General features: G+C 40.4%; 1 protein-coding gene across 1 annotated transcript; it reads left to right on the top strand.

Annotated features, from left to right (window-relative positions):
- Positions 1-70151: 70151 nt before the first annotated feature.
- On the top strand, positions 70152-132403 carry cdh2 (cadherin 2, type 1, N-cadherin (neuronal)). Its single transcript, XM_069157433.1, has 16 exons — positions 70152-70290; positions 71990-72098; positions 107598-107818; positions 111756-111923; positions 113604-113759; positions 115047-115191; positions 115502-115674; positions 116726-116863; positions 117374-117559; positions 118805-119058; positions 119759-119901; positions 120985-121218; positions 122025-122258; positions 122522-122661; positions 127814-127978; positions 130645-132403. Exons 1-16 carry the CDS (start codon positions 70231-70233, stop codon positions 130849-130851), a joined length of 2733 nt encoding a protein of 910 aa, XP_069013534.1. The 5' UTR covers positions 70152-70230; the 3' UTR covers positions 130852-132403.
- Positions 132404-144179: the final 11776 nt, after the last annotated feature.

Here is a 144179-nt window from a genome sequence, read left to right as displayed (position 1 = left end):
TTCCCACACACATTCCTTGATCATAAAAGAAAAAACAACAGCATTCTCTCTTGTTCTGAGATAGTTTTCTCTCAAAAGTGTAACTTATGTTTTGGCAAGGTTCTGCAATTAGTGAAAAAGGTATCTATAGCTACAGAATTTACTGAAACTGCAAGTGCGGAACAAAAAAATATTTCTAATTCCCATTTTCCCCCCCATGCATGGTCTGTTTCTAATGAGCTGCTGTAATTGTGAACACTGTTGGCCCACAGAAGCAGAGCTACAGACAAACATGCACCACTTTAGTGACACATGGTGCAGCCAGCAGCTTCCTTTCACCTGTCAGCAATGAGCTTAACCAGTAACACATGAGAGGTTCATGCTATCTTCCATGTCTCCACTCCCCACTGAGCCGGCACCAAGTGCAGCCACAAGGTCGCCCACTCACAAATGCGGTCAAATGTTTCCGTTGGAACGCACAAGAAGCTGGAGGTACCGCCAAGAGGAGTCATGTCATTTTAAATCAAAGTGCTCAAGCAGTGAAATATTCCCACTTAGTAATGTGAGACAAAATGGTATTAGCACCAATAATCACAGAGGATTCTTGCACGTAAGCACTGTTTACAATCACATATACATAATTATAATTACCAAGAACTACATGTTTGATATTCAGAAGGAGCCACAACCATGATGAACAAGCATAAATCATCTAGTAATGAACAGATCATTAGTTAATTCAGGACCAACAGAGCCTCCCTGGAGTGTGCTCTCCACTGTGTTAGCGTAGGAGTAGCTGGGATTGATGCACCGGAAAACAAGTAACATGGTCTTCTGCTGTAGCACTCATCACTGATTCTCATATTTAAGGAAAGTAGAGAGTCGGATAGCCAGCCACAGAGAGCAATGTGCTCAAATAACACACCCTCTCAGCATAGGCCGCCCTGCCAGTTTGATTAAACTATGCACATCAACAGGCCTACACCCCAGAGGCCCTGGTAACACGAGGGCACTGCTCGGTGGAGAGAGTCAAGGGTGTACACTGCGGCTGCCTTTTACCATTACTTTTCACTGCAGGCTTGTGTCAGAAAAAAAACACAGACACAGGTAGGCACAAGTGGTAAGTTTTCAAGTGCAATTCTGTTGCATCAATAGCTGTGAGAGAGGAGCAGCTGGTCTGTGAATGTTTTAGACCCACTGTGCTGCTGATGAATCTCTGCTCAGCTGTCTTACCAGGAAGTGTTTTATCTACTGTGCCACACCTGCGGAAGAAGATATTCTCAAAATCCATCTCCCTCTCGCCCATGTTGGTGTTAAAGAGCGCTCCCTGTCGAATCTCACATGATGCCTAAACCAGGCTGGGAGGCCTGACCCAGATATGGCATCCCGGCTTCACACACAGTAGCCAGCAATATCAGTGAAGCTCGACATCTCTCTCTCACGCTTGCACGCAGTTCTTTCTTTCCATGTTGCTCCTTCCGACCCGCATTCCTTTTTTTTTTTTTTAAAAGAAAAAAATGTGTGGTGCCACACAAAAAGCTGTCCGGGAGAATGAGAAGTTTACTAAAGAGTTCTGAAGAAAAATGTGCAAGCGTACACTAAACACTCAGGCAGTGGAGATACTGCTCCAGTTGTTCAGCAATTTTTTTTTTTTTTTTTTTTTTTTTTTTTTTTTTTTTTTTTTTTACAGTATATAATTATGGTAATTATAGTTGGGAGAATAATAGTGTTAATTTACATCAATGGCAATGCTTTAAAGAGTTTAAGTCTCCAAGGTAAAAATGAGAAACTCTAGTGTTCCTCTCTAAATGCAATACCAGCTCCAGTATTTTTCCTTTTAACATTGCAAAAGGTTTCCTATAGATCACTGCATGCAGTTACATTTAATAAAACAGAATACGAAAAATATACAAAGAAAAAAGTCTGTTCTGTAAACTTAATCAACCCGCTCTTTCTCTGATATTCTAGTTATATTTGGTCTATGTATGCAAACTGACTTTCACAAGAATTACACTATAATAACCTTTGTGTCCTTGTGACCAAGTCCATAACTAAAGAAGGGGAAAGACAGTGTAAAGTAAATGCAACCAGGCCACTCCAAATGAGAAATGGGTAAGAGCTGGCTCATTTATCAGCATTAAGTCAAATAAGGAAGCAATAGAGAGAAGTGGTGGTAGTGGAGGGTTGGTGTAAGTGGGAGAGATTGTGTGGGTTGAGTACACATCAGTAGGTATTTAAAAGAGACATCAGTAGATAATTTATCTCCGACTTCATCCACCAGTCTTGTACCCCACTGGTCTCTGATTTTTCAACAACAATAGAAGACCAAAAAAAAAAAAAAAAAAAAAAAAAAAAGACTGTACGTTGATAGACTTTCGTTGCAAAGACGTGTTTCTTTAAGTTCCTTTTTGAATTTTATCAAATGGCACGTATTTAGAAAATGAGATTAAATTCAAGCAATGAAAATAGCAAAGAGGATTTATCATGTCGTGCTAACACAGATTTATTGCTCTTGCACATACAAACAAACGCACACACACACACCTGCTCACATGCTGCACCATAGAAAAGGGAACATCACTGATAGTGGCTGTGACAGATTTGTCAGTGGGCGGTGGGTGTGGGTGAGTGGATGTGGTGTGCGTGGGTGGATGTGATTTAGTCCGCACTGAAGCTTACCGTGGTGAGACACGTTGGCACTGCTATTTGGTATAAAATTGTTTATGTCTAGTTAAAGTCAGCATAAGATTATAGCTGTTCATCCTCAACTAGTCTTTATGCCTGCATTCGGAATACTGTAACTGAAACATTATTTTTGTTCCTTTTTTAATTTTCATTTGACTTCCATTGAATGTTGTTTTGAATTATTCCTATGCTTTATGGATAGCACTTTCAATTTCCTTTGCCTTTGAAAGGTGCTACACAAATAAAGGTGCCTTGCCAGTAAGCATAATTAGAGGCTCTTGTGTATGTTATTAAGTTAATTGTTGTTTACCTTTCATAATGTTTCAATTGAAAGGGCTGTTCTATCATTTCAATACCTTCCATTGAGGAACACATAATAGAACATTAAATCACAAAATAAAATGACCACAGCTGGACCTACGAGTTTTCATATGACAGCAGCGTGCGTTGCTTTGCTTTGATGACAGGTCAGCTCTCTCCTTTGTGCCTGTGATAGAGTTGGCTCTCAGCTCCAGCTGGGGTTCGTGACACCTTGGTGCCGTGGTTTGTTCCCCCGCTCAGTAGGCCAATCATCTCCCAACCCTGCAGTGCTCCTTGTAGCGAGGACACAGAGAATAAATCACTGCTGTCCAGACTAGCGACATGGGAAGGCGGCTGACAAGTTCAAGAGGGGCCCGAGGTGCTCTCCAGAGAGGGGCCCAAGGGTCAAATCTCCATGACTGGGTTAGTAGGTCAATTCCTGACCAGGTAGACTGGTGTTGGTGTTTGCTTGTGCACTGGCTGACTCAATGTAACATACAACCAAAGTACTGTGTGGCTGTATAATTTCATCTGCAGTGGTAGGTTATAGTGTGCCAAATAATTAATAAATAATAGGGCCCCATAGAACTAAGCCTGGCTCATAAGCTGTCAGTTTAGTTCAGACTTCAGAAGGGTGAACTGTGGTGAAATTTGATTTGCACTACACATAGTATTACACTATATATAAGTGACTGACAGTATCGCTGCGATTTGGTGGACCACATAAAATACAATTTAATTGAACTAAATGTTTACTAATTAATTAGTAGGCCCCAATTAGCCCCTATATTTGTGACATATATGTGATGAAAACCACTTAATAAATAGTCTGATAACAGCTCAACTGGGTGGAAAAAGGCCCATAGATGACACAATTTGAATGCAACTACGATAGGTATCTCTACCTTTTTTAAAGAAAGACAATTTTGTGAGACTCTGCAAAAACATATTTGTTCATATTTTCAATTAGAAATAAGAAAAGTCCAAAGTGATGTGAAAGAAACAGTGTTGAGAAGGAATCTAAATGGTTTTGTGTGAAAGGGACCAATTTCCTGAATAATGTGTGTTCATACTTTAGATTAGTCCGTGTTATTTTTCCTGTTTTAGCAGAAGCACTTTGTGATGCCGAACTGAGATTCTTTAAATTACGATGAAATTATAAGAAGTGATAATACAGAACAAAAATGGTGTTACGGCTTTATCTTGAAATATTAAACCTGTCCTTCCATTTCCATTTGTCCATTAAATCCTGCCTTTAGACAATGGCTTAAAAGCTTTTACAGATAACAGCACATTTTCCTCATATATTCCAATGATAGCAATTACCTCAACCTGTTTATATGTATAAAAAAAAAAAAGCTGCACTCTCCATTTCAGAACAATTTTAGCGCTATGCAGTTACGGTACAAACACTGCTCAGCCATTTTGTCAATAGAGCAAAAGGAGAGCCATGGAAAAGTTTCCTCAGCCAAAGGAGTTATTTCAACCACAGTGCTCTAATGAAAGTGTTTGAAAACTAATTCCCAGTGTGCACTGAGACATGCATCTTCACTTTTGTCTAATACCCGGATTAACATTTTTGAGACATGGCTTTTTTTTTTTTCCTTATCAGCATAAGACAGTGGGAGATAATTACATGCCATAGCACTTCATCGCCTGTACAAAACACTTCTTCAGCTACTTCAATCAATATCAGTTATGAAATGGATAAACAATTTGCCTGTTTAGAAAACAGTGAGAGCCTCATGGGTGTCACGGTGGGTGGAGACATAATTCATTACAAACTGTTAATGAAAACACAGTGGTATATCTTGATATCAATTTCAAATTCATGTGTATTTTTAATGCACTTACACAGAGCTTTACTACAATACTATATTCGATGTTTACTATTATGAAAGAAGACCAACTGGACAGACAAAGCTTGAAATAGTTAGCCTCATTCCTGATCCATACTTTGATTATGCAATGAGCTCATGGCATTGAGGTCTTATAAAAGCTTTGAAACTAAATCTCAGTCACGCAAAATCAATTGATTGGCTTCTTTCTCGAACTCATGTTGGAAGATTTTAATTCTTACAGTCTCATTGGAGGCCGGCCCCGACATATGCAATTGAATATTGTTTATAGGATTTTACATGGAAGTCTTCCAGGTTGTTTTTTTTATAGTTACTCCAGGAAGGTGGGCAAACTCCGTTATCATAACTAGCCAGTGTGGAAAAATTTTAATTTATAGATATAACTTTAAGAAAGGTCAGTGTTTTTTAATTTTTTATTTTGGTGCTGTGGAATTAAAGAAGCTACTTCTTTTATTTAAGGGTGAGTCAAACTTCCCTGCCTTCTAAGCAAAGCAAAGGAGTGCAGATATTTAGATATAATAATAATAATAATAATAATAATAATAATAATAATAATAATAATAATAATAATAATAATAATAATCACAGGTCATGATATTGACATCTTAAACAGTGTAAACTATCTTCAATTTATTTTTTTCTAATTGTTTGTTCATATGATTTTGTTTTCTTTTGCCTTGTTTTATCTTATCTTAATGTTGGACACTATATGCTTGCCGTCATCCTGATGGCGTTGGTGGACGATGATGGAAATAATAAGACAAGGGGTTATATTCTAAAATCTAAAATCTCACGAGTCAGGTACATTTAGGGCATGACCAAATGCATTTTTGTTTGCTTAACGGTGGATAATCTGCAAAGTGCAAAGAAAAATATGAGGTTCAAAATGGTTGTATTTAGGGCACTAATTTCGCAAAACATGATCAGGGCATTATCTCCCATTTCCTTCTAAAAGCCTTGTGTTCTTGGAACTCAGCGGATTGCTATAATACATAATTTGCAAAGTATAAGGAAAGAACACTTCCCTGCAGAGGAAACATATATTAGCATGTGCTGATACAGTAGATGTACACAATAATAATCTTTACGATTAAAATATTTTTATTTTTGTTTTTTTTTACATGCCTGTGCACTGCTGAATGTTTGTGTGTGCATTGTGCACCCGTCCATATAGGGCAAATATTACTCTCATAATAATGTGGCCTTAAATAACAGTAAGATACTGCACCATTGACTTAAGACCAGGATTTTGTTGGTCAATTGCATAATCGCTTTGTGCTATCCTCAAGATAGCAATGCACTAACAAGGCACTCGACCACACTTCATTTTAATACCAGCTTGCCCAAGGGCGCTCAGATGGGCTAGAGTACATTTGCTGTTTACACAAGGTGGGTGCTGAATGGAAAAATGACAACTGTGTCTGCCTGAAACTAAAAAAGACACCTGTGCTTCGCGCTGCTTTGCAACGGGTGTAAGATTGTGCCCTAGGACTTTGTTGTTCTATCCCTGACTAAGTGTGTTCTGTTGTAGTCAATAAACCTGAAGCTAAACTATGACTCTATCTATTTAAAAATATCTGTATACAGATACTGATGAGAATCACCTTCAGAAACTCTGATTGATTTATTTCAGTAAGTAATAATAAAATAATTTAATCAATTGTAATATGTCCGGACATGTCTGGTCTTTCTCTTACTTAACCTTTGACCTTCTGACCCCACTCTCTGGTATTTGCTGCTCTGCCTCAGCAGCCTTCACTAACACTTCTGATTCTAAACACATGTCGTCTAATGTCGCTAATGCATTCAGACATAACCAAAGGACTTTTTTGATTAGTAGTGACCTTATTAATTCATGATCAATTTGTTATCTTGCTGTGTGGCTGAACCTGCCAAGCCAACTCAATATTACCTTTACTCAAGAAATAATAAAAGGATGTCAATGCAGTTTGAAATTGTTACTTTAAACCCAGTCCAAACCACATCCTTATCACCTGAGCCTGTCGAACACACTAATCCTTACTGGCACAAACATTATTTCATTCGTAGCTTTTTGATGTCTTGTCAATTGGCAAAGAATCGAACTGACTATTCTTTTTTTTTTTACTGATACCTTTCGAGTAATATTCTACATGTTTGGTGTTGGTGATGAACATTTTGCTTGAGTTTTATCATAAATCTATGAAGTGGCCTACATCTTCCCAAGTGAACATTTGGATGTGGTTAAAGGCTTGTCTCTTTTAACACTACATCATATTAAATAAAACATTATGCCTGGAGTATTAGACATCCCCGAATATGCCAGCGGCTGTGGAATGAAGCTCAGGAATCTCCTGCTCCCATTTCCATTTAACTTGTGTGGTGCTTTGAATGGGAGCACACATTGAAACATGTCAGTGAGCTCTATCATTTTTAAATGGGATTATTATCTAATACTACACAGCACCAACATCTGTCTGCAAAATAGTCCGGCATCAATTTCTCAAGGTGTCATTAGTTTAAGATTGTGAGCTTTACCGACCATGGGAGTACACAGAAGTCAATGCAATGGTCCCTAACTTTGTTTAGGTGATGCTTGTTTCATGAGAAATAACATTGTCTTCACATTGTATCCAAAGACAAACATCCACTCTGGTTCCAGCATGGTCCCAGATCTCTGAATCCCAGTTTACACCTTTTCTATTTGTCCAGTGATCGAAACATGTTTGGTGGAGTGCCCACTTTCATCTGTTTTACAGTTGAACAGTCGGAGCTTTGTTGGTGGGATTAAAGCCGTGTCTACATAGATGGCATAGGTTGAGCAGCATGCCAGCAGAGCAGCAGCAGCTCCAGTGCTCTGTTTGCCTCTACACAGGAGGCGTTCAGGCACAATATTGAGTTGAAGGTCACACATTTTGGAGGCATTTCCGAGCCCAATAACCCAATCACTGTGGTGGATGCAGGAAATATAGACTTGGATCTTAGAAATACACTTTAAATGTTGTTAAACGGTTTCTTTTTTTGTCTGTTTTGTATTATTTGTTGTCATTCCCTACATTGTGCTGTAGCCTACAGACACAGTTAATGCAGAAACATTCAGTAACTACAACTGTATTTCCCATGCAGTGCCTGTTTGATGGCGGAGAACACCATTTCTTGTTCTAATCGAAAGACCAGGAGGGTAGACGTTGATGTAGCGATGTGATATACCATTGGGAGTCTGCACAGGGTGTTTTATTTTACAAAATTGTTCAGATGCTCTATGCGTTCTTCTGGTCGAACTTCCTGCCTGAATCATCTGCTCTGTGCATTTTGACACAATCTCTTCCATCAAAATAGACTTAGTGCCTTTCTTTAGCGAGTGGAGCGCCGGACCGCCTCTGCGATGCTGCTGACACGCACTGCAGTGCGTCTCATTGAATATCAAGCATTGGCTTGAATGGCAGCGATCAGCTCTAGTAGGCATGTCAGAGCTGGAACGTGACGCAAACGGTTTCGGTGGAAAATAACCTTAAAGCCGCCTGTACAGGAAGCGGGATATTATTCAAATTGGATGACTGAAAAACACTTTCTGCGTGGACACGCTGTAAGAATAATCATCCTCCAAAACCTAAATAAGATGGCTACAAACAGATGACTGAATATCAGGAAGCTGTACAAGTTGTTATGCTGTTAGCTCACTTACAGAAGTAATGGCTCAGCTGACTTGCCCACAGTATCACAAAATTAATGATGTATAACAAAAAGTTATTTCAGTCTGATTACATTAGATAGCATTGTATCATGGTTTTTCAATGTTATGTTCGACAATGACCGAACTTCTGTTAAATTTCAGCTGTTTGCTCGTTCCTGCTTTTAGCTTGAATGACCCTTGCCATTCCCCTCTGACTTCTCTTTCAACAAAGCAGGACTTCTGCAAACTGGAACCCCAGAGGTGCTTGAGGTCACAGAGTTTTTGGCATATCAGGCACCTGTCAACGCACAAGTTCAAATCGCTTGGAGTAGATTACATGTTGGGCTTTTTAACATTTAGTCAAGCGGTAAATTAATTGCCCAACCTGTCTGCATGTTATATATGTTTGCTTTATTCACAAGGAGCTGACCGACCGCAGAATGGAGCTCTGGGTGATGATTTCAAAATTTTCGAAGATCCTGGGAGGAAAGTGCCCATGAAACGTGAATCAGAAATGGTCTTCCAAACCCCCGTCAGTCAAAGAACACATGTAGCTTTGGTATGACGAAGCTATTAACATAAACATTGATAATGACTTCTCGGTGAGGAACAGGGGCCCGCAACATGTTTTCCACAATAGCTACACCATCCAATTATCTACAGATGTTAACTTCACAGAATGCTGGTTCACCACATCTGTTTGTTGGTGGGAGATCTCATTATAACAAGCCTGTTTTAAACCCCAGCATCAAGCACTGCTTGGCACATTTTATTGCAGCGTGTTGAGCATTTACAACAAACATTTGTAGCTGCTGTAAAAAGTTTGTGTGTTAGACTTGATGACTTCCAACAGCCAGTAAAATTCTCCTCATCATGAAGTCGACAGTTTCCATGTCAACTGTTGTTTCACGTTTTTTTGCTCAGTCTCAAAGTGCCAAAATTATTTTTTCTGAACACTGCAAGCGTTCTTGTGAAAAATCCAAGCTAAATTCAACGAACACGAGCACCAAATCAAAATTGAAAGAAAGTTTGGCAGTTTTGCTTTGTAAATGACTCAAATAGTTAAGAAATGATTGCAATTACTGCAGTTAAATTTTTTTAATCAATATAATTCACCCAATAACTTCAGCTGTGAAAAATAAATATCCATTAAACTCCATACTAAATCAAACAATTCTAGTAGAAATACATTATGTTGAAGATTGTTTTAGGCTACTGAACCTTACAAAAGAAAGTTTGGATGATCATTTTAACTTTGATCCTCTTCCAAACAAGCCTCAGTTCCCAATTTTTAACAATTCAGCAAGTAACCACATTGTTATTATTAACAATATCAGTGATGACCAAAAAATAAGACTTGTGTCATGATAAACCATAACTATCCCTTAATTATTTGAAGGGACATGATACTATAATCAAACTATAAGTATCATTTTTGATTCAACAATAAAATATATGGAGGGAGTTTTAATGAGTATCCAGAGACACACAAAGGCAAGTTTCAAACAGTGAAGGATGATCCATGATTCCCTGAGCAGAGTCACCCCTTGAAATGGAAGACAGGGTTGCCTAACCCCTGTGGAGAACATTCAACTCCATGGTATCCTTGAAAATATACCTCTCACCTAAATTACAGAAAGTGCAAAGTAGACATTTCCAAACGTCAAGGACACAGTGGAAGCATGTGCGTGAAACCTCTTTTATTTCATTATATCATCAGGACATGCGATGTCAAGCGGAGGTCCCATGCTGATAATATAATTGGCTCCTTGTATGGCAGAAGCAAAAGCATGACACCATGCTCCCCATGAGAAAGATGAGGAATTTGCAGAAAAACCTTGTTGACATGCGCATGTGCATACATTTGTGACAAGTTACAATGTTAGCAAGAAATTACTTTGTGTCTGCAACAACAAGAAAGCAAGAGTAAACAGTGAAACAAGAGCTTGCGGATAGTACTTATCTATTCAAAAGAAACTTGTAATGTCAGAAACTTGTACTGTCAGTGTAATTTAAAGAGACTTCTCAGAGTGCAGGCAGCACAAACAGGACTTTGGAGATGCCATACTGCATTTTACACTACCATTTTGAGTCACATCTGACGCCTCTTCAGTTTACAGCATAAATCGCTGGTGAGTTGGAGGTTTGTAATGAATTTACATACTCAGTTTGCAAACGGTGCCCTCCATAAGGATCTTGTAGTCATGGCTGCAGTAAAAACATGACCTTTAAAAGCTGCTTTGTTGAGCAATCCATTCTTGCACACAGTGCAGTACCCAGCCTCCGTGTCCCCTGTAGAATTAGGTTGATTGAGCATGGCCTAAATTGGATCAACCATATCTTGGATGCTGGAGCCCAGGGCCTGTTAAATCGCCTGGACTATGATGCAGCCAAATACTTGGCTGTTTAGTTGGCGGGACAGTTTCCAATCCAAAGCCTGGGAGAGTTATATACCCATGGGTTTCTGACTACTGTCATATTGCATTGCTCATTTTAAGCCTGCTATTATGTTGACCTACACATACAATATGTACCACACCTACACTTAGCTTATTGTCACTGTGTAATTTCATCATGAATGACTTCACTTTGCTGCTTATAGTGACACCAAAAGAATCCAAATGACTATTTTATTACAATGGAAAAACTACAGAATTGTCTTGGCTACTATAGATAGACAGAAGTTTACGTTTCCAGCCAAATAAATTGTATTTTTTCATTTAAGAAATTACTCATCTTATTAGTATGTGTCATCGACAGGGCAAGTATGGACAGCGGTAGATTATCAAAAGCTTTCAGCCTAACCACCCTCAAGAGTAATATTACATGAAAGAGCCAAATTTACAATCTGACTTGGTGCCACGCTAACAACTGTCTGCACCAATAAAAAAAGAAAGAAGCTTCTATATCCTCCATAAATGTAACTGCTATAGAAGCTATTAGTATCAATCAGATCTCAGTGGAGAAGGCCATTTGAGAGAAAATGATACTCAAATCAGCTCCACAAAATAAAATTGATGTGCAATATTAAGATTTATTGCTACTCTTCAACACCCACCCCTCCCCACACCTCCTTCTTTCTGTCTCTTCCTTGTTACTTCCTCTCTCCTTTCCCTAGTGTACCCCTATACAGTGTGCTAGGCCTGGGTTGTGTAGACAGTTGCACAGCTGGGGGCTAATGCAGAGAGGGATGGCTGATGATCCAGCACGCAGATGGAGATGTGCCATGGGAGATTAATCCCCAGCATAGTCAGAAGGCTCCATATTTTAATTATGCCCCAAAAAGGAGAGAAACAAGGAAAAATGTGAGAATTGCTGTCATATTAATAATTCACCAGAGCAATGTTTTTTTTTTTTTTAAATTTCAGTTGAGGGACTGTCATTTCCCAACTGCATGGGACTTTTATCAGACCTGTGGTGGTTTACTGTAATGGTGGCATTCAGTAGCCTATATTATTAGTGGGAGACTGAGGTTAAAAAAAAAAAAAAAAAAAAAAAAATCACCAGGAGAAAGTGATTTGGTGTATGAGGAGGTAATGGCTGCACATGCCCACCTCTATTTTTGACGGTTAGCCGATAATGGTGCCATTGTTTCCAATGTGTCTGACTTCCTTCCCATCATTTAACCAGCTGACAGTAGAGACAGACAATATAACGTGACACACTAAAGACGACATGCACTTTTGAAAGAGAATTTAATGTTGACCACATTTGATGTCACTTTATTGTGCGAATCTGTTGGCTCATTTAGCCTGATGTCATGCTGACACATGTTATACAACCGTCAGTCCCGTAGACGGTGTCAGTGGCTCATTTTGCCTCGACCAGGCAAAAAAAAAAAAAAACTGCGTTTTTGACCAGCGTGTTGTCAGCAAGGGTAGATTGATAGTATGGGTTAGAATGAGGTTGAGGGTGGTTGGGTGACCCAAACAGAGAACTTTCACTTGGAGGACCACTGTTCAAGTCTGTGAGAATGCAAAAGTCAATGAGGGCTTCTTTTAGGTAATGTGAGTAAGTTACTTTATATAATATAACATCTTTAAGTTAAACAACCTGCGTTAGGTAACTTACGAGAAGTACATATTAAATTAATTTATTTAACCCAAACCATGATCTTTACTTAACCCTAACTCCATTATGCCCACATCTAAGGTGAAGCAAAATGTGAACGGTATCTTCTAGTGGACTGATGTGTGTATTACACGCTTTTGTGTAATACTGACGCTGCTAATACTGTTGGATCTTCATGGGAACTACTAAGCTTCCAGGTATGGCAAAAGGGTACTTGTTTAGTTTGCTTATGATTATTGGTAGTAAAAAAAAACAAAAAAACATTTAGCCTTCACTAACATTGATTGCTATCCAAATTGTCATTAAAATATAGTGAAGAGTGCCAGAGTAACTTTGGAGCTTTAGAAATTTTTGGAGGACAAGAACATAGTAATGATGTTTAGAAAATGGTTCTGTATGTAATGGTCCATAACATGATTTGCAAATTTCATATTACAACTGCATGCAAGAGGCTGATAATATTCTAATTGTTTCCACTATGGTGTCTGATCATATCTTACTAAAGTTAAATGCACATTCATTCAACTTGGTAAACACTCTACTGTATGCAGCACTGCTCCTTCATTTGGATGTGGTTTGGGAAAGGTTTATGAAAGTATATTACATCTCCATGGGGGATAAATACATGAATAAGTGCTATTTTTATTCTGGTAATTTATAATATTGGAAAGAGGGTTTCAAGTATAAATGAGCTCATTTGTTTTCACATTAAAAAAAAAATCATTGAAACTGCTGCTTACAAAAAAAAATCTTAGCATGCTTCTAGTCTTTGTGAGGCTATTTGAACCTATTTAGTTGTATCTATTTGGTCAATTACCGATAACAATTATCCTTATTGTGTTAATAAGCCATCACAATTTAGTCAATATGTATCGGAGATATGCCTCATTGTACAGTATGTGAGTTGACTGCTTAACAGCCTTCTGCATGATTTATTCCAAAGACCAATCATGGCAATAATGCTGTAATGGACTGAAGACAAATAAACAAATAATGAGACAAAGAAATCAATAAATAAGAAATGGGCATGAAATTAGTACATTTGCACACAATTACGGCGACACACTCATGCACACACACACACACACACACACACACACACACACACACACACACACACACACACTGGATATAGAAAATCAGGACTCTGGAGTTGGAGCTGGCAGATTGCCTCATCCTTTAATCAGCAATGTGACGCGCAGACTGACAAAAAGAGACAAAAAGGAGCTGTTAGTGTGCCTGACTCATGCAATTACACATCCCTGCCTAATGGGGGCCACCGTCATTCAACATGAAAAGAAGAGTGAGACATAAAGAGCAGTTTTGGCTTTTCGGATACCATGTGAACGAGTCATCCCCATCATCATCCTCCCAACAAAGGAGGCAATGTTTGGTCATGCTCGGTCACGGCTTTCTCAGGAAACCTTGAATAACACGTTACTTTTAGTGTCTGGGAAAAAAAACCAACACTTTGGATTGAGACTCTAAAAAAGGGGTTTGGATTTGTTACGTTTCTAAAAGAGAAGGCTGAGGTCAACGAAAAGGATATCATTTCTCTATTAGACCTCACAAATGACTAGATTTCTTTAGTTTGATCTGAGTATCCAGCAATGTTGGCTTGAAATAGTTGTAAAGCTGCTTATCAATTCTAGTTCCGTTTATTTCAGCGTGTTAGCACGACTGAGCAGTAACAGGCACTGTGTATTTGTGGAAAAAAAGGGATGAACTACCAATTAAAATATAATGTGAAGCCTCTGTCTACCAGGATACAGATTTTTCATATTTCAGTCACTGCAAACTGACAAACTCAAGTGGTCTGGCTAGTTTGCATTAGGGTATCAAAGCAAAGCAGCAGGGAGCACGTATTTGTCCCTCTTGCCTCGCCGATCCCTCTGATGTTGCATGTAAAGGTAGTGGCTATTAATTTGACTGGTTGGTGTGATAAAAGGGCAGTGGACTCTGACTGGTTAAAGCGAGGCTCCTGAATTTAAATTGTTTGAGGGGATAGGATCAAGAGCAAAGGGATTGGTTGGAGAGATAAGGTAAAGGACCACTAGATTGGATAGAATGAGGAGTCTGCAGTTCAGGCTGACAGAGGTGATGGAGTGCTGTGCCGTGTATGATGGGGGTGGATATGTCACCTGCCCTGGCTTCACTCTCCACAGGGAAAAAACATTACTATGATCGATTCCTCCTTGGTATCACTTCTCTTGTTTTCCTACCTCTGGAGGAAGGGTGCTGATAGGCTGGTAGGTGGTAAACAAAGGCACGGTTGTTGCTTAAACATCGCCAACCGAGGGCCGTTGCTTAGCACTCCGTTGTGTAAAAGTTACGTTTGCAATAAGGACAGCGATGGGACCAATACGGCATCTGCATTTAATCTTCATAGACATCAGTGCTGTCATGAGTATCATTATTATACTGTTCATCATCGCAGTCAAAGCTCATTGAAATATCATCAGTGAGGTAGGGTTTTTTTTATGCTACTCTCTCCAAACTATGTTGCGCTTTCAACAGCTTATTCCTTTTCAAGGAATGGGACCTTGAATTCATGTATGACAAACACTGCCACAACTTATTGTTGGTATGTCACACAGATAACAATTCAGCCCTGAATAGTGCCCAAAGAAGGGGCATGTAAAAGCCTTAAAGGCAAGGTATTGTGCGGGGGTATTAGTCAAGGCCAGAATATTCTTTAGTTGAAAGGAAAAGGAAAGCAAAGCATTCCTACAACTGGGTCAGGCGGACTCTTCTACCAATGAAAATGAATCACTTTCAGAAGTGACAAAAGAAACCATTCAATAACATCTATTGAGACGCTCACTTTAAGTGACATCTCTGAGAATTATTTGAATTAACCTGGTGACTCGAATAGTGACACCTGATTGTAGGTCCCATTTAAAAGCAGTCAACATTACTATTCCGTCTTTCTTCCCTGCTGCCATCTTTCATTGTTGCCTCAACCAAAATGAGAGAATTACATTGCCTTTGCATTCCGGCATCAATTCTTTTCATTATCGACTGAGAGTTGTGCATCAAAGTGCCCGGCGTGATGATTCCACGGAATCTTGGTGGGTTTATATGAACAAATAAATCCCTTACATTTTGTTGCAGCCCCCTTGCACATGATCGCCTCTCTTTGGCCTTCCATCACCACAGGCCTGCCTCTGAGGAGCGGTGGAAGCAATCTGTGCAGCCCAAAAACAGCCCCAGGGAGATCAGGGTGAACAATGCTCTGCTGCTTTTCACTCTCTCTGAGGCCCAGAGAGCTTTGGGTGTGGATGTATAACACTTTGTGTTTTCACAACAGCCCAAAAGCAATTCCTTTGAACTGTCAGATATCTTCTCTTGCTGTATGTATCTTTGTCTCTTTTTTCCCTTTCTACATCTGTATTACATCGTGCTTGTTCTGGTTATGTTATTAGCTCTTTTCAGGTAGCTTTTTTCAAGAAATGTATTTGTATTCTTGTTATAAAATTTTAGTTTTTTTCCCATTATATTTGCTCATATAAGTGTTCAAAGTGATAATAAGCATAATTGATTCTCATATTGTTGAAAATTAGTGCATACGTGACTTTTTCTTTAAATCCTGCCACTTTAAATGAATCTGTCCGTGTGAGTGGTATAAGGTGTTTTGTCTTGCTGATGAGAGATTTTCTCTGCTTATGCGTGGCTGTTGTTTTCACATTCTTTCATCCCAGCATGTGGATTCCAGTGGGCCTCTCTGCTTTATTTTTCTTGGATAAAAACACAGGTTTGCTGTTTATCTGTACTATCAGCATCTGGCATTTATTATGGAGGGATGGGAGCACAAGCTTGGATTATTAGGATTACTGGTGGATTGGTAGAAGGACGGGATGCATAGCATGGTTAATAATAGAAAACTCTCCTTTTACCCGACAGACAGGCCCGCAGGCTTTCCCTACATTATAAAAACGTCTGATCCTACCCCCACTTTCAGGATACAGTCCATGAGAAAAATTCCCCCGAACAATCTCCACTGAAGCTGCTTCGCTGAAACATGCACAAAAGTACACAGAACAAGAAGGTATTCACAAAGGCTGTGTACCTACAGATGCAAAGAAAACAGGTGTATATAGAGGTTTTTCACAAAAACATGAAGATGACTCATAATTTAGTGTCATTTCTTTTAAAACGGAAACACCTTGCTATTTGTTAAGCACATTTACAGCTTTAACACCTCGTCTTGCTATCCTGTCAGCATGTTTGCCTCTATATCCGCCATGGTGTGTGTGTGTGTGTGTCTGTGTATGTGTGTTTGTGTTCACAGTGTGTACTGTACATGCTATTCCTCAAGGCAGATATAAAAGGACCACTAATCCAGAGCGACAGAGGAATAAACACAATCCCTAATCTCATTGATCCCCCCCCACAAAATCATTCAATTATACTCCACCGCTGAGTATGGCACCATGCTCAGAGGGAGAAGCCGCGAAGGTACCCGTCTTTTTCTCTCATTACAGAACCAAAAAGCCAGAACTCAAAGAAACATGATAATAAAATACCACACACATACAGACAGATAGGCACCTCTATTTGCCATCGCGCCGCCTCATGACCAGAACACATCGGAGTCCGACAGTCTGCTACATAACTGGCAACCGTAATACTTTGTGGTATCACCGGAGAGGAATGCAGTTAATGTTATCAGGGGTGAGCGATAGTGGGTGGCAGGGCTAAAGAGGAGTACTCAGGGCGGCGGTGCTCTGTTGGGGAGTAGGCATTTTAAAAAGGTTTATAGGGTGAAGAGTGAGAAAGAAAAGAGAAGAAACAAAGGAGAGAGTGAGGGAGAGGAGAGCTCCACTGATACATGCACCACTAAGTGACCCAGTTTAACAGCCTAAAGCCTGCTACCTATTATCACAAGGGAAGCCTGTTTTTCTCCTGCAGCTTCAGCATGGAGGGCAGACCTGCTCTGATATCAGTGTGACAGCTACAGGGTTGCTGTTGCCTGCGCACAGATTTAGTTTTTTTTTTAGTTTTTTTATTCTGTTCATTAGAGCTTTCTAAGCGGTTGGAACGCTTGTAGGTTCGTGACATTTCAGCTAGTCACATCAAAGGCTTTGGCAAGCGGGGGATGCATGGAGCAGCTGGGGGTATGAGGGCTGGGAGCGTAAGGTCGGAATTGGATACACACACAAATAAAAATGGATGAACAAGCATTCCTATGCTGCCTTTTCCTCTCCTTCATTATTTTCCTCTAAAACCAAAAAAAGTACAGTACCTTTGAAAAGCAGGTACAGGAATCTGCTCTGCCTGTGGACCTTGCAGTGCCCCCTTTTCCCATGTAAAGCAAATGTTAGTTTTAGAAGTTAGTTTGATCGAGCCAACATTTCAGTGTGTGTGGGGCGTGAAACGTGGAGGAGCTAGTTTGATGTATGGCACCAGATGCCCACTGCCAGATGTTGTACAGGCTGACATGCAGGTCTGGCATGAGATTTTCGGGGCTGGCCGTGAACTAATTAATCTCCTCCCGCCCTGGTTTCACAGAAGGTCACACTGGAAATATGTGAGGTTGTGAATATCTGACTGTCTGAGTATGAGTCTGCATGAAATGCATATTTTTGCTTAAGTTTCTGTGTTTGAAAATGTGCCCATTTCCTTGCATGTCTCTCTGTCAGTGCATAATTGTATGAGGGTATGCCCAGTATTCTCTTTGTTGGAATATATTACGGCCAAAGAGCATGTCTGCCAGTGAGAGCATAAATTGAAACAAGATGTGCTGGCCCCTCGCTCCTTTGAAGGTGTTCCACATCATACCTCTGATTCTGAGGAGACTAGGAGTACTACCATAAAAGGACACTCTGTTTACCTTAACCTGCCATCGTCTGCTCGCCAGATGTTCCAAAGTTTTTCTTTCATCTCCTCACGCGAACCTTATTTTTATTTTTGCAGCAAGTTTGTTACTCTACATTTTGCACGGATGGGATAAGAAGAAAAGTCAACTTTGTCCTGCTTGAGGAGGGGGAAGAGGCTAAATATGAACAATGTTTAATTTGCCTTACAAAGCTTGCTGAGATTGAAAGATTTTCTGTGGAGGGGCTTTTCAACCTCCTTGCCCTGTTGAAGACATTGATACAACAGAGACGAGGCTGAGAACTATAAACATGGCCTCCATTAAGTCCTCAGCTTTGGCGAACTCACCTAAAACACGTCAGACATTTTTTTTCCCCCCGCAAGTCCCTGTTATTGTAACAGAAGGGTTTCCTTTTGATTACTTGCTGATTGCTGATGACAGCTAATAGCTATTTAAAGTAATTTTCTTTTCATTTCGCACAATAACACGTGAAAAGGAAGTGGGAAATAAATGGAAATGTACAGTATTAATGACACACTTGGCTCAACGTAGAGTACGCTGCATTAAAACCACACTTCATTTATGAGGGAATACAGCAATAGAAAAAAAAATGATAGCATAATATAATCTCTTCAGTAGAATTGCGTGTGTAGGTACAATGTGGAACAAATTTGGCCTTGCATTTTGTCAGTCAGCTTTGTCAGTTGTGGTGCCGACTGCTCTCTTTTTACACCATTTCATAAAGTTAACGGTTTATATTCTGATGACTTGGTGAGTGACATCTCGATTCAAATTTTTCATTGACTGCTTTAGAACTGAAGGAACATGTGTTTTGAGGTAAGGTGCCCTCCATGTTTTCCATTTTGTTAGACAGAAGCACTGGCACAACTCAGTAGGAAAGTCCTAGCTGGGTTCTCACACTGTTATTTTATTTGTTCATTACACAAATAAATGGGCAAATGGGGAAAAACCTCAAAGATATACTGTAAAACAGACCTACAGTGAAGTATTTGTGTTCAAATTCAATCAGAAAGTAGTTCCACACTGAATATTCTGCCAGTGTTCCTCCTATTATCAGGTTTTTAAATACTCTCAGCAAATTTCCTTTCTTATAGTGTAATCAAGGAGAACACTTTTCATCGAGATGGTTTTAATTTCATTATTTTGAATAAATTATTAACCTTAAACCTTGAGTTATTTCGATTTGAAAGAGAGTCATTGAAATTCAGTAGCGGTAAAGGCCAATAATTATAAAACCCTTAACTGGATGGAGGAGAAAGACCGAGAGTGGAAGGTCATTCGCTCTCGCTGCCATTGCTTCCTCCAAAACTGAAAACACTGACGGAATACATGTTCAACAAAAGAATAATTCAAACAGTAAAGATTTGCAGTGTTCTGTATGTTACAGTATATACTTTATGTCGAACAGGAATATGTTCATCTTTTAAAGTAGAGTACAGTTTTAACAAAAGCTTTAAACAGGATGTTAATAGATCGGTTATGGTACAATTATGGTATTTGAATATCATTTCAAGTGTACTTGAGCTTGAAAATTAGCTTCTATCATTAAAACAATGATAACATGTCAATAGCCACATTTATATGGAGCCTAATTCCGATCAAAATCAATTTAAAAGCCCAAACAGAATAAAAATGCTCACTATTAGAATAAACAGGTCCAAAGTGATCAAAATGGTTGCAGAAGGATTTTTCCTTTTCCATCTACCTCACAAAAATGGCAGCTTCCAAACTGAACTAGAATAGAGAAGAAAGCTTGTTTTTGAGAAAATGTTTAAAGAACTGAACATTATTGGACTCTTAGACGCGATGCAAATCACCAAAAATGCCTTCTTGATTACTTCCATTAGAAGCCTTCATTGTTATCAAGCTGTTGCTTGATAAGGAGCAACACGGCGGATGATAAGTATCCATCCTCAGGGACCTTAAGAACCACGTGATGTATTTATAACGTTTACGTATGTCACACAGCTGTTTTGATTAAATGCAACGGAACAGGCAAACACCGTATTAGATCACATTCCATGAAAACAGTTGACCTAAAATCTTCCATTACAAGGATAGGCAGGCACAGGAAGAATGAAAAAAAGAGTGTCCATGTAAGTGCAGCTATTGGGCATATTTAAGAGAGAGAGAGAGAAATATTTTCCTAAATTGGAGATGAATATTTCTGTTGTCTGGTTGAAAGGTTCAACATTTTCTCATGTTTGCAAAGAGAAGAAAAGAATGTCTGCCTATGATCATAAATAGTTCTGTTTTGATGTAGAAGATAATTAATTCAGGCTATTGTTTGGCAAACATAAAAACATGTCAGATTTCTGAGGACATTTGGCCACCCAGGTTTGCTTTGAATTTTCACACAGGACTTGCTGCTGATTTCCCATCACTTAGATTTTATACAGCAGGTTGAGGGGGGGAGGGGGGCTGGCCTAAGTCCATCATAACTGAACGACACAGTGAACTGGTATGTGGTTATTTTTTGCCAAGGTCAGACAGGGACTGTTAATTGCCTGCCATTCAGTACCCATATGACTATATACAGAAATAAATATTATAAAAGGAAAAATGTCTAAATAAAAGCTCTGACAAAGCCAACCTTGGATCATTTAGTAGTTCCTTAGATGCACACAGCAATGAATCAAGTCCATTATCCTGTACAGCAAATCTGTACACCTGCTTCCTACACATGCCACTCTGCTGTATTTTATCCCCCGCAACATCCTTTTGCACAACATTGGTTTATACAGTAACACCTGAAGAACGGCTACTCAAAACATCTTAAAGACAGAAATCGTACTCTCCTTTTTTCTTCCTATTGCTGCCGATGCCAACTGAAACCCCATTCTCGCGCTTCTCTTTCTACCAGGATAAAAGTGACAACGCTTTCAAAAGGCTGCTTGATTAGGGAGACTGCAGTCGACGCTGGGCCCTGCGGCTGTTGTCAGGCTTGTCTCTGCACCACTGCCTCTGCTGGTGAGATTTATCCTGTTTGTTTTGGTACAGGAGCAACATGTTTCTCTCTCTGAGCAGATATGCACCTTCACTCCTTCGAAAGAAAAACAACACTTTCACAGAAGGAGAAGAAGAGAGGCTCTGAGGCAGGTACCTACGCTGCTTCCAGGAAGGATTTCTCACTGGCAGATACAGTACATAACACATTTGGTGTTCCTTTATCTGGCTCTGCTTTGAAGGCTTTTCCACACCTTTATTTATGTAAACATTGGTTTACACAGTAACACATGGCAGCGTGAGCACAAAATGCTACTGTACCTCATGCACCATGATCTCCGGTACTAGCACTTAATACATTGTGTGTGTGTGTGTGTGTGTGTGTGTGTGTGTGTGTGTGTGTGTGAGAGTGTGAGTCTGGGTGTGTCAAGGGTCTTTAGCCATGCATATAAGGGGAAACTGAATTTACTGTACATGCATGTAAGTGTATGCCTGTGTTGGTGCTTGTTTGCCATCATGCTAAATCATTTTCAGGCAGAATTTCCAGTGAGTGTTCAGTTAAAACTTAATCATTGCTGTCACCTTCTCCAGTGACGACAGGTAAGTAGAATAATGCTCGGATTACTGAGGTCTGCTCGGCGTGGATGGTTTGTGTGGACGCATACTGTCTATTTAAATCAGGCAGAAAAAAAAAAAATCAATTTGATTAAAGTTTAGACATCTGCCAGCAATATTATTACTTTGCTCACGCAGCTCAATGTAGCGGGTCAGCCCGTTCTCATGCAGGGCTTCAAATACTGCAGCTTTGTCAAAGCTGTTGCCAACAGACAGACAATCACATGGTGCCCTTTGGTGTCGGCACCGTGACCACCCAGGTTGAAGAGGGAGGTCATGTGACGGAGTAGACAGAGGGACAAAGTCCTCCCAAGGAGGGAATTGAGGTTGCTGCCCGGACTACGCCAAAACGACTTGCCGCCACTTTTTTTCTCCAACAACATGTTCATAGTTTTGTTAATCGAATTGAAAGTTATTTACATTTTTTAAGTGATTGAATATCCAATCATCTCTAAAGCATAAGTCAATGCGGTAGAGTCAATAAAAACAAATGATCTGGTACTTGCTACCGTTTGACCTGTTGAAGTTCGTATAACTCGTTAATCCAAATGTAACACTTCCTATATCTGTCTAAAATGAAAAGTTCTCTAGTCTTTCAGTTGACAGAAACCCTTCATTTCTTGACAAGGCTTTTATTGTAAAACAGAAACATGTTATGACTTGTGTTTAATTGGACAATTAAACTACAGATACGTGATCCAGAACAACTGGTAAAAAAATAGCATGATTAAATTTTGGACTTTATTAAACGCATATAACTTAAATTAGTTATTTCTGCATCATATTTAAGTTATGAAAAAATATGTAATTTGTGTGACGTATGTAACTTTAGTTGCTTACCATTTGTTATTTTAACTCAAACCATGATCTTTTCCAAATACTAGCCAATTAGTGTTGGGACTTAAAACCAAACAAATTGCAACCATTTCACATTTAACCAAAATCATGATCTGTGCCTAAACCTAACCACGTGGTTTTTGGTGCCTTAACCTGAGGGACCTTGTATTAATGTTTGAAACATCAGTGGGCTGTGCAAAAATGGCAGTATTTGACGCCCTGGGGTGAGAACAGGTTAACCCAACAAGCTGGTCAACATCTCTCTGCTGCAGAACTGAAACATCTCAAAACACAATAAGTGTGCTCTTCGAGGCGAATCAGTGTTATGACAATATATCAATTAAAGAGTATTAGCCTTAAGTTGGACAAAATTGGCTGAAAATAAGGTCAAGTGTTCGAACTTCAATCTCCACTCAGAGCAGTAGTAACCCTGGTGACAGGTGAGCCACACAACAGGACTAAACATGGGTTAACTGACACTGCTTTCTGATGTTTTCACATAGTTTTAAAAGAATGCCAGATATTATAAAGGCTAAAGCTGAATTTAGCATTCTGTGCATTTATATAATGATGATGGTAGTGGAACAGATGATATAAGGTGACGAGTTTTACTTGAAACAGTTGCTTCTGACGGGGGAATGCCTCCAGAGAAACCATCTGTCCAGGCTTACTCTGATTCCCCTATTATTCATTAAAACACTGTGCGTCGAGCTCAGCACAGGAACCCTACAGCTCTCTCTATGATTCACATCACATACAGCTAGTGTCTCTCATTAATGGTGCCACTACAGCTATTGATGTTGCACTGGTCAGGGTTAGCTATGGGCCAGCGTCTGCGGGCTTTCCGCGGAGGGTCAACAAGCAGTTGAGATTGAAGGACTGTTTCCATCCAGAGGCACACTGACGAAAATGAATGAAAGTCACTTTAAAGCGTGGCTTGCTCCAGGAGGAAAGAGGGGTACTTAGCATTCAACATAAAAAGTAGAAGGTGTACTGCCTCTTCGCATGCATTCACAAATCCAGGACAAAAGACTGAGGCTGGGAAGGAAGGAAGACAAGCTTATCGCTCTGTATGGTTGATCTTGCGAAGCTGACAGTCTGTGTCCACATAGTGTGAATTGTTATGGCACAGAAGCCTTAGCAGCTGCTCAGTGCTAATTGTGGGCCTCAGGTGAGTTGGCAGCTGATTCTCTCTCAGACACCTGAACAACACGAGTCAGAGTAGAGTTGTCATCAGAGTGTAAGAGTTCACATGGCAAATACCCACGGTATATGCAGGTCAATTTGTGTCTCACATACAAGCATACAAAAATACAATATACTGTACCCAAAATTACAAAATTACAAATCTGACAGAGCAGCAGACAAAATATTTAATTGCTCATTTTTTTTTCACAAAAAAATTATAGATGTTCAACACTGAAATTAACTTTCTAACTAACTGTGATCTTTCCTTTGTGGCGGTTTGCTTTTGTCTGTTTGAAAGAGAAAAAGAGAGGACGGGGAAGAAGCAATGCTGTTTAGTAACCGCTACCCTGTTGCCCTGTGGCGATGACATGGTCTGTAGGAGTCTCTCCATTAGTCCACGCTGACCTAATGGAATAAACATCCAGGACTGATTACTCCCAGACCACGGGTACTTTATCACAGATGATAAACCCTGTTCTGGTGAGGGTTGGGAGGAGGAGGAATACAGGATGGGAGGGTGTGTGTGGGGGGGATGCTTAAAGGGTGAGCAAAGCCAGCACAAAGAGCAGAGACGGACTGTCATGCTTTTGCGTCAGCCTTAAAACCCCCCTTTCTCTCTCTCTCTCTCTCTCTCTCTTTCTGTCTGCATTCTGCTTCAGTTGTCAAGAAAATTGGCAAGCAGTGGGAATGAAAAAAGCGGATCAAGTTGAGCAAGCTCCCAACTCAGAGGCCATGCTCAGGCATTGGAGGAAAAAAAAAGAAGTAAAGGTCCTCCCACTTGACTAAACAAGTGAAGGAAAAGAGAAGAGAAAAAAGGAACAGAATGGTTATTTTTAGACGGGCCTTTAAAGCATTTAACACCACCACCAAATGAATTGACTGAAGTGGGATCAACTTCCGAGCATTTTCAGAATCAGGAAACCATCCAAGATGAGCAGTGCACAGATTAGTTTCTTTGGCGAGAAGTTAGATTGTGTTGTTAACATCATTGTTCTTCCAACACAGTTGTGTTCAAATGGAAAACGATTGGCCCGTTGCGGTAGTTGGTCCTCTTCTGTCCCCAGAGCAGCTAACTTCAGAGTGAACTGTCCTTTACATGAATGCTAAATGAGCTGTTAAACATTATCACGCTGTTCATCTTACCTCAGTAACTCTCACTTCAAGAAGTGAGGGTGCGATACAAAGTGTGTGGTATCTGTCAGGAAGGAAGGCATTTATCTTGTTCGAGATTTCGCCAGTATGTGCACAAAAAGTAAAATGTTTAAACTCACAAACCTGGAGCCTGAACTTTTATATACACACACACACACACACACACACACACACACACACACACACACACACACACACACACACACACACACACACACACACACACACACACACACACACACATATATGTCTACACTCATCCTTTAAGTACTGTAAATAAAAACACTGCTTTGTGTTACTAAAGGCTGACCCTTAGTACTATAAAAAAAAACTATCCAGGTGGGCTGAGCATGAAAACAAGAAAGGATTTAGTGTCTCAGTGTTGAGCTTTACTGATTAATATACCTCCCACAGTGTTCTCATTAATAACACTGCTAGTGAGAACCGTGAGAACCTCTGCAATCCAGGCAAATATTGGGGCTCTTACTAGTGTATTTTCATTCTAAATGCGCAAACTTAACTTAAGTCAACTCTCATGAAGTCATTTAATGTGAGTTTCTGAACTGAGTCACATAAAGTAACTTGGCTGTGTAACTGCAATTCTCAATGTGATTTCACAGCCATTTCTTGCAGCTTTGTTTCAATAGAGAGAGACAATTTATATTGAAATAATCTCTTTGGGGGAAATTGCTCCTTCTAGCTATGGTAAAACAATGGAAACTAATTCATTCCATTGTAATGAAGTGATAAGCACAGCTGATATTAGTAGGGTCGTCAGAAGAAGTCAAGTCTTTGCTCATGGAAAGCTAACAACACCTCCTGGTGAACTTGCAGTTAAATGGAAAAACACTTGTTGGAGGGCTGCTTGGCAGCGATCCAGCTGACATCTGGTGACAAGGAGACTGGAGCTGACAGTGGACTTCCACACATTAACACACTATCAGACTTTACAGCGTCTGATCAAAGCCAAAGAGCATTTCCCCCTCACAGTTTTGGCTGTCCAAAGGAAACCGCTGTGGTTTTCATGATTTCTCGCGAGAGCGTGAGAAGCAGGATGATGCCAGAAGGAGAACATTTACATTGTGGAAAATTTATAAGACGCCATTGGTACTAATTGTTTGATAGGGGACAATGCCCTGAGGGAGTGGAAGAGTTTTCTCTACCTCCCATGTACATACCTCCTATGTGTGCAGCCAACACTAAGCAGGCAAAGAATAGCCATGAACATTTACTCCTTCAAACACATCTGAAAGGAGGAAGAATATGGGAAGAGAGATAGTATTAAGTAGATTGCTATGGATGCAAAAAGGAACAATATGTGTTCAGGTTTGCTGATTTATTGACTGCATCTAAATAGTGTTGATGTGCCTTGTGTGTGTGCCAATGGTGGGGATTTGTTGCCCCTGAAATAATAAAACAATCCAATAACATTATTTTTGATAATTAATTCTCTGTAAAGATTACTGTGTTCCTTTCTATTTAAAACACAAACTAGTTAAATCAACAGTAAGTAAAAGAATAAGTCTGGCAATTTATTTCTTCACATGAACAAACACAGATAGGTTTAAATAAAGCAATAAAAACCTGCGCATGTACATTAAAAAAAGGTTTTGATTGGATGTAATAGCTATCCAGTACATGCCACCAAGAAGCACTGCAGACATGGATACGATCTGTAAATGCATTCCTCCAAGACAGATAATCTTTATTAAAGTGTAACAACATCAGTAAGCGGTCTGTGGAAGCTACACAAGTGTGACTCATGCAATAATGGCAGAAGATGAGCCGAGCTGTTGTTAGCTGATCAGAGCAACTATTGTGTGATGGAGGGAGCAATGCAAGTAATGGTATAAAAACGTCTCGCTACAAGTTTACGTGTCTGTTAGCTTATGAATAGTTAAACGGTAGATAATCGGATGCTACCTGTCTAAGCAGTTATTGTTGTAACCCAGAATGGTTATTAAAAAATTTTTAATTAAGAGGAAAAACTTGTTTTATTTCCTATGTTTTTAACGGTGCCTGGTAGTAATGTGCCACTACTTCCAGAAGGTGGCAGTAATACACCTAGGAGCTGTTGTGCGCTACGGAGGAGATGAAAAACACTTTACAGCAGAGGCTTCGCTAAAATGTGTGTGGCGCTTTGAGATGAGATGCTACGGCACAAACAGCCGAAACAAGCAAAGACGACAGCAGCTGTCAAAAAGTTCTGTGTGGAATTCCTTCAGAAAAATAAATGAAAATGAGGTGCAGTGCAAACTCTGGTAAAGCTAGCACACCACAAGCCTACCACAGCTAAGCACAGTCATTTGAGAGCGAAGCACCGAGCAGACGGTCCATCCACAGATCAACAATTCACCAGACGAAACGAGTTTGATGTTAGACTTGTGAGCAAACAATGGCCCTCATCTCAAAGATGATAGTTAAAGATAGGATTCCCATCATCCTTCACAAAGGCGAGGGCTTTTGGATTTCATTGGTATTTGTTGAGCCCAAACTGAGTGCGAGTTAGTTTCTCTCTCTTTTTCTGTGTGTGTGTGTGTGTGTGTGTGTGTGTGTGGCAGCAAGGGTGAGATAGTCTTTGAAAATAAGCAATTAGGTTGCAGCAAAAATGTAACAGTATTTTTGCTTGAAATGCCCTTCTCAGGATGCACAGGTTTTTCTTCTGTTGCTGTTACCAAACAACTACAGGATTGTCATGAGAATTTAATAACAGAACTTTTACATGAAACATTTGCATTGAAATCAGCCACAAACATTCATATTTTGTTTTTATTTATGTTCTTGTCACTTCTCCTGACATTGCATGCCAGTCAAATGAAGTGAGTCAATAGTTCCAATGCTTGAAATCAGATAAAGGGTCCTACCTGAGTCCCAGTTTTTAATGGAATTCTATCTCCATGCCAAGAGAGCTAGGTGCACTTCCTGCTGATATATTTGCATGTTCATACATCTTCTGACAAATCCCGGGGGATGTAGGCCATTAGGAACCTGGGCTAAAGGTACTATACATGAATGCTAAATGAGCTGTTAAATAAAATCACCCTCCTCATCTTTCCTATCTGAGAGGCTTGGCAAGACCTGTCCTACGAGCAGTGACATACTGCTACAAATGTGAGGGAGGGTAACATATGTCTCACTTTTTGCAAAGTAGGGAAGTCATTGCTCATTGACAATGCTGCTCATGCATTATCTCTTTAGGTTTCTACAGTCCATGTACATGAAGTGATTATGCGTTACAAAGTAAAGCAAAAAATATTCTGTTGTAAGAAGGATACATACATTTTGGATTCTCAAAAGAAAGACATCTTGCGCTGCCTATTTTCCTATTCATGATTACTAGTTATGCACTGATAATGCATGCCAAAGCGCATAATACTCCCATTATTACACAAGATAGCATGTCAGTGTCACATTTTTCATGGCCTGGGCATGAAAAGTACACGCATGCATGACCAGCCTTTTCTCATTCCCAGGAAGAGTGATGATCATGTGTCGAAGTAGAAAGAGTGATAAAGTCAGTGTAGGGAGGAGGTCAGGGGTAGTTTGATGGAAAAAAAACACAAGACTTTTACCCGGAAGATTGGTGTTCTAGTCTGTGAGAAAGCAAGAGTAAACAAGGATTTCTTTAAAGTAAGTTCCTTTCATGACACAACATATTTAACTTATGAAATGTATTTAACTTATGTAACATTTCGTGATATGTGACTTAAATGTATTATTTCAACCCAAGTGTTAGTGCGTCAACCAAAAGCATCTAACGTTTCACATCTACACAAGGCAAAACGTGACATTGACACAGTATCCTCTAGTGGACATGCTTTTTTTTTTTTTTAAATGAAACTTTTACCAGAAAAAAACAAGTTGCTGTTAAAAGATTTGAATAAAACATAAACAAGAACCATTAGGTTTTCTGTCTGATGCATTATTGTGGACTTTACATTTGTGGTAACAATAAAGCTGCCCTTGTTTCCATTCTGTTTAGGTTTTACTCACTGAACACCAATAATAAAGCTATGTGAAAATTACCTTTGGCATGATTTGTCTTTTTTAATACTGATGTGATCTCCAGTGACTTTTCTTCAATGCTGCTCTTATCTTTGAAATGCTGTTCCCAAGCTTGAAAGTGTAAATTCAAACTAACTTGGCCTTGAACCCGATACTTGTGTGTTCTACTCTGCCTCTCTCCCTCTCTCCATGTCTACGCATCTAACCACACATCAAAGCAGAGGCTGTTAAAGCCCTGCAGTGAGTGCTCTAGAGACCCAGAATAGTCCGCATCCACTGAGGTGTCTGTATGTACAGAAAGTTTAAAGAATCACCAGGACTTTCTACAACTTAAAATCTTGTAAAAGTGGGATTATAATTTCGGATTCTCTTTTATACCCTTGAGTCTGACAGCGCCGTTGGCCTAATACCAATCAAAACAACCAATTGTTGAGTCAACAGATAACTTCAGTATCCCAGGCGGTATCACGGCCAACTAAGGAAACTCAATTTGACAGATTTTCCACAGAATAAAGCTATTCAGACACTGCTGCCAGGAAGTGCAGGTTAATAGTAACCTGGTTTATATCATTAGATTTGTCAAGGAGGTTAATAAAATATTTTCCCATCACTTCACGTCAGTAGCTTGTCTTTTGGCGATGAATCACACACATTTTGAACATTCTGTGTGTTGAGAGGTTTGTAATGCACTAAAATAAGGCTAAAAGTAATATATATTATATAATTTTATTTTGCATATACTTTACTAGATAAATAAGATGTCAAAACCATATCTGTTTGAGGAAAATCAGAATGTGTCATGGGGGAAGGAACGCAAGACAATTGCATTTCAAAATTGAATAAAGATAAAAGCAACAAGAAGCAATTATAATGGCGCAAACAAAATACAATATGAGGATGGAAACAGCATATTTTATTCCTGTAGCACATCAAACAAGTCAAACTATGTGCGTATTATGTGCAGAAAATGCTCTTCACTACAAGGATGTTGACCATTATCATACAGCACACATAACAGTGTAATATATTAATTTTTCATGTAGTTATTGTAATTATCTTGACATAGTGCGTATGAAAACATATACGAGTGAAACAAGGTATAAGAGCTCTCGTGTGTGCCTTGAGGCTTGCATAATTTCCATCTTTAAAATATTCAGTTAATTGTGTATTTTAGCCATTTTTCTGCCAACCACACACTGGCACCGACAAGAGGAAATGTGTTGTATTCCCCATAAAACATTTCCGTGTATGACACAAATGTAAAAACTGACCAAACAGATACATAATACCACCTACAGCCATATTTGTGGCCTTTTGCCACTGCAGCTCCTGTGTGGCACATTGTGGTTCTTATGTTAGTGTTATGCTTTGTCAAGAAGATTTGTCTTGAACTGTACAAATCTTAGAAGACTGTGAGCTCTCGATATTGATAATATGAATAATTTAACATGTGTATAAAATATACAACACTGATGCACTCATGCTCTATGACCTACACATTGGAAGTTGTTTTGCTACATTTGTAGGCGAAAGCGTCAGTCAGTTGACTGCATTTGCTTGTATTTTTAGACAGACGAAAATAGCCAAAAATGTTCCTTAAATTGTCAGAATGGCTTTCAGACCTTAAAAAGCCCCTGGGAGTGGGTTATATTTTTAGTCATGTAAAATATGTTTTTTCACTTGGGGAATTCTAAGAAGAAACACAATTTAAATGATACCAAGACACCACAAGAGGATAGAGTTGGCTCATATAGTCGTGATGGTGCAGGTGTGGCAGTGACCAGCAGAAAGTTTTTGGTGTCTGTATATGTGTTTTACTGCAGTGTGTCTTATGTGTTATTGCAGTTATCCTACAAGGAACAGTAATAGCAGAGTGACTTGACAAGAACGCAATTATTTTGTTATCGTGACATTTAACGATTAACCTTTATGAATAATGTTATTATGATGGGATAAAAACAAATATTTCCATCAAAATACAATTAAGAGGGCCATTTGGTGAGTCACAACTAGAATACAATTAATTAATTCACACACAAACGCTGTGTCAGAATGACATATCTATTACAGTTCAGTTTAAATAGTGGAAAGATCCATGTTTGACTTTACAATCTGAGTGTGGCTATTTGTTGCTGCTTTTATAGCATTTTTGATCCATTTTCTCAAAAGTACAACTTAGTTTTTCTCTCAATATAACAGAAAACTGTATTAACAAAAACAAATATATATATTAATTTGCCCTGTAAACAGTTCTCTTATTCACCCTACAAGTTTAACTCACATTACAAACATATTGGCTGCAGGGATTGTTAAAGTTTAACCTAATCAAGTCTCAGGTTCGGAGAAATCTGCAAGACACTGTATTAGGCCTGTCACAAGATCCGATACTTTGGTACCAAGTTGATGTAAACATTATAAAAACTGGTAGGGAATTTCTTCAAAGTTATCACCAACATGATGATTAGTTTTGATGGTCCAAGGTCAAGGTGACTGTGACCTCATGTCCATCCCATCCGTCAGTGCCGTTCTTGTGAACATGTTATCTCAGGGGCGCTTTGAGGGAATATTTTCAAATGTGGCACAAACATTCACTTGGACTCAAGGATGTACTGATTCGATTTTGATGTCCAAAGGTCACTTGGACCTCACAATCGTCCGATCTGATTTTCCAGCCACGTGAACTCAATATCACAGGAATGCCTTGAGTAAATTTCTTCAAATGTAGCATAAGCGGTCATGTGAAATCAAGGATGAACTGATACGATTTTGGTGGTCAAAGGTCACAGTGACCTCACAAAACATTTTTGTGTCTGTTACGTAATAGTGGCCATGATTTAACAATTTATACAAAAATTCACACAAACTTCTAATAGGATAGAATGGTGATGTGAGGACATTTTATATCCAAAAGGTTAGAGGCCAACTTCATTTTTATATCATAATCTTCTGACAAAACCCTTTTCCGGCCATTAGTCAACGCTATCAATCAGGAAAAGAAGGGAGATTGTGATCCTCTGTACTGTTGGATTTAAAATGCATGTGAAGCATCCCGATTATAGAATTTGTAGCTTCTTTGGAGCACCATGGATGCTAACTCCAACTTTACTGGTTGGCAGACGCATAAAATGGCAAGGCAGTAATTCTTTGATCAGTACTGTAGGTACCGTGGATGCTAAGCTTGCTGGAGACACATTCAAGTTTCACAGGTGTTATAATTAATAAAGGTGAACAAGTATTTCACCACATGGCTTGTTTTTGTGAGTACCAATCAGGCAGTTAATCACATTTGTTACCTTCTCATAAGACACACTTGTATATCAACAATACTAGGGCAAGCAACAATGGTGCCTAAGTCATTATTTCTCATAATAAGCATTTGTAACTGTAATATCAGTCAGTTAACATTCAAAGAGCTCAGTCGAATGAGTAATGTTATGCCAGCACAACAAAATTCACTAAAACACAAAGTATTGTTCTTACATCTAAAGATGTGACAGTGCAGTTGGGATTTGAAGCAGTGAAGTAGTCTTATTTGTCTTTGAAGCTAACATTAATTTAAGCAGCTGCAAAGCAGAGCTGTCAACACTACCATTAAAGGTGCAGTCAGCAATTCTAATCCTGTTCACTTTTTGTCAAATTCACTGAATATCTCCACACATTCTGCTTGCAGTTCATTTTGTGTGTGCGCAAAAACAAAAACAAAATCAGGTTTTGTACACATGTAAATAGGAAACAGACAAAGTAACTCGAACTGAGCAACACAACACTGTTCCTGCCAATCAGTGACAAGCTCATGCAACAAGTACCAACTCTACAACAATCGCATTGTCAAGAGAGAGAGATGGCTGACAAAGAGCCAGAGGAAAAGGTCAGAATAACAAAGATTTAAAAGGAGAGCAATGATCGGGTTGAAGAGCCACGTCAACATGAAGGCATTAAGGTGGATGCAGAGGTTGCTCTGTTTCCGCTTGACAGGTGGGTAATATTAGATTAGCAGTGTTTCACATAACCTATTGGTCAGTATAGGTTTTTGTCCCGTTTGCTAATACTCTTTAATGTTAATTGCAACTGGTTAGCTATAAGCAGAGCTCTGTCAGGTGTGTACCGGGCAATGTTAAATTACTTGGCCACGGATAAACGACTAAATTACTAGTTTGGCATGATATGCTGTTGTTGTTGTTGTCAGCCATAGAACCAAGGGAGTTGTGAGTACAGCTGTCTGGAGCGTGTGTGCTGGCTCTGGGGAAACTCCTCTCTGCATGTTAGGCTTTGCAGTAGCAACTTTAGCAAGAGTCTGATAACCTACAAACCAGCAAACGTTTCTTATATTACCAGCTATGTCATTGTTTCCCTCTATATCTTGGTAATTGTCCGTACATTTGCAAAAAAAAATTTAAAAAATCACAGCAATGAATACCTAAAAACACAAGTTTGCTTGCACGTCATTGGATTGATAGATAATTCAAAATGCTATGCCAGGTAACGTTACCCTCCTTCTTAGCTTAGCTACAAACCTACAGTCTTCTCTTCATTCAATGTATTTCTCGGGAAACAATACAATCAACTAACTCTTGCAAGATTTTACTCTGTTGTGCTTCTGTGCTTGCATGATGTTCATTTCATGGCATTTCAAATTATATTTCTTTTGCTTCAACAACTAAAGAGACACATCAGCTTGGTATACAAGATCATGCAGTAGATCAGATAAGTACAATACCAATGATCATGCCGAATATTACACATTTTTTTCTTTTGTTTTATTGCTCATGAAAAGTGACTGCATTATTTGGTCTAATTATATTCTTGTTTCTATATTATTCTATTCATGGAGACAAGATAAACTTGTGAGTATTGTGAACAGCATAAACTGCAGGCCTCTCCTTTAGAAAATAGCCCAGTCCATATTTGTAGTTATAGACTACATATTTTACCCTTCAAACGCTAAGCCCAATTATTACTGCATAATATCTCACAAGACACAGCTTGCAACTTATTTGACTCTGTCAAGAGAAATGTCCACATTATTGTGCAGAAGATACAGCTACTCGACGAATATTGTTATATAGGAACTGCACTGAAAGGTAGAAATCAAGTGACAACACATACACATACACAAAAGCACACACAAACTGAAAGTCAGACATATACATGTGTGTATATATATATATATATAGCTTTTGCAAATGCTACAATCAAGGTTTCAAGGTTGAGTTGAGTAATCCCCATACAAAAAAGAACAAATTGTGCCACCGTAATCGAAGTACTGTACAAGTAAAAAAAAAAAAATTCAACATGGTCATATTGCTCCTTAAGATTTCCAAACACGTACCAATCAGAGCAACGGGCATCATCAGCACTGATTGCAAGATAATTGTTACATATATATAGTCATCTGTGACTACTTGTTATACAGACCAGTGGTTTAATATCTAATCAATCTGAATGAATTATGAGCTCCCGTCAGCTCTATTAGAAATACAGACTTGACCATTACATCTTTAATTAACCCCAAGTACAACATATTGTCACCATGTATAACTCTGGATAATAGAATGAAATGGCTTCACATATCTCAGAATTATCTACAGAATTTGAAATAATTTTGGAAAGTGAATGTCTTTGGCCAGACAAGAGCAGAGTCTGTACTACTTATCAAGTGATTAAGGCAATCTCTTTATTCGGCTCTAGTTTCCATGGAGACGTGGCTTGATTTGATGTGCACAATGTGTATATGTGTGTGTACATAATAACATGTTTATGTAAATGTATGCTGTTAGAAAAGAGATAGAGCTGAAAGTAAACCCCAAAACCTTTTCTCAGGGTTAAATGTACATCTTGTATTGTAAGACTTCTTTATCCAAATAACCATGGCAACCACAAACCTATAAGGACCAAATCCATTTTCCATGTCAAAGGAAGCGTGTTGACTTTAACATAGAAGATGGGTTTGTTAAACTCTTTACCAAAAGCACTAATTGATTGATACTGAACACAATCTGAAACAGACACACTGTTTAATTGGCCCAGAGCGACATACAGTGCATGGGAAGATGTTGATATAACTGATGGAGGATTTCAGTACTATTTCACGAACGAAAAAAATATATAAAAGACTTGGAAAACTACATGGTGGAGAATTTTACCAGAGGCAACTCTTGTTTGATGAATAATGCAGTCATCTCCGATCAACAAAACTGAAGAAATCAGCACATGTTTGCACGTGTTTATCACGTTTAATATGAGAGTCAAACATGTTTTAAAATATGTTCCACCAACATTTTCACACATGGAAAAACTAAATATCCATCCAATATGCTATAGCCTCGAAAATGAGAGTAGACCTCTTTAACAGTGTGAACAAACACGATAAAGTTCACAAAGTATTTAATGCAAAGCTGCTGTATTGTATTACATTGTACCGGCTCTTGAGATAAAGAGTGATATTAGTGTTTGTTGTCCAAATTTGTGTTTTAATTAGTTTTGTTGATGATTGAATAATTAATTAGACACAATCAATGGGGCTTTTTTCATGAGTCAAAGGCCAAATGACCACCTCAAAATGTATGTTATACATTGTAATACAGACACGCACTCTCTTTCTCAGACACACAAGCACGCACTGTACATGTGCACAAATGCAGTGGCTTGTACACTGCAACAGAGTGAGAGGGTTTGGGGACTGCCTGAGGAGATACTGAATTTTCTTGATCCTAATTGCACCATCCTGCTGGGGAGAAAATGTACATCAATATAGCCATCAGTTATAATCATAGCGGTTTAAGGCCAGAGTTAGCATGGACGTGGGCCAGCCCATGTCAACCATCACGCGCTCATCCACTGGGGCTGGCTGTTCGACCGTCATCATATGTGACCGACAGCAGCCCCTATGCTACTTTCAGAGAGCAATGTGGCTGCCTGCTGTGATTTCTTTTCTTTTCTTTTTTTCTGGATCCCATGTGGGATTGCATTGTGATGTGAAGAAATGGTATTGTTTTATGGGACCGAGTGATTTATGACGAGAGATGATTGGTAGATGGTTGTCATGTGTCACAGGTTAATGACCACATATGATGGATAGTGACAAAGCTGGGTCAAATTTCTAGGGCTTATAAAACCTTTGAAGAGCAAAGCTTTGTGGCCTTAACTTCTGTCCATACTGATGGATGCAGCTTTAAAATATGTTTCGGTAGATTTTCTTTATTTCGTTCAGGTGTTATCTTCAAGGATCACATCTCGGCTTTAGTTGCAACACAAGAGCCCAGACTAATCCTCTGAGTGCATCCTTTCTCTGCGGTACATCTATTACACTCTTCTCTCAGGGTGTTCAACACTGCAGCAACAAAGCAGTGGAGGTCATCTGCAGTTCAGTCTGCAATTAACTTCTGCATTTAATTTCTGATTTCAAGAGAATAAACTGTTCTGAAAAATAAGACACACTGTGGAATTTGGAATGCTATGGTTTGATTGGCTTTCATGGTAGCTTAGGCTCAAATGGTTCAACATAATGGCTAACACTGTGCATTAGTATGCCATTAGGTCTCTTTTTGCATATGGGGATGAGTATCTATTTGGCAGGAATATATGATAAAATAAGCCTTGTGTGTTTGAATTACTGTGGAATACAAGGGCTCTCACTGTATTGTATATATTTGTCCAGGCTGCCCGTCAGTTATCCTTGACTTTCATACTAATTAATTTAGCCTTCAGCACCCAGAGGAAGACAGATTATTAGGTATGCATTGCCTGCTACATTATGATTGCACAGTTTGTGTACAAGCACAGGTCAAAGGTGCAGGTCAATTACAACTTCCAGTGGAGAGGCATGATAAGCCCAGGAGGAACCTAGGTTTGATCTTTAGTGGCAAGGGGAAGGCAGGAAAAAGAGGAGCTGACTGTCACAGTCAGGGTCGTGATCCGAAACAGAGAATTAGGGCTCTTTGTCTATTGGAGGGAAAATACTTTGAGACAGAGCCATCTCTTTACAATTAGCTCCAGGTCTGTCCTCTTTTTTTTTTTTTTTTTACCAGAAGAAGAGAGGACACTGTTGATTAATTTAGACAGAAAAGAGTTTGCGGCCTATGAACCATTTTAGAAATGACATGGCAAAAAACTAATCACAGAAAATCCAGCAGCCTCAAAGACAAGAGAATAGAGATGACAACCTAATTAGTTTGGTTCCAGCCTGGTTCAGGAGAGAAAGAACTGATGCTGTGCTGTGAGCCAGGGTGTAATGACGAGAGAACTGGAGTGTGATTGCCACTGTGGCCCTGAGACCCAGAAGTTTTCGGAAGGCGTGGGAGGAAAGACAGCAAAGCTCTCCCCCATGACTTGCCAATGTTTGTGTCACTATCTGATATTTGACATAATGAGCAAAAGTAAGTCTGTGTGCGTTCATTTGTGCATGTGTGTGTGTGTGTGTGTGTGTGTGTGGGAGGGGGGGTAATTACTTGTAAACTTAGATTGGGGCGGTGCTAATAAATGGGAAAGAGAAACGGAGCGATTCCATCTGGTGCTCGGCACTACAACTTACCCTGTCAACAATCTCTAATCACTGGAGACAGGCCCTATTAGAGGACACAGACTGAGATGTCCGGTCCTCACCAGAGACCCCTCTGAGTGCAAATGATTACTCTCCGTGTATCTCTCCCTCTTGTCAGCACAGGTCATTAGCCAGTGTAAATATGTAATGATCTGACATTTATGAAAGGGAGAGGGAGTAATATGAAAGCAAAGTCAAACTCTGGTAATTAGGAAAAAGACAAATGTGGAAAAATTAAATGAACATGATCAAATAAATTCATGTTTTCCTGTTCAACAGAGAGAGAAGAACCAAAGCTCATTTAGTACTAACCTTTAGCAATAACAAATTTGTGTTAAGGATCTGGTCTGTACAGTATAATCAAATTCACTTATTGTCAAATATGATGTGCAGTGTGTAATTTCTCAGTGTGTAATTTCTGGGCCAGTAATCATTTGTTAGCATTTACTAAATGTAATTAATTATTTGTCACATTCTACAATTAAACTATATTTTTTGATGGTCATTCATTCAGAGAGAGGATGTTTCTGTGTGGCTGCTAATCATACAGTACACTGATATAGACTTGACTTTCTAATCTCACTGTACGCTGCATATTTTAATATTTTAGTGAGTCACTTTTTTAAGATGGTGAATATTTTATTGAATACAAGATCACCAAGGTTGTCTTAACATTCAGATGTGAGTGTTTCTGACAGCTGACCACCTCATCCATACACTATATAACAAGCATGGATGTAAATCATTTCATGAGGAAAAATCTAACGGCTTTCAGGGTCCTTAGTGTCATGGTCAGAGGTGACTGTGCCATATGCCTGAGTGGAAATGTAGCTTTTAATATTTTCTGTGCACAACATAAATCATTCTTTTATTTATTTTTTTTTACATCAGAGACCATGGTTCGTTTCCTAGCAGACTAGTTTGCAGAGCAGCAACTGAGGCTTCATTCACGCCAAATCAGGCAATGTGGCACCTTCCTGCAGGGTTTTGCTTAGGTGTGGGTGTGTCACTACACGGCACCATTTGTATGACTTCAGGTTGTGAACTTTAATCCCCTCCAATCTAGAACGTAGTGGTAGTGCACCTGGAAGCTGTTTGCCAACCGCCATTAAACAACAACAGTGAAGACGAACTCTAACACCGAGCAACTGCACAGCAATAACGTCTTTGTACTCCCTCATGACAGAGTTGTATGGAAAGGTCATCATGGCAGCAGCTACTCTTTCGTCCATATTCAGAGTTGCTTTCTAAACAGCAGAATGCTAAATGCTGCATTTTTAAACAAGGTCCTTCCTCCCGTGGGCATCCGTCAGTCTGATCGCTGGTGTATGTGATCGCCTATTGGGTTAGATTTTGGCAAAAATTGAATTTAGATCAGACATGACCGCTGTGTTTTTTTTCTGCATCACAGGCGTTCCCCATTCCCGCAGTCTCAACCCACACTTAGACTGCTGCTTTTCCTCTATTGGCTGATTTGGTGTTGATGAGGATTGAGACAGATAAAAACAAAAACTTAGAAAAATATTTTAATTGCTTTCCTGAACATCTGGTTAAAATAGGATGTAAATATGTAGGTATCATCCCTTCCGGCTGTATTACACATACCCCTTACTGCTTCACAGCATACTGCCAATGGCATGCGATTGTACAAGGCTGAAAGTAAATTGTTGACAATAGTTGTCTTTGATTTGATAATAAAGGAAGATACCAAGCTGACAAGTTCCTTTCACTGACATAGTGTATTGTATATAATATAAAACCTTTATTATTAAGGGTAAAATGCCCTGTTGGAGCAAAAAAACCAAAAAACTGAAGTGCAGAACTTTTTGCCAGTAAGAGTAATTACAAAAACGCTGTCGACATGTGCTTAAGTCATAGGATCTACCGTAGCATAGTCCCTCGCTATACTGCTGTGGGTGTAAAACTGGATGAATTGTTTTGAGTGTGACAACCCCCTGCAAAATGACTTGTTTTACAAAAAGTTTGATTCAGTTGGTCTGTTAACATTAGCAAGATCCTGAAGAGCCACACGATTGAATTATTTAATCACAATTGAAGTTAGCAATTGTGATTAAAGAACCTAAACTGTAGGTTAGCCAGCTCGCCCTGCAGAAGTTCCTGCCCATTGAGCATGCCCAGAATGCATTTATTCAGCCAGCACGGGAATGTCTCACCAGAGAGATTTATCTGTTGGGGATAGGTTGAATAAGCACTGAGTGAACTCATCTGGAGAAGGCTTGAATGTAACAGACATTCATTTAAGTTCATTCATTTAAGTATTCATAAAAGTACAAGTTGTAAACTTTTTAAAATAAAACATTGGCAGTTTTTTGTGTGGTACCCCATTGGAGACAAAAATGTCTCCATTGTCTCATAACAATTGCTCATATGAAATATAAATGATTTATGGATTTGACTGATTGAATCTGTATTATCAATACATAACTATTTGTTTTTAAAACAGCATGAATTGGCGTTTGTCAACACCACATGAAGACGGTTTTTCTCCTTTCTCAGTCTTTTGATCTCGAGAGCTTTCACATCAGGTCAGTGTGTGCTGTTTAATGTGAGAGAGAAGTACATCGTGTTTAAGTGGAATTGGTTGCAACAGTGACCGAAGCTTTGCACCAAAGACCTCTCAGACATCACATTTGAGGCTTGAGAAAGCCAGGTCTGACCAGCTGTCAACTTAAAACCCATTAAAACAAACAGCATGGTGTGAGATACAGGGGGAATATCGACTACTGCTTTACCCAAGAGATGTCAGAGCTGAAGGAAATAGAGAAATGTCAAAGAAATCTGAACAGAAGAGCCAAGTTGTTTCCAGCACCTCGGGGTGAAACTTTGAGAAAAATAGTGACGATAGTTTCTTCTTTGAAAGAAAAGTGCCAGCAACCCTGGAAATCTCAGTCATTATAGCTTGCAGTGACAAAAATCTTGTGCATTGTAGTCTGGAGGATTTAGTCTATTCCATTACTGAACTGCTTTACTGTCCCACAGCATATCTGCTCCAGTCACTCACTCCATCCATCATATCCTTTAATGTTAGCTTTGCACGATTAGCAATTTAGAAGGACAAAAAGGGCAGCCTGTGTTAATTCCACAAAACTCCAAACTTTTAATTAGGACAAGCCACAAAACAACAACAACATTAACAATAGAATACAAAACAATAAAAGGGTAATTATCGTGAAGCCATACTGCGGCTGCCAAGAACACCATAAAACTAATTACTAATGTCTGACAGCAGATGGTTTGGGGGTGGCAAGTAAAACTGGGAAGGTATATGTACATCAGTGGATGTGCTTGAGCATGCTTGTAAAAAAGTGGAGTTGTTGATTTAAAACAGAACTTTATTTGTGGTTCCCTGGAGCCTATGGCTTTAAAGCAACAACAATGCGTTCAGAGTGACGGGAAAGCCAAATGATTGACAGTCTCTCTTTAGAATTCAATTAAGGCACCAGTTGGCAGAATGTTGAGCCAGCTCGAACAAGAAATTATATTCTATGATTTGGATATGAGATACAGAATCACAGACAGGATGGGACTCTCATGAACTTTCAGACCTTATAAATCAGCCGCGTCCGGCACATTAATGGTTTTCAGATGCTATGAAAAGTGACCTTCATCGCCAGCAACACAAGTTCAAGTGGAGGGAAAAAGTTGAAAAGGTCACCTGATCTGTCAGTTAAAGAGAAGAACAAGCAAACTCGGCCCAGTCACAGAAAAAAGCCTGGGAGCGTTTTCCAGCTGACATCAAACAGCTTAAAGTAGAGCCCGATTGATGCTGGATGTTTGGGGCTGATGCCGATATTAGGAAGTACAAAATTTATGATATCGATATATTGACCGAAATGTGGTTATTAAACACTTGTGATAAAAATATGTAATGGAGGCAGGATTATTTAACAGTTTAAGGATTCATTTCATTGTCCAAAATGAGATTAGTGCATTGAAACTGGGATTGATGTAATTATGTATCACTAAAAATATTTTTTTTAAAAAAAGAAACATTTCTGAATTACCCCAAGTATATTTTTCTGCATTTTGTCATGTAAAAAAAAAGCTTTGATATCAGACAACATATACACCTTTAACAATAAATTTGCAAAATCAGCCAACGGATAAATCAGTCAGCTCTAGTCTGGTGTTGGATGAGTACACGACACCCCGTCCAGGTAACCCATGCACCTTACTTTCCTCTCTAACTGAGAAACATACTGTATTTGTGTGTGCCACAGCAGAGTAATAGCACATTGGCAGCCATTTTAACAAAGCCAGTATTTCATTTAGTTTAATGCTGTAGAGACTTTATCTATCTTGCTTTTAAACATCTGTCTTTAGTCTTTATGGCCATGCAGGCCCCTGTCTGTAGATTAGAATAGGGTGCTACTTATTGAATTTCAGGACTGATCACTCAGACCCATTTAAAAGGCTGAACCTGAAACATGTTGAGGACACCACTCTATATTCCTGAAAGCATCATGGCTGCATTCCAAAAGCACTGGAATAAATGTAATTAACAATTATGGTCTGCCCAGCTTGACATCTCATTATTTGAGCTTTCCTGATGTCCTTCGCCTTTCCTGCCTGCATCTCTTTTCTCTCCGCCACGAAATGTTTCAAGCAGTCAAAACACACAATGACAGCTACGGGGTGAGAAAGACAGGAGTTTAAGGCGGAATGCTTGTGTTTAAGTACATTTTTGGCTTGGGCTTCAAAACTGGGGGTTGAAAGAACTCCCAGCAAACAACTGGATTAGAAAATCCATTTGTGAGCCCTGACACTGTGCTGCCTCCTGAAATTCTGACATAAAAAGAGTAGGTGGGTATGTGGTATGCACACATCAAACACACAGTCAAACATGCCTGTCTGCAGCAAGCCATTAGAGCCAGGTGAAGTGGCTGATGGATGATATCTCTGTCTGCCTCAAATCGCTCACATCCAGCTTAGTCCAGAGCGTGACTGGATGAGGTCTTGTAGAACTTCTGAAAGTCATAGAGTGAACTGAGCATCTTAACTAGCTCACCTCTGAGCACGATGGCAGCATCATATCTTTTCTTCCCCGTGCTACTGAAAATGCTTGAAGTTCTTGCTTAACATAATGATATGCTTTCGTTTTACATATCAAACACATTTAGGAGGCAAAAAAGGATTGAAGCAATGTGGCATCTACACGAGGAGGCATATCTCTGGTTAATATATTTATCTCATTCATGTCTCTTCTCATTTAACAGTCAAATTTGTGATGCGATAAGACAAACTGGAGGATACGGTACAAAATTAAAAAAAAAAAAAAACACCAGAGCGATTTAAAAACTAGAGGGCTACCTGAGGTGTCTGCAGGCAAAGAAAAACCATGTCACTCATTCAGTGATCCCACATTAAACTCAGGCTAACATTACTCACTGTCGTTGGCCGTGTGCATCAAAGACAAATTATGCATGAGTGATGAAACGCTTGCAAAATGACTTTTAAGCACACTACAACGAGCTGACAGAAAGCAGTTCTAACATGGTCACACAGAAGGCACTTCAGCGCTCCAGACAAGCTCACTCTTTGATTTTTAGGGCAATCCCACTTAAAAACTAAATTATTCAGTCTGTTTTGGAAAAAAAAAATGTGCGCCTTAAGAGAAAGGAGTGGGTATTGAAAAAAGGCTACAAAACATGGTGTGCGTAATGATTAAAGAATAGTTAAAGGAATACAAAATTGCTCATAGCCCCACATTAAGGATGACATTTTCCAAGAGTAGAAAAAGTATAAATGTTAGTGTAACTTCAAAACACTTTTACTTCTAGTGACCCATGACACTCGTGTGTATGTCCACTTATTTTAAAACTGGAAAAGTGTACAAGAATTTCTAAATATTCTAAAGAAACAGTATTTTTACATTTCAGTTGCACCTGCACATGATAAAATGTTCTATCATTATCTGACTATCTGATAAAGCATTGTGTGTTGTTTAAATATCTTAAACCAGAAAGATCAAAGGCAGGTCTCAACTTCACTTTCCTTCAAAATGAAAAACAATCACTCTCATATACCATCCAAGTATAAGTGGAAAGTTGTTGTTCTTTGGCCTTCTAGCACATTTGCCTGATACTGCTCATGAAGACGGAGAATTAGATAATGACAATAGAGGAATAATTAATTCGATTTTTTTTTTTTTTTTTATAAAATAAACTATAACCTGTGAATCCAAAGCCCCGTAGATACAAAAGTAAATAATTGATTTATTTATTGATCGAATAATAAAATCTTAAATGCATAAAACACAACACAACAATGGAAATGACAAATACTCATGCCCACTGAAATACAACTACAGCAAGGATAATTTGATGGCTTGGATTTGTGTGTGTCTGTCTGTGGGTGTCTGTGTGTGTCTTTATCCTAACTTGTCTTCTGTAAGCCTTCTTCTACAATTGTTTTTAACATCTGGATGTGCAATTGCAGCACGAGTTTAAGTTAATGCATTTCATGAATGCAGGGTAACATTATTTTTGCATCACCTTAGTTAGTGCTTAGTTTAGGTGTGAAATCACTGTGCTAAGCAGAGCAGGTATAATGAATATGACACTGTATCAGTAATGACACATGAAGATGTTGTGCGAAACCAAAACTTATTAAGTTTGCTGGCACAATTTATTCATACTGTAACTTTAAGCAGGTAGAGCTGATATTTAGAACTACAATACGTTCTTACTGTGAAGCTTTTGTAACGTAGTATTTGAAGTAAAACAGGGAAGCTGAAAAGCAACAAGGCTTTGGCAACATATGGCACCCTAATGGTCAGTTCCCATGCCACTTGCTGTTGGTGGCTATGTTTACAGAGTTAATGTTTTTAAATTTATTTTTTTATTGCCAGGAGCCTATTATTCTTCATGCATAACGTCATGTGCATATCAGGTTCTAGCAATCCATAAAACCTTTGCTTGTATAATTTATTTATTTTTTTACTTTGATTATGGCTAAACAAGAGCAATTTGAAACACAACCTGTTTCAAGAATTCACCTGAGGCAATTAATGTTATTTCACTGGGCTGCATAACAAGTGACTTGCAATGCATCAACTTTTCACCATTCTGCTGTACCATATCAACGCTAACAGCTTGTCTGGATTTAAGATGTGTAGCTTGTGTGGCTCAGATAAGTAGGGAGAGGAGTATTTTGTCTGCACTGCCACAGAAATCCCTGCTAAGAGAGAAAAAGAAGCTACACTTAGGAGAGATCAATACTAGCTCGGACCAAAGTAAAATGGATGACACGTCTGACCTGCTGAACTTGTTGGAACAAAAAGTCATCAGACCATTATCGGAGCATTCGTGCACAACGCCTACAACAGCAGAGGGAACAAGGGCAGCTCGTTGCTGACACAGTCTGCACTTCCTGAAGAACGCCGACCTCAGAGCATCATTTTATATTGTAAAATGCTTAAAAATATGATGCACATAAGGCAATTGTTTAGAAAAAGTGCTGAAAATAATACTGAAGACGGAGGAGAATCATGCAAATTTGAAAAACTCTAGAGAGAGTAGTGTTGTTACTGGACTGTATGTTATTGGAACTTTCTGTCATAGGTTAATGTATTGCATTGCTGCTGGTCTGAATAGTTTTTTTCTTAATTGATTTGACTGAGCCTCTTCTTGTAGCTATTATTAAACGTCCTTACTGTATTGACCAGGTGAAAATGTACAATTGCCTTGCTGTGCCATAAGAGAGGAATCACTCAGGGGAAACTGTCCAATAATTAAGAAGCTGCCCAAAACCATTAAACTGCCCAGTAGCTCAAGCCTCTTCAGTTTGGAGTGCACAGCCTCCAATAGTCCATTACTTTGATCTACAGGTCACAGAGGAACAAAACTCAATACGTAGGCTTAGACGGTGTTATGAGCTATATCAAGTTCAGTTCGGTGTCGGTTTGAAATCCATGACTTTTCTACAGTATATCAGTTGTAATTTCTCAATACGATGGAGAAAGGAGATAAAAATAGCTTAAGACTGTCACAGTGCATCAATTCAGTAATACAGCTGAGCGGCTCGGTGGTGACAGAATAAATGAATGGAAAGCCCCAACTCCAAACAGCTCCATCTAAATCCCCATAAAAAGATAAGTGCATTTCACCACATTTGAATTCCAGAGAGGTATTTGTTGATGGCGTGCCATACTTCAAACATTAAACTGAGGTTCTTGAAAACACGGGCATCTTGGCAGAGCGCTCCTTGCCATATAACATTTTTTATCACCAACTTTGATAATTCTGTAAACTTTGGAGGACACGGTGCCAAGCCAAGATCTAAAGGACTGCAGTAAGAAAGAGTAAAATACCAACAAATTGCTACAATGATCACGTTACATTTTATGATGGAAGACGCAGCTGTTTCATCTGGTTTACAAGAAATATGCCCTTTTGTAATTATATATAGTTTAACTGTTAATAAAACATAAGTCAGAGGGCAAAGTATTTAATTTTCTAAATTGTAATGACGACCTTTTCAGTCAACCTTCATAACCTTAGACAGCTGATATCTATTGACAAATCTTATGAAGACTGTTTCATATAGGTAATTTAATCAGAAATCAAGCCCAAAAATGCACAAAACGTTACCGAGTATCAGTGTTATGCATGTAACAACAACCCTGGATATGCTTATCCTCCTTGTCTGGAATATCTGAGGCTCTTTGAACATGCTGACCTCGTACTTTTCAAGACAGAGCAGCTAACAACTAACTGTCCATCATATTTTGTACATAAATGCAGTTTAAGGACAAGAGACAGTTTCACTTCCTATAAAGTGCTCCACAGTATCATTTCTATGGGGGGAACTGTAGCTAATTCGTTATGCAGGCAGGTGTTTAGTTTAATGACATGCTAAACCCACCACTGGGTTCCACCTGCACTTAGCTGAAGTGTACCCCAAAAAAATAAAAGGGCTAACTGGGAGCAAAACTGGTTCTTAGGAGTGATGCCACAGAATTTTGTTCCATGAGGAACCTTTCAGCAGGACGTTCTTTAAAGAACTCCAAAGAGGTGCCTGAAAAAAACTTTCAAAAAAGGTTCTTTAAGGCACCATAAATAGGCTTTGGGTCACATATGGAGTATATGTAAAGATCCTGCACCACTAACATTGCCTTACACAGTTTCTCGTCAGACACATTATTTTGCCGTCCTAACTTCAGAATTATTGGGCCAGTGGCATTTATTTACCTGTGGTAACACATTTAAGATACAAAACAGCTATATTTGGAATTCCATAAATCTGTGCTTTGGGTGTCTGCATCTCCAAGAAAAGAGCTGACAGGTAAGGCCGTGTAACATGTCAGTCTGTAAACTATTTGTGTCAAAATTTCATTAGGACAGAGCTAACTATGAAGGGGTGAAGGAAACAGGATGGTGCGACACAGGGTGACAGAACTGTGTTCTGTTTGGTGCTCCGACACTCTCGGTACTGGTGAAAGATGTTAGTGAAGTCAGCTCAAATATTCTTGAGACAGACACTGGTAAAACATCCTCTGTTGCTGTTCAGGATAAGTGACTTGTGCTAAGAGAATGAGGAGCCATGCAGGCAGGAGAGCTGCTCTGCGCTGGAATTTTTACTTTCCTATGACCAGGACGCAAACTTTTTTTTTTAAATGTATCTGTTCTATTTAGGTCGGCCCTCTGCTTGATCACCTTATTGGGCTACAGCAACAGGGTGACAGCTGGTAAGTTTAGGGCGAAAACAAGAAATTGGGTTGAATATCTGAAGCTTTATAAACAGCAGGCGACGAAGCATAAAGAACAACCTGCAAGCACTGGCATTAGCAGTCAAACCCACCAACAAGCCTCTTGTGGCTCAAACGCTCAACGCCTTTTCAGTCATTACTCTCTTACAGGAATCATTCCTGCAGCTGTTTGTCTGACATTTTGTAATTTCCATTTTTGTCCTTTATATATTTGTATTTAGTATTATTATGTGCCACATCAAAGTAAATACAACTGTCAGTGTAACAGCCCACGTGTAGCAGAACATGTTGATTTTATGTGTGATGTTTAGTACAAAGCATTGTTACTGTTGATTTATTGAAGCATAAATGTTGGACCATGTTGGCTGCAGAGTGCAGGGGGAATTGAATTATTGATTCAGAAATAAATAAATGCTTCAGAACAAACCCTGATTTGGTATATATATAACCATGTAAAAGCGCTTTGAGACCGAAAGGTGATAACGCGCTATACAAGTACAGACCATTTACCATTTGCCATTTATATCTAGGATCCAATCCTAAACTGAACACATACCTCCCACACTTCAAATTAAATTTTTTCCTGTGGCGTTTCCCTCAATATAAACAAGCTCTGTTCACATTCAGTGTTATTCTCCAAAAAATGTTGTGTTCTTAAGGTCTAACAGACATGTTGAATGTAGTTACTTTTTCATTAATGTTATCAAATGTACATTCTGATAATTATTGATACTGATCAATATGAAAATAAACTTTGTGATAGTATTTTTTTGTCGTAATGCCCAGCTCATGTACTTATGCTTGTATTTAATGTGAAATTTGACTATGGCTTCTTGGTTTCACATCATTTTTGCGTGTGCTACTGTGTGTTATTATCATCTTGTAAAACGAATCAAATTCTTTATGTATAATTTTGTGTATTTTGTTCTAAACTTCTGAGGATTTCCATGAAAAGGAGTCATTTTCTAGAAATGCAACAGAAGGAAATAAAAGGGCCTCAAAAATCTTTAAAGTAAATAATTATACCTACGCTAATTATAATTTTAGTTTACAATAAAACATAAAAGAAAACAGCAGGGTCAAAACATTGTATAGTCTCCTTCCTTGGAATTGCTGTTGCTTCAAAGAATTGAGCTTTCACAAGCCGTGGCATTGGCATCACGTGTTGCAGCCTCCTACCAAGTGCAAAACTTTCTAAATATGCCTTCAACATTCAGAAAAAAGCAATGATAATAACTAAAGAGCACTCAAATACACGCTCAAGGCTGCACAATCACGAACAAAATGTTTTTTTAATAATAGAAAATTTCAAAAAATGTCATTGAAATCATTTTATACATTTTGCTAACAAACAGACAAAAACATGGCACTGAAACATCTTTTCCTTGGTGGAGTAATAAGAGTAAAATAAGGAAAGAATAAAGGCAAAATGCAGATTCTCTGCAGACACACAAACTGAGACCCAGTGCCAGGGGATCATAAGTGATGATTGAGTAGTATAATTTAGCCTAATGCTGTTTGAAAGGGGGAATTTCTGCTCTCTTGTATGTATCTCTGAGTTCTGTGGTTTACGCTGACCTGCTTTCTGATTAACCCTTGATTTTAGTTTCAGCAAATTCACCATGAAAGATTTAATCAAACAGTCTAAAATAAGACGTTCAAAACCAATTGCTGGCTGTGTTTTTGCATACCAATTAGAATGATGTAATGCTTCTTTTCAAGCTCCGAGCTATTGCTCTCCGCTGTACTTTGAATTTGAACACGAGAAAACTGTTCAAGTTTACATGGGTCTAATGAGCGTGCTATGACGGACTGTGTTTGAATCCAAATAAGCGAAAATTAAATTTTCTAAACTCAAAATATTTTGAACATTTTACTGACAAAATAGCAAAATAGTATCATTGCAGTGATTCATATAACTACCAGAGAAATAGCTTTCGACCATATATTATTAGATATCCGCAATGTTTGATAGTACAATATGATAGATTATCTTCAAACAGCATTTCATCTGGCTGAGATATCTACATGCAAGGTGTGTACTTAAACTCCTTCAAAGTGTTCGGAAATTGGTTTTCCACTTTTCCCACAGTTGGGATAAGCTCAAGTGATTTGTCTCTGTAATTACCACCATAATTCTGCAGCAGCAGTCTGAAAAACCTCTTTGGCCTTGTGTACAGCAGTACCATTATAATATCTGATTTCACTGGTCTTAACACACAGGTACAATAAGAGGTAAACGATGCAGAGTTAGTCTCCCCACAGAATGGAATGCCCTGACTATACTGCAATGAATCTGAAAAGGCCCTTGTGAGCTAATTAGCTTATATTTCAGGGTAAATTGATCTAAATCAATCAGCACAAAACAATAGCATCTAATTTCTGCTCTTGTGTCCTACTCTATCACTGGGGGAAGAAAAATAAATATACCAGCCATTTTCTAAGTGTCATCACAATTTCTGCACAAAAATAAAGAACTCAAGCATAAACCTTTTATCCCATCTGTTAAATGTTAAATACCTGCAAAATGCATCTCCCCCTTCTGACGACAAAACCGCTGTACTGTTCATTGTTTTGGAGTAGTGGGAACCTTTATTGTCTAGAAATGTGAGACGTGATTGAATTTAGTCATATCGTTTATTGGGTGGGTAGATTTCCCATGTCAGGTGAACAGCAATATTCTTTTCATAATAGCTCTCTCTAGATCCCAACTGTCATTGCATGTGACAACAGCCCCAGTATCCACATTTTAGTGTGAGAACATCATTTTTTTGTAACACCTTAATCAGGGCTCATCAGTGACAGTTTGACACCAAAAGATATGTTGTTTTTTTCTTCTCAAAAAATGCCTTTCTGCAATCAGCCTCTTGTTTGTGTTCCCAATACTGGAATGGCTTTGATGATAATCTTGCTCAACTACATTTAGACATCAAAATGCTCTGTAGTTCCTATCAATAAGCCACATACAGAATACTCATTAACTGCAATAAGCAGTGGAGGTCTATTATATCTCTTATATCCAAGCGTGGCCATTAGTTTTAAGTCTAATCCGTTCCAAGTACTGTGACATTTCATTGACCAAGTCAATTATTTTTTAAAAGTGTATTTCAAAAATAATCTTCACAATGAGAAATAAAAGGTCATAATCCCCAGTGAACCATAAAAATTTAAACCAGGGATCAAATGAAAAAAATCCACTGGTTTGTTAATTGGCTTCTTCTGGCTGTTGTGTTGTCTTTTAAATGCTTTGAGGGTAATGTTTGGTGTGGGAACACAAGCAAAACATTTTGCTCTAATCCTTAAATGGGAAATGCTTGAAAATACCACTGCTCCTCTCCCTATATCATTTACATTTTATGTTGACTGATATTTTTCATCATTGCGGTCATGATTTTAGCGAGAACCCCAAGAGCCTTTTTATATATTTTGTATGCACATTTTACATATGTTTCTCATCCATCCCTGCTGTTTTATCCCTGTGATGTTTCCATTTCATTTGAATAGTCCAGTACTGATGCTGCATTACCTATGAAATTACTATATGTGGCATTAGAAGAATTGCTGCGAGCATGTGGTCCACAATAGCTATTAAGGCTGGGTATTGAACTTTGATACGTTTATAGCACCAACCAATGTGCTTTACGACTATGTACTATCAAAAAAAAAGCCATCATTCAAAGCAAAATTTTGATACCTACCATAACTTTTGCTACATTTATATGAAAGTAAATCCCATCAGTGTCAGCATTGTAAACCTCGTTTAAAATATGTTACATGTGGTCTTACTATGTTGGCACGCCCATGTGGATCAAATCATTCAGTTTCAACTATTTCACTTTCTCAAAACAATTTTTGGGCCACATATCTGTCTGAGTTATTTGCACTGCAGTGACTGGAGGGTTGTCTTTGAGCAACTTGTTGCAAACTAGTTAGTGTCTACTGAGAGCATGTGAAGCTTTTAAGAGAACATTGGTAAATTGTCGTGTCTAGCGATGACTTGCATGTGAGGAAATTTGAGGACATCTGATAATTGTATCAACAGAAAACAATCTCGTTTACACACATCCGCACACTGCATGGAAACTAAAAATGTATATTGGTATTTGTATACAACAAGTATTGTTCAGGAGGCAGTATAGAAGTCCAAATTTTGTTACCAGTATTCAAAAAATGTTATCCAGCTTTAATAGATATAACTGAGTGAGTGGACTATGGTTCATAAGAAAACACATTGCAAGAATGCCACGCCTGTGTGTAATGGCACACCAATTCAATGATTTAACACTAAGGACAGCGACAATGTGGACACATCGTCAAATCAGATCAGAGATACACAATATTCACTGCAGCAAAGCACAGCAATAATGTAAGTGGGGAAAAACTAAATAAAAATGTACTCACAATTAAAATACCTTAAGAATGTGGGGGTCGTGTAGAACAATCTCAGCACAAATATCCTTCCAATGTGACATGAAAGCGTGTGGAAGAGTTTCTTAGAGTTGGCAATATACAGTAATTTTACAAGGAGCAGTGAGAGTCACAGCCTTTTTTTAGCGAGGTTATACGTTGGTACCATTGCGGGGACATAATACTATACGCATACCATGCACACGTTTTTTTTTTCTGGATTCCAAAAACATGCAGGACCTGCGATGCCGGGCAGCAGTCCTGGCACATCAGCTGAAGAAGCCAGCGAGGGTGGAAGAGGGGGCAGCTGCACCTGACCAGCGCAGAACAGATTGCTTTGGGCACAGCTGTCTATCTCTGAGCCTGGCTGAATTTCCTCACTTGTTGCACTTGGTTTGGCCACAACTTGCTTCTCAGCGGCACTTGTCTACCTGGTTGTCTTACAGCTGGTGTACTCGGTCAAGAAAAAAACCATCCTCTTATGACTACAGGCAAAATCACTTCCTATTCACAAACTTAAAGTTACTCTCTATCATTTAATTTGAGTGTCCGAATGGTGTGTAAATGTATCTACAGTTTAGTTTCCTCAAAAATTCCACAACAAAACAAAAAAGTAGCATCCATGATATGTAAACTATATCCTGCTAACAATCCCACAATGCAATGTGCAGATTTTTTTATGGATGCAAAAACTATCATTGTGTGACTGCGATGAAGCAAAAATGATAATGATTGGTAAGTGTCCCAAATCTCAAATGACTGACCACCACTGAAGTACTGTCTACTATTTAGGGACTATAGCCAACTAGTTGATCAGTCATTTATCAACATTTTCATGCATATTATCTGTGAGCAGTCAGCAGGATGAAAGCAGAAGCGTTGTTAGGATGTTGAAAAATAGCCCAGCCCAGAAATCTTTAGATATTTACCCAATAATTGCATCATTTTCAGTTATTTCAGAGTAAAATGAATGTAAGATGTGAAGCACTGTGCTCTAACAAAGGTTACGGTCAGGAGCGAAGGCTGGCTTTCACAACATGAAATAGAGATAAATGTGGTATCTACGTTTTCATTCAACTTCATTATTAGTTTTTAGCAGGAGGAGCCTTGACATTGATGAAACACATATACACCAGATTATATGCTGCTAGTGCTGTTCAGTTTTGAAAACAGGCCAACCCTGCTCTCATAGCACCTGCTTTGATTGTGTAACAAGGGCCCATCTTGAACTGTGACACATTTGAATTGTGACAAACTGCATTAACTCTGTGTCTAATCAGTCTACCTGATCCGCTACTCTTCCTCACCTCTGCAGTAGTTCTTCTGGTCTGATCCATCTGTCGGACTCCTTCTCCTCATGGTCTCTTCTCCGCTCTCCTGTCCTGGTCACAGAAAAGATGCAATCAGCATTATGGCAATCAAAATCTAACCACATCTCTTTTTTGATGTGATGATTTGAACATAATTACAGTTTATTCATGTGTTATGTTTTTTTTTTTTACACACAGTAGACTACATGTTATAAAACGTTGTATTAGTCATTGCACTGCAGTGAGAATGTCTACTGAAAGGCAGGTTCAAGTGGGATATCAATTCTATCAGACTGCATTTTAAAGCTCTTACAAAATGGATTGTTTTGCTTCTATTTTGTCAAAAGTTACAACTGCGGTTGCGTTTACTTTTACATTTATTCTAACAAGATGTAAGAATGCGGTTTTCTTTCTTCCATGTTGAACTGAAAGCAGACTGGACCCTACTGCGACTCACTATCACGTCTTGCAGTGCGGGGTGGTATTACAAGACAGCATGGGCTGGGGCTGGCTCGCATGCTAACTTCAGTAGATGATATGATCCACAATGGATTAGATCATAATCAACATATGGATAATACTGTAGGTGTGCAAGTGTGTCTTCAACTTGGTTTATGTACTCATTGAGTCAGTAACTTTACCAAAAGAAAGCCTTTAATGAGAAACAATGATCTGCTGCATCAACATTTTAATGTAGCCTACGAGCTGTAGATTAAGATGTTTACTCCTAAAATGCCAGCTGTCTTATTTGCCCCACTGTACTCCATCAAAGCACTGAAGGCTTTGACCTACTGAGCAAAAAAAATAAAAATAGGTGGTCTGTTTCATGTCGCAGGGGAACAAAACTCTGCAGTGCTGCTGTTAGTTTGACATTGTGTTAATGCTGAGGTTAATGAGTGTCTCAATCCTGTTCAGGCCTTCCGACTACAAAAGACTCACACTGACGTCCTCTCTCTCGGTGTAGACATAACATGTGCAATGAAAGTAAGTTATGTAAGTATGTTATAAAACATGGTAAGGTCAAACATAAGTGAAAGCCATACGTCATATGACAACTGTTTCTTAGCATAGAAATAACAAAGGCTGTCTGTAGAGGCTTCAAAGACACATGGACAGTAACCATAACCATATCCTCGTAAACAGACAGACAAATGAATAATCAGTGTTAAATACCATATCCTGAATATATAAACCAGGATAACGGCAACTAGTGTGCATGTGAAAATACTAACTGACTGATGATTTTTGATGGCATGACACAAAACAGAAGCTGACTATAAGTTAAGTTTGAAATAATATAGTATTATAAAATCATTGTCTTAAGATATTATAATGAATAATCAGAAGTCAAGTCAGAATGGGTAACCAGCAGACGTCTAGCCTATGGCACCAAAATGTCCTGAGATGGCCCTGTGTCAATCAACTCTCCCCAAAATTAATCAACCGGTTTAATAATTGTGCATGAATATTTCACACTAAATATTCAACACTTTTAGTTGATCCGTTTTTGGCTTTATAGAAGGATGCAGGCCTGCCAATGCCCCGCACGCCTCCAACTTGTTAGACATATCATCTGTCTAAATAGATTGTCACTTTCTGTTTATCTTTCAAAAGAATATAACACTTATTTCAACACTAATAAATAAGGTAGACTCCCTCCTACTGAGGAATGTGTTTTACTCCCGTACTTTGACTTCTAATTCGTCTTGCTTGCACACATCACAGTGAGCTAAAACACATGTGACCGTTAACAGGGGTGTAGCGCCAGATCAGGGGAGAGGTGTCACTGCCAGTCCGAGGTATTTTCAGGAAAGGAGTTCAGCCCGAGGCCTCGAGAGATGTCTCTGGGTAAAACTAAAGCATTTCCAGCACCATAGTGAAGGTGTGGAATGTGTTAAATAGTGTATTTATTCAGCCTATCTGAGATGACTTCAGACATGTTTGTTTTAGTACAGGCATTCAAAGCCTCTGTGGGAAAGAAAGGAAAACATGAGACAGATCTAAAAATCTAGAGCAGTGGTCTCCAACCTTTTTTCGTCTGAGAGCTACTTTGACAAAATGAAAGGGTCGAAAGCTACTTCTGTTTAGTAACATTTATTCACATAGCTGAGCCCCACCCAAACCAGCTGAATAAACTTCTTTTGTCAACAAAAACAAATTGATACTTTTCACACACATTTTGTATCACGGCAGCTTAAATTCAACAGCATGTGCATGGCCTTTTATTGTATGTATTTCTTTATGTTTTCAAATGAGAAAGGGGTATTTTCTGTATATTACATAGATGTTGCCTGAATGCCCACTGCAGTGCACGCAACTGTTGTGAAGCCAAACTGGTTTAAAAAGTGTCAAATAAAGCATTTTAATTTAAGATTTAACTTGGAAAATCCAGTGTTTCCCCTTTGATTGGGACCCTCCTGAAAGAAACGCATGACTAGGTCAAAACCTAGTATATCACTGGTTACTACAACCCGGTCGCGGGTACTCGTTCCGGTACCAGTTGGAGACGCCTGATGTTGAGCTTGTGAATGCAAGAACTACAGAGTAGTAAATATAGGCTGCAAAGGGGTTTCTCTATTTCTTCCACTTTCACTCTATTGCAGTGAAAGTGGTCATCTAAACTTTCCATCTAAACAAAACTTAATGGAGAAATTCACTATATCGATTTAGTGCTGAATTGTTTGATTCTAATAGTCCTGAAGTCTGAGTCCAGCTATTATTCCCCAGCTGGGGAAATAATCACCTGGAAGTTTGCTGTGCAATTAATAGTAGTGCTTCATCTTAAAGCAGTCATACAGGCTAAAACAAATGAAGTGCAGGGCAAACTAATTCTTCTCTCCGTGGCATGTTTCACCAAGAGAGCCAACAAAAACTTCTACGTGTGGCTAACTTCACCCAATAGAGATAAAAAAAAAACCTCATAATGAAGAACAAATATTTGTATCATATCTCACTTTCTGATAAAACCTTTTTGTAGGACATGTGAGTGTCCGAGACATATCAAAATGGAACGCATAGCAAATCACGTTTAATTATTTTTAATAATGTCTCCACCTGATGACCATATATAATTACAAAAACAGGAGAGAAGCTGTAATAGAGGTCTGTTAGAAAATCTGGGGTGATTATTGGAAGCAATAATGTTGGCAACAGCAACAGTATGCAAATTCACCAGGTAATTTGTTATTGTGCCAGTGTTTGAGATATCCTATTAAACAGATTGGTAGGGAGAAGCAAAACAAAAAATAAACAAGCACAGACTGTCAGATGCTCCAACTGGACACGATCATCAATAGATCAACGTGATGGTGAAAGCATCCCTGCCACATTTTGTACTAACAAGGACACTTTCATCTGTATATAAAACATGTGGCAGCCTTGTTATTCTTGCTGCAACCTGTATTGTCCAAAAACATTCAGTTTGCAAATTAAGAGGAAGTTCATGGAGCTGGACTTGGGTCAATGATTCCAGAGTTGTTGACGAATGACAAATAATGCTGACAACTAATTTTTCAAACTGCCTCATATGTCACATCGCCCGGTGCTCAGACGTGTGACAGTCGTTGCTGGAGAAGATTTATTTTTGGATGAAATGCTGGTTAAAGAAAGCAGAAGTGAGGCATTAAGAAAGACGTTAAAGGACTGCACACAATAAAACTCTATGAAGTACTGAAAGCCATTTAGCAAATGTCAAATATCATCAAATAAATTTTATTAAAATTAAAGTTTTTTTTTTTTTAACTAAGCACCAATTGCACATGTATTTGACTTTTATAAACACACCTGTTAATTCTGACAGAAGCTAAAAAAAAAAAATTAAAAATTGGTGCTCACCGGGAAATGCTTCAGCCCAAATGCTCAACATCAATAAATCAACACAACAAATTATTTTTTTATATGATTGAGGAGCTCTGCGCCAATGCACAAGGAGCAAGATGTTTCCACATGGCAGGATTAATGGTAATCATAAACACGAGTATGGCCCATGAAGGACACTGGTAGGACATGCCTGTTCAACATGTCAGTATTCGCATATGAAATATAATTAGCTGTTATGAGATAACACGTTTTTTTCCTACTTTGCATGCAGCGGGATGTCACATTGTCCTTTCAAATTGTAAACTGCAAATACAAATTAAATTAAGATTATAATATTGCAAGGGCAATTTTCAGCGTCCTATTCATAGCATTTGTAATTTTTACCCAGCAGCGTGGCTGAACACATCGCACATGTCTGATGTGTTTGAGAAGCAGACGAGACATAGCAAGGCATGACACAGAATAAAATGGGTTTTCGTGCCAGATTTTGAAAATCTTCAACCACATTTTTTGGCCCATTTTTCCTGAAGTTGCCTCAAAGGTTGGAAAAGAACGACAAAGAGGTCTTGTTTTTCAGCTCATGGGAGAAGCAGATGATGAGGACATGGAGTCACAGATTTGCTTCTTTGCCAGTCTGACTAAGAGGCACCATCTCATCACTTGAACATTATACATCATAAAATAAAAAAAAAAAAAAACATATCAAAACATTCTAAGGAGATTAAGCATCAGAAATAACATGCTTTTGAAATCAATTATTTTAATCTTATAAGTAATAATACAGGTTATAATAAGGCAATTTACTGTATATAGAGCGATGCTTTAATTGAATAAAATTAAATTGTATAAAATGTGCTAAAAATACAATTCTATTAATTGTACTTAATTACATTCAGAAGATAAATTACAATGTCAGATTAAAAGCTTTTTAAAAAAAAAAAAAAAAAAATGAGCCAAGGAGTACAACAGTGAGAAAACTAGGTTTCTTAAAAGCTGGAACTAAATAGAACAAATGAAAGAAGTTGCAGGTTGTAGGCAATCGAAGAAAAGCACACGCACTTTAAGTTACTCTCCCAGATCCAGAAATGCTCAGCGAATTGCCAAAAATAAAATGCAGGTAATGCAAAGTGGTGAATCTCAGCTGCGTTCCTTCTTTATTCTATCTCCATATTTTGTGATTCCAACATGATGCCACGGGGAGATTGGATGTTAGACTTGTTCCAAGTTTATACTTTGCACAGGGAGGTTTGATAGGCACTGCAGCTTTTAGCTTTTATCTGATTGTTTCTCTGTGACATAAAGGCACTCTGAGTTTTTTTTGTGTGTTTTTTATTTCAAAAGCATATGGTGCTTATATGTTTCAGTCTATCCAAAAAAGAAGAAAAAAAAAAAAAAAGTAAAAATGCCACCATTAAGTCATGTATTTCACTAGGAGAAGTGCAAAACCCAGAGAGGTAGAAATTGCTTGGTTACACTGGCTCTTCCACTCGGTGCATGAGCAGCGTAAGCTTGTCACGAGTGAACCGACTCATCTGCTGACTGCCTCTCTCCACCTCACTGCCACCTTGTTTAGCCTGATCCGCCAATCTCGAGCGAGCTAATGCAAGATGACACTTTGTCACCAGAATCCTAAACTCTACCCACAATACAATTTGTCATCTCATTCAGGAGCCCATGACATTCATAAGAGCTTCTCTGTCAGTATCAATTTCAGTCTTACTTTAAAGGGTCGGAGCCTGGCATTCTCACAAACAGATGCTCAAACAGTGTCTCCAAGGTTCATTGCAATTTTAAGCCAAGAGTGCCCATGGCCCTGACTAACAACTGGTCATATCCATATCATAATGTTTACATTTCTTCTGCATGTTTCGGTTCACCCCAATTAAAATAGTCATTGTGAAACAAACAAATGAACCAAAAAAACGGTTTCTTTTGCACAATGGTAAAAGTGGGATCTCATAAAATCATTTATGTGCATCAATACATGCAATTAAAACTGTACATTGATTTCTGCTGCATCTATTACTGACCTATGAAGTTTAAACTTTGTAGCAGCTACCTCCAATCAAGGTGACGCTTGTCTAATTTGGCCCTAAAGGCAGAGCTGAAGTACAGGCGTAACGATGTCTTTATGAGAAATAATTTCTGACCCTCCAGGAAACAAAGTAATTTAGGCACCGGGGCATTAACACTTTGCCTCTTGACCTAGCCGCCGTTATGCTAACATTTACATGACTTGTTCACTGAATAACATGAGACATGTAAAGAATGTTTTAGCTGAAGGTTGATGTAACCTTTTCATGTGCGAGGTTGGGCAATCAGTCTTAATGTAGGGGGTGCAATGCTCGGTTAACCTACTCAGGTTACATCACATCTAATATATCTGCTGTTTGCAATCTGCCTGCATTAGAAAAGCAAAGTAATGAAGTGAACATGGAACCTAATTAAAAGCGGACTGTGAATCTGTGTGCCAAAAGGTCAGCAATGTGTGTTACTGTACACTGGGCCTCGCAAAATTAACCTTGTCAAGTTAAATTAGCTTAAAAAACACTTCTGGCAAATCCGGAAACACAAATATAACCAACTCAATGAAATCGATGGGACTTTAAAAGGTGAAGCCTCAACCTTTTGAGTTACTGCTTCCCACAGCAAAGCCTGGCAAAGTGATTATTCTTTCTATTTTTAGATGAGTTTCATAATTATTTATTTCTTCATTCTTTTTAATGTAAAAGGCAGACAGCAACTCTGCCAAACGAAATACTTTGTCAGCAACTTGATTGCATTTACATGGTAGAGTGAAGCCAAAGCTGGAACAAATTAGAGAGCTCAGCCATGGGCTCTACTGAAATAACAGGCACTTAGAGAAATGCCATGTGAAACATCAACACTTCAAGAATCTAATTTTTTTGGACATTTTTTTTTTTAAATTGCTCAGCATGTTTACCATCTTTGCCCTTTAACATGTTCGTACACAGATCACTTTATATCCTGAAAGTACCTTACTAGGGAAGACAACAGGATGATGATGAGTGTATACAGCAGCAGATGGTCAGTATTATCACATAAATCTTAAAATAAAAATGATCTAGTTGGATACTTGTGTACAGTATCCATATCCAATTCAATCAAGTCAAGACATTTGAACATTTAGTTCCAATTTTACAAAAGAATGGCTTGTATTTTACTGTTTTATTTTATTAAGTTTGTCTATTAATTTATGTCTGTTTGAATGTCTGTTGTTTTTCAGGCGAGCTTTTAATAACCCACAGAGAGCTTGTTGCTTCCAGTCAAATGAATAGCAAGCCAATTATAACTCGGGCAGCCCAGCCAGTCAATACTTTGAAGATGTCCTTGCTTTCAGATTTAGAAGAGTTGATGACAAAATGTTTACTACTGATGTTTTCAACGAAGCATTTCCACTGTGATGCATTTCCACCACTGGCAGCGCCGGGAAAAACTCAAGGTGATTTTAGCTTACTTCACATAGTTTATAGTTGTGCATGTACTCCACAATAATACGTCACAAAGCAACAGACCCACAAAAGTATTGTATATGACTGTTGGACAGCCTTTTCCTTCGAGTGTAGAATGATATGGCTAATTAATTATTATTTTGATTTTTTTTTTTTGTGAAAACAAATCAGTGATTATTGCTGTTATGTCTAGCGATATGGAAAACAGCTACTTATTAACACAGCCAACTGAGACAGAGTGATATAAGCATTCGTTTTGGAGTTGAGTTTCGGGCTGGGCCGGTAGAGAATGGGTTCTGAGGTTCAGAGCAGTTTTCCTAAAAACAGCTGTCCGCTTTGACTGAAAACAAGGTTTAACAGCTAAATGAGCAGCAAACGATAATGGCATTGCAGTTAACTTCCTGTCTGTTTTTGCACTTAGCGTTCCCCTCCTTCCGCCACAAATGACACTGATATCACCCCATGAATGCACGAATGCTATATAATAACCGCTGTTATTGCCAACTCATCCAGCAACAAGTGTTGCTGGATTTAGTGATTTCTCAGGCCTTGTTAATGACTCTTTTTTTTTTTTTTTTTTTAAAAAAGCACCTTTGTGAAAAGTCTAGCAACTTTGGACAAATCGCAGCTACTTTCCAATGAATAGAGTTGGCAGTAATGCTCCTCGAGCGAGAGTCAGACCTCTCTGCATCGACTCTCTTCAGTGAGTGGCAGAGAAGCTGTACGTTGAGTGAGAGAGAAAATGAGATATTCTGTTGCTTCTAACTTTCTCTCTGAGTGAAATATCACAGCACAGCAGCTTTCTTTAAATTATATTCACGGTCATGTTGTCAGACACCGTTGTTGTTATAAAGTCTGCATTTTCAGTGCAGAACAGCAGCTTGAAAGTGACTGCTGCAATCTTAACGGACCACTGTTCAGTCATTATTTCATACTCGTCCCGTCTGAAAACAAAAACAGAAAAGCATGTACAGTATATAAGAACAATTGGGAATTCGTCTGTATTACAAAACAGTATATGTGAGCATAGAGAGTAGGAAGTAGGAAGCTGATGCCGTCTGATATTTGGCAGAATACAAATATGAGACAGTGGCCTCAGAGATATGCTAATTAGCACATGATGTCATGAGCGACTTTTCTTTTAGGCACCAAAACTATGTGGTTTGGTTTAGGAAAGGATCATGGTTTCGGTGAATACCCTTTGGTATGTTAGGCAAGTTAAATACGCAAGTTTACTTACGTTAGTTAAAATAAATCCACATTGATTTCTGTTTTTTCGCGGACTTGAACACTGGTCTTCAGGGTGAAATCCATCCCTCCATAAAACTTGCTTTTAGCTTCTGATATATTCAACATTTTGAACCATACACCTAGCGCCATCTTTAAAGTGGAATACTGGCTGAATGTGTCACTACAGTGATATTTTTGTAATGTTTACGTCCCTTGTGGCCCAATGGTATTCTAATGGATATAAAATATGACCTATTCCTGAAAGGTATTGTTTTGGGAAGTCTTTGCAATGTTCTCCAGGAATGCAAATCTGTCCATTTTGTCCACTAATATCTCCAAAATTAAACAAATCCGAGTTCTTGAAAACATCAGTGGCCCATAAAAATCTAAATCAAACAATAAAAGCTCAATTCAATTTGTGGGCTTCAATCATAGTCCTGTGAATACAGCAGTTGTGTGAGGCTGATTCATGCAATATCTCCCTCTCCCTGGCTTCAGTGTCCCGCTGACACAGCAGCTGTGAGCAATACGTTGCGCTAGTGTGTGTGTGTGTGTGTGTGTGTGTGTGTGTGTGTGTGTGTGTGTGTGTGTGTGTGTGTGTGTGTGTGTGTGTTTGTGTGGCCGTGCAGGTGGTAAGAGGGAGGGACAGAAATGCCTGTGAGCTGAATAACAAATCTAGGATACTGCACACCTGAGGAGCTGTCACTGTCATAATCAGCCGTTTATAATGCATGGCAGAAGGGGGATAGGAGTCGAGAGGAGAAAACGAGGACACAGTTGGTATCAAAGCTCTCTCTGTATTATATCCTTTTATTCTTATCTTCTCGATTGCTGCATGCAGAATTGAAAAGGTGAGGTGAGTCTTTTTTTTTTTTTAAATTTTCGCTCTCTGTTTGAATTTTCTTCAAGTTATTCCATAGCTTTCTCTCACCCGCTCTGTCACAGTTGTCACATTTGGAAAGCTGGATAGCAGCTCTACTTCCTCTCTGCTTCCTTCTTCACACCCCGTCTGGCCCAGCAGGTTTATGTCCGGACACCTCCTCCAGAGAGCTCAAGGTGACACATGGTTGCTCAGGCACAGATGAGTGGCTGTGTCCCTGGGCCTCTTGACGACTGCCAGTTGGCCCCCTCACTTTTTCCCTTCTACCACTGTTGCTAGAGTACCTGAGCAGTGGGTATAAACACCCCCCCTTGGAGCCTATTGTTGTTTCAGTGCGACGCTAATCTATGGTTCTGCTGCAAGGGCCACAGGAGCGGCAGGTTGACTCACTTCCAGCTCACTGACACAATCATTCATTGCTTGTATTGGGAGTGCTGGGTGTGTGTGTGTGTGTGTGTGTGTGTGTGTGTGTGTGTGTGTGTGTGTGTGTGTGTGTGTGTGTGTGTGTGTGTGTGTTTAGCCGGAACAGTGCCTGTTAGACAGCCTGGCTGATATTTTTCTGCAGGGTCAGCAGAGACTTGTCCAAGCCAGCATCATGGAGGAGGAAATCAATGAAACCCAATTAGATACCAAGAAAGGTGAGAGAGGGATTGAGCTGCTAAAAAAGCACCAACAGAGACAAAAAGTGATCCTCAAGACCTTTTGTGAAAATACCTGAGAGGAAATCAAACATCTTTGCCTTACTGACAATGGCAAGAGCACTCTTTATCTTTAAAAGGTGCAAAACATTACATTGAAAAGGACAGATCTGGATGATTCGTGGGACTTTCAAATGTAGCATGTGGGACGTGTTTTTTATGTTGGAGAAGGTTCAATTCAATGAGTCATATTGATGAATCATTTTCCGGTCCCAAGACAGCTTTATGACTAGGAAAAGCTTTTGATGTTACATTTTCTCATAAGCAAACACTGGGAAACCCCAGAAATGCTGCACTTAAAAACTATTCACTTCAAATTCTTTGCTGTTGACCCTTGTTACATTCCCCAGTGGGGGAAGAGAGCAGCCACATGTCTGTGTGGAGGACGAGCGTAAAAGCAATGTGTCTCATGATCACCTCCTGAGTGAGCCAAATGAGGCACCCTTCGCTCTGAGCAACCTGCCACTAACATCTGCTGCTTTGGCCACAAATGCCCTTCTTGTTTTAATCCTGTCGGCTGATTGGTTTGAACCTTTGATACTAGGAATAAAAACTTAAAGTAAAACATACCAATTTCAAATAATCCCTCTTTTCCTTGATTTCAGTGATTACTTTTGCAGGACCTTCCTTTGTTGTCTGTCACTGACAGGGTCACTATAAACTGCAACCATGTTCTTTAATGGGTCCATATTGCCAGTGTTCAGGTGTTTTATTATTTACTAATTATCGGATTCCTGTGAAAAGGCTGCATTATTTTCTGAGTTAATGAAAGAAAAACAGCATCTTTTGATAACCTGCTGACTGCTAATGAGCTGTGCAGATAGCATTATGCACCAGATAATAATCCTGTTCACACTGACAGGGAAAAAATAGATACCAATACCCACAGGCAAGTGTGTTAGAATAGGTACTATGGCAATTACAGTGAATTAGGATCATATTTTAATCTCATTAAAACCAATATATTGTGTCAAATCAACAATATTGTCTACTGTAAAATTCATAATTTTCTTAATTTAGTTGTTGTCAGATAATAAGGTATTTTATCTATAATGTTATTTATATAGTTGTTACATATTCTGGATTCAAGACTGGCTGTATGCCGCCATGAGAAAGGAAACTATGAAGCATCTTAATATTCCATATTTCATTTCTTATGGTACATATGGTATATTCACTAGCTCCTATTTTATCATACTTTTCATCGTGATTTTAATCACTTTAATGAACAAATTGCACCCCTTTAAGCAATCTGACAAACTCCGAGAGCAAGCCAGGCCTTTGCCACCTTCTTAAGCCCACAGTAATTATTAACACATTTTTGTAATCAGGCTTCTTCACCATTTGCATGAAAGCAATCTAATAAATGTAAAACTAAACTCTCCCAGTTGAGAACATTAAGATAACCACAAAAAAAGCAAGTATTTTTTTGAAGTAACCTCTAATCTCATTACCTCTGTGATTGCAAAAAAAAAAAAAAACACAGTCTCATTCCCTGACTGCCTCCAAAATTAAGCTCTTAATAAGAAAGCCCAGTGTGAGGCAGAGGAAGACACATGGGTGGATCAGCAGCAGCAACAGCTCTCATATTAATCCATTCATGCCCCTATGCTCAGACAAGCTGCTGGTCCACTCCTAAATCAGACAGGCTGGGCTGTCACGAACACAGACCTTGTCTTTTTGCAGATCAATAGTGATAAGGGGAAATAAATTTCAAGCTGCAAATACTGACGACACCAAAGAGGCATCCGGATTTCAAAGAGCTCCAGAGGCACGTATACTGATTTTTGGAATATCACCACAGCTTTCAGTGTGAAATATTCTCACAGCAGGATAATTGGAAAACTGAAGAAGAAGGAGAAAAAAAAAAACAACTGTGGAAATGATGTTCCCCCATTGTGAGCTTGTTAGTGACATTGTTTTGGAATGCACCTTGTGGTATTTCTGTTGCTTAATGCAATGTATGATATGGCTGTGTACTGACTCGCGAGATGAAGCGATACACACAGTTGTAGCAACATGAGTAAATATCGAGGAATTGAAGCCGAAGCAAGAGCAATGCCTAAAACTGATTTTTAAATAGTCTGCTATGGACATTTACCGAGAGGATGTTGTACCCTGCTCACATCGGCAGAGGGTCTCAGTTGTTTACAGCTTTGTGAGTTTTGGCGTACAACATGCATCCTATTGTGGTCAACGCCAACTGGTTAAAGGCTACTGCGACAGTTTCAAAATTAAACTGAAGTCTACGCCCATCAAGATGCAACAACTAGAAACAATTTTCAACAGAGAGTGCCAAACCCTATGAACACATGCAGTGAATTTGGGTCTGGTAATTCCAGGCTCAATGTTAGCTTGCTAACACTTTAAAAACTAAGATGTGAGCACAACAAATGCGTAACATCCGAGTGGCAACAAAAAGTGATGTCACCCGTTGGTTTGTTAGTTGGTAGTGGTTTGGTCAGAAGTGACCATATTTGGACGAACTGGGAGGGAGCGAGTGGTGGATGTGACTCGATCTGATTGGAAACCCAACGATATTACGTCCCGCCCACCAATGAATGATGAGATTATTTTCAGATGGAGTGCCAGGAAACTATTAAGAAGGATTGATGTTAGCTAACAACACCAAAATGACTAGTAAAAAAAAAAAGATTGACTTTGTATTTAATGAGAGAAGCTGAAAGAGAGTCTATGGAGCAAAGATTTTTTTAAAACCAACCTCTAGCGGCAGTCGATGGTATTGCAGCTTAAGGCACTTCCACATTGGCCTCATTTTCCAGACCCGGAGGCTACGTTGTGACAAAGAACAGTTTCACATTAGTGCTAGTATGGCTGTAGACTCTCGCAAAAACAAAAAAGAAGAATTTCAGTTCCTATAGTGGTATATTTTAGAATGATGAATTATACTGTATTTGGTCCAATTATTTAAACAATGATTTTTTTTTTTTTTTTTTTTTTTTTTTTTTTTTTAAATCTACGGTTTAACAATTGCATAAGGAATAATAAAGATGTAAACCAACCTTTTGGACAAGGTTTGGCTAACAAGTGAACAATAAGCAATTGAGAGAACTGTCTTTTTGCACACATGTGCCATCGCAAATCAATAGCCACGCTTTTATTGCATCACTAATTAAAGATGTTCCCTTCTTTCCTTGAGTTGCTTTGGAGTTCAACACAATTTGCCTTAATCAGGCAATCAATCACTATTAGGTCTGTGTGCCACACCAGCACGCAGCAGGCAGATGTGGCCCCCAGCAAAAGCTACAATCCATAAATTGGGGCAGACACACACTTGTAACAGCCTTCTGACTCAGTAGACATTGCCAGAGCTGCTTGCGAAGCACCATTTCGCCTTTATTTGTCGACAAGGGGGTGGCACCAAACTGCTTTACTGACATGTCTTTTCACAAAAAATTACAGAGAAAATGCTCAGCGGGAATGTTCGTGCATGTCTCTGTCACTGTTTGTCACTTTGCATACAATACAGTATAATCAGATCCTTTTAAGGGTACAAAATTTATAAATAAAGTAATCATGCAGTATTTTTGTCAGCATGCACTTTATACGTGGAGGATGACTAGCAGAGACCTTACTATAAAATGCTTGTGAAAGGGACAAACAACTCCATGCACTCAGACAAGACGCAAATATGTAGCAGTATAAAAACTTAATATATATTTACACATATCTGCAACACATCCCAGCTCTATTTGACTCCATTGTTCAAATGGTATAAAAGACTGAATGAGATGATTTGGCATGAGAGGAGACTATTCGGAGCAATGGTGTGGTCCTCTGAGATCCTTTATTGAACGCATAACAATGAAGCGTGATTGAAATTGATAATGGCTTTGAGGACTAGATTGCTCCTTTCCACTGGCTAATTTGTTCCAAAGAAACCTTTGACATGCTTGGACTTGCCAATGAAAAGGTAATTAGCCAACTGTTGAAAGGGGTCAAATTATATGTGTTTACACCAAAAGAGCAAAGATTGCCCTTAACTAAAAGAAATGCTGAGGCTCAGTGTAATTTCAAAATTCCACATCTGTGTCTCAATAAATTCAAAAGAAAGATGCTGCAAGTGTGTCACTGAATATCATTGTATCAGGATTTGAAAATAAATGAATGTTCTCTGTGTATGCTGGGAGTGGAGGGCGAACCGTGTCATATTCCTGTATCAACACAAAGTCAGCATGAAGAAGTGCCGCGGATGTGAAAGTGCTGCTGACCTCGTCCATTTTTCTTCCAGTGCCATCAAGGCCACCGTGATGCAGTGCTCCGCACTACATCCAATTCTGCAGAGTAAAAGGTGCGGAGGGCTGGTGGCCTGGAGGAGCCCTCGGACACCTGTGCTTATGAGAGTCAACTGCGGTGTCAGCATGGTGACCAACATGCATCATACAGCTGCCTCACACATGCCTGCAAAACAACGTTATCTGCCTGCACACAGACAGCACATGCAGGCCTGAGAATATATTATCCATACACTGCACAGCAACCTTGACGGTAAATTTCTCCTCTGATTGCACGTTTTAAACCAGGCCGCATTCAGGTTAATGCTGCACATGGAGTTCTCAGGGGTCTCAAATTGATACGATGAATCATGCAACATGATATTGTTTGATTGAATGCACCAAGTCCAAATTGGATTCTCACTAACGCCTCCTCCCCTCCCTGCCTAGACAAGTACTGATGAAAGATAACTGCCTCTGCATTAATCAAAGAGATGAAGCATTTTGATCCCACTCTCAATTAGATTAGATTACATAAATTTAACAATTTGTACAAAACGCGATATCAATTACCAGCAGGTCATTTTGTTTGATCATTTGCCCAAATTCTGCCACAGCAAACAAAAGAAGTGCACATTGAATGTGACTGCCTTTGGTAAAATCACAATTTTGTCATGTTTCTTAATAGCTGCAGGAAAACCTGTCTGTGGGAAACCATGACCACGATATTCTTTCTTTAACGTGGTAAGTGCGTTATCTTCATTTTGTTGAGCTTTCTTTCTTCTTGTGATTGCATTCATTTCCACCAAAGAGCCTAATTATTTAAAAACACGAGATGATCAGGCGTGCTAATCAATGACAAGAGTGTGAAATGACATGAGTCACTTTTTAGAAGAAGCAAGCACTTTCAAAAACTATTCAGCCCTGTCTTCCTCTGTGTGTTGACTGTAAGTGGGATGTGATAGTGCTTACTGTTTGTTGAGGATTACAACAGACTCTCGAGAGTGGATGGTTTGATTTGTAGGAGGAGGGGAGCAGCATTGCTCCCATGACGTACCCGCCTGCACCTCAAAACGCCAATAATTTGAAAAACAACAGATTGCCCAGGAGGAGGTGAACCAAAAGTCAGCCTTTGATTATTATTTGGAGATTGGATACATGTTTTTCTCATCTACCACACTGAAATATTTGGATGTCACAGAGGCAATCTATTCTATAGAACCATCTCGTGATAGTTAATTAGGTGTCAGCAGCACAACCCAGGTAATTTAACCTTCATCAGGCAGTAGCACATGAGAAGATAATATAGGGGAATTATTCATTGCATCTTTTAGTGGAACATGAAACAAAGTGTTAGTTATTAATTCTACGCTTAAGTAAAGAAGGATGAATAGAATACAAAGTTTGTGAAACATTTGTGAAACAGAGCTTTTTAGTCACCTATGAGAAAGACGTATGTGTTTGAGGGAGAAAAGGAAAGGTAACCACAGAGATTTAGCACCGAATCATTGACAATTAATAATCCTGAAGCTCAAACGTGCCGTAAACAGCAATTATCTAAGGGCCAGTGTAATCAGAATCTCCCACCTATTGATCAATACAGCCAGGGCTGCTCTTTATGCAGGCTGACAGACAACTGACTGAATCCTGATTTACTGATGCCCATGACATTCAAAAAGCATTTTTCTCAGAGGAGTCTGGAGCTGATGACCACAGAATTTAAATGAAAACTAATGCACTGTAGATATAGGCTATGTGCAACACCAGTGTATCATGGTCAGAAATAACAAACCTAACTTTAACATGTTAAAATATCGAATTACATTGTGTGTACTGATCTATTTACATACTCGTGTACATTATTGTCTGGTTTCTTATCTTTCTTTATATGCGTCTTTGGTGGGACTTCAATTTAAATATAGGCACAAGTAAGTGATAGCAGGCAATCAAATAACCTCAAACTGACCTTAAAATACAATAAGATGTCGCTGCAATCTGAAATGCTAAGACATTTTCTTTGAGAATGATGAAATAATGTCTGGAGATATTGGATTTTTACTGGAAAGATAGCTTAATGTAATACTAGAACGTAATAATATATATAAGAGCCATGCCATTATTGGTTTGAATGGAGTTTAGCCTATATATCAGCAGTTTTGCATTTGCCTATCTTTTCAGGCTGAATAGAGAATGAATTACAGTCACACATTTTACAAGAAGGCTATTGCAGCCACATTTTTTTTTAAATACTTTACAGATAATGGACCAGTACAATAGTATATAGCCCAATATAATAAAACTATGTCATTTGAGATGGTGGTTAACACAGGAGACCCCTGTGCGTCCCAAGTGAAATTGGCTGTGTCACCAGCAGGGAGAGACAGTGAGATGGGCGGTTTATAGACTAGTGGCCGGGGCTCTTTATTGTTTTTGTGTCGGACTGGATGGGAGGGAGCAGCAGCCTCAGTACCAGGCAGTGCTCTCCCTCAGTACGGACTGGATAGACAGAGGAGGCTGCTACATGCTGCCGCCACCGCCACCACCACTCCCGCTGCCGCTACTGCTGCTGCTCCTGTCTTTGTCCTAGACGGATCTTCTTCCCTTTTTTTTTTTTTTTTCTTTTTTTTTTCGCCATCGAGGCCACACTTGAGCCAGTGGGATATTCTTTTTTTTTTTTTTTTTTTTTTTTTTTTTTTGTGCGTGTAATTTTTCCCTCATTTCTTTTTTTTTGTGTTTACGGATTCCGAAGGGGGGGGGATTAAAGCAGTCACGGCCGTACCAATGTACTCGTTACACGAGGTCAGCGGTCTGCTTCTGCTGCTGGTCTTGGCAGGACTGCAGGTAAATGTAATTTCACAGCGGTTTGGAGCGGAGTTTAAACCGGACACTTTGCTGCTTGATCTGTTCCGTAGCGGCGCTGCTTGTTTTGAGTTACGGACCGCGGACGAGCTGCTAGCCTTTCCTGCGGGCACTTTACCTTGCCGAGCAGTTTGGGAGAACAGTGTAGGCTGTGCACTAAAAAAAAAAAAAAAAAAAAATTCACGACAAAGTAGCTTACGTCTCGGGTGGACCGTCTTTACTCGCTCTTACCGAATGCTCACGAGATGCTGTACGCGCATTCAAAGTGATTGTTTCGCCTAGAATACTTACACATTTGCAATGATGCGGGCTAATTTAATTAAGCTGAGTCTTATTGTCTGGAAGTTGGGTCGACGCAGGCCCGCATTAATCTAGTTAGCGCTTGGTTATATTTTAGTTTTAAGTTGAATATTTATGTAGATTGCTGCAGCGTGTCCCTGTCCCCTGGCGGCTTAATTGCTCTCAAAGTCGTCGCAGGAGCAACAATGAAAAGTACCCTACTGTAAATTATTGTGGTAATACAGGCTATGTATAGCCGCAACTTCACAGCACTGAGAGGGGTAATGATTGTTGTCCAACCCCAGGGATGGAAACTGGAGTGTTTTGTGGAGATAATTTATTTTCTTGCCTGTATAGCCACTTTGTTTTCCCCTGAGCATTACAGACTATCAATCATACAGTTTAAAAAAAAAAAAAAAAAAATACCAGTTTTTGGCAGCATTTGTGTCAACATATCCAGACATGTATCTTGTATAGTACAAGAATTGCAGCCCAGCTCCTCCCCCTCCTCCCTGCAAGCATTTTTTTTTTTTGTGTTCCATTTCAATTTCTCTGATTAAGAATGGCAAGTGGCACTGATACTCACAATGGTCTTTTTCAGCAGGGCTCCTCTCGTTTTACATTCTTTTCAGAGTGCGAGCAAAGAAATAGGGCCAGGCCTCTGTTCCCTGAGAGCTGAATCAATGCTGAGGTTGTGCGATGGAGCCCATTTGGACATGCTTGCACACCAGAACATTTTCTTTCATATTGTTTTACAGTTTCTTTCTTTTGTGCTAAATCCAGCCTTTACGGAAACACCAGCCTCAGTGGTGCACCTATTTTCATTGCAGCTACCCTATTATTCTCTAAACATTTAGTGGTGACGACCTAAGCCCAGAGTTTTCCTTTTTCAAAACCAGGCCAATAATTAAACAAAATACTAAAAGGAATATACAGATTTGTCATAACCTTGCAGTTTCTTGGAAACAATGCACTTGGGTTTAGGTGTTTATTCAGACCTTCACACATACATGTTTATTCCCTCAGCAGTGGACTTTTGATTCCCTTGTTCCTGCACTTCAAAGGGAAGAGTGTGTGATCAGAGTAGTGTGTTGATCAGTGGGGCTGGCCAAGAGAGTGCTGGCTATTACCCCATGCCTGGGCCCCTACACAGGGACAAATGGAGCTTGTTCTTGCCTAGCCATGCTTTTTGCCTAATGCTTAACCCTTTTGGCCTCATTATCCTAATTGCGGTCCCTGCTATAAAAACAACAGATGCTTTTGTACAACCGTGGGGACTTCAGAATGTGACCAAGAGGTTTTTGGAGGCAACAGAGTGCATTTTTTAAGGTTGATTTATGACTCAATGTTACCCCCCCCCCACCCTCTCTCTCTCTCTAACCTACTACCCCCTCCATCACAGATTGCAGCAGAGGGCAGGGGTACCCCACCATGCAGGCCAGGCTTCTCTGAAGATGTATACAAGGTTGTGGTGCCAGACATCACACAGAAAGGACAGCCCCTTTTCAACGGTGAGTGCTGAAATATTCTCAGTCCTGTTTAGTGCTTGGAGCCTGTTATGTCTGTGTTTGATTGAGTGGGTGAGTGAGTGAGTGTGTGTGTGCCTGCCTTTCTGTGTGTCTGCATGCACATCAGTTGAGTGTGCTCGCCTCCATGCGTTACATTCCAGGGAGGATCAGAACAAGCCTGACATATTTAAACAATTAGCTTCAGTGTAGTTGTGTGGTATTGCAAGTCATGTCGTTCGCCTTGTAAACCAGCTCAAATGTGGTTCAACTTTGTACAATATAGCTCCTGTCCATTTTGCACACATGCTGTTTTTACTTTCACAGCAGGCTGAAACATGGGCAGACTGTTACTTCACTGCTACATATACATTGTGGCTACACTATTTCGTGTTTTCTAATTTGCACTTTTTTTTTAGGCAAATACGAACTTCTGTATTTGTAATTAAATGTAGGAAAACTTTGTTGATTACACTGGGGACAAGCATCTTGTTGCAATGAGTAAAAATCAATTACACACAGATTTGAATGCTTAGCAACTTCAATCGAGCAAATAATCTAGCTATTAAACATTCCATGCCTTGTGCTGGCACACTGAATAATTCCCATTATCTTTTGCCATTATTTTGCATTTCTCTTGTCCTAATTTATCATCACTTGTGTACAGATTTAAAGCATATGCATGATGCATTACTTCGAACACTTCTATGCCTAAATGTTCCTGCTAAATTCATATGGTAATAGCCGTGCAGTGTTACACTGTCAAGGCCACTCAATGACAGTAATAACAGAAATTTAAATACCTTTCAAAATGTTAGTTAGAGCAGTAGCCCTTCTGTTGGATACCCAGCTTTAGTAAGTTTATATTTTTTTTCTTGCATATAAACTAGTATAATACAAGAACGTGGAAAAACGATATTTTTTTTGCAATTGTCCATTTCATTGCGGCAGGCATGACCAACACTGCTACTTTGGAGTTTAATATTGGCAAAATGACGATGGATCTACCGTGAAATGGCACGCAGGTCTACAGACAGTAATAAAAACTGGAATATATCACCAGTGTGCCATTAGAGGGGTTGGAGTCTTGAGGTCATTTGGACCAGAAAACATTCTCACTTGTGTTGGATTTCACAGTGTGTGCCTAAAACTTGCACGTCTCTGTAGGTGTGAGTCAGAGTTGGAGGGGGGAGGTAGTGATGACTAGAGAAGAAAGGAGAGAGGGAAGAGAGTGCTTAGATGGGTGGGTACAGCTTTCACTGGGCTTTACCTTGTGCACAAGTTTCCTTCCGTTTGATCCTGCAGGTGATGGATTTCCCTGTGTTGGTTTGTGGATGAACCGTGACCAGGGGTAATCAGGTTCCCTTTTGTTTGCCCCCCACCCCCCACCACCACCACCACCCCCCTCCGCACTATCTCTGTCTCCTCTTTTCTCTGCCTTCCCCTCCCCCCAGCAAGTTGTTGCTCTGTGGAGATTTCCTTGACAGAGAGGGGCACCCCTGTGTCATTGTAATGCAGCAGGGCTCAGCAGTGTGGGATGATGTTAATGAAACTGCATTCTCTAATGAAAATCTCCTGTGGCATGTTTTGAAAGACAAAGCCCCCACAGTGTGGAGAGTGCTCTCAAAGTTTTTCAACTTTGCTTTCACCATGCTGGTTTACAATATTGTTTCCGACCAGGAAATATTTAGATTAATGCTTCTTTAGCCACATGTAGCAGCCTCATGCTTTATGGTTCCTTGCATTTGATTAACTCTGCCAATTGTTCCGTGAAAGGCCTTAAAGAATAAATGAGAAGTCAATGAGTGAATCCTGAAGTGTCTTATTAAACATACCTAAAAGTCTGAACATGCTTCAGCAGAACATGTAGTCGTTTTTCTAACATAAAAAAACAAAGTCAGCTAATTTCACTACAAATTCATTTCTCCTCAAGTTATTGGTGGCTGGTCGCTGGTTTTCTGTGAGGTTAGTTAGCGTATTTGTAATAGGATCTCCTTCAGAATCAGTGTAATACTATCAGTAGATTGTGTAAGGTGTCAGTCATATGAGTCCTTTGCTCATATTATATTGCATTTGACCCTATGCATGCATTGGACAGAGCGGGGGTGATTATGTTAGATATCTTTGTCCTATCTAATTGCAGCGTCGTCTTTCTTATTGATTAAGAGAATACACATCCTGAGGCGAGGTCTGTAAAAACCCGGAAGTGGTGGTCGTTCACATGTTAACGGCCGACATTGTATGCGCTAAATTGAAGACATCCTGTGGATTTGATCATGGCAATTGTGACCAGCCAGTTAGCATATCCCTTTAGTGTTAACATTGAATCACCTTCCCGGCAGTGTAAACTGGACATTAACCGTTAGCTGTCCAGGTGAAGCCACATTGAATGTCAATAGATTTGTTAAAATGATTTTCTTCAAAGTTGCTTGGCAGAGCAGCGCAGAGAAAAGCCAGTAAGGACAATTATTTTTCACATGAGAATGCCTCGCCAATGATCCATTTAATGGGAGGTAACGCTCATTGTTTGCAAATGCGAAAACCAATCAGTTTAGGAGGTTACCCACTGTCTGCCCTTTGGGACCCGTATGACCTTGCTGTTAAGGCTGGAATATTTGCTCTGGCCTGATACTGAATGAAAGGAAGTGACCAAACATAGTTATTTATTATCAGACCGTTGCTGATGAAAGCAGCTGCAGTCTTTAAACATTTGTGCACTGCTCCCTTTTATCTTGTTTAGCTGTTTGATAAAGTGACTTGTTTTACTAAATTGCATTTAATTTCAGGTAGGTCGTGGCTGCGGGGGGTTTGCCCCTGAGTGTCTAATGGAATTCTGGTGGCTTTGGAGAGCTGACACACATTGTGCAGCTTTTAAAAAAAAAAAAAAAATTCTAGATGAAGCCTTTAAAGCAGGGTTGCAAAGTGAGTCAGTCGGAGCATTATTCAGCAGAGGTTTCCCTCCCTAAAAACTGGGTTAATGAAAAGCCCAAAAGCTTAATTGAGCTTAATACACTCTCTTATGCTGCTGTTCTGCCATCCCTACCCCCAACCTTCTATTCTGCTTTCATATTTTGTTTTTCCACCCCTCAGCCCTGAGTTTTACTTATTTCCTTGATACATGTGTGAGCTCTGGTGATGGAAGAGAAGTATGTTTATAGGTGGCTTTGGCCTCGGCTCAAGTGCTTCGACAGTGTCAAGAGGGGTCCAGTGAGCCGGCTCTGCAGATGAGTTGGGGGAGGGATTTACAGTTGACTAGTTTAATAACATGATTCAAACAATTAGTGTCAACGTCAGCCATGAGAACATTAACAGGAAAGCTCTCTCAGGCTAAATATATCTCAGAATTCGCAGTTAATCTATCATTAAGAATAATTACTCCTCTTTGCTGTGTTTGTTTAAGGCAAACCTTTTAAACAAACCAAACTTCGCCCTTTTGACAAGAAAAACATTGTATTCGTAACTTTTGCACTGGCTGAACTCATTTTTATGCTTTTCTGGTTCTCTGCGTTCTGTTAACGTTCTGATGGACTTAAATACAGCTGGGGCCACTCATGTGTTCAAGGGGCCCCAGCGTTTGGTGAGACGTGACCCCGCTCGACCCTCTCCTGTAAACTGGGGCAAGTGCTCGGCAACATGCTCAGCCATTTTTCCTGGTCTCGGATTGGGGATGAGGGCGGCGGGGGTGGGGGTGCGGGGGTGGGATTTCTGGTGAGGTATAGACCGGCCAAAGAGGTCTTGACCCGCCGCCAGGGAGGGAGGCGGGGGGCACAAATGCATGGCACCTCTAGCGTATGTTATCCTAACCTACAGAGTGGGTCGTTCATCATTTAGAGAAACAACCAAAGGATACATTTTAAAAAGCGGGGTGGTTTAAGGCATTCTGCATATGAGGTTTCTTTGTGTTTTTCCTCCAACAGCACCATGCAGAGTAAATTAGAGCTATTAACTGAAACAATTATTTTATCTTTTTTCTCTGTAAGTTGTTTGGTCATTAAAACGTCTGAAATGGTGAAAAATGTTGTTCAGTGTTTCCGAAAGCCCAACATTTATCCTAAAATGTCTTTGTGTTGTCTCAACCAAAAGATATTCAGTTTTTGTCATGGAGGACTAAAGGAACCAGATGATACTCTAATTTAAGACACTGCAATCAAATCAAAAAATTACTCAAAACTATTAATCGATTCTCACGATATTGATCGACTAATTAGTTCTGTTAGGGCCTTGTGGTAAGGACTATAAGAACTGTCTCTGGAATATTTTAGATAGCTGTGTTTATTGTAGAAATATTTAACTTCTAACTTTGAGAAATAGCCTGATATTGCTGAAGCTAACAGTATGACTGCTGTTGAGATCTTTGTTTTTCAGGTGTCTGAGGTATGTTTTGATCTCTGTCAATGCTGAATAATTTAATTGTCAAACATGACTTTCTTAGTATTCAAATTCCTTTTCAAGATGAAATCCATAAGTACAGGGGAGCCATCATGAAGGAGATGGAGGAAAATTACAAGCAACATGAGCCACTGTGAAGCTCTTCCTTTTTTAATGGTATAGCAGCTGCTACATGTTTCACATATTCTCTTTGTCACTGTGGGACATCAAGAGCAACCCATGACCATCTTTCTTTGTTTGCGGGGGTTCAAAACCACGCTCTTCTTCAGTTTATTTTTTTTTAAGCTAAGGCAGCAGTTTCACTGTAAGTTTGGTTGAAAGACTGATCCGTTGCCCCCCTCTTTTTTTTTTTCTCTCTCTCTGAAAGTGGATCAATGAATTCAGGGTCTTTGTTTGCTGAGATCAATATGTTGTAATGAAGGCTGCGCTCCAATTCCCAGCTAAAGCGTCACTGGCGGGTTGGAGTGAAATTTGCTTTATTCTTTATTGTTATAAGCCTGCATAAATTTATTTTCATCTCACTTTCACTCTACTTTTTTCTTTCCTGGCATCGCCATGGCCTAGATAACCACCACATATTGTGACGGCAGATTTAATCTTGGCAATATATGGTTTCGGAAAGTAACCTTTTGCATGTCTCTACAAGGAAGCAGATTTAGTTGAGTGCTATTAGTAAAAACACCATGATCATTTGTCACAAGATCACAGCTCCACTGCCGTCCTAAGGCTATATCATAAAAATGAAATAATAATATTAAAGCAAGTGCACTCGTCTGTGGCCAAATTTTGTGTGCTTCCTGGGCCTGCTGGGTGGCATGACAGCATTGGATACCTTATATTTTAGGCTCCAAGTTCTTAACCAAACAGAAATTTATCCCTCCACATTTAGGGGGCAGACCGGCGCTTGTGCAATACCCGAACGCCTACAAAGCATTTTCTTGAGGTCAGACGTTTGCTTGGTAGCTTCTCATCACCTCTGTTTATCTCGCACTTATCGGCTGGAGGCCGTGCCCTCTGCGACTGACACCTACCCATACGCCCGTGACATTGGCCAGTAGTTAAGGTGTCTCTGCCTCTCGTGCCTGTGAGTGTGTTGTGGGGAGCTTGTCCTTGGCATATAATTAGCTTGTTCTGCTCAGAGAGTTCTCGATGGCGGTGGACAAACATACTTCTAACTGAGACTTCTACAACCAGCTGGTTTTAACAGCTATGTGAGCGACTGCCTCAGTCAACATTTGACTGAGAATCAGCAGTCAGATCATACTATATAATATAACTGTGACTAGTGAATTGTCTCGCATAGTTCTGCCTAACTACATTTGCCAAATATAAATGTCATTGTCTATTACGACCCACATGGGCTGAATGTAGATTTGAAAAGCAGACGTTTAACTGTATTGCTCTGTCACACAGTCATGTGAAGGTTAAGGGGGGTTTATAGGTTATTTGGGTCTAGATCACACCTGGGCCCCTCCATCCATGACGTCGTATTGCTACGGTTTTAAAATTGATGCGTGAGCTTTCATCTAAAATGCTGTCAAAAGAGAAAATATTTATTTGTGCTTTTAAATCAATCCTCCCCTGTTTCCACTTGACATGAAAAGGATGTGAAATCATTCGTTTTGGTGTGATGCGTCAGCCACACTGGTTCTCTTTTATTTAATGTGAAGAACACCCAGGAAGTGCAAAGGATGACCCCGCTATGTAATGAGGCCGTGTATAAATAGCTGTATTGACCTGACTCTTCTGCATATATGCCTCCATATAACTAGGCTAGTGTTATTTTTCACAAGTGAAATACAAGAACCGGTGGAAACGAAAATGCCAGCTTGCACCCACAAGACAATACATCAGCACTACAGAGTGAATTGTTTACTTTTCTAAGGACTGATTTGTGGATTTCGGTGCCATTTTTCTTCTGTGGGCCAGCCTTATTTGGCTGGTGGAGCAAACAACTCCATATCTCTGTTACAGATTCTGTCTCAACAACAAACAAAAAGCTCAGTTTTTAGTGTTTCTCCAGCTGTTTATTATGAAATAACACCGTTCGATTTTTGCCCCCAGTTTCTGTCTGTGCTGTGCTTGTTTTCCTCATTATATTAAGCTAGATGAGAGCATTTAGAGCTGCGTCCTCACGTTTTACACTGGCTGGCATGTGAAAGGAGGCCACTCCCATTCCCCCGCTGCTTTCTCTCCGCTGTTAAATCTTTTGTTCGTGAGGCAATACATTTAGCTTCAGCTTCTTTGCTTTTAGCCAGACAAGATTGCATTCACTAGCTGCCCAGATGTAGATTCAGCAGCAGTACATGTCTGGCGTAGCTGTGAACGTCAGACAGACAGCAGGCAGACAGCAGCGTCTTTGTGTGCAGGGTCATACACGGAAGCTAATACTCAAATGAATATATTAATGAGATAGCTTGTGCAAATGTAGAAAATAGAAACAGAACTAGCCCTGTGTTTAGCCCTTTTCTGTATGCAAGTGGCACACATAGCTCAGATTTTTCAAACCTCATGCTGTGTTCAAGAGCGTACATGAATTGGCACGGTATTATTCATCTGACAACAAAAGAGAAATTTGAAGCAGGGACACGTTAATTGACCCAGATACTGTAACCATGTTCACAAAGGCCAATATCCTGCCTGGGAAGAGATGTCTACCTCCTACAGGCCACGCCAACTATTGTGTTCCGGCGCAGGCTTCAATTTCAACGCAACAGCGCTTCTCTGGACAACTAGCCTCTGACGACCTGTGAGGTTGTATCTTGTGACATTCCCGATGTATCCTCCTTTTAACCAGTCCTCTATCACCTCCACCACTCCCTTCCCTGTTGTCCCTTCCCCCTCTGTGAGCTTTAAGATGGAGGAGCTCCCCTGGCTCTATACAATGATTGATGTGCCTTAATTGGGTAATGCAAGGACAGTACTGTAGCATTTAGTTCTTCTTTTTTCTGCAGCCGAGTTTGTTTCTTGGAGTGACCTTGGTTGCTTCATGGCTTCCGTCATGACTGTGATTTTAGTAGTGTTGGTAATATTTTTGATAGATGGCTGATGGAGGTTTTGTAGAGCTTGTGGTTTTTTTTGATAGTTTCCTATGACTTTGCTCCACTAACTTGCGCTCTGTATTGCAGTTATTGATATTTTTATGTTACAATATAAAGAATCAATTAATTTAATTGATAGAGAGCAAATCTTTTAGTTTAATCTTGATTTGGTTGATTGGAAATATTGCTTTTCATTCTACCCCCCCCCCCCCCCCCCCCAAAAAAAAAAACCAACAACAAAAAAAAAAAGCGGTTTGCTCATCAGATAAGCACATGTAGCCCTCCATATTACTTGTCTCAAGTGATCTACTGTAACTAGGCCTTGCTGACACAAGTGTCTGCCATCACCACGGATATTATGATTGACCTGCGGCAATTTCTAGTCTCTATTTGAGCGCACGCTATGGCAGTGAGCAACATATCGCTATGCGGCCTTCGTTCGTCTGAGTTTATATTATCTCTTCCTCCGTCGATATTTACTGAGGCATTAAAGGGCGTGCAGCATGTCGGCTATTTATTTCCTGTAGCACTGCTTCCTCAGCAAGACAGGGGGGTTATTTTCTTACTGAAGCGTATAACTGCAGCTACAAACAAAGATCTGCTAATTTCCAAGATAGACTTAACTTCCAGAAACTATGCACCAGTTAGTTGGCTAAGAACAAAGCATATTGCGTAACAGTTTGAATGGAGTTTTGATTTGAATTCCTCTTGTTTTAAATTACTTCCTGCCTCATGTCTTTGCACAATAAACAGGACTGTTGATGTAGTTCAACAGCTTATCATCAGGCATGGCTAATTGAAGAGATTGTGCTGCATCACATAATTCACAACAACAATACTATTTTGATATTTAGAAATCTTTGGAAAGCTAGCAAAAGTGAAAACAACATGGGGTAACAAGTTAGATGTTATTAGTTTTGTTTAAATGTCCAGTTTGTTCCAAGTCTTTGCAAGATGTTTCACTTCCTTTTCTTTAAGGCTTTAGGTCATTTTGTCCCGGGCAGCTAGAGTGTGCTTGTGTTGGATTGACACAAAGCTGGGAGCAGCTGCCCATTAGAGCAGCGCAATTAAATGAATTAAAATCATTATTCATAACTCTGAAATCTCCTTCCTGAATGAGAATGATTTTGCGTTGTTTGGATTAGCAGGAGATCAGTTAACATTCAGGCAAACACTAATTTCTCCCCAAATTGCAAATTGAGTCAGAAACAAGGCTGGTGAGGGTGAGGAAAAATAGTTTCTAACTGTATTTATCCAATCAAGTTTTGGCCTAAACATGTTTATACTAAAATAAAAGGTCAATTTCTTTTGGAGTTTAACTTCGTTGATTCAAGCTTGATTTCAAATATAGTGCTAAATATAACCATAACATTATATTGATGGAAATGCCTCTGTATGGCCAAGGTTTGCAAATACTGGCCGACATCCCACCTACTTTTTATCTGATTCTGATCAAGTACAATGCACTCAATCTTATATAGGTCCTGTCAGCTCTTCACTCTCACACTAAGTGATCTAAGCACCGTGACCTTTGTAGAAGATAAGCTTCCTTCGGCTTTCCTTCGGAGTTTGGAATAACGGCCTCAACCATTAATTCATGGCATTGCTAACCATATGAGTGCTACGAGCCAAGGTTATTGACCTTTCACGCCTGTCACTGGGGATAGTGGGAGCCAGACTCCGGAGGAAAATGAATTGTGCCCGCTAAGGAGCTGAGCTTTGAATTCAACCGGGGGGGGGGTGGACTTTACTCTCTCCTTTTCTTTTTCCATTTAAATTATCTACTTTTTTTTTTTTTTTTTTTACACTGTTTGAGTAATTGTCCTTAGCTCAGGTAGAAATTTATAGCACATATTAGACAACTATAGTTACACTATAAGGCTGCATCCACACCAATATGTTTTTGATTTAAAACGCATAATGTATACAACAAAATGTGCACACTACTACGAAGTTTTTGAACCTGTAAAATGTAGACTCGAAAATGCTGCTCAACCCGTTTTGCTGGGGTTGTGTGTATGTGTGTGTGTGTGTGTGTGTGTGGGGGGGGGGGGGGGGGGGGTAAAGATGAGACTTTTGAATATGGTGGCGCAGACACCCATGTTCACTTCTTAATTTATAATGGAACTTCAGCCTACACGTGCAGGAGACGAGACTATTCAAGTGAATTGCGACAATTACCGTGTCCAGTGGCGTTATCAGCCCAATGTTTAGGTGAGGCCAGAAAGGACATTAAAGTTGAACATGCTTGTTGTATTACCAGAGGAAGACTCTGGAAAACTGCTAATGCATTTGGATTTCCCCGACCGGTTGCTTCAGTCATCAGTTGACAAGTCAGTAAGGCCATCATCATCTTCCTGGGTCCAGGCTACATCAAAACGCAGAGTAAAAAATGAGGGATCTTGTTGTAAAATTCTACTAAGCACGGTATGCAACAGTGTTTGGGCACATTTGACTGCACACATGTTGAAGTAAATCCACAGAACACATCAACAAAAAGGGGAGGTATTCTTTGAACGTACAGGCGCTGAACGTCCGTGAAACAGGACACAGAACTGAAACGGTCACACAGCGACTGTTTCAGTTCTGCATCCTGTTTCATGGACGTTGTTGTTAAATATAAAATGTTCTGCGTTTTTCGGCACGTTGGTATGGACGGAGATTAGTTCTGAAACGTTGCTAAAACGCTTGTGGGGACGGAGATCCTATTAGTGTATATGCAGCCTAAATCATAACACTCCTCTGGATGTGCCTGGGAAAGATGCAACATGCATGAAAGATTTAACACTTGGCGCACAAAGCACATTACAGCAAAACATCTTAAACTGAGGTCATTATTATCAGATGGAGGATTTTGCGAATTCAAAGTCACTCATCAAAGTTTGTGCAAAGGCGATTTGAACTCCTAAACAGACTTATGATTTTTTTTTTTTTTTTTCAATCACAGATCTTTTTGATCTTTGTGGGGTTTTGCTTGTGATTTATTTGTAAATTTGTGGCTGTGAGACAACAGCGGAAAGCCGAACAGGCGGAAAACCATTTGAATAAAATGAAGCATGTGAAGAGTGTTATGTGGACTGTGGAGAAACGGAGCTGTGGATAGAGAAGATCGAGCACATGTTATTTCAGCCTTGTCGTCCTTCAGAGCTCCCCAGTCGGTAAAACCTGGTGGGAGACATGCATTTATATTGGATGAACATGCCGTGATGTTATTTTTCCAGCTCCACTACTTGTGTTTATAATCATACTTGGTCCCTTATGGGGTTCAAGTAAAGCCATTTTTATTGACTCTGGAGAAGCTTATCTGGGCCTGATGCATTGTTTGTACATAGGACCACAATCACATCCCAGTGGAAATAAGCAATAGATAAAAACAGAGAGCTTGTACCATAAACGTGTTTTAGTTCCGTCCCCAGTGAGGTCTAATGTAAGGACTATTTTAATATTGTACATTTGTCCCTATATATACCTCAGACATTACAAGTGGGCTTCATTATAGTCCAATTTAGAGAGCAAGAAAAGAGACTGAATCACTGATGCTACTTCACCCATTCTCTGTAGAATTAATTTAGAGGAGGGTGTTGAATTTTCCAAGTGTTTGTTTATTTGTAGCGAGATAGCTAGAGGATGAGGAGTAAATACACGAGGATTGTGTGTGATTGAGTGTGCAGGTTGTAAATGCGGTGCATACTTGTGTGTGTGTGTGCGTGTCGGAGGGAAACTTATTTGTGTGTTCAAATGGACTACTTATCAAAAAGTACAGTATGTACAAAATTGAAGAAAAAAAAAATATCATCTTGGCCTGGGGGTAAGTGGGGGTGTGTATGAGTGGGAGTGCGTATTTTGGGACCTGAAAAAGCTCCGTATCGCAAAAGCTTATACCTCGAGCTGGGACTGTGGACAAGTGGGTGCCAGCTGATGGAGGGGAAAAACATGCACTAAGGGTATGATCACACTGCAGCTAAATATGGTTGTCACTTTAAATCTGAAGTTCACACACAGTTCAAAGTCACAGGATGACCACCAAAATACTGAAAAAACAAAAGCTTGGAAGTTTTCAGCCGATTTTGACCGCATGTTTATTTGAATTTTACAGTATTAACTGAAAACAAATTGGACAGCTCGGAGTTGGCTGCCTTTTCTTTTTCCCTCTCCTCCTTCCTCTCAGATGTGCGACTCGCCTGTGTCATCGCAATATGTTCCAGATCGTTATAGCGATGGCAGCGAGATGTAACATCCTAACATTTTCAGTCCAGATGCCAGTGTGGGCTATTTTGTGGTGTGAAACCAAATGCTGCACTTTCCACTGAGCGCTTCCCTTTAAGGTACTAAACTTGTCAGGAGAAAAAGGCAAATAGAGTTACTTTGCTAAAATCACACATTTGCCACTGAGGACGGCTGAGAAAACATTTCATACAGCCGCCACCATGTTTTGGTGCATCCTAACGTTGCTGTGGTTATGGGTGTCGGTAATGGATAAAGACATTCATTCCATTAACCTGTTTATTCTTGTCATGTTCTGCTCTGATGTAGTATGCAATTTAAATCTCCACTGGTGGCTGATAGAGCTGTCAATCAGAAACACACAGTATGACCACTCTGGTTGCCCGCCGCAGTCCGTTAGTCATTAGGGCTTCAGTCGAGTGAAAGATGTTTGTATTTTTTGAAAATGTGAAATTAGTCTTTATTCATCGATTCAATTTAGGGCTCTCTTGTTAAGGACAATCACTTTGGAGTGACATTTGAAAATAATTTGCAGTTCAGTCAACTGACTATCCTGTTAATAGTGAACAAAGAGCTTCTTCATCTTCGAACATACATAAACAACAAATGCTGTGGATGAATTGCCGAGAACATAAACGATCAGGTTGACATGGCATTATTGCTTCAGTATTTAGTGTTTGTTTAAAGCTGCCGTCTCACCCACCCCAGTACACACACACACACACACACACACACACACACACACACACACACACACACACACACACACACACACACACACACACACACACACACACACACACAGTCACACAGCTTGTCTTTTAAAGGAGCTCTTATTGGATAAATAGCGGAAAAACAACTTGTGTTGAACCCGTTTGAATGCTTCCCCTCTGTCCTACCAAGAATGTGTTGTCTAGGAGAGCTGAGGTCAAAAGACACAAACAAGGCTTTGTCCTGCATTTACCAGGTTTTTTTTTATGTGCACGCTGACTATAGTGGGCAACACTGGCACACATTGTTCTTTCATACATCTGTTGAAAGATTGGGCAGTTGATTGAAAGAGAATATTTATTCATGAGCTTCAGTGCTGTTTATTAGCTTTATTTCATTTTGACTGCCAAGATAGTCACCCGCATCTTCTGAATTATATTGTAGTCGGGCATTTTGAAGTTTTTCATAGACATGAAAACAATCCCAGCAGAAAATATTCACGACCCGCGTTAGGTTACATATTGATGTGAGGAAGAGATCTGTGGCTTTTCAGAAATAGATATTTGATGATACAAACTGGAGTACAATGAAATTCACTTTTGTTTTTCAGATTTTAGACTATGCACGCATGCAACGCTTCCACATGTTTTTATGACATCAGACTAATTATTTAAAGCGTTGAATGCAGAAGCCTTTACTGAAGTACCACTGCGTAAATAGCTATTCAGAGTAATGAGGTCAACAAGTCGCTGCATTATGAAGATGATTCATCCACATTTTTGCACCACTTCCCACTATAATCAACAGAGTAACACAGGAACAATGTGGCTGTTGTTGCTTTTAATGGTTGTGTGTGTGTGTGTGTGTGTGTGTGTGTGTGTGTGTGTGTGTGTTCGGGAGTAGGTGTTGGACCTGGCTAACAGCTGGAACAGCATTCTATGAAAGTTGGCCACAGACAGCGCAGTGTCTCGCCTCTCTTTAGCCTTTCCTCTGATCCCTGGCCTTAATTTATTGGTCCGCTTGCACTGTGCTTGGAAAATGCAATTTGCACCACCATTGATTTGTGTCTGTTTGAAATAAGGCGGTCCAGGCAACTTGGCAAACGCATAAACGCTAGTGCTTTTTTCTTTGTACTCCTTGCCTCTGTCATTGTCTCTCCATTTCCATCCCCATGCCTGTCCACTTCTTGCAAATCCGTTCTGAGCATGCCACATGGGCGAGACGACGCTTCTTTAGTTGCTTATCATGCCTTGGCTTCCACCAGACCACCAAGGGGGTCTGACCACGTGTGCACATGCAGCTGTGCACCACTGTTGAACTCCAGTCTGTGCAGGATAAGTGGGGATTGGCATGTTCTCTGCCCGTCAGAGCGGGTTTCATCTGCTGAAAAATGCGACAGCTGGGCAGAGCTGTTTCTCTCCTCCCATATGAGATGGACAGACAGAAATGAGACGTAGAGAGACAGCATGAGAGGACTGACGTGGAGAGTGGGGTAGCCACAGTTTCCTGACTGTGGCTTGGAGCAAAGCAAATGTTGGCACATGTGTTATGAGTTAGCGCCGACATAACTGTTTTTAAGAGTGGCCTAACACATTAAAGATTTGCGGCTGACTCTGCTATTTCTTTTTTTTTTTTTTTTTTTAGTTTCTTCCTCTTTATGCTGTAAACACTGAGTAGTAATGGGAGGAGGGGCATAAGAAGAGTAATTTATGTGCGGAGGAAAAGCCTGAGATGAGCCCTCCCTTCGGGATTAATGGGAGTCTCTGTCTCTGTTCACGAGAAATATGAAAGGCCCTTTGTTGGTAAAGGGCTCGCTGCTGCCAGCAAATAACTACCCCGTCATATCAAAAATCCCCCATCCTCTAAATTCATTGCCTCCTCTGCTGCTCATCCTTCACCCCATTTTTTTTTTTTTTTTTCCTTTCCTATAAGCCTATGTGTTTTCTGTCAAAGTCGCTCATTTATGATCCTCCGCTGTGCCTGCTGTACAGAGGCCCGGGAGACACTAGCTCACATTGTTAGTATTCACTGTCACTTCTGGAGTTCCGGCCATTTGGGTGAGCAGAGGGGAAGAGTGGGGGAAGTAGCGCCTTACAGGTGGTGATTCATACTCTCATCTGTGATGCCACGGTCAGTCTTTGTCCCTCTCCTGTTTTGTGTCAGTGTTTTAGTTCCAAGACTCTGTATCATATCATGCAGGGAATAGCTAGTTTGCCGTGGTTAATGTGTGACCAGCGGGCTGTGCTGGCGGTAAAGGTTTATTTTTAGCGTCGGTGCCGGTGTGTGTTGGCCTGTGTGGCGGGTAAGCGCACCTCCTTAGGCAGAGCTAAATAGAGAATGGCCTATCAGTGAGGGGAAATGACCGTTTGGCACTACACTGCCAGTGTCTTTCATCAGGGCACACATTGGTCTTCTCACACCTGCGGCTCAGGACAGGAGGGTGGAAAGCTGTTGGCAGGTGTTAATTGCGAGAGAAAAAAAAAAAAAAAAAAAAAAAGGCTGTGCAAAACAAGGCATAATAGTGTATATGTTTTTGTAGCATCCTTTCCTCTCCTCTGAGCTGATAATTTACACTACTAAGAATAATTTTGGGCTGTATTTTTTATTTTGATCTAAATTGGAGGAGGGAAGTAATTCACAGTATTAATGTTATTAATTTGCCTTTATTTAGAATTTTCTGAAGCATTACGCAGACTAACGTAATTGTACAAACATCCTCTTTTCAGTGACTCTGAGCTCACCAACACTCTAAAAACGGTTTTCTTTTTTCAATTACACATTCAGCTTTTCATTTCAGGGCCTTTATTTTTTTTTTTAATCATTATTGTTTTTTCATGTACTACATTGCTATGAAAAAAAGAAAAGAAAAACCCATTTGCTGAAACAATGCTGTTATACCTGAAACAATCCTTGCTGAATGTCTGAAGCAAAAGTGTTGAATCGTTTTTTTTTTTTTTTTTTTTTTAAATACCTATTTATATAAATACCTTTTTATATAAAATACATTCTTGCCCTAAAAAGTTAGTTGTTTCAAGCTTTCCGTGATAGTTTCAGTTATGTTTGCCTCTTAGTTCCACAATGAAAGCAGAGAATCTATTGGCTCCATATTGACTTCCTCAGGCTGTCGCCAATGGATTTGACATGGATAACGTGGTTGTGTTTGCAACGAAAGGGGGAGGGGACTTAATAAAAGCAGGAGACCCCCAACTGAAAATAAAGAGGGAGGAAGAGTGAAATGAAGAGGGCTCAACTTGGCAAAAGCCATGGGTTGTCAGGGGCAACTGAAATGGCTCTGTACAAACTGCCTCGCTCTCACCGTGCCTACAAGAAAGCTCAGATGCAGGCGTGTAGTAAGACTGAATATGAGGCTGACATTGAAAGGCTGAAACAAAATACACACATTGGATGTCTGCCTTCTAAATGATTTGTAATTGAGTTTTCCCTGGCTCTGCAGTGAGCGTAGACGCGGTCGCGCTTTAATGAGCTTCATAGTTTCATGTTATTCTATGCTTTAATTGTAATACTGAGGATGCCATTCATTTGTTTAATTTACTAGACTGAGAGCTGATGGCTGGGCTGGCATGGAAGGAGGGAGTTTAATGGCCATCCTCTGGAAAGGATAAGGCTTATTAGGTCTGATGGGCCTCCTGTCTCATATAACCTAATGTGGCCATGATAGACAGAGGATTCTGGGTTTGGATACATTGGAACTATAAATCGAAGCATATTCCCAGGCACTGGACTTTGTAATAGCCCATTAAGGACCATGTTTTTAGATGGAGGGGCCAGATGTCCCTGATGTGGCTGAGGGTCCAACGTGTGCTTTGAGGCAGTATGCAGTTAAAGTGAGGAGGAGCATGGGCTGGACATTGCCCCTCATTAAAGTGAACCGTTCTCTGCTAGCAGACTCATAAAAAAAAACAACCTTTAATGTTCTTAGCAGAGAAGCTCCACAATTTGCCCACAATTCCACAGTCGTAAAAAGGGGAATTGAATTCCATACAAATTCTCTGCTGTCATAGCTCACGGCACCAGCTGTCTGCCCGTGTTTAAATCTAACCCTTGGGCGCCACTCCCTCTCAGTTTGCTGTGTTCCATATGTTACATTGATCTTAAAAGCTCGGCTCCCACTGGCTTACTTGAGCAGAAGACCATAGCATGATTGAGCAGGACATATGCAAGGACAACGTCAAACATTTCACTATTTGATCACATGATCCGGGTGACGATTGATCTATGGGATTTCTCGTATTACTGCTCATCTCATACTATTAAAATAAATATAGGTAAAAACTCAGTTTCATGAAAGTCGGCGACACGAGATAGTAATTTAATTTACTTTAGACACGCAGTCAGTCATAAATTCACACTGTACAGGCACGATGACACCCATCTCTTTTTGGACACCCTATCTCATGTTTGTGTTTGGGCTGTAAACCCCCAGGCACAGCTGCCATCGAGGCACGTCTGGGAGGAGCTGGGGTGGTTGGTTCTGTAATGCCGATGACCTCCTAATGTGGATTCCAGTGAGGCAGAAAGGCAAATGTTTGTGCTTCCAGGTCTTGCCGGTGTCCCGGGTCGCTACAGCTGTCATGTTATCCCCTCCTTGCATATAACTTCCAGCTCAAAATGCAACGGAATATCTGCTGGTATCCCAGCTGCAGACACTGAAAGATATCTGCTGTTATTTTGACAGAAGCCTGCATACTCATTAGGCTTCCGGCACAACGGTCCTCTTTGAGGCTCAAGTCCCAACCGGAAATCAACAACTGTTGTTTTCAAGGAAGGAATGGGATTTAATGCATTTGGTAATGCCATGCCCTAATATTAATGCTGAATGAACTTTATGTGAACTATGCATTTTTACATAGTGTGTACTTATAATGTTGTTCAGGTTGAAAGGTGATAAATCCTCCAGTTAGCTATGTTAGGTTAGTGTGGAAGAATGCTTCCTGCAACCATGTCTTTAATTTTATTGTTTTCTGGTCTGTGGAATATCAGCCTTGTTTATATGCTGGTCATAATGAGTGCCAGTGGAGATCTTATTTTCACTAGCTGGGTTATGGAGTGATGGCTACCACAGTGGAACGTGTTCTCTCTTAACCAATCTGCAGGGACGACACTGGTTTCTGACAAATGTTTTTTTTAATGTGACAACTGAAAGGAGCCCCACGGTTTCCGCCAAGCCGGATACAATAAAACACCTTCAAGCAGAGCTCCACTGTTACCCTCCTCCCCTTTTTCTTTGTTTCACAATGCCTTTTTTTTGTCCCATTCTGTTGCCTCTTCTCTCCTCCACGGCTCTCCTTACTCGGTCGAAAACTGATATGCAATAGACCGCTTCAGGTTACGGTGCAGGCTGCGAGATACTTTTCAAACGGTAAACTCTGTGAATAACGGGATGTTGGAGAGGTGCGGGAATAGGGATGGTGGAACGCAGCACCATAGGGAGGAGCAGCTCTCCCCTTCGCCAGCAGGCTAAAAGCATTCAGCTCCTGCCCATTGTGAGCGCTTACTCAAAGGGATTTGTGATGGGGATGATCTTTGACCTCTCTGCGCCCACATTATGTAAATGATGCACAAAGGAGAGGGATGATACAATTATTTTTCCACACACACACACACACACACACACACACACACACACACACACACACACACACACACACACTCACAGTGTGTGAGCTTGTGTGCTTTGATTTTTGTGAGTTGGCTTATCGTAAAGACATTAAAACTCAGACACTTGTCTTAGTGTTAAAGTGTTGTCATTCTTTTTCCTGAGTGTGTTTGTGTTTACTGCTTAACAATCAGTGTCCTGAGGCGTTTAAACAGCTCCTAGAGAAACATAGGAAGATGGACCTGTTGTCATGTTACAGAGCTTCCTCCATATGTTGTTATGGCAGTGGTTGGGAAGGTAACCAGATCCCCCCCCCCCCTGTCAGCCCTGCAGTGCCCCCTCTCCCTCAAACGCTGTTATTGTCCCTGCACACAAAGGATGGGGGGATGTGTAACGCAAGATGGAGAAACACACTAAGGTTCATGGACAACGCCCTTTCCCAGATTCTACCGGAGTGTATCAACTAACCATTTCTGGCATTAAAGGTTTCATATTTCATACCAAAGACACAATCTGGGAAAGGACTGTGTCTTTAATGTGAAGCAGTTCAACATGAGTTTTCTTTTCAGGCAGCTTTTTCTGGGTTCTACCTACTCTGGTTTGAATGTGGTGAACACTGCTTATCAAAAGCACTGGTAAGTTTAACTGGTGGCGACCTCTATTCATGTCAGTTACAAAGGGAATAAAACGTAGTAACAACAGGTTGTCTATAAACTTTGAGCATTTTAACAGATGTGTAGATTATGTAAAAAGCACAATATATGGGGTTTCATTTAAAGGCGACGAGAGGTCAGAGCTGGGCCAAATCTTCATCATGGCTGATATGGGTTAGATAGTTTTGAGAGTCAGCGGGAAAGTGGTCTCCAAACAGTGAGTCATTAGTTATTAACATGCTCCCGAGAAAAACAAGTTAACATTTATTTACCATTTTGCTGTGTTTGCTTTAATCAGGGACATAAAACTGTCCATCCCCTGCCTTTTGTGTGCACTGTTAATGAGTATAACAGCACCCTGCCTGACACTTTAGTAATGGAAGTTGCACAGCTGGACTTAATGGCTCTCAGTATTCAGTATTGTCTTTTTACAGCTTTTGTGTTGATTTTTGCTCAGTGCAGTGATGTGCTTTAAAACAGATTAATGCATCCCAGGGAAAGGATGGCCTTCACACTCAATAAATTACACCTTTACCTCTGCATGATTGGCAGCTGTTAGTTAATGGGTGTGCCTCTACTGATAGAAATTGACTGTGGCTGTAGTTTTATTTAATTCAGACCATTATATATTTATCTAAACTGCTTGACCTGAACACTATTTTTTTTAGGCGGAATATGCATCTATCTTTCCTGGCTCCACCCGCTTATTGCCTGCATCTTTGGTATTCAGATGCGACTACATGTAATGACGTTGAAGTCAAGCATTTCTTAATTTTTAATTTTTTTTTTTAATTTTTTTTTTAAATGTATTTAAAAAACAACAACTATTATTTATGTTCATAAATGTAGTCCCAACAATGGCGGCGGCGGTAGAGCCACATGAAGCGATACAAACAGGTGGAGCCACGCTAGCAAATAGAGAGGAATTGAAGCCGGAGCCGGCAAAGTCTGTAATGCTCATTTACCAACATTGTGTAGCACTCTGCTAACATGGGGGAGGGTCTCCGTTGTTTACAGCTACAGAGTTTTAATGCACAGCATACATCATATGGCAGTTAATGCTGATTGGTTAAAGGCTGCTCCAATAGTTTCAAAATTAACCCGAGGTCTACGCCCGTTAGGATGCAACAACTGGAAACAATCCTCCATGGAGCAAAGCCAAGACCCTATTCTACTCTGAGTGAATTTGGCTCTGGTCGCACTAGCATCTAGCCACTTCAGCACTTCAGAGTTAAATTCCTATTATTAAATGAATAGGACTGTTTGATTACAGTGACACTCACTGTCACATACTATTTAGATTCTAATATAATACAGTTGCTGGATTACACTGAAACACTTGGCCAAGCATTTTCTTTGGAAATATGTGGTCACATAAGTACAATGTCAGCATCTCTGCATGTCAAGATGCATTTCAAAATGTGTTTTTCAGCATTTTAATTAATCCAGTGTTTGCAAATACATGGGACCTTTTGCTTGTTTTATAAAACTCAGTACGGCTCTGATGTGCTTGACTCAAACCATATGTTGAAGGGGTTTGAAAGGTTTCCACTGCATCAACAGACACAGCTGGCCAACAGTCTGTGATCTCATGGCATGACATGTTTGCCATATTTTGCTGCAATTATCAGCCTTGCCAAAGCTTCTACCTCTGCATTTGCCCAAAGATGCCAGATTGCATGCTGACGAATAACCTCCAAAAGTGGTCAGTGTCATGCTTTTCCTCAAAAATGAAACAATAGGAGGTGAATCAGATAATGTTGGTTACTTTAAGGGCTCCACAAGTTCCGTTACTGACGTCACAAAGCTCGTAAGCCCATAAAAGCGTCAGCTGAATGTTATTTGTGGGTACTGTGTCTGTCTGTTTTGGAGGCGCATGATTTCAACGCTCATATCGTGTTAGCATTAGAATTATAGTCTGCATCGGCAATGAGGAGGATGTGGACAGTGAGTTGCAGCCTAACTGCCCTCACCACAGATCATTAACAGTTCTAACAAACTGGGATATTAAAGTTTGTTTTACTGCTCCCATCAACAACTATGCAGTGTCATAGACACGTGTTATTAAATTCATATAGTGTGAGTTATTAGGCCGTACATCTCGAGTGTCCGTGTATATTGCCTGATCTGTCCTGTGTGGTCTCAGAGAAAATAGAGTAGCGGAGGAGATCATATTGGTTCATAAGCAGCTGTGCCATCCATAAGATATCAAATAAATAAATAAATAAAAGGTGGTTATTATTATCCCCCGGATTGCTCCTCTCATTCCCTACATCCATTTGAACACGGTCACACACCTGGTGCAGATACACTTTGTTCAAAACAATAAATAATAAGATTCCTTTTAGCACAGGGTTTTATCAGCCAATGAAAGTAATGAGATTAAGCCGGTAAAAAAAAACAAAAAACAACATTATTCCTGTGCCCACTCCAGTGAATCACAGGCTTGTGGATAAGCGAGGAGAGCAGCCGTAGACCAGAAGCAGTGTAAGTAATAAAACCAGCCGCACAGACAAAGAGATGCAACCCCCATCGTTCCTGTTGGTCTGTTCATGTGCTTTTAAAAAAAAAAAAAAAAAAAAAGGGATAGATTTCAGTCTTGAGAATTGCTATTCTTATACCTGCAGGCCTATACAGAGCAGTTTTAAAGAAAATAGGGCCCCACCTGGAACAATTTAATCCTCGCAACTATTTCCAACAAAGAAGGAGTGCTGTATCCTGCTGGTGTCATGTGCCTGCTGGCCAGTTTCAGCCACTTTCATCCAGCTTTGGCCTTTTCCCAGTAATGAAACAGCAGATCAATGTCCAACAAAATAAATCCAAGTGATATTTTTTTTTAAGTCAGTTGTCGTTTTCTTCTCAGTACGTAAACTGCAACAAAGGAAAAATCCTTTCAACTGTGTAAGAAAGTCTTTCTGCCTCTTTTCAAGCAAAACAGTTATTCATTCTGAATAGTGTTAAGAATTAGCTTGTTTCTACTTATGTATACGTGAAAGGAAGCAAGCAAGACAAACAGGGAGACACATCAGGAATTTGGTGGTGGATTAGGCTGCAACAGTGTGGTTTGATGTTTAATCACTCCCCATGCGTAAGCTGTTCTAAGGGGGATAGAGAGGCTTTTCAGTAAGCTCTAATGGCAGTGGGATGTCTTCCTGGTTGAATCTTGCCTCTGTTGGCATAACACTCTGTGAACCTGCATTTTTGTGTTTGCTTGAGAGGTTCCACTGAAGCAGAATGATAGGACAGCGCCGACCAAACATAGCACCTCACCTCTCTGCCTCTCATCTCTCGCTCTTGCTCTCTCTCCGGGTCGGTTAGGGTGACTCAGGTGGAGGCAACATGATCGCTTGCATTTTTTTTTTTGAAGCTTGAAAACCCGCCTCACAGCTGCACAGAAAGAAGAAAAGAAAGATTAGTAATGCCAATAATTGCCCCTGCTTTATGACAGATCGGGCAGCTTTTGTGACATTTTAAAGGAAAGGGGGGGGGGGGGGGGGAAATAGACAAATCGACACAGTAAGAAAGCATGTCATGTCAGTGAATATGCAACAACGGGTCACACTAAAAACACTGTTTCTGTGAGACACATGCAGAGACTACACAGGAATGTGAGAAACTGTCTACAGTGATTCACATGTTTGCGCCACCTGCTTGTTTGTGCCACCACTGTCGATGCTGGTGTGACCCTGACAAGCACTGCTATCACCGTGAGGCGACAAGAGTATTCCCACGAGTCCTCGCGTTAAAAAAACCCAAGGTCTGGAAACATTTCCGCAGGCGGCCTTTGCAAGCAGAGACAGATTTGTACATGGCCATGCTTGTGGTTTGGTGTTATAGCTGCAGACAAACTGAGGACAGATGTGTTTGGAGTCCCCCCCCCCCTTTCCCCTTCCTCCTTCCTCCTTCTTCGTGATCATCTATTCCCTCCTTCCAGCAGTTTCCCTAATCTGGGAGTCATTGTGTCTGTAATAAAGCACAGCTGCACATATCCCTCTCTGAACCCACTCAGTTCAGCTGATTACTTGGGAGTGAGAGGGCTCTCCTCTCACAGAGTCCAGTTGCAGTGCCGTGTCCCCCCCCCCCCCCATCCCCCAACTGGTCCCCTAACACAGATAATGCATGTGAGAGGAGACGCTTCCTTGTGCTGGACCGATGCCAAGACTAATTGTTCACACCTGATGTTGCATTCGCACTGAGCAACTGTTACCCTGCAGGAAGTGTAAATATCAATTCATACAAGTGATATTTAACTCTGATTTTATTCATGTTTATTGTTATCTATGATCCTTATTGCAGCTTTGCACAACACAAATGAGAGCTATTGTTTGATTTACAAGAATATGGAAAACTTGTTTTTCTAATTATCAAGTTAATTGTTTTTTTTTTGTTTTTTTTTCTGTTGTAGTTTTAATGCTGCTCCCACTGCATTATGTGAAGGGGAGACTCCAGTGCACTTTCAATTTGTTGGGGTGGATTGTGTTAAATTGCCTCTGCTCAGAAATACAAAAAAAAAAAAAAAGAAAAAGGAAGAAGTCATGCATATGAAAGTGAGCAGCCCTAATAGAAAGATGTGTCTCTTTTCCAAATTGATGCCGCATCGAACATCAGAGCCTGAACTCCCACATTATAGACAAAAAAACAAAAACACCCACTAACAGGAATCAATAGCATCTGGGAATTTTGCACAAAAGGCATGTAAAACCCAACAGACCAACTTTTTACCCAACTCGGTTAAACAACTGAATTTGTCAAAGTGCGAACTCTGTGTGTGTGTGTGTGTGTGTGTGTGTGTGTGTGTGTGTGTGTGTGTGTGTGTGAGTGAGTGAGTGAGGAGGAGGGGGGGGGGGGTCAAAGTTAGAGTTATTCGCGAGATGGATTCAGCGTCCCAGCTGTAGCTTGACTTCAGGAATCAGCACAGTACAAAGAGATGAGCTCGGTTGACACAATAAGAAGCTGTTTGTAAATTCATACAAATGCATGCTTTCCTCTGTGTTTGCTTTCGTCGACTGGAGCAGCACATAACAAGCTGTCATGTGTCTGAAAAGCCGCGTACGCCCTGACGTGCGAGGTTTTCCGAGGAACATTGGACTTATCTTTAATCTTCCTTCTGTGTACTTTTCGTCTCTTTCTTTAAACGCGGGCTAATTGTGTTTCAAGCAGAATTTGACACGTATTGATTCAAATGTGCAATGGCAAATGCTCACACTATGCGTATTGGCAGCTGCCCTAATCCCCCTCTTTGAAGAAGCTTCTTCTTTCTTTTCTTTTCTTTTTTTCTTCTCGATGTCATTGTTTTGGTGATGGATTTTTTTCTCTTTTTTTTTTTTTTTTTTTACATTCACCATCTTCGCAGAGGTTGCAGGTTTCTAAACCAAGGAGCTATACAGCACTGTTGTTTTTTTCTTTTTCCATATGTTGGTTTGTTTTGCTCCTATGGAAGGGTTTTACAGAAAGAGAGGGAGAGATTTTTGAGTGTCTTGTGATGTGTGGCAGAGGGCAAGTGAGTACAATGAGGATAATGGTTGGTACCTGTGGCTGTAATGGTCTGCCTATCATGATGACTCATTTGCTTTGTTCAGCTTGAAAAACAAGCATTTAAATGAGAAATGAAAATTTTAATATACAGTGTACTTTATTGCATCCCTTTAGGAATAGTTGAACTGAAAACCACATGATTGTGCATTTGTACAATTTACAGAGTTTGGTATAAGCAGTGAAGCAGAATTCAGTATATATATGTTTTTTGTGTGCATATGACTCGGTAATCATTTTTCTCTGCTTCTAGAGAGCGAGAGACGCAGGAGCAGCCCCGATCTTACAATATAATAGTCTTCTCCAGAGGCTGTCAGCCTCATCTTCTTTTGTCTGCCGCTTTGTTTCCCAGCCAAAGAGGATTCACATGCCTCCTCCTTGTTTCTCCCTCTACCCTGACTTCTCCAAAGCGAAAGGCAGGCAAGCAGGAATTTCATTAGCTTTGTTCTCAAAAACTCAGCGTGAACCTGTGACTGTGCTACACATGACATAATGGCCCCAGAACTGGTCTCGGCTCCCCATGCATTTTCCGCCGCCTTTTATTTTTATTTTACATTTTATGCTGTAGGTGAGGGAATCACATCCTTCCTTGTCTTTTTTTTACAGACACTCTTTTTTGTATAAAATCCCTCCGTTTGTTTGAATCTGGCTTAAATTGCTGTGCTGTTCTGTTTGGAGCACTTCGAAGGATAAAGGGAAACTAGATGTGTGTGTGTGTGTGTGTGTGTGTGTGTGTGTGTGTGTGTGTGTGTGTGTGTGTGTGTGTGTGTGTGTGTGTGTGTGTGTGTGTATGTGTGTATATGTATGTGTGTATGTGTGATTGCACACATCTGTGTGTGCATGTTAAGAAGAAAGGAGGAAAAAGTGAGCAGAAACGGCATGTTTGTGTGTGTGGTTAGGTTTGTAATTGGATGCAGTGGAGTGTATCAGTCTTTACCTGAGCTAGTCATTTGCATGGGCTTGATTGACAACAGAGCTATGCAAAGCAGGCACAGGTTTTATTCACTATGAAGGCAGAGTGGATGCACAAACCATGCCTTTTTCATTAGCTATCACTTTGTTGTTGATTAGTATTGAGTCATCATTGCTAAAAGAAAATTGTTAAAATGTCATTTCCATAACGGCATATTAATTATATTCAGCCATGGTCCATCTACTGGAGTGTTTGAGCTCATATTGGTAGATTAGATCCCACTTTAGGGTGGCATGGAGGGGGGAGGAACAGGAGGAGAGGGGGGGGGGTGTCTGTAAATTTGTGGGGGCCATCAAGCTTAATGTGCTCAAAAATAATCAGAAAGTTTAAAGTTGAAGCTAAAAACAGGAGCATCAGGGAGGTTTTCAATCAAGCACAGACTAAAAGCATCCAGACAAAAGTAAAAACAACCCAAAAAAAATAAAAAAATCCTTGTGTGTATGGTGTTCACGCAGCCTTTAAACACAGAAAAAAAAAAAATCTGGCTTCCTATTATGCCTTGTACTTTTTCCTACTGTGTTTTTTTCCACTACACAGGATGTTGGGTTCTTCTTTTGTTTACCCGCTGTAATAGTCTGCCTTGACTTGCACCCACTTGTGAATGTGTGAATATGACTCACTGAACAGATAGATGGGAAGTAGTGCATGTAAATTGGAATACTATTCGTGTCCTTCGTGTTACATTGCCTTGATTATATCCCGTGATGTCCTTGCCATTGTGTTTGTTCTGGCTGGTCATGCATGTGGCTCATTCAGCACCATGTAATGAAAGTGTAAACGTGTTTAAACATAGTGAGATACGTACGCAGTGTGTCACATTTTGAAGAGAGGGCAGCTACCCCTGTCACACATGACAGTTATCATTTACACCGGCTGGATCTGCCTCCCTTCAGCATTAAATGAACTCTATGTCAAGGAATGACACAAGAGCTTCGGCAATTTGTCAGAATTTAATCACATTCTAATAAACAACTGTACTAATCTTATCAAAATTGATAACGTACAAATAGCTTCCCCTGTGGTCAGTCTCCCGGGAAATGGCTTTGTCTTCTTGAACATTCATTTGCTCAAGCTTTGTCCAGCACAAATCAAAGTTTTAATTAACTCTGTGGCTTGTTGTCAGCCATTAAAGAAACAGTCTGTCTTTTCACTGCCTGGGAACATAACGGTGTGGACTTTAATACATGTGTGCAAAGATGCAGCACATTTATGACTATTTATTATCAAATTCTTATTTCTTCATTCAGTGTTCATTAACAAATCTATCATACACTTAAATATTACTCAGACGTTTTATAAAATGTAAGGCTCATTTCCCAAACTACTCAATCTACTGATACTCCACCCAATATGTTAGTTGGGCTAGAACGAACAATTACTTGTATGTACATTTAATCTGTTGATTCTGTTCTCAATTGATTATTAGCTGTTTGGTCTTTATAATGTTAGAAAATGGGAAAAAAAAAAGTCAATGAGTGTTTCCCAAAGTGCAAGGGGCAGCTTAAAATGTCTTCTTTTATCCCTACCAACAGTTTGCAACCAAAATATATTGTTTTTTTTAATCATGGAGAAATAAAAGGAACTAGAAATAGTCACATTTAAGAAGATCATTTTAGGTTTTCTTTAAAAAAAAAAAAACAACAACAAAAAAAAAACCCGTTTTACGCAAAACAGTCATCAAATCATCAAAATACTCTACGGCAAGTTTTCTGTCAATCAACTTAACGATTAATCAGCTAATAGCTGAAGATCTATATATTGATACAAAATGTTCAGCTGCTGTTGGCCTGAAAAGTGGCCATTACATGTTGGTTGTCTTCTGCTTTGCAGAGAACTAGTTTTAAAGCTGTCTCAAACCGCGCCTGCACCGTAATTCATGTCTCAGCTGTCCATCCTGATGCCAAAATGTGGCCACATACACAACTCCTGTTTGTTACTTTTTCACTGCATGCACGCTGAATATGTCAGTGGTCAGGATTCGATTGATGATTGATATCATGTTATTCCAGCCTCCACTAAAACATGCAATATTTACACACAAAGATGGGTTGCAACATTTATGTCTGGCTTCTGCCATCTGTGATCACAGAGATTATACTATTCTATTTTAAGCAATATACTGTGTGTATATATATAGTTAACATTAAAGCTTGAGGACATAGCCTAACTATATGTGATTTTAACTCTAGTTTTCAACTCTGTGAAAGCAGCATAAGGCATTGACATCATTTCTTAAGTTACCTCTTTGATTTTTCCACCAAAAGTCCTGGATAATAATCGTCCCCATGGAACAATGATTGGCACAGTTCTGGGCACAGACATATAGTGCATTTCTCTTTCCTCTCTCTGCAACAAATCAGTGACATGAACCACTCTGCTGGTGTGATTAAAAAGTCTTACAAGACCCGGTGGTGAACATGCCAGCAGAGGTTATGTCATCCCTGGTCACTGCCTCCTTCTTTTTGTCTCTTTGATTTTTATGATGCCATTTTGACATAAATGATCAAGGGGAAGAACTAAATAGCCTTGAGTCTATGCTTCTGAGATCAAACGACCCTAATCATGTCACATTACAGGTTGCACCGTGGCAGTTTTAGTGCCTGGCCCTCGTGATCAGCCTCTTCAGAAAATATCAGCTTAGCTTGGAACCAGAGGCATGGGGGCTCACAGCGATTAGCGGATACATAGGCTGCTTTACTCTTATACTTTTGACTCTTGAATATTAAGATCCAATAAAACCTATACACCACTAGCTGTTTTATCTAATTTAAGAATAGTCACTGTATCTTAATTGTGTCTGCCACACTTATCCTTTATAACACTAACATTCAAACTGAAAGTGAAAGTGATGGGATGTAATGGTTTTTCATACTTTTTGGAAATGAGCTCAGGTTTTCTGATTAAATCTGAAGGTGCATGATATTTGAGTCCTTTCTTTTCAGTGGTGCCGTTGTTTTCACAACAGCAGATGCATAATAAATGAAAGGAATCAATATCTGGTGTTTAATATTTATGGTTATATCTCACCCAACCAGTGCCTCAGGGGTGAGTTAACTTTCTGTCCAGCTGAAAATGCCTGAGACGCAGCAGCAGCAGCAGCATGCCGCAGCGGTGATAGATGCACTGTGCAGTGGAGCATTTCCTCAAATGTGTATTACTGCAGTGTATGGTCACCAGAGAATAACCTTTGTAATACAGAAACAATAAAAACTGATGCATGTGAACACCTTAAATGGCTTATTATTCTCAATCGGATTTCTAAAAGGTATCTCGGTGTGTGAACCATCCTCTGGCCTTCTAACCTCACGCACACTGATTTATTTGACCTACTTTAGTTCTTCAGCTCGGTTCCCTCCTCCTCTCTCTGTCATTAAAGCCTTTGTAGATTGAACAAATAGATCATTGTCAGATGTTATAAGGTGAATTAGGTTATGGAGACCAATCAGAATCCTGTGACCTTTATGAAAGGACAAAATGAGGTCAAAGGTTATAGACATGAAGTTCAACACCTCATTTCGCAGAACGTTGATTTACATCTGAGAGGCTCTGTCAACAGGGCGTTGTAGCAGGTGGATTCAGAGACAAGAGGCTGTTCCGGCATTATACAGTCTTGTACCTAACGTTTAGCCTCGTCATAGTGTACAGTAATTATAATTTTCCCTTTTCAAGTGCCCATTTATGTCCTTTGAACATGAAGGAGAAAGAACAGTGGAACATACTGGAGGGCTCTTTTTCTGGCAATCTACGAAGCTATGAGCTTTTGTCATTTTAGCATATTAGTGTGACATTTTTCATAAGGAGCTTCACCTGTAAGCACTCACAGTGAGTCGCATGCCAAGCAGGACTGTCTGACGTCTTGGTAATATGGTCAGTTTAATGCCCCACTAAAGCCTGTGTATCAAGCTGCTCATCTCAATAACTCACCGGACAAAATCCCAGTAGCTATGCACTGATAACTGCAGAAGGATGTAGCTTAGCCTTATCTGTGCTCGGCTCCAGTGGCACGTTAATCCACACAATGCTCAACCGTCATTGTACTGGAAAACACGGAATCATTTCATTTACCCAACAAAGGCCTGAGAGTAATTGTGATGTTCCCCTGCTTATCCCCTTTGCAACTAAACCCAGAGAGATTGCTAATTTTCAAAGGCCAAATATTACTTATTCAAAAGAAAGCTGTCATCATGCATTTTTCTTTTCAGAGGACCCTGTTTTGCCTCTGGAATAAGGGACGCTGAACCAAACATCAGTTTGGGGAGATCACAGCAGTTGGCTGCAGTTGGCCAGCTTTTTTTTTTTTGCTCCGTCAGAACCCAGCGGGTATCTTACCCAGCATGCAGCTGATGTGTAGGCATGGGGCAGCCAGTGGAGTGGGCTAATGTTAGCTTCCTTCTAGCTCATCACCGCTGAGACGGACTCTCTGTCCCCAACAGGACCTGGGAGATGCTTTGGCCTTCCTGAGGAAGTAAAGGTGACTCTTGTCCTGGTGGGGAGTTTGTCTACCTTGTAATTGTCCTTTTGAATACAATAGTGGTCAGATGGGATTGCTGTACCCTCAGAGAACAAATGACCGAATGTGCAAATAAGATATGAATGCAAGTGTAAAAAGAAAAGGAAAAAAGAAAATACATCAAAACAAATTGAATTTGTTTCGCCTCTCCTAAGGGCCAGTTTGCTAGATCAAGGCAGCTTAAAAAAAAAAATCTCTGCGTTTGAGATTGAGCAAACTCTGTAGCTGCTCAGATGTCGGCTGTGCTTATGTTTCTCAGTGTGTGTGAACTGATGTGGGTGTGTGTGATAAGAAAAGGTACTATCAATACGGGGTTTTTTTTTGGAGGGCCTTTCCATAATTCTCTCATTGAAGCAGCATTTTTAGGAAAGCAAATTAAAAAAACAAACCAATATGCAGAGACAAACCAAGTGCTGGGGGAACTGGTCACTGTAATCAAGCCAGGAAAGCGAGCCAGCTGCTTGGTAAACATGTTTATGCTCTGATGCAATTCCTCTTTAGTTTACTTAATTGCTAGAGACACTGAACAGAGTACAAACACTGCATGATTTTTTTTATTTTTTTTTCATGCAAATCCCTTACATATTTTAGGCCTTGCTATAAATGCATGGAATGCTTTGCGCGTTTGAAGTGCAGTGCATTAGTAAAACGCCTTCAAGGGCTTAGTTTGGCAAAAGGCAGTATCATCATTCCCAGATCCAAGCTCCGGCTACAAACAGTTTAGTTTCTCTGAAGAATACCCTATTTTCGGAAAACAGAAATATACCTTTGTCTCATCTCTGACTCTCAGCTTCTTTAAATAAATGGATATTTACAGTAGTCTCAAGTAGCATGAGTGACCCAATCAGTACTAATTAATTCATTGTCTTAAGTGGTTCAATGATGCTTTCTCAACCCTAGATTTTAAACTATCCATTTAAATGTACATGGTTTATAAATTTGTAGAAAAAAATATAATACGCTTTTAATTGCATTATCTCAGGGAGCAACAAACAAATATGTTTCTACTGGAAAACTTTCTTTAAAAAAAATACATGTCAAGCATGAAAACTATAATTGTGAAGAATAGGATGTATTAGGTTACATAAAGGCGTTTTATTTGTTTACTAGCCTTAAAGCAGCAGAATATGTATTCATGATAATGCCATTAAAAAAGAAAAACTATGCTGAGAAAGAATAACACGCACATGAACTATTAACACAAAGCGAGCAGCAATCTTACTCTGTGTTACATTAGTGTTTTGTGCTTTTAGCAGTTTATGAGATAATTGGACAATTAGAGAATGTGCTGGATATTTTTTTTTTTTTTTGGTTCGGCAGAAAATCTGTGCACTGTTAGAGAATGTTGACCTTAATTTTACTGTGTTCTCCCCAGTTTTTTTTTGCTTTGGGATTAGAATTTCATATCGCAGCAGTTTGAATTGAGGTCCCGGAGTGCGAGCTCCAGTGGGGCTTAACAGGATCTTATAAACAGTGGCGCTGGCATGGATGTCTCACGCAGCACATTCAGTTGGAGCCTCTGCTTCATATTGCATTGTCTCACTGCCAGAGCAGGCCACTGTACTAAACCTGGTCACATTCATTTGCGAAGAATGCATTTTGTCAGGGGTGTTGTAGCATTTTGCCAAGGTCAGGTGGGGGTGGGGGGCTGCCACTGGGGTATTTGCCTGGCTATGTGTTCGTCTGCAGCAGCTCCTGATGAAACACCTATGCTGGGTATTTCTCAGCTGTCGGCGACCTCACTTTTTGCAAATGAGTGATGGCGTGTTGGGATGATCTCACATGAGAGGTTTCCGTCTTGTCACATTTACAGCACATTAGAGGGACTTTCAGTCTGCTCACTTGCAGCCAATGTATTTGGCAGGCAGGCAATAACGATGAGATTGTGAAACATTTTCTTTGCCTCCGTGGAGTCATGGAGTCCACATTCCATGTTCCAAATTAAATGTATCTCTGTGCCGCTCCCCTTCTCTCTCTCCAACTATTTGTGTCTGTCTGAGTTAGATTTATCACGTGACTGAGCAGACAATGGAGAGGTTAGTCGGGGTTTTGTGTTGTCAGGCGGTGGGGGGGGGGCATCCGAACAGTGAATAGGATCATTGAGTCGGAGGTAATTTTGGGCCCCGGTGCGGGGCATTAGTCGGACAGCCCTTTCTGCTGACATGCCTGTTTCCCTCCCCTCCCTCCCTCCCTTTTTTTTTTTTTTTTTTTTTTTTTTAACCCCAACCCCCCGTCCCCATGTGCTGCATCGGCATTTCTTTCCAATTCAAGCCTTTATCGTTGTGCCCATGACAACATGTGTGATAGGGCGTGGCAACCAAGACCTCTTTTAGCCCTGTTACTTGGGGAGCTAATGCCTAGATATAGATTAGCTACAGATAAATTCCACTCTACACGTTGCTGTGGCATTTTTAAGCCATCAGAGCCTGTCTGATAAATGAATAGACACATGCGGGACATTCCCATCCATTATCATTGGAAATGGTCGTGCCTGCTGGGAGTTTGTGTAGCGATTTCTGTGGGGCCCGACTGTTGAAGGGCCTCTCAGAGGACTCCTGATGGCCAAATTTCAGACAATGTTAAAGAGCTGCAGCTCAGCTAAAGAAAGAGGCCTGTGCTAAAATATCTCCGGGGAAGGCTGCTGTTGTCAAGTGTATGTCTACACGAATTCACTTAAATGTATTCTGAAAAGTGTCAGGAGGAGACAAAATGGAAACACGAGATGCAACTTTTGGGGGCAGAGAGGCGATATATGGATTTAATTTGAAGGAGTGGGAGACATTTTAATGATGGTTGAAATTACAGACAAGAAGTGACTTAATTGCTGTAAATTTAAAAAACTTTTGGATTGAACTAGTTGAGCCAGAGAGACATCTGTTGTCTATTAATTACTTTTTTCAGGTCAGACAAGTCAATGGCACATTATTGGTGTTCTGTTACTACTTATTGACAAAATGCTGACTCCAATGTCCCTCAATGCAGTGAGGAGGAGGAGGAACGGGCCACGGAGTACAGCCGAGGTTTAGAATAAAAAACATTGGACAGTTTGTTTTAATCATTAACCAGCGTCGGATCTGCACGCATCAATTTTTTTTTTCAACTGCAACTAATTCAAATAAGTGATGATGATTATTTCCTAACCAAGTGATCTGCTGAAAAAATGACTTTAATTATTCATCAGTCATCATACTAATTGCTGATTATTATTCCCTCAGTTGCATCAGCTCTATGTACATTTGCAGAATCGTTTTGTATATATTTTTAATCCAAAAACTCGAGTGTGGCTGAGCCGTTACCGTCCTCGGAACATTGTGAGGCTTCTTAAATCGTTGTCCTGTCTTCTGCTTTATTGTGAGTTCTTTTGACAGTCCCTTACTCTGTATTCTACCTCTGTCTGCGTATCTGCTGACTTGGGCTGGCTGGTGATTGCCTGAAGGCTTTGAGTTTGCAGGCACCTGGCTTTAAGGCAAAACCTTCAGAAACAGAAGGTCATCTATCTGATGTCAGCTTTGCAGGTTCAAAGAGAGACAAAAACTAATTGGTCAAGGGTAATTGAACAAAAGTGTTAGGAAGTCAATATATAGTGTATTCCAGTGTAGAGGAAAGACGTCATCTTCTGTCTTTATTTTTGCAGCTGCTGGCAATACGCGTCTTGTTTTGTCAGTGTTTAAATCTTTCAGCAGGCTCTAATGGAAAGCAGAACATGGCCCTTGCAGAAAATTTGTTGTCCCTGTTTGGGTTTTGATAATAGAGCAAGATTTCATTTTCATTCATCAGGAAGAATACATTGTGATTACAGTGCATGTCAGAGGTGACCTCGTATATATGATTCTCTATCGGTCTCTTTCCCTTCTCACATTCAGAGACATGTAGCTGTAGTTTGTATAGGATGATGTTTTTTTTTTTTTTTTTTTTTTTTTTACAGAGATTCGCCTTCCCTTCACACGCAATTTTAGTCAGTGCTGCAGCCAAGAGCCTCTTCTTGGAAACATCTGCAAGAAAAGTGTTAAATTCAGCAGGAATGGGTCATGATTTTCTAATTTATTTAATAGTGAATCAAAAAGAAAAAAAAAAATCTAAAAGTTTATATGTCTATCGTCTTCGTCTGATTTTCCTGTTTTTTTACTTGTGCCTGGTAGCAACGCATCACTACTGCCAGAAGGTGGCGATAATGCACCTAAAAGCTGTTTGCCAACCGCCATTAAATAACAAAAGGAGAAAAAGAAAAACAACCCAGCTGCAGTGAGGCGTGTGGTGCTGAGATTAGATGCTACAGTTAAAATAAGCGGAAACATGAAAAGACAACTACAGCTGTCGAAACATTCTGTGGAACTGCTTCAAATGAAATAAACAAAATAAGGTGCGGTACAAACTCCGCCAGGTAACGCTAGCATATTATAAATCTACCAAAGCTATGCACAGCGATTTTAAAGCAAAGTACCGAGCAGACGGTCCATCCTCGGATCAATAAACAATGGCTGGCTTTGTTACCAGGAGAAGTAAGTCTGATTTTTGAAGTGCAGAGCAAATAACAGCCCTCATCTCAAAGATGATAGCTAAAGACATGCTTCTCATCAGTTTTGTCAAGGGAGAGGGTTCTCAAAGTTTGATGGCACTTGTTGAGCCTGAGTTCACGGCATGAGTCTCTCTCTCTTTGATAATAGTCACATACGTCCCACCGTATATCCAATCATAATTTTTTTGATCAGAAATACTTATTCCTAAAATTCACAGAGAAATTGTACTTTTGGCAATTTCCTCAAGACCCCAAGCCGGTCTACTGCATCCTTTCCTCAAGCCCAGGGGAGCTCAATGCACTGCAAGGGCTCTGAAGAAATCAGTGGGTCCCCAAGGTAGCAGCACAAAGGAAAATTAGGCATCCACCTTCAAGGCTTTTTGTCAATAATTCCACATCTGCTTTAATAATTCAAGGCGCCATCAGCAGAGCCTCCATACAAACCATATATGGTGGTAACGCTGTGATCTCTGTGGCCAGGAGGGATTTTTATCTCTCCCTTCATGTCTTTTTGTGCTCTATAAACACGAGAGGGGGGCAGCCAGGGAAACATAGCCACACAAATAGATCACACAATGAAGCTCTCAGGTGTTGAGGTATGCCTGCATGAGTGTGTGTGTTTTGGTGTGTGCACATGCAGGAGGTACATAGGCTGTGCTGTCCTGTCACTCACTAGTAACACGAACCGATGTTGTACCACCGCCACTGAGGCACCTGTGGGACTGGAGCCCCCCATGAGCCACCTGTCTGCCGTGCCTCCACGTGCGCTTGAGTTTCGGTGTGCGTGTTTTTTTTTCCGCGTGTACTTGCTTATGAAATAAACATCACACACAGTTACATCTGTCTCTCAAAGGAGCAGAGGATCGTCGGCATCCCTGTATGTCACGAGGGACAACGCTAACATGCAATGGCCTCAGCTGAAAATACAACAAGACCTATCCAGCAGATTTAGATTTATACACGCTGTTTATAGTTTCTTGAACCCAAACACAGCAGAGCATTTAGACTAATCTAATTTACACATCCGCTTTTAAATGTATTGTTTTGATTTGTCTTTAATAGCCCTTCAGGGGGACACTTCCCCTTTTTCTTTAGTTTTCTCTCTCGCCATCTTTCTCCTCCGCTGCACCTGTTTTGAGCAATACCTTTGGGGCACAGCTTGAAGTGAATAATGTATGAGCGAGAAGGAGAACCAGAAAACCTTTGTGGACCTTCTGTCTGGCTGCTTGTCTTCTTCTTTTTTTCCACATCCCTAGTTTCTTTTTTTTTTTTTTCTACTTTTCCTTGTCACTGTTGGGCTAATTTTGAACTCAAACCTATCTGTCTCTGTCTCTTGCAGTGAGGTTTGTCAGCTGCGGCCGCGGTGGTCTGGTGCGGTTTGAATGCAGTAACCCATCTGACTTTCGGATAGAGGCCGGCGGAGTGGTTTATGCTGCCAGGACTCTCCAGCACTCTACGCTCCCGGCATCACCTTTGCTGATCAAGGCTAGTGACACCGTCACTGAGCAGCAATGGGTGACCCAAGTCAGGCTGTCGGCCTCCTCCCACTCTGGCCAGCAGGTGAATACATCTCAACCACTTCAAGAACATTTCTGACTTGTTTGTTGATTCTCTGACTGATGTAACTGCCATAGAAAGGTGGAATGATCAATTCTGCCCTTGCATCGAATAACTTGCACTTATTAGGCACATTGCACATTCGCAGATGACTAGTTCCCTAAATTGTAGCAGGTGTTCCGAGAGACTGGATGGATGCTTGCTAATTAAAACGTAATGTGTCAATTTACTAGGAGCACAAACATATACTCAACATGGTCAGTGGGTAGCAAGAGCAGATGCAGAATAGCTCCCCATAAAGTTGATTTCACCGAGCATGCCTGGCGATTGTGAGGTTACTGCTTCACCATCCAAAAGGGGAACACGCCTCTTTCAGTGCTCTGGAAGATGGGAAGCATCTGTCTGAGCTGTAGAGTGCCGCTCTAACCGTTCCACTGGACGTGTTGCGCAGTCATCTGCAATTAGTTAGAATGACCATGTGCTCTTATGTCAACATTGCTGTCGGGCGAGGATCAAAGGAAATCCACCAAAAAAAGAAAAAAAAGAAGAGCACAGCAGATTTCCTATCTGTCGGCCTTGTAACTGGGAAATGAATAGAAGCTCTAAAAGCTTTGTTATTGTAGAAGTTTGATCTGTAGTTACAGACAGAGGATTATGTGATCCTGCTCCATTACATAATATCTGCTGCTTTAAACTTACTGGGGCGATGCTTCACGCGCGCGCACGCACGCACGCACACGTATACACGTACACAGATAAACCAATGCTTTTTTTCAGCAGTGTGTTTCTCTCTCTTCTGACTCTTTCTGTAGGGTTAAAGGTGAGCCTTTATGCGCATATGTTAGTAATCACTGCTGTAAGATCTAAGAACATTAACCTTCTGGTGACTTAATAAACACCCTCAAATGCAATAATCGTGTTTGTCTTACAAAGACCAACATGCTCTTCTTTTTAATCCCTGTGATGCACTTAAGCAAATGGCCACATGTGGCCATTTCTAAATGTGAGGCGCAGCAGATAATCTCAGGAAAGGAGGGTGTCGCATTTTATGTGGGTGCAGATTAAAACTTAATGCTGACAGTTAAGTGTAGTTACTGTCAGTGCTGCAGGTGCACTAGTTGGCTTGGCCGAAATTAAACTTAGTGGGTAATGATTGCATGCCTTTTCAAAACAGCATCGTTAGCCACTGACGATCATTTACTATAGGGACTCCTGCAGGTATATGTGATTTTAATGATATCATTACTCACTGTTGTCGGTTGGTCGAAGGTAGTATATGCGTATCAAGATCAGATAAGGATAGACTTCTGCAGTTTTTTTTACATTTCAAATTAGAAAAAAAAAAAAAAGAAGGAATATCGCATGGGTTCCATCAGTAACTGGTCTCATCTGTATCTGTTGAGGGCTGTTGAATTTGTCCCGATTTGTTCGTAATGAAATCAGGGATTGATTTTCCCACATCTTGCACGTTTATGAGGTCATGAGCGGTTATCTTCGCCCAGCACAATTATTGTCATTAATCATCACGCATCTCTTAATCACATCAGTGATTCAAGTTTTGGTTTTTTTAATTTAGTGCCATGAATGCACCGGCTTTGGGGAAACATTTTAATCAATGACAACCAAACAATATCCTCATTTACAGGAGTGTGTTCTTGCTCACCATCTCCACCTCCATTAGAGTCCGTGAGGCGAAAACGTTTCAAGATATGAAAGACGGAATTTTTTTCTAAAAGGACAAACAAACGTGTATGTAATCTGTGCCACACACTCTCAAACAATCAGCCCATCACTCAGCCTAACGCTCTCCTGGACTCTGAAGTAGACTCCTAGTCGGAAGATGGAGAGGATCGCGGAGTGCAGATGGATGCAGACCTCCAGCATACCAGAGATAGATTGGTGTTGGGCTGAACAAACCCACCATGCCATTCATCATTCCAGACACAAGTTGCAAATAATTACTGCTCTCACTCGCACCCATTTTAATAGGGTAATAGATATTTCTGAAGCATGCTCCTTCGCTATCTGTCCGCTTGCCTCTCTGCATTTCCAATGTGTGAAAGCAGTATAATCGCATTTCAAACATGATTAGTGGAAGCTCGGCGACAGCTCCCCAGATGTTAGAGGAGGGGGAGTATGTGGGATATGGGTTGTGTTATAAGGTGAGAAAGTGGTAATTCATTTCTGTGTTTGCATAGGGCACTTTGTAGTAGTTTGTAGGACTTGACTACTTCACAAATGGTCAACATGGAAATAATTGCAGACAGCAGTAGGCAAGATATTTCAAGAGACGTGGCAGTTCCATTAAAATCACACCTATCATTTATTGGCATTGACAGATTTTACATATTGTTTTTCTGTTTTCCTTCCTGCCTCGTTTTGTTCAAGGTTATTTTAACTTTCTCTGGCACTACTTCAGTCCTCCTCAGTCTCTGGAGCAGCAAAGGCAATTTGAGCCATCTGTGTGTTTAGTGTCTGGCGTTCAGGTACCATCCTCCTTTGTTTCAAATCTCATTCATTACAGCCGAGGGAGGATGGCAGATCCATTATGGAAGCTGGTCTATCTGTGTGGGTGCATTTTATCAGAACATAAGAAGAGGACTGCTGTTTAAAGCAAACCGGCGCTGGAGGTGCGCGGCTGCTGTCGAGGCGATACCAAGGAATTTCAAGGCATATCATCACGTAGGACTGTGAATATTTTGGGCTACAAAGACAGTCATAACAGAAGGGGTTGTTTGATTGAACACACATTTAGAGTCGGTACTAAGTGACATTTGGAACAGCTCGTTAGGTTTTGCAGAGAGTGGCAGCCTGTTCTTTAAGTACTACAATAGCGTCCTTTCTTAATAACCTGTTGGATAAGGGTGGAGAATGTAAATAAATAACGCACGCAGGCCCAGGGTTGGCATCCATAGGTTTCCTATTAGAAATGTGACATTATAGCTCCGTTCCGGCTGGCTCTGGCCATCACCATCTTGATGGTGCTAATCAAAAAATGAGCAAAGAAAAAAAGACGTGCGTGGGTGGAGCTCAGATGGACTGAATGAAGCTTGGTTGTTAAAACCAGCATCATGTCTGTATGGCTCTGGCTGAAACCTGATGGCACCCACCTGTCACTCAAAGCAGCATGCTCTTAATTATGCATGACTCTGACTCACAGAATTAAAACTGGTCAGTTCTATAAAACAAAATCACATCCCTGTAAAGCTGTCATGAATGAGAAAATTAACTATTGATACCAAAACGGGTTTTTGTACCAGGTTGAAAACATGTAAATGTCTGCTGTGAATTTTGGCATTTTGACAAAGGGGGATCGATGGAGATTGACTCACTTTTGGAGTCAGCCTCTCGTGGCCATGTGAAGAACTGCACTCCCGTTCGGTCATCCCGTGTTATGCTCATTTTTAAGCCGCAGAGGTTGCTGCTTGGTTCAGGGTCATTGGTCAGCCTACAATGTCATTCTTTGCAGTAAGTTGTATCTGGGATATCATTCCCACAGGTAAATGCTGACGTGTGCATGCTAACCTGCTGTTGTTAAAAAGGTACACAGTGTAAAGTTTACCTTCTGTGCTCGCCGAGTTAATATTTGCCAATGAGCACCAGTGAAACAAAGTACATGACATTAGTGTGGTCGGTAGTGGACAAATCAAAGTTTGACCAAAGTTGAGGAATCACCAAAATAATTACAGTAATACAAACCACAAATACCAACCTCATGGTGGTGTTCAAGGTGAAGTCAGAGGATCAACGAAGTCTTTAAGAATCTAAGGTACAAGAATGTTTGTACCAAATTCAACGGGAAATTGTGAAATAGTCTGTGTCTCACTGACCTACAGAGCAACACTGTGATCCACAGAGCCATGCCGCTAGCGTGGCTAAAAATGTCTGTGCTAATACTTGACTGCATAGATGTGATCACTGAATCGTTTCCTTTCGTCAGGTCCAGGAAGTTGCTGTCCCTCCAGTCATGTCCAAGGATTTAAAGGAAATTGCGTTTCCATCACGAAATACCGACAGCCAGCTGAAACGCATGAAGAGAGACTGGGTCATCCCCCCAATCAATGTCCCAGAGAACTCGCGAGGCCCATTCCCACAAGAGCTTGTCCGGGTAATGTACTTCACCCAAGCACATGCATTGCACACAGACACATCTCTCCCAACTTCAAAGAAAATGCTTTTTGCTTGATATGACAACCTTGTAGGTTCCTCCTCGCTCTGAGCTCACACTCACAGGGTCACAGACGAGACTTATGCCTTCCACAAGATGCCTCATATTTACAGTGCTTTGCTAAAGGTCACAGGCTCTTTTTTTGGCTGGATTATTTATCTTTTGTTTCAGGGGGCAGTCTGTACCAGTAAAACCTGTTATTATTTAGAAGCAGAGAGAACGCTGAAGTGCTCACCAGCGTAATTGTTCCTCTGTTGATATTGTACACCTTTTTCTTGCCTCAAGGACCGACACCGTTCAATTCATTCGCACCAACTCTGTGGCGAAAGGCTCGGTGTGGGTGGCTGACAGAGGACAAGCAATGCTCAGGATAGCTAAGAAGCAGATCCTCTTTCGCCATGTTAAAGCTTACTTCCTTACAGACTGTTAAATCCTATACATGCTATATGTACGTTTTATTTTTAATTCACACATATTTGAAGGGATGCTGTTAGGCTTTAGTGGATGACATCAGGAAGAGGAAGGTCTCTGTTTACTCAGAATGGATCCACACTGTAGGCACAAAGGGTTTCAGCTTACACGCCAAACAGGATAGACAGCCCAGCCAAGACGGAACTTCAATACTATGTAGACACTCATTGTACGCGCTCTCTCACTCATACAGCAACCTATTTGTAAACCCAATTCTGGGATTAGTGCTGAAATGATTAGTCAATAAGTGGGTAAATCCACATTAACTCCTTATCGATTGTAATACATTTTACAATATAGTTTTGCAAAGTATAACTTCGTTTAAAAAATGGGTTCGACTGAAGATTTCAAAGAATGATTTGAAGACGGGTTGTGAAGCGCAGTTAAAAAAAAAATTTCAATTACAATTTAAACACTAAACAGTAAATATTTCAAATGAAAAATAAGGAAGCATCTTAAATTGTAGCCGTTAATGTGATATGTTTTGTTGAGTGTTTGCAGATTATCAGCTTGAAACTGCCCACCGAAAAACAACCTCACAGGTCTTTTGCAGCTCTTTACGTGACAAGCAGTCATATAAATAAGCACAATTTGGTGTCCCTAGCTCTCCTTGTTAGATGGAGGTTTGGGTGGTTGGATGAATGGATCGATACGACAGTGGACTTGGGTGCAGGAGTCTGCTATTGGCTTCCTACCTCCGAGCAGAGAGTCGGGATCGCTTTTTAAAACCGTGATTACTGCTTCCATGACAACACAGGTTGCATAATGTCTGCTGTACGAGACCGCTGTTTGCTTCCAGCCTGCAACCACGAGTCAGGACAGTTTTTTTTTTTTTTTTTTTTTTTCCCTAACCAAGTATGTTTTGCTTAAAGCTAACACTAATTTATGAAACACTCCTGTGGATTGTATTTGAGGGCAGAAACAATCAGGCTATTTGGTCATATGATTTAGAGAGCTTGTTTTAATGTTTCCATACAAATAAATAAGTGACACAAAATTTGAGTTCAAAAATCCTAAATTTGAAAGCATCGTTATCCAAGTTTTTAATTTTTTTTTAAAAATGTTTTTAAATTTTAAGTCTTTCTGTGTCAAACAGGCTATGGTAAGAAATATTTTGAAGCAACCACTAACAAATCTTTACACCCACAGATCCGATCAGACCACGACAATAAACGGTCCCTGAGATACAGTGTGACAGGCCCAGGTGCTGACCAGCCACCCACTGGAATCTTCATCATCGACCCAATTTCCGGAGAGCTATCCGTCAACAAGCCCCTGGATCGAGAGCACATCTCCAACTTCCACGTAAGTCGCTAACAACAATAAGAAATTGGCTCTTTAATTACGTCTTCGTGATTTGAAACAGTTTGTCCAATCTACCTTATCAAGAAAAATGTGCTCTCGCTGGCAGTTCGTACATTCCTCCCAGTTGGCGTGTGCTCCAGGGTCATATGTAGCCTAAACAGTCTCCTCAGACTCAATAAAGACAGAGCTCCCAGGAAATCTGACTTATCCGTCTGAGAATTTACAGGATTTAAAGTGAATTGAGTGCATGTTAGATACATTATGATAACCTCCAGCTGTAGGGCTGCTTTATTCATTAGTGTTTTTTCCATTACATTATAATGGTCTTTAAATAATGCACTTCGAACCAAACTGGGACACGTCAACTGAGGTTGTTCTAAAATGAAATCGCAGGCTTCGACATGTTTTATCTAATAGAGTCGACTCAAGTGATCCTGGAAGGCCACGCAAGACGTTCACAACAAAAAGCCAAAGCTTTCACAGATGTCCTTGCTGATTCAGTTAAGTTGTATAAATGGAAACCGTAGAACAAAACAGGAACAGCTAATTATTGGTTTAGTTTTCAGTATGAGTTTCCCCTCTACTTCCTGTAATTTCTCCTATGAATTTCACTATATGCACTTGACACTATGGCATGCAATTCAGTAGTTATTGTATATTTCAACTACACTGAAAGGTAAACACACATAGGCAAATTATGTAAACCAAGCAAAGCCTGTAGATTTCAATACCACATCTATCTACTATATTTATTCGAGAGCATGAATGGGTGGGATTATATGAAATATGTATCAGTGAATTGAAATCCTGTGTTCGGCACAAACCTTGCAGTTCTGCATATGCAGGAAAAAAAAAAAGCACCAACTTGTTCTTGTAAAACAAAAGAGAACCTGGGCTGTTAGTCAACAGAATAAAGATGATGATAATGATAAATATGATATGACTGAAATCAGAATGGATTTGTTTCAAGAGACATCCATAAAAATGTAGCTACAAGGCTCTGTGGCAGGTATCTGACATCTCGTGTCATGTACACACAAAGCTAGTTTTGGGAAAAACTTGGTCTTTATACAAACAGTCTCACTGGTCTGAATGGAGGGAATTTTCTAAAACACTTCTCTTACACAGTGAAAGAGTTCTAGTTTGTGGAGTTGATTATCACATAAGTTTAATTGGTGACATTGAGTGAAGGGTTAGAGGTTTCTCCCAACACTGATTGTTTGTACAGTTGACAATAGCCATTGCTCGAACAGTTCTACAGTCCAGTGTGTTTGTGTTTTCCTCCAGCTGAGAGCTCATGCAGTGGACCTGAACGGCAACCAGGTGGAAAACCCTATTGATATTGTGATCAATGTGATCGACATGAACGACAACAGACCCGAATTCACCCACCAGATCTGGAATGGCACTGTTCCAGAGGGTTCCAAGCCAGGTAATATACTACATGAAGTGCGTTCGCTGTAGTCTGAGCCTGCGGCTCAGTGTGCAGCCGCACTGTTAGCAGATCAAACAGCATTCCTGGGGGTGGCCTCTTTGTTAACATTGCTCCTGCAGTATTAAAGCGATCAGCGGCATTGTAGGGTTATTAAAGAAACACTGGTTATATTACAGGGCTATAAATCTAGTAGTGTTTCATATCGCACCATCCACTCAACTTCTAATGCTTTCTGACTGCAAATGAAAAAATAAATACAGGTGACATTAAAACATTGCAATTTTCTCTCCTTCTTTGTATGCCACAGGAACATTTGTTATGACAGTAACGTCTGTTGACAAAGATGATCCCAAAACAGCTAACGGGATGCTTCGTTACAAGATCCTGTCTCAGAATCCCGAAAGTCCGACCTCCAATATGTTCACCATCAACAACAAAACCGGAGGCATTATCACAGTGGCTGCAGGCCTGGACAGAGAGGTAGTCAACACTTTTCTTTCTGGGTTTTTGTTGTGGTCAATTTTTTTTTATATATTGCATCTGTTTTTAAGTGACACTTTCAATAGCAAGGCAATCCACTTTATTAATGTTTTTTTTTTTTTGTCTCGCATTTGTTTCTTGCTGTAGAATATCTATCGGCATATCATTTTTCTATGTTTACACAAATGGATTGTGCGATATTTAAAAATAAGATGACAAAACACAGCTTGAGTAACGTTGCTAACATCCAGATTGTCTGAGCACTAATGAGGCAAAGTGAATTGTGCTTGTTACCAACCAAATGAGAAGTAGAAGTGGACTTGGCTGTTTCACACGAATTTACTCTTACAAGGAGGCTCCGTGCAATACTGAGCAACTAAATGTTTCCGTTTCTTCATTCTTTCTTTTCTTTAAATCAGAAGCTTTAAATGCATCTTCTTTCCTTCATTGCCTGTATGCTGCAAATGTTACCACTCTTTTCATTTAATTGGAATTGCATGGCCGTTTGAGTAAATAAATAAAATAATATATACTGTGCTGAGCCAGTTGGTGCAATTCTAGAGAGGGCAATCTGGCTGAGGTGGCTGCTCAATCACTTCCGCCCCGGGGGCCAGCGTTTTATGTGCGCCAGTTTCCACCATGAAAGTTATTTGCCCGACTCTCATTACCGAGCAACTGGTCCATCACCTGAGTGGTTTTTAATGTGAAAAGAGTCATTTGTTAGCTTCATGATAGTGTAGCAGAGGTGTACTTTTCACACTAGCACACACAATACTCAAATCACGCCATAGGGAATAAATCAGATTTATATAAAAACCTACTATTAGTCATCATAATTAAGAAGATAGCCTATTCAGATTTGCTTAATCTTAGTTGAACACAGATTAATACTGATGCAAAATATGTTGTCATTTTTAGGGACAATTGTAAAGTCCATCGCAATCTAATTCAAGGCTTTCTGAACCTTTTTGTGCTCAGTGTTCGTTCTACTGTTGCAGTGGTGTTGATACAACCCCACCACTATAATCACATTTCTCTTCTTCCCTTCTAGAAAGTACCTCAGTACACGTTGATCATCCAGGCCACTGACATGGAAGGCAACCCCATGTACGGCCTGTCCAACACAGCCACTGCTGTCATCAGAGTCACTGACGTTAATGACAATCCGCCAGAGTTTACTGCTGAGACGGTAAGAAACAAGCTCTTATCCGAGATGTCAACTCGGTAATCTTGGCGTAAGAAAAGCACCGCAATGGACCCCCGCTTCACCCCAATGTGGATAAATGCACTCAACTGTCAGTTCTGCTCACTTACCTAGTTGTGCTTGCCCTGCATTTCTGAAGCCATACAGATATACAAGTCGTCAGCCATGCGTAAAGTGTTATATCCTCCTCCAAATGTTGACACATGCAACTACGGGGATGTCTGCCCCGAGTGAAAGAGGCACTTACTGTGCTCGTGAATCACTGAAATTTGTAATGCTACTGTTGTGCTATCAGGGGAGCATAGGGAATGAGCTGACCATGACGACATGATAAGTTACCTTAGATGTCTATTTACCCGAGATTGGTCCTGCCGTGCCGCTATGCGAGGAGGGCTTGGTGCTTCTTTTTTTCTTCTTTTTTTTTTTTTTTTTTTGCTGTCACAGCAGTATCACTAACAGCTCGCTGTTCTGTATGTTCATGGTTTATTCATGCAGTTTTTCGGCGAGGTGCCCGAGAACCGCGTGAATGTCATTGTGGCCAACTTGACGGTGACTGACAAGGACCAGCCCAACACGCCGGCCTGGAATGCTGTCTACAAAATCACCGGGGGCGACCCCACCGGCAGGTTCTCTGTGCCCACTGATCCAACCACTAACGAGGGCCTGGTAACTGTTGTCAAGGTAAGGCCTCCTCTTCAAACTCCACCGCTGAATCCCCTGGAGATGCATAGTCTATCTATGCGTGTATGCATGTACAGTATGCATGTATGCTATACTGACTGAATTTGTTTTTTTAGAGTACCCTGCGAGTGAATGTTTTTACTGAAACTATTGATGTTGAATTTGATTTAGGGGAAGATGTCTTAAATGCCATGTTGTTCCCTGGCAACATGGCATTGCCAGGGAACAACATACTCAGTAAACCTTTGGTATTCCCAGACCCCAAATTCATTGCATGAGTTGATAAGGTCATGGTCATGCTCCGTTGGAGATGGCATCCGGTCGTTGTATCCCTGTGTGCATAGACCTGAAGTCAAACTATCGGAGCAGGCTTTAACCAATTGGCATTGAATATCATATGACGTACGTTGTGCGCTGAAACTCACCAAGACGTAAACAACAGAAACCTTCCCTCGATGTGACCAGTTTGCAATGCCATGTCAGTAAATGACTATTGCAGACCGTAAAGTAAATTTAAAGATACAAGGAGCATTGTTACTCCAACTGCTCGCATCGCTTTATCTCGCTCTACCACTGGCGCCATAGACTGAAATACAATTTGAAACAAACACTTTGACTTCAGCGTCATCACACTTGGCCAACCCCACTGGTCCCAGATTTGTCTGCCCTTCAGAGTGGCTGACAAACAGTGTCTTCCAGACTATAGTCACAGCGAGTAAAGGGAACACATTAATAATCCAGCTGTCCAGTTTAGTTGCTTGAAAAGTGGAAGCATTCAACTGTTGAAGAAGAGTACAAGTACTACAGTTTTGTCACGTGTACATTACAGTTTTTTTGCATACGGATTAATTTATGGGTCGTGATTGTGATTGGTGTGAGTGCTGTTACTGGCAAAATCTCCAGCTTGGATTTCGTATAAATTCCAAATGTTTAGTATATTGTTTAAAGTGAAAAACAATTTTAAAATTCAGACCACATTTCAAATGGAATAAAGTGGTTTCACAACTCTTACACCAGCTCTCTCGCTGTGGCACATCCTTGAACTGACCACAAAAGGATTCTGTCTCTATCTCATCCCACTGTCTGCGGCAAGCTTTCACTGATATTTTTTCCGGCTAACGGAAGAAAGGTCTTTAGTTCTTCGAGTTGCTCTTTGATCAGTGTCACATAACTGAAAATTCGAGGTGATTGAGTCTATCCTGCATTTTTATGTGTGATTCACTCTCCATGTACCCTCTCTTCCAGCCTATCGACTATGAAATAAGCAGGACATATGTGCTGACAGTGGAAGCGAAGAACGAGGTTCCCCTGGCCAGAGGCATCCACTCTCCCCGACAGTCCACTGCCACTGTCTCTATCAGAGTGATCGATGTCAACGAGAGTCCCTACTTTGAGCCCAACCCCAAACTCATCAAACTGGAAGAAGGGATGATGCCTGAATCCACGCTGACCACCTTCACTGCTCAGGATCCTGATCGCTTCATGCAGCAAACCATCAGGTAGATTTTACAGCAAAACGATAGGTTTGAGAATCAAGTCCAGTTCACAGATGTGGAAACTTTAAATTTGCTTCATTTCCAATAATTACGCTTTGGAAACACTGAACGTGTCTTGACGCCAGTTTCTATAATTTAAAAGGCACACTTCAGTATGTGTGAACAAAGTGGATATGATATGACGGGTTAAGGTGGCAGCCATCCACTTCATCCGTCCTGTTCAGATAACACTAAGCAGCCAGCACGTCTCCATCTCATTCTTGAAGACGCCTTATTTATTTTTTTCTTTTCATCACAGCTGTTTGGCACTGGAAGTGTTTATCTGCCTGAAAACAGTCCATGAGAAATAAGCTAGCTTTGTAATTCCACAGTTTGTCCTACAAATTAGTTTGAGCTGCTGATAACAAGAAGCCAGACTGGTCTCCCCTGTGAGCCTGTTCTCAAAAGTTTGAATAATTATGTAAAATGCATGATGTCTGAAATATTTATTCTATGTAAACAAATAAAAACAACAAAAAAACACTTTTAGAGTAAAGAAATGCTAAAAGTGGAAATGGAGACTAAATCTGTCAGGATTTCATTCTGGAGAAAACAGAATTGAACCATTTTGACTTCCTCACTACTTATATAAGAGAACCTGCAGATAATTAGAACATATGAAACATTGTGTAAATCTCTTTTTTTCTTTTTTTTTTTGCCTCAGATACACCAAACTCTCAGATCCAGCCAACTGGCTAAGGATTGACCCCAACACTGGCCGGATCGCAACAATTGCCATTTTGGACCGCGAGTCTCCCTTTGTGAAGAACAGTTTGTATAATGCAACGTTCCTGGCTTCTGACAACGGTAGGTAACCATTTGAGTGGTACTACAGTTGCCAAAAATACCTTGTTGAGCTCCTGTGATGCACTGGTTACATAGTTCAGGTGTTTTAGCTGGGCCGTTATACAAGCACTTTGTTCCAGGCCATTATTGTTAAGAGCATTCAGGAGGAGATAATGCTTTCCTTTTCAAAAGTAAGCCTTGTGGATGTCTAATGCAGCCTACCTCTCAAAGGTCAATCTTCCACCTAGCAACACTTTTGACGACCTCTGTGGTGTTTTCCACCTGAAGCCGGCGCAGGAATGCACCACATCTGTTGAAAAATCTATCTCAGTTACAGCCACAAAGATGTTCCTCCGTGCTTGAAGGTCGCTCTTGTACCAGGCACTTGGCATGTCTGGAACGCTGACCACCTTAGTCGAAGGTTAATGTACTAGCAATCCCAGAACCGTCCGGAATGTGGACGTATTCACCTCTTCTCTGCACTGGTGGGATTTACCTCTGTTCGGGTTTACCCTGTTCTGCGGAGCATAGCTTAGGCCAATAGGCTTAAAAACTCTACCAATAAAGAGGTTTCTCAGCATTAATGGGTCAGGATTGGATGACTAGCTCCTTTGAGCGTGGCCTGAATGGTAAAAAAGCCTCTTAGCTGAGTGAATACATAGAGGAGCCTGAGAGGAGCGACAGTGGGCTCTGTTTGTCTGCTTTAGTATTCCCATCCCGTGTCCTTCATCAGGAAGACGTTCTTCAGGTGCGCGCGCGCGCACACACACACACACACACACACACCCCCCAAATGTTCTGATATCTAAGTCTTTCTGTCTACCTCCTCACTTGAGATTAGATTCTCAGATCAGTATGCCGTTTGTATGGGGCATCTCCCACCAGAGTAAATAGCTGTTTAAAGTGTCACATTATAGCATGAGACCCAAAGAATAAACTTGATATTTTGCTTTTCTCTGTCGACTGTATAATGATTGCAAAATGAGAGTTGGTATTTCAACAGCGCATATTCCTTTCCATATGTAAATGTTTTTTAAATCCTTATTCTCATAAATATGGATGTGCTGCTGAGTGTTTGTCTGTGTCATTCTACGGTCCATTCAGGTCTGCCGCCAGCAAGTGGCACAGGCACTCTCCAGATCTACCTGCTGGATATTAACGACAATGCACCCAAGGTGTTCCCCCAGGAGGTGGAGATATGTGAAAAGCCGGAGCCAAATGCCATCAACATCACGGCACTCGACGGAGACCTGAACCCAAACGCTGGGCCGTTCGCCTTTGAGTTAGCCCACCGGCCCTTGGATGTGAGGAGAAACTGGACCATAACAAGAGTCAATGGTAAGATACAGAACATGCTAAAACTATTTCACATTAATAACTCCAGTTAGATTAATATTTTTTTTTCCATTCATCCTGTATCAATACCCTCGACTAATGAAGTAAAACTAATCTTCATTTTGCTGTCAGAGACATTTGTGTTTGTTTCTAAAGCGAAAGAAGAGAGGACGAACAATAACTGCCATTTTATGATCAACTTGAAAACTGTAAAATGTGAAACAATGTGTGCAACATTCAGCAGTTTGTTGTTTGGTAATTAAAGTTGAAGATCTGTGCTCCTTCTGAGCAACACTGAAGAAAATGGCAGAGCAGCGAATATAAAAATATATTAACTTCACTGAACAGCCTTAAATTGTTTATGCTAATTTCAAACAAAAACATGAGTGGAAGAAGTAATTTGTTGTGCGTTTGCTATTAGATAGTGTGACTCTAAATGCGGTGAATATGTCTTAATAGGATAATGGCATTTGGATTATCGCAGCTGGGAATTTAGCCTAAGCAGCATTATCAAAAGGTATTCAGTAGATTTATAAGCTCCAAATCTAAATCCTGACCATGTTTTGGATTAGATATGCTGATGCAACTCCCAGGTAGGAATTGATGCTGCATATTTGTAGTAATAGGAGTAATCATGCTGCGAACACAGTCTATACAAACGACTGTTCAGAGTTTAGATTTAATCCCCTCTGAAAGATTTGTCCCCTAAAGAGACATAAACAGTTACTTCATCTCTCTGCTACACATGTATTTCCTCCTCTGAGAAGGAGCCATCACAAATCACTCACTCACTCTTTCTCTCCTCTCAGGTGACTACGCTCAGGTGAGTCTGAAGATTGGCTTCCTTGAAAGCGGTATTTATGAGATCCCCATCTTAATCACGGACTCGGGCAACCTGCCCATGTCCAACGCCTCCTACCTGCGGATTAAAGTGTGCCAGTGCGACATCCATGGAGACTGCACCGACCAGCAGCACATCATGGCCGCCGGTCTGGGCACAGGCGCCATCATATCCATCCTCCTCTGCATCATCATCCTCCTCAGTGAGTGTCTCAGTGCCTCTCTCAAACAGCGCATCACCCGAATGCACACAGGGATTACAAAGAGAGCTAAACATGATCCGAGATATCACTAGATTACTGTAGGATTACCAAAAAGATAGGCTTGATCAGGCCCACATCCAAGCTCTAAAACCTCAGATCCGATTACATTTGAAAATATGCATGTTATTATTATATTTTTTTTGTAATATGAGATCTCTCTCTCTCTCTCTCTCTCTCTCTCTGTCTGTCTGTCTGTCTATTAGTTCTCGTGCTGATGTTTGTGGTGTGGATGAAGCGCCGTGATAAAGAGCGTCAGGCCAAGCAGCTCCTTATCGATCCCGAGGATGATGTGAGAGACAACATTCTCAAGTATGATGAGGAAGGTGGAGGAGAGGAGGATCAGGTAAGAATCATGTGGTGAACAAATGACTTAACAATTCTGGTGCTATGTTAAAGACCTACTCCGATGAAACTGACTTTGTTAACGTGTTTTTTTGTTTTTTTTAATACGCTACAACCCATATCATGAGCAAAAAAAAGCAGTCGTGACTCAGCATTTCTGGGGACCATATGCATATTAAAAAAAAAATCCACTTGTGCTGAATGAAGGCGAAGGTGTAGAGTTATAGCTCAACTATTTAAAGGCACGAGGGGATTTTTTTTTTTTTCCTGGAAACAACTTTTAAATATGTAGTTTTGATGAACAGGGATGAGGTTTTCGGGGTTTAATTAATCCCAAGAGAGGAACTTAAAAAGCCCTGAAAACCTACTTTCTACATCACATTTTATTATAAGTGATGGTGTCCTACATTCGCACATTTTTTTTGCCAAAGAAAAACCGAAAGATTCCCGTTTGTACGACTGTCTGAGCTCTCATCATTGGTTTGATGTTAAACTTTTGTGCACCAGTCAGAATGACAGTTATGGAGGTGATAAAACCCACACAGTCCCTGTGTGTGTGTGTGTGTGTGTGTGTGTGTGTGTGTGTGTGTGTGTGTGTGTGTGTTAAATTACTAATAACTGAATAATAAATATATTTTAGGTATTGAATTTAATGTCTACATTATTTAGAGATATTTAGATCAGTAGAAAATAATTCAGATTTGAAAAAGTATTTTTTTTTGTGTGCATTTTACCTGCATAGTTCAGTAGAAAGTGATATGACATCTCACCAGCACTGACAGTAACTGTAGTTACAACATATTTCTGATCTTTATAACCCTAAATAGCTTTACTTCTCGTAACAACTTGTGATATCAGCTCCAACACATTATCAGGGCAACATTTGTATCAGCTGGCGAGCTGAAATGTGTCGATAACAGAATATCATATTATCAGAGTTGTAAATTTGTTTTTCTTATTGCTTGATAAGATTGTTCCTGGTTAAAATCAAGTTGGTTTTTTTTGTTTCTCTACTATATATTGTTTAAATAAGTTATTTGTAAGGTAACATTTTTGTATTTCTTGATCTTTGGTTGTTTATGTAGAGAAATCTTGGTGTCTAGTATAGAAAAAATGCGAAAGAAAGCCGAGCCATACACATCATAAAGCTGTACAGTGCCTTTGAGAGGGTGACAGAAGGCGAGTGTGTGGTCTTTGTTGGGAAAGAATATTCAGGTCACATCTATGCAGCATGGAAGCTGTCTCTGTATAGCTGAAGCAGCATAAGGACAAAGAGGACCACCTAGATTCTTTGTGCAAGCATACATAAACTTACAATGCTTCTCTCTAGCACTAGTCGTGCTCATTATGCTGCTACAAGATACACCTCTCAGTTAGTCACTATGAGGGGTAAGAAGGTTTTCATTGTAAATTGTAAATAGTACTTTTCTCCTAGAAGGGAGCCGGGAATCGAAAGCTGGAATCAATAAGGCAAACACATTTTGATCCAATGGTTTCTGGAAATATTGGAAAAGTTTCTTCAACTGGAACTGCTCCTCGCTTCGCAACCCAAACACACCCAAACACACACACCCACACCCCCCCACGCACACACACACAACACAGCGCCAAAGGCATCAATAAAGGCACATTTCTGTATCCTCCTGCACTGATCAGGCACACATACACAAATTCAATTGTCCTAATAACCCCTTGTTAGCAGAACGGAATCATTTCATAAAAAAAGGCAGTAATATACCAAATGGGCTCTTTTCTTGCCACTGGCTGAAGTGCTTCGGTGGTTTAGGTATAGTAGAAATGTGCGGGAGACCCCGGTCTGACCCAACGCAGTGCCAAATTAGCCTCGGAGACTTGTAATTGCTGAGCTGATGTCATTTAGAAACAGACATCTGCTGTGGGGCAATAATGAAGCCCTGTCTAAGGTAACAATATGACTGGAAAGCCATTACGCATCTGCCAGCGATTAGGCAGGAGGGAGTGCACCCACTTGTGCATTCACATCCACAGTTTCACATGGAGAATGCACAAACTTGTGGACCAGAACCGGTTGAAAAAAGGAAACTGTTGCATGATATAATGCGCCTCAAAGGCAAACGAGCGGGTACGGCAATTTGTTGGAGGGAAAACAAGCTTCCATTTTGAGTGGCGCAGAGAAGGGCATGGCGCCAGGAGAAAATGGTCTTGTCTGTGGAATCGGCAGAGTCTGTGTTGGGTAAAAAAAAAAAATTGACCTGACTATCCCGGCGATGTGGTCTTTATAATGCCCACCTCTGTTCTCCCTATCTCCCGCTGCGGAGGAAATTGAAGTGTCAGACCATTGGGTGCTCTCACAGTATATGATTTTAGCTGCTGCTGCCATTGCCCTGGTTTGTATTGGTTTGTGAAGCACTCATTTCATCAAAGGCAGACAGCTGATCAGGCCGCGCTCCCCGGACATGGAAAATATAATGCAAAAATAAAAAAAACAAATAGAGAAGCCGGTGTGCACAGGTGAAGTCATCTGCTTCTTCCAATGACCTCAGAATAATTTGATTTAACCTTCAACAGTGTGGCTTTGGAGGCACACTTTGAAAACGGTTTTGATTTGTTTTTCGATCCCATGTAGGAAGCGAAACAAAATGAATCCGACCTGTTTATGCAGATACGATAACTGCTGCATGTTTTTGTCGCCGCAGATAAAAAGAAGTTCATCACGTCTCTGAAATCTTTTCAAGGATCATTTCAATTTATGACAACATGGGGCTTGCTTTTGTACTTTTCACCTTTATTTGAATTATTTTAACATTGTACAAAGGGAAGTAATTACTAATGCTTCATTTACATTTGTTGGAATTAGGACTGGGCGATATGGACAAAATCAGAAATCAAAATATTTTCGACCAAACATCTCAATATTGCAACAATATTACAGTGAAGCCTATTTGTTTTACGCAAAATATTCACATACGTGACGAGGTTTTAAAGTGGATAAATAATAGAACGCTCTGCTAAGTTCAGAAAATTACATAAATTTACTGACATCCAGCATTTAAAATCAAGAAAAGACAACACTTATGCCATGTCAAAATATGACCATATCCCAAATGTAAGATGATATCTACTCTCATATCATAATACAGCTATAATATAGATATATTGCACTGCCCTCGCTTTAAATAATAGCCTAGTTTGTAAAATATGGGAAATACTTTATGCTTATTCGTCTTCCCCAAAGCTAAATCTTTACGGTGGATATGAAATTTAACAACTAGAAAAAGGGAGAAATAGCTAGTCTTGTGTAATTTAAAAGTAAAAACATGTGGCCACCAGCAGCTCTGTTTCCAGTCTTTGTGCTAAGATAACCAGCTGCAGGCTCAAGCCTTTAGTTGCTTGGACAGACATGAGAATAGTATCAATCTGCACATCTAACTCTCTGCTAGAAAGCAACTAAGCATATTTCCCCAATAATGTTCAACTTTTTCTTGAAGGCATAATTTAAACAGGCCAGCACTTCAGTCAGATGATCTAAAACACTTTTAACAGATGGGATAGTGGAAAGCGAAAACATCAGAAATGTTATGCTCACAACTACGCTGTGAACGTTGGTCCAAACTAAACCAGAAACTGACCGTCTTCCAAATATGTCTGACTACCCTGAGGTTTGCTGTAAAAGCTGATTAGTTGCCTGTGTTTAGTGTCAGTAATGTCTTTCCCCACATCTCTGGACGTGAACTGCTGTCTCCAATGTTGTTATTACCCACACAAGTGATGACCACACTTATTCAAATAGATTTGAATGATGATCGTCTCAGCTTCACATTGTATTTAAGGGGATGGTTTGGACTTGCTGTTCTCCATTATTCGGGTCCTTTTTTAAAATCGCTCGGCTATGTCTCACAACAGATAAAGTGTATAAGGCTTAGCAATGTTCAGTCTCCCGTGTTTGAATGTGGGTCATGAGTGCCGGGGGCAGCCATTTCACCAGGCCAGTGTACGTGTGAGGAGTCAATTCCCTGAAGGGGGCTGGTATGTCATTAGACCTTCCTGCTTAGTTCAGCCATTATATGGCTCTGCTGCAATCCCTGTCACCAACTCCTGACCCCTCTGGTGAGCGACCTCAGACAAGGTGGAAATGGGAATCAGACTGAAATGGACCAAAAATGATGGGGAGGCTGTTATTGCACAACGTGTGGTGACCATTATTCCTCTCCAGCTGGCTGCAGGGCTTTTGTTACACCCCATGAAATCACATGAATAATCAATATATTTGTTTAAGATTGCAGATTATACCTATTTGCATGGAGATGAGCACGTTTTTTGTTGTGTTTGTATAGCTGGGTTGTTTGTGCATCATCTCAAAGTTTATATGTATTCTCATGGTTATTTTTACATCGGAGTGTTTCACAGCTTTTTTTTTTTTTTTTTTTCTTTCAGGGAGTGTCTGTGTATGTAGGTACATGTGCAACTGAGCAAAGACAATTTTGAAGGGGGATATTAGAGATGGATGGATTACCGAAAATCTCTTAAAGAGGGACAATCCATCATGCACGCTTATTAGGCACACACTGATTCTCAAATGGCATTTTCTCTATCATATCTGCTGTCATCCTGATACCATCCAGTCATTCAGCTCAGCTTGCTCAGCTCTTCACCGCAGCCTCTTTTCCCTCTCCTTAACTCCTTTTCTCTCTTCACTCTTTCTCCACCTCCTTCCCTGCCCATGACTTTGCACAAACTGCAAGCCATTCAGGTTGCCTTGGTAATGTTAATAGGATTAGCAATGGCTTATGCATATCCACCATTCCGTGTCTGGGCATTGATTAGAGCAAAACAGTCGCCTGCACATCCTTCCTGCAGCACAAGGCGCAACTACAAACACTCACTCTGCAGCGTATGATGTGGTCCTCAGCTCGGACCCCCTCAGTGCTGCCTCTTTTTATGTGTCAAATTGTCCCTGGGCTTGTGCTTCACAGACAAGAAGATTAAAGTTCCCCTCGTGTTCCCCTCAACTCTCCTCGCTTGCATTCTAACTTTAAAATCTCCCACTCCACTCAGCTGAACTTCTTCCTCCTCTTCACTGCGCAGGAAGTGTTTACCTATTTGAATAATCACACTCGGTTTGGGGTCTTGTCACGCTGCTCGGCTAAGTCCCATCTGTCTACGTCTTCCCCCAGGATTATGACCTGAGTCAGCTCCAGCAGCCGGACACGATAGAGCCGGATGCCATCAAGCCGGTGGGGATCCGTCGTCTAGACGAGAGACCCCTCCACCCAGAGCCGCAGTACCCCATGAGGTCAGCAGCACCTCACCCTGGAGACATCGGAGACTTCATCAATGAGGTAAAAACACCAGCCAGCAACAGTTATTGAAATCCGACATGGTTTTGATTCATAGTGAAATAAAATCCAGGGAAAAGGGGGGAAAAAAATGAAAGGATCAGTGCTGTCGCAAAGCTGTTGAATGATTTTCTTCCAATAATAATCCTGTATCTAAATAAACAATTTGGCTCCTCATATGACTGAGAATCCCGCTCCGTCTTGTAGTGGGAGAGAGATACTTTCAACTGAAACCATTGTTATTAGAATTGTTTTTGTCTTTTCCCAGCAGAAAGTATAAACTTTTCTCATTTCAAACGTATCCGCTCAGACATGTCTAAAACCCAAAAAGTACATGATGCTAACTTGCTTGGATATAATTGTTTTTTTTCTCCTCACTTTCCGCCAAAGTAGAGTTATAGATGTGTCAGCATAGAAATAGAAGATGAGAGAAGCAATGCATTGGCTTTCTATGGGAGTGCACTGTTCAGAGTGCCCTCGTTTGCCTGAGGCCATCATTGACTCCAGCATGAAGGGAGAATGTAAAATGAAAAGAGCAGTCATATATTTTTCACAAGCTCCAACAGACAAGAGTTTCACAGCATTACAAATGGAGTTCTCTCCTGGTTTTTGGATGGCGCCCATGTTTTTAGATTAGAACTTGCTCTTTCAGCTGTGCACCCCGACCATCCATCCCTCAGATCCCTTCACCGCGGCACCACTCATTTTCTCTGTCTCCGCGAGTCACGAACACACCTAATACATGTCGTAACGGAGGGAAATTTCATGTTTGCCAGCCGCACAATAAAGTACAGCTTGACAATGCGCGACGTCTCTCGTCGGACTTTTTTTTTTTCATTTTATTTTAAAATGCTCACAAGGCTTTTGAGACGTTTCTGAGCGTCCTGACCCAGAAAACGCTTGCTGCAACCAGGCAACATTGATCTGTTTTTAGTCCCAAATTTGACTGCTGCTAAAGCTCAGTCATGGTAGACTCTAACCTCACTGATAGGGCTCGCTGCCAGAGGAGCGGGGAGACAGAGGGGGGGGGGGGGGGAGCATGTCTGATCTCCATCCTGAGTTGTGCACATGCCCCCGGGAGCTTGCGGCTCCTAATTAAATTAGAGGGGCAAAAAAAAAATTAAGGCGTAGGTTTAGCATGAGGATTTTAACCTTGCAGTCGGACAAACAAAGGTCTATTAGTCAACTCCTGGTCTGTGCTCACAAGAAGGGGGCAACGTTAAATACATTAGCACCAACCTGCCACGACCTCCCGCGGTTCACAGGTGGACACGGTGACCGCGCTGAAGTGACGGCATTCATTGTTTTGCATTGTGCCTCGTTTCAGCCCCGGTGAGGTTGAATAGAGAGACCGTTACACATCTCTTTGTTATCTGGGGGACAGAGACTCCAAAAAAAGTGAGAAGGGTTCACAGTTTCCCGAAGAGTCCTGATTGTCTCCAGCTTGGTCGTAATGAAACTACGAGGCCGCTCCTGTGATTGAATAACTTTATGAAGCTGCCACTGGGGTTTTGGCTGTAAATGGAGGGGGCTATAACCAGCAGAGCGATTATGGTTGTAATTGTAGTGAATGATCCATCTGTCATATTTCCCACAAAATTATCAGCACCACAGCCCTGAGCAAATACTTAACGAAAGCTAACAAGTGGAAAATAATCGCTAAGTGCCCAGGCACTTTAATTCAATCCATCGTTTTATTTAAGAGCATTTCAGCGCCATAATGGCGGCACAGAGGAACCTATAAATCTTTGACAAGTTCCCAATGAGCTGAGGTCTCGTTCTCTCTGTGTTGTGTTGCTCCACTTCTTTTAATTCATTTATTATTTGTTGGGTGTCCTCAGTTGTGGTGATAAGAGGGAGAAACCAGGCCTGGATCCAAAGTGGTTCATGGCCAAAGCACATCTCAACTCCTAGATTAGCAATCCATCAAGTCTCCCGAGTCCCGTTAGGGAATGAGGCTGGAAATCAAGAACAATCCATAAGGGCCTCTCATGACGCTATGAGGATTTCTGGGAATGTCAAGCACAATCTTCAAAATAGAACCACCCCCACCAGCACCGCCAGCCTCCAGATAACACGTAGAGATGCGCATGCGTGGCAAACACACACATATGCTCTCATCTCTGCTTCAGTTCAGCTCAGTGCTTCTTTCTACAATTTAGGCAGGAGTCAGAAAAATATGAAATATTAAAAGTATTAAGATCTAGATGATAGATGAATTAACTATCAGTGCCCGAGTCGTACTGCCTGTGCGGGGGTGGGGTGGGGTGGGAGGGGGAGGCTTGCACAGGGGTGGGAGGGGGAACGTGGGGGGGTGGGAAGGGGAGATGATTTCAGTCATCTGAGGCTGCTGGTCATGCTCAATCTTGGCTTTTGATCAAGCAGCGGATAAGCCAACATTCCAGAAAACAGCAGGAGAGTCTCAACTGAAACCCAGAGGAAACTCACTGGAACATAGGAACCTGATCAATGTGAACAAGAACCTGATTTCCTGAACAAGAGGAGGCAGAACCTCTGACTGGCTTCAGGATAGATTAGCCTGTTTGTGTGAAGCAGTGGATGGGAGGGCGCTGCGCCTGTGTGGCTCAGTCTTTGTTGCAGACAGTGTCGGTGCCCAGACGTGGTTTAATCTCCTCATCTAACCGTAAATTGTATTTCCTCCTGCACAGGGACTGAAGGCAGCAGACAACGACCCCACTGCTCCTCCCTACGACTCCCTGCTAGTGTTCGACTACGAGGGCAGCGGCTCCACAGCCGGCTCCCTAAGCTCCCTCAACTCCTCTAGCAGCGGGGGCGACCAGGACTACGATTACCTCAACGACTGGGGCCCTCGCTTTAGAAAACTGGCGGACATGTACGGTGGGAGTGACGACTAGGACACACAGCCACACCTCGGAAGGATAAAAAAAATAAAATAACACAAAAAATAATGAAGAAAAGGAAAGATTTCCTGTTGATGGACACGGACAGCTTCTGATATTCCCTGAGAGAGTGATAGAACTGTGACAGAAAAGAAACAAAAAAATTTACAAATAAATAAACATTGATTCCGACTTTTTTTCAAAAACAAACCAACCTAGGCTTATTGTTGTAGTCTACGCATACATATGCTTGTTGAAAGCTTAGGCATAGGCTGTGGTCCAGTTGTGGAGGATGTGGGAGGGAACACTGGTGGACTGTCACCACTCAGATTGTTGGTATTGAATGCGCTCAGTTACACTTGAATTTCACAGTACAGAAGCACTGGGATATAATGTGCCTTTTTGTACATTTTTTTGGATCTAAATGATTAGTTTTATGTTCAAGGCTTTAATGGTACTGACTTTTGGAGTGATTTCAGACAAGGTATGTTACACTCTGGTATGCTTCTACATGCTTTCCCCCCCCCCCTTTGGTTACACAATGCTCCTGTTTGTTGAAGATTTATTTAAATAAACCACAAAGATGAAGAAATGAAGGATCATCTGTTAGCTTGGATGGAGAGAAAAACAATTAAGAGCAGCACTGTACAGTACGCTAGACTTCTAGACTTTCTCACTAAAAACATTTAAAATTATGCAGCTGGTTGCAAATAAAGGGAGTTATGATTCATACTTTTGTAGCAGATTTTTTTCTTTTGCATTTTATTTTTTTTGAAGTGATGTAGTATTTTACAAAAACTACAAAAAAAAATGTTTTGGTCTAATCTATGTACACTTCATTTGCCTTAGTCATCAATCTGATATATTCAAGTTTTACTTCACTGTAAAAAGATGTGTGTACATAATGTGTTTTTTTTCTTTATCTTTTTCTTTTGATGTAGTATATGAAGAAGTGCAAAAAGTTCCAAACTTGTAAATGTATAATTTGGACTACAAATTCCAGTTTTTTGCATGTTTTTATCTTTTCATGACAACAAAAATGGAAAAAAAAAAATGTTGTTTCCCAAATTTATTTACAAAGTGAAAAAAAAAAATAAAAAAAAAAATCTGGGTGACATTAAATGTGTAGAAGTTAAGAGAGTTTTTTGTATAAAACATGAAAAAAAAAAAAACCCACGTTGATAAAAATTGAAAAGTAGTTATCATGTCAGCACAACTGTTGAATTTGTACCAAAAAGGGGTGAGGTGGGAGGGGTGGGGGTTACACGCTAGGCACTAATTACTGAATCAGCTTTAAGACTGGAAAAGGTTTAGGACTTAAGCCTTGTGGATAACCATGTGTACTGGAACACAAATTATACTTCTCTGACCCCAACCATCCAAATAAAATGCTAATTTTGGAGCTAAAAACTGCCTCTTTATTTATTTGTTGTTTCTCAGCATCGTTGTAGAGGCTTAATTAGATTGTGAATTGTGTAATCTATCTCAAAGGACGGTAGCTTTAAACCCAAAATATCTCGTTGTGTCATATTTTGCCAGAAGAGAGAATAAATCAGTTATACCCTTATTTATTTGTTGTTTGCACACACTGTAAAAACAAAATCCAGACACTTAAAGGCCTACACAAGTCAATAGATAATGTGTGGCTGGGAGGCAGTGAACTAAACAATAAGCTCATTCTGTAACACTGTTTCCTGAAGACAAGTCAAGGTTAAAAGCCCAATCCATCCAGCACCTGTGCGCTAGAAGGGATTTGTACCGTTGAGGACTGCAGGTCAGATTGGACGTGACCTCAAAACGAAGAACGCCTCCAAATACTGCCTGTGGGGATTCGTGCATGTATCTGGTCTCCCGGGACATTTGCAAGGGTGAAAAATACAATGATGTGTGTGTGTGTGTGTGTGTGTGTACACACCGTACTGTATGTGGAGGTGGTTACGATCATCTCGGCCGTCACGTGGACGGTGTCTTTGGTTGAGGAAAGTCACGGCGCATCAGCCGTTAAGCCTTCACCTGCCTTTCGTCTTCCCCTCTCGCCTCGATTACGTTGGGATTTGTAATTCACAGAGCCGCCCTTTGCCAAGTCGAACAGACGCGCACGCGGCTTATTAATTCTACCAAATTAGACGGGAGCAAGTTTGGGTTCGTAGTCTTCACACAATGCACAGTGAATCTCTATTAGAGAGCAACCAGTGAACCGTACGTGCCTTTTGTTTTCCAGCTGGTGTAATCACTGGAGCTGGTCTGTGTTAATCAGTTCCACATCCTGTACCTCCAAAGAACACCGGTGTTTCATACATGCCACGAGCATGAACCAAAGGAAGTATTCATATGCAGACTTGTTTTCACATGACCTTAATTGTCTGATGCGTATCACTTATCTCAGAGTATGCATAGCTGCGCTCTCCCTTCACTAGAAGCAGCACAAAATTTGACAGCGCCCAGTCGAAAGAAATGTTCAACAACAAACTGTCTGACCTTGAGGTGTTGTTTCAACGGCAACTGAATCAGATTTGCTCAGCCAAATCACTTCCTTTGACTTTGAGGTTTTCAAACCAGACAGCTGGTTTTAATGCGTTTCCTTTTGTTTCTGCTTCCCTGACAGAAGGGCTACACCACTTAAACCTTTGGCTAACTACTTTCTTTGCTTTGATCTCGAGCAGCCACAGATGTGGGTAGTGACTCAACATCTTAGAAGCGCTTCGTCAAATCCTTTTTATGGCTCAGATGTGCCCAAACTGTGCATCCAAGCACTTTCACAAGATTGTTCACCATTAAAAGAATAGTTTGACAATGTTTGAAAACATGCTCATTTGTTATCTGGGCCAGATTTAGATGAGAGGATTGAAAAAGTGTAAAACATTGGACCTTTAAAAGGTCCTATTTAGGTGCTAGTGTCTTTGGACAGAGCCAGTCTAGCTGTTAACCCCATTTCCAGTCTTCATGCTAAAATAACCTAAACTAAACTAATCCACTTCTGGCTGTACGCCTATATTTAAAGGACACCAGAAAGAAAAAAAAAAAAAGCACCTTTCCCACGATGTCAAACACTTCTTATAAATTGCATCACAATGCCGCGCTGTACAGTCTTAACGCCGCCTCCTCGCGAGCTTTAAGTCCTCTCCCACCCTGCCGCACTGTCATCTTGATGTTCAGATTGCTCCAACGGGTTCATATCCACCAAGCACTCAAGTCCTATTTCATTTTTTAACCCTCAGCAGGGTAGAAAAAAAAAAAAAAATTGATATTCCAGCACTGCACTTCAATTTCACAACATGGATTATCCCCGAAGGTACGCTGGCAGTCTAAGAGAGGCCAGGACATAAAGACAGCTGCTGCACAGCTCCTTCACTATCCAAACCCAAAACATACAGTACAGCTCTGTGCCATTTATAGACATGTGCTGGTAGAGACTGTGGAATAATGCAATGAAAAGAGGGTTTCTGGATTCTGATTCTGATTCAGACAACTCTATTGATCCTAAGAAGGCAATTCATTTGCAGCTTACCCAGTCCACACTGTTGCATACAACTGCTAAATTCACATACAATGGCACAATGAGCTGCACTAAATAAAATAACACATTTATACTTTAAATATACTGTATGCAAAATCAAAGGATAATATCGAGTTTTGTGAGGATTATAATTATTGACATTGACTGACTGAGCTGTAATTAGAATGACTATTGTGTGAGAAGCATATTTTCTTCATTTATTTGCCATATGGTCCAGCAAGGTTGGGTAAAATAATTGCTCCAACCAGTATCTCATTTGCACATTTTAGCTCGCTGACAAATGGATAAAAATAGTAATGCAGGGTAATTTAAATATGCAGAAAATTATTTGCAAAGCTAATTAAGTTGGAGAGGAATGACACTGGTTTGTTCTGCCAGTTTATGCAAATGTATTTGACATACAAAATGCACATAAAAAAAAATAAAAAATGAAGCAAACACCTCAGGAATACAAAAACGATAAATAAATAATGAATGTGTTATCAGTTGTTGGCTAGCAACATGGGCTTTGTTGTCTCTCCTGGAGTGAAATCTGGCTTTTATGTGCACATTGCATTCCAGCGACTCCCTATCTTTTCCCATCAGACACTGCAATATGTGCTGGGCAGATTATTATTTTAGTTTTTTTTTTTAATTCAAAATATTAACTCCAAATACGAGGAGGAACTCCACTTATAACCCCCCCGAGCACTCCCAAGATGTTCTTTTTGGAAACCGGCTGCAGATTGCTGTTCTTACAAGCACCCCAGGGCTACTTTTATTGACTGTGAAACAATGCTTTCACCAACACCCCCTCACCATAGCAGATTTACAAGACAGCCATCCTCAGCTTTCTGTGTGTGTGTGTGTGTGTGTGTGTGTGTGTGGCTGAGCAAGTGTCACCGAGCCACCCGGCCCTCTGTGGGGGGACTGTCAGTAAACATGCAGAATACAGACTAGAATCCAATGCAAACCAGCTTCTAAGTTATGCTGCTCCTGACCTTTGGTGGACTTTGGGAAGATGGATGCTACCCGGGCTATCGATAGAAATTTCTGGCCCCGAGCAACGAGAGCACATTTCTTACGCTTTCCTAGCCCTGCACGCTTGCCTCGGAATGAATAAGTAAGCAGGCTGGATGACAGAGAGCCCACACTAGGGCACACGCAGTCTTTAATATATTTGTGTGTAGACCTCGTCACCTGCGTAGAATGAATATATTTTATTTCCAAATGGCTGTCCTCCAAGTGTAATATTAGATCAGTTTGTTTGGATTGCCTCACCCACAGCGAGCGAAAAGGGTGGACGGGTTGTTGTTTTTTTGAGTCGCAGGTCGTGCGACTCCGCTGACATCCAGCTTTGATCTACGGGTCCCCGTGTTCTCCCCGACTGCGGGCGGATATCTCTCGAATGGTTTACCGTCTGTTCCAGCAGATATTGTTCTGCCTCTGTTCGCGATACTGATTCATCAGCTCTCGTTTATCAGGCCCCATCTTCCATTATTTCTGTGGTCCCCACACAGTCGTGACACCGCGGTCACAGAAATGGAGAGAGCGAAGGAGGCGGGAGGAGGAAGAGGGTGCAGTGAGAAGAAGATGATGAACGTCGTTTCTTTCGTAAGATGCACGTCGGCTTGAGGCGCTGAGATTTCCCAGCTTGTGTGCGAACGTTCAATGTCACTTTCTGCTGCCTGCGAGTGCACGGGAGGCATCTCTCATCTCGTTGCGGTTTCTCTTGCATGAATGGTTGATGTGCTCCACAAAGGACGTGTAATCATGAACCATGCGCACACATTAAAAGACACCCAGGCCATATTTCTTTCTCCGTTTCGATCTCCCTATTTTTCTCTCTCTCTCTCTCTCACACACACACACACACGCACGCACGCACGCACGAAGTAACCTTTTTTATCGCAACTTGAAAATGACTAAAAGAAGCAATTACATTAAGCTACTACTCACTCCAGAGAAATACATTTCTGATCTTTTTATTCTCATGTGAAATAGAATATGCAAAAATTGAGCGAGGCGGAAGAAAAAAGAAGAACGGCATGGGAAAAAAAAAGAGGGGAAACAAAGAATCCCTCGAGAGCCGTCAGATTTATTCATGCTTTTAAACACTTGACATTCCATCACCCTCTTGTCATTAAGGCTTCAGGTCCCTCTGCCGCGCTCGCACAATAACTGGATCATTTTCTTCCAACGTGCACACATCTGGCACTGTGGTCTTGGTGCCGACTGCTGAAGGACCTCCGTGATCAGTGTCTGATACGTGTGCCGTAGGGCAGACGGGCCCCGAGAGTGCTGCCGACGCACAGACCGAAGGGTTGTTATATTGTTGTCTATATGGAGGAGAAATGGGGCCACCGGGTAGGGCCGGCCTTTCCCGTCTACTGACTCTTTTGTACTCGGGCATTTGCGTGGATAGCCGAGAGCAAGAGTGACAAGCCGTCAGCCGGGCGGGAGCAGAATCTCCGGAGCGTCGTCATTCGAACATCGTCAAAGAATGCTAGGCGCGATATGAGCTTGCACATCAATGGGAGTGTGTTTTCATCAGCCTGTTGTTTGTGTGACATCTGTAAATTGTCAGTTATTATATAAATTACAGCATATCGCTGTTAAGGAGCACTTGGAAAGCATTAGTTAGCTCTGACATACGTGTCAAACCATCCACCGTGATTGGCTAAGGAGTAATAAACACAGCCATTATAAGCTCCCTTTAATCCTTTTTACTTCTTAAAAATTCAATTTGACCAAAATCCTATGATATAATAAACAGCTCAAACTGGTATTTCATGCTAATATGATGCTGCCCCAGCTTCTCTCAAAAAGGTGCAAAACAGATTTACATGGCGACTGGATGATGTTAAATACGCTTTCACCCCACACTGGTTAATTTCGCTTCAGGCCATCATTTTTCTCAAATGGCTTCTTCTTTGGATTTGACCCTTTAGCCTCAATTCTAAGTGGAGAGAAGCTTCAAAAGCTGCGTGGCTTAAACCAGGAAATTCTGCGCTCCCTTGTCACCGAAAGTTTTTTTTACAAGCAGTGTCCTTTAGAAGTCCAAAGTCCGAGCACAGATTTTCACTCAGGAGATTTTAGAAGTGTCACATTGGGCCTTATTGCTAACCTGGAGTCTTGGCTCATTTGCATGTCTCTTGTGGATGGAAGAGATAAAAAAAAAAAGAAAAAAAAATACATTCGGTTATTGCTTCACTTAATGAAATATTCTGAGACGTTGATTTATGTCGGTGTACAGTCTGCTCGTTATCGAGCTAAATGGCTTCTTTTTTTTTTTAAAGGTTGCATCCATGAAACACCTTTCTTTTTATTACAGCTATAATAACACCTTAATAATTCCTACACTGAAGGGAACATGAGAACAGATATAAAACTGCCGCTGCAGTTTTTAAACATTTCAAAACAGCTCCACAATATCTATTTCTTCTTTTTGTTTTGTGTTTGTCCACACAAGTATTTTTAGCACACGCACACACACACACACACACACACACACACACACACACACACACACACACACACACAAAGGACAGGACAGGACTGACTCGCAGCACAAAGAAGAATCCTAAACCAAAGCAGTGAGAGGACTGCCTCACTGGATTTGTTTACAGCATGGAAGAATTGCATTACCGGCAAACAAACACACAGACAGGCCAGATGCTGCACAGACCCACAGTGCTGAGGCGGGTGTGGGAATGAAACTACCACAGCACAGGACAAATTCAGGATATAACAACATTTGCCCAGTGTATTGTAAAGATCAACCTCTACATTCTGCTGGATTATCCGAATTTACACAGATACAGTCAGCTAGGTATTTTTAATGCCTCTTACGTAGACACGGGCTTTAAAAATACGATGTTTGCATGGCTTGTTTTCACCTGCAGCACACAAGACTATTTCATCTGTGAAGGAAGCGCAGCACTAAAAGACAGATGAAGATAGCAGTGCCAAAACTAAGAACCCCCATAAACTCTTCAGTTTTGCAAACAAGCAGACATCCACGCCTGCCAAGATGGATAAATCATCTTCAAGGTTCTAAAGCCCCAAACGCAGAAGTCAGAACTCTGACGCAGCTTTATTATCGGCGTGAATAGCATACTGGAAGTGGCTTTGGTCAGGCGCACAAACAAAAACAACACGCATGACGAAGAAACAACAGCGCCTGCGTGCGTGCCTTTTCGTATTGCCGTTTCAGTATTCTTGTTCCTGGCAGCGGTATTACTCCACACGGCAGCCAAGAAGCACAAGTATGCGGTGTCCACAGTCAGTGCAGATGTGCAAACAGAGTCAGGTGCCAAAGTTTTAAGTTCGTGGTTACATGCAGTTAAATGAAAAAAGTGGCCTTTTATTACTCTGTGAATCAATCAACTTCAAAACCCTGCACACCGCTGATGAAGTTATGTGACCTCACGAATCCCTTTTACATGCACCATTCTTCCAATTAGAGAGCCAACGTTGGAACAATAACACAAATTAATTCCAATTACGTTGTAAAATATGCTGACCATTAACAGAGAGCGTGACACTTTCAGCTCATTATCCCCATCTATTGATACGACACACACGAGCCAGTCATTGGAAACGCGACTCTTTGTGTATGTTTTCATTGATTCTTCTCATTTCAATACGAGTCGCATCGTTGCGGACCAAGATGTCTATGCATGTTGGTCTGCAAGCTCCACACTCTGACGCATTTTGGCTTCGGCAGACCCACTTTACAACGTCAGGGGAAATACGTCAATAACAAGGTATCCTAGGACTGAGACATCAATTGCATTTAAGCCCGAGATCAATAATTAATTTAATATAACACACCACAATTTGAGATCTGTAACTGCCCATTAGTGTTTTAAATGGGACCCAAAGATATGCCATTAAGACACATTAGGCATGAATCGGCAATGCAAAGCCAATAATTCCTTGGTTTATAGCCGGCCGAGTGTTAAACATTAGCATGCAAAATACCCTTTTAAAATAAATGTGCATTATTATGTCGTAAAGGATCTTAATTTGTTGTAATACAACAAGTCAAGCTGAATGAAAAGATTTTGAAGTGAGGCCGACGCCGAGGATATTTTCACCCTGTCAAGGAACAGCACTGCACAATAACGTGGTAGCATGACCTTGCCTCAGTGATTCTCCCTCTTTTACCGCTGCACTGGTTGACTGTCTGCTTCCTGACACGCAGGAATAGTTTTATAGTTCTATTGTACTGCAGTGGGTTTTAGCGATCAGTCAATATTTCTTACCTGCAATGTTTTATTGATATGCCATTCTGAGACTGAGGCATGCCGCAGTGTAACTATTCAGACAAGGGGTGGCTCATAATTTCCACAATTTCAAATAGTCAATAAATCATAAAAAAATAAATAAATAAATAAATAAAAAAAAGATAGTTTATGAGAATTACAAAAAAAAAATATTATGTTTGTTGTTTTTACCAGCACCTGGTAGCAACACATCACTTCTGCCAGAAGGTTGTGGTAATGCACCTAAAAGTTGTTTGTCAATCTCCTTTAACAACAAAAGGAGAAGAATGACATGTTGCTACTCGGCTGTTAAAATGTGTGTGATGCAGTAAGATGCGATGCTATAGTACAAACAGCAGACACATGCAAAGACTACTACATCAGTTCAAACTCTGCCAAGTAAAGATATCGTATCGTAAATCTACCACAGCAATGCACAATCGTTTGAGGGCAAAGCACCGTACAGACCAAACATCAACAGATAGCTTTGTCACCAGACAAAGTCAGTTTGATGTTGGATGTGCAGAGCTAACAACGGCCTTTTATCTTCATCTTCTTTTGGTAAATGATTCTGCTTGTTTTATATTTTCACCTCAAAAATGTGTATATTAGTTAAATTGAGTGTGTTTTACAGAAGAAGAGACACTAAACAGGGATTACACATTTAATCTCTTTTGACAAAATCTCCACCAGCTCTAATATGAGCCATTGTACAACACCACGGATAATCGTATCTCCAACTGAATGCACACAGTGGCATTCCTTTAACTACACTGTAGGAATTCCATTTAATAAAGCACATTGTATGCATGAGTGATCCTGAAATCATTGCCAAACAACATCCAACAGGTTGGCATGAATATTTGAAAATATTATTTATTTATTGGCTTGCCTGCTTGTTTGCATATGTATTTAATATTTTGCGGAGCCTCCGCTTTTTGTCCAGGCACCCACAGGAAGCAGACCTCAGCGGAATGTTAATCCCCCGCAGCTGATGAGCACGTCCGGAGGAGTGTTGAATAACACACGGGTGGATCGCTGGCCATCTATCGTCTTTGCAGGACTATTGGGCACAACCCTATCAAGGGACAACATTCATGTTTACACACTGGAAATTACCTCAGATGAATATCTGATAAGGCTTTCTCTGGTGTATTGCGCCATACGCGTCACCGATTACAAATATTACTGCTATAGGTTACATCAGAGAAAATATTTTCTGAAACCTGTGACACAGTGTCGCAAGGACAAAAGAACACTGCATCATAAAAATTTAAAAAAAAAAAAAATCTGACTTATGGTTGCATGTAAAAGAGAAAATAAACCTTCTGTTTGTGGCTACACTGTAGTTGCAGTAGTGAAATGCATTTTTCCAATAGTAGCTGTTAATTTAAGTGTCTCCATATGGTTTAGTATTAACCATATGGAGACACCCACATGCTTTCCTTGGCATGGAAGCTATCATGGCAGGTCACCTATATTGTTCATGTGAACAGCAGTGGAGGAACAAAAGGGACATTTCAACAGATTTTAAATGGTCTTGAATTATCACTGCAGGATTAGAATGATCCCCTCCTAAAAAGCTAGCAGAGCACCCAGAGAAATTCAAGGTATTGTGGAGCGGGAAATTATTTTCAGCTCACAAAATCTTCTTTTGTTTTTTTTAGAAGTATCATATTTTGTGGTGCCACATGGCATTTAAAATATCCATGGAATACAATAAAAAAAAAAACATTGCATGTAGACTTGTTGTCAGGCTGCAAATCAAAGAGCATGATGTGCACTACAGGGTGAAACAATACTGGCTTTGTGCGAAATTCTGATCCTCAAGTAGAACGCCAAACTGCAACACAAGGGGACTCCTTAGGTAGTTCTGCACTTGAACACATTCCAGTCCTTTTTTCTGCTAATGGCCCCATGATTTTACTGAAGTACCAATAGTACATTGAGTCTAAAAGTTGTAGGCTATTCGTTATATGTCTCACTATTAAAGCTGAAAAGACTGTAAATAGAAGCTGTGCATGGTAGTTGGGAGAGGAGAATTGTGCAGCTGTAGAATGGCGGACACTGAAACACATTGTGACTGACTACAGGACTTATAGAGAGGAAATAAGCCACATTCAGCTATTGAATTCCAGTTTGCAATATTACTAACTGTGGCACTCAAGATGTTATATTTGACTGGCATTATTATACACGATCATGAGTGATGTTGAATTAACAGTGGTAGATGAGTCCTGAATGGCTTTTGAGATGAAAAAAAAAACCAGCAATTGAAACATGGGTTGAGGCTCACTTGTAAACGGAGGCCAATGAGCTCGGAGTCAGTGTGTATGAGATTCTACTGTTTTTCTTTTGTCACTCAACCACAACCAAATTAAGCCAATTAGCCCCAAGCTAGAAAAAACAACTAGAGTCTGCCAATACAAATAAACGCAGTACACAAACACAGTAAATAACTTTTATTATTTTGACTCATTCTCATCCAGAGTTTTAAAAACGGTCATTTTATCAAAGCCTGCTGGCAGGGATAGAGAGACAGAGATACACCTGGTGTTCGGGACAAGATCGTTGTCGAGGCAACATGACTACTAGGTTTCGCAGAAAAAGATCACGATTTGGGTTAACGTAAATGCGTTACTTACACCCGTTACATACGTTATATAAATTGAATGCGTTACACAACTTTACTTAAAATAATTATACGCTGACTTCTGCTTTCTCACAGAGTCTCACCCTGTCTCTAATAGTCCTGTGTTTGATCCATCCAACCACTGCCAACCTCCTCCTTATGCAGACTTGTCACTCTATCACGACTTCCTTCCTTAAACCTTTTGAAATAAAATGTCTCAAAAATGTCTCAAAACGAAGAAGAGACGCTGGGAAAAATTGCATTAAGAAATAAAAAACAGACTTTTGACATTTGTAACTTTTCATGATGAAATCAAAACAAACGCAAAAGGCTTCAATGACGAAACAACATTTTGAAAAAATGAGTGGCGAATGAATGATTTATCTCAAATTATAAATTCAGTTAATATTGATTCATTTGTTTTGTGATGAACACTTTATGGGGCTTAATACAAAGCCTGATTGAACATCAAGCACTGGACACCGTCTATTATCTAAATAGCGTAATTGATGTGTGAATCCGACTGGCCACATTCCACCAGTAACCCTGCTGTGTTTGATAGAAGAAAGCCATTGCCTTCCAAGCACTTGACTTGAATCTTCCTCTGAGGTTTGATCGTGCACCATATGAAAGAAAGAGGAGGACTGAGGGGGGTTGGGGAGGGAGGTTTAAGCAGAGGCAGTCTTCTCTTGTTGCCAACACCAGCACTCCATCTCTGGGCACCCAGGAATAGTATTAAGGTGGACACGTTTCTTTTGTGTTTCAGACACTGTGACGACTGCCAGGATTTGCGGGGACTGATTGGCGAAGAGAGGGGAACCTTTGGATGTGTGTGTGGGTAGGATGCAATAGGAAGACCAATAGGAGCTCTTTATACTCGAGAGGACACCCACAGACTTCAGTGGGAGATGTTCTGACTGAGATGCCCACAAAGCTTGGTGGAGGTGGCGAGCAGAATAAAAAAATAAAAGCAAAGTAATAATATGTAAACCGTTTGCCCAATCTACAGAGGACAAGCGGTTGGATACTGGGTGTTAAAGAATCTGTTCAGATCTTGCTCAGCTTTCTCAAAATAACCCAATTTAGACGACGTCCTACAGCACGGGGGAATTAGCCGTTCCCAGGGCCCTGCAGGCAAAATTAGTGGGACACTTGTACCAGCATAGCAATGCTTAGAGGGATACCAATCAGCATTCAGAGCGCAGGGAAACACATTAAACAAGGCAACAATTTGTAACTTTGGTACCACTGCCAGTTTTCATACTTTGCCACAGCTTTCTTCATAACAAGTTCGAGAAAGTGATTTCTGAAAAGTCACATTTTCTTTAACTTTGTCCTCTATGTGGGTATATTTCTGCATTGTTGTAATTATGAATAGCTCCAGGGCATATCATTGCAACACACTACAATTTATTTCTCATCCCATTTTATAATTTAATGCTGTGATAATTAGCGGACATCCTTCCACATTTTAATGAATGTTTACATTGATCAACATCCACGTTCACATAATCTATTCGTGCAAACAATCGTGTAATGCTGTTAAACCAAAGAAGAACAAATGAGTAATTCTAGTATGTATCGAGCTCGTTTCCAGCACAGAAACAAAACATATTTATGGAAAGATGCGGCTGCAGTAAAGGTCTTCTCTGCTTTCTGGAGGGCATTAATATTGCAGTCCCTATGTTTTTCTACAGGTGAGCAGAGAGGTGAAGAGCCACTGACCCACTTCAATAATGAGGAACAATGAGATCCTTTCAAAAGCAAGCAAAGGAAGGGATTTGGCCATCCCTGGTGCGCAGTCTATATTTTATTCATATGGATATTAACACTGAGCTGGAGATGGGACAAAGACAATGATTAATATCGATATCGTGACAAAGGAAGTATACAAAAACAGTTGGCCAATTTGCGCTCTTCAGAAACACTTTTATGGAAAACACAA

This window comes from Embiotoca jacksoni, unplaced genomic scaffold (assembly GCF_022577435.1).
Source record: "Embiotoca jacksoni isolate LCO1_2020_lvr unplaced genomic scaffold, fEmbJac1.0.p SCAF_22, whole genome shotgun sequence".
Classification (NCBI taxonomy): Eukaryota; Metazoa; Chordata; class Actinopteri; family Embiotocidae; genus Embiotoca; species Embiotoca jacksoni.
This window is presented reverse-complemented; position numbering and strand designations above follow the sequence as displayed.

What these genes read in the sequence shown, in the direction of transcription:
- cdh2 (XM_069157433.1), top strand. Translation starts at nt 70,231, where the DNA reads ATGTACTCGTTACACGAGGTCAGCGGTCTGCTTCTGCTGCTGGTCTTG. An exon ending in GACCATAACAAGAGTCAATG is followed by an intron (nt 121,219 to 122,024) that starts GTAAGATACAGA and finishes CTCTCCTCTCAG; the next exon opens with GTGACTACGCTCAGGTGAGT. An exon ending in GTGGAGGAGAGGAGGATCAG is followed by an intron (nt 122,662 to 127,813) that starts GTAAGAATCATG and finishes GTCTTCCCCCAG; the next exon opens with GATTATGACCTGAGTCAGCT.